Genomic DNA, 116809 nt, shown 5'->3' with positions numbered 1-116809 from the left:
AGTGGCATCATCTGCAATTAGGTTCTCTGACGGTGATGGGCGCGTAGACTACATGATGTGGATTACACCATTATCTTCATATAGACAATTACGAATTTTGGTTAAGTTAATGTAGAAATATTTACATGGTCTAGAAAATTAGGAGCGCTTATAAATGGAAATGGTGTGAACTAAATAAAGTTAATTGTATATAACTATTACTTTTGTCAAACTCATAAGTATTCCAAAATTCTGGTAGATTGACGACTTTATTATCTATTATATTGCAACATATTTTATTTTGCTCCGCATCATTTAAATCTGTCTCAATTTCATCGACATCTTGTTTTCATTAAAACTTTGGTAGCGCACGAATTTGCGTGCGAATACAATTATATAGTTATAAATATATTTAGGTTGCAAGATAAATAAAGTCTGGGGTTCCTCGTAGAAAAAATATTGTTCCTAACTCTTGAGCAAAGTGTCTTTGTCCGCACTGGTCTGGTGCAGTATAAGAGAGTTATTAACTTAGCTAACCTGTGTTAATATGTTTGTTAGCAATGTGACAACCTAATTCTCCGCCTTCTGAATGTAATATTTACCATACACTTAACTTGTTCATTATTATTTCTTGTTTATCTTAAAATTGTTTAAGGATTATGAATGTAATGTTTAGTGTAATTCATAATGTGGCCTTACTTATTCAAGCCAGTTAGTTTTATCTGTTACAATGGAAAAAAGTGAGGGCAAGTACTGGCCTCAAGTTTTGGCCATTTGCATTTGTAAGTATTCACCGAAGTGAGGTCAAGGGCTGAAAATTGGTTAAATTTGCAGTGAGTATTGGTTCATTTGCTAATGGATTGGCAGTGGGTTGGACATCACCATACTCATTAGTATTGGCCAAAAGCGTTGATTATGAGATAACAGAAAAGGATGCTTCGTTTTTTATTATTGTCCACCCAATTGGTAAGTGCTGCAGCACTGAACTATTCTATAGTGTTTAATGTACAGGAATGCTCATTTCAAGCTTGTTTTTCTTCAAAATTTCGGAGTTTTTGGGAAGGAAAAAGTCCCTCCTAGCAATTGCACTCCCCAATTTGATCAGTTGGGTTATTGTGGCGTTTGCCAGAAGCAAATGGGAGTTCTACGCATCTAGAATGTTTACTGGATTGGCTGAATGCATTATGTTCTGCAGTATTCCTCCGTATATGGGGGAGATTACCACCCCTAGGGTTAGAGGGTATTGGGGCAATTTCCCGGTTTTTGTTATGAATTTTGGGAGTTTTATTATGACGATTTTAGGTAAGAAAACTTCTGAGTTATTTCAGAAATTTTAATCATAAGTCACCTCGAGACGTTCAAGTTTTATACGGTAAATTGTGCATGGGTGGTTTTTTGATACTGAGACGATAAAATGATGAGACTATTTGCCTAAAAAAAAAGTACCAATGCACATCTCACGTGATAAAACGTAAGGACGAGGGATTATTTCCTAAAAACACACATTTTTCAACGTTTACTTGGTACCTTCAGTGTTACGTGAAAGCCTTTTTCATGGTTCTCTAATGAGAACCATAAAAGATGAGAAGAATGTTTCAAATATGCAAACAGTTTAACTTCAATCTTAATTACAAGGGCAACTGCCGCATTCTAACTGGCACTTTCTACTAATGAGTAGAGTCCGAAATTCAAGGCAATTTTCTAAATAATAAAAGTAACCCACTTTTGACATCTAATGTGAACGAGGGCAACATTTACATGCGGGCGTAAAAGTGGTTTACGCCAGAGGTGCAACCAACATTTTTTGTACGACGGGAATAATTAAATAATTATATTTTTAACTTTTAAGTTGTAAGTATCATTTTAGTCATCCCGTATGTTAATTTTATTTCACGGGGTTTTGCTGAAAAAATCATAAAAACTCGGCTGAGCGTTTTTTTTTTAATTTTAAGCCCATGGGCGTAAAAGTACTATTTTACGCCCGCAAATAGGGGCGTAAAATATACGCCATACCCTTGTGTGGAGTTTAAACTTTGTCATTTACCAACCATCAAGAAAATCCACTCCCAAAGGAACCCCAACAACCTCCAAATCGCGGAGAAAGAAATGTTCTCTTGTTCTCTTTATGTATGTTCTTTCTCTAATTGACCCAAAAAATAACAAAAACTTAAACTTACAAACTGATCTTAAACTAAACTTTGAATTCTAAATTATCCTAACTTAGACCATATTACAAATACATATTTACGGCTCCGCTACTCTCTCCATAATAGCCCTAACTTTCCCTTTGTTCATACTACCTTTATTCCGACACAATCTTGTTAGCTTGCTCACCACCTCTGACATCCTATCTCTGACCCGCTTCGCATGCTTCTTTCGATCCATTCTTACTTCCGACACATCAATCCGTTCATCTATGCATACTCGATTCTTTCCCAACCTTACCAACGGATGTCTGATCCTGCCCGAAGCCTCGACGAACATGGCTTTGGTTTTGGCCTCGTTATAGACTATCCTGCCCTTCACCTCCCACGCCCTACAAGTCTCCCACTCGCTCCCATCTTCTTTCGATCTTCTCTTTCCTTGGCAGACACCCCTAGACCAGCACCACCTGGTCGTCTGCGAATGCCTACCCTTTCATCCTCTCCAATTACTCCGTCCAACCATGTGGTTGGATACTCGTTCATACATATCAGCCAGAGAGTATAGTTCCCAAACTGGACCCCTTGGGACATCCTCTCCCCGTTTCCCAACTTTCCCGCCCACTTCTGACCACCCTATCTTGCTGCCTAACTGCTTGCAGTTGCTAGGGTAATAGCAAATGTCAACTTTATACAGCTCTCCGTGTTTGAAATATCGTCAAAACAACTCTAATTTTTTTTAGGTAGTTACCTGAGCGTCAAAAGCACCTCATATATTTGTATGGTATTCCCTTTAATGCTAGTGGTGTTGGGTAGTTTAGTGCTACCAGAATCCCCCTACCAGCTGATCAGAGAAGGACGGGAGTCAGAGGCGCGGCAAACCATCTGGTGGCTCAGAAGACGTACAGATATTGAAGAGGAATTTCTAAGCATGAAATCAGACGTGAAGCGTCAAATGTCTGAGAGAGGGAGATGGAGGGATCTCCTGATGATTAAAAGCAACAGAAAAGCTTTGACAGCAGGGTTTTTCCTAAGGTTTTCCCAAATGATGAGCGGCCTGAACGTTTTCAATACCTATACACAAGTGATTTTCCAGAAAGCTGGCGGTGATTTATCCCCACAGGTGTCCTCAATGATTTACATGGGGTTGTTTAGCATCCTTTTGCTGATCAGCAGCCCTGTGAGTGAGAAATTTGGCCGTAAAACCACTTACTTCTACTCTATGTTAAGTTCTGGAGTGGTCCACCTTCTCTTAGCTCTGTACTTCTGCCTTGACTACTACAACGTAGGCCATTTAGACCAACTGAACTGGGTGCCCATAGGTGGGATGGTAGTCTGGGTGACCTTGGCTACTCCTGGTATTGCGGTAGTGCCAACTCTAATGCTGGGAGAACTGTTTTCCGTCAGTATTAAGTCAAAAGCCATCTCGGCTCTGATTGGTGCTTTTGGAGTCAGTGTTTTGTTCAGTTCGTATTTGTTTACTTTCTTGTCAGAAACTGTCAGTTTTTACGCTCCTTTTTTGTTTTACGGGGTGATTTGCTTGATTTCCACAGTTTTCACTTTGAAACTGGTCCCTGAGACCAAAGGAAAAACTCTGGAGGAGGTTCAACAAGAATTGAAGAAATAACTGTATGTAGGTACTTATAATAAAAAAAATATTTTGAGTATTATACATATAATAGGTATGGTAAAACTAAAACCATGTAACTGGCATGAAAACATAATTGCATGCGCGAGACAAAGACAAAAACCTAAAAAAAGTTCAAGTAGGCGGACATTTTGAATTCGTCGACTAGATTACTTGCAAAAACAATTTTGTGACTACAATATTCCTAATCCTAATCCTAATTTTCATTTATTTCGATAATGTATTTGCGATAAGTGTCATGTGTTTAGTTCGGGTTTACATTTGTACATCTTATTGCCAAAAGACCACTAACAAAACTATGTAACTAATTTAGTGGATGAATTCAGATAAGCTTCTGGCATCACTGCCCTGAAGATTTCGCCTATACTAGATATTTTATTAGGTTTTCTCTCTTTGTCTCGCGCGTGCAATTATTCATGTTTCTCTGTTAGTTACACAGTTTTCTTATGACCAGTTTTAGTTATATCTTCGGCAAAGTCTTCGGGTTCATAGCGTTCGTCGCTTTCCGGTTAATTGTCTTGATCCTCGTCGGTCATTCCAGTGTCCCTGATGTAAGTTTTTTTCCGACATAGCTTTATAAATTTGTCCTAGCCACGGGCTCTTTCGCCAATCGCGCTTTCTTTTTTCTGCTGGGATCTATTTCATAAGATTATTAGGTAATCGCTCGTCCTCTAATCGCTGTATGTACATGGCAATATCAGCAGAGTTGGTTTCTACTTTTATTGGTTTCTTTGTTTGGTTGTTTCTTACTTTCTGCATTATTGAAATACCAGTTGATCTTTGCAAATAGTTAATTTCCACTGTTAGAAGTCTCTTCTCAATTCGTTCGGATAGTTGCCAACCCTCACAGCCGTATAGTAATGTGCCAAAATTAAATTATAATATACAAAATTATTCAAAGTAAATATCTCAAACACTACTCAGGTTTCCATTGTAATCAATCAGAATAAACACTATTAAATGAAGATGCCCAATTTTATTAGCAATACCTTCATCACGTTGAATTTACTGCTGAAACAGGCAAACTTCAGAGCGATATAACATCTGTATCACACATTATCAATCATCACATTTAATAAAAATACTAATAGTAATTAAGTTAATTGATAGTTTTTAGAACGTGACACATTAAAAAAATAAAATAAGTATTAATTTGGAAAAACAATAAGCCACGCCAATTTTATACCTAAAATTATTTACACAATACTATATTTTTTAAACATCAATGTCACATCTACGGGACGCGGTGCATATTTAATAGAACTGTAATTTTAGAACTGTATATAAGAAGTCGAAATTTAATAAAATATTATATAAAACACGTGACTTAAACCGGTTTATTCAATAAAAAATGGTAAGTCACTTGCTGTATAAATACCTAACTAACATTAGTGCGTTTATTATGACGAAATTCTTATCAACAATTGCCAGGAAATTAGATTTGTTTGCCCAAGTCTGTTTTGAGGATTAATGTGGTACAATACAAAGTGCTATCAAACCTTGATTTAGCTGATTGTATAATGGAAATTTGGTTGGAAAAACATTAGTTTAAAGTAAAAGATGGCGAGTGCTGATTGTGATGTAAAAGACAAAGGCAAAAAATGGCCCCAAATTCTAGCAGTCTTAATCAGTTAAGTGGTTAATTTTAGTATTTCTTGCATCTAATTATTATATTTTTTAGTCAGTTTAGCCAACTTGTCTTCAGGTCTGCTTTTTACATGGAGTTCCCCATTTTCGGTCGTTTTAGTTGAGGACAAAGTCAATTACAACCTCACTGAAGAAGACGTGTCCCTATTTATGTTTTATCAGCCTGTAGGTATGTTTATACAGGGTGTCCCAGACCAGATTTACACACAAAGGATATCATCAAAATATAAATAGATCTCACATCATTATGACTTGATCTTGAACTTGAAGGAAAGAAAGATGTATTGATAAAGTTAGAGTTTCGTAATTATGACACTTATTGTCAATTGTAAAAGACCCGCCACATAACTATGCGTGCACGTCATCGATAACGTAATTTTAAGAACAGTAACAGCTTTACTGATCTCAGACAAAAGTAAAGCTTACTTAATGTTCTTGATGTAATATTTGTCTCTTGTGATATTATTGTACGTTTCTGCGGTCATTCTTCAACAGTTCACTTGTGAACAAACACAATTCCAACAATCTGCCACGTAGCAGTTTGTTATGACGAAAAATACTTCATTTCTGTTCTCAGATTTGACCTTAGTCTAAAGGTGTCTTTTAATATACACAAATGTCGCATGGTATTTGGAAGTCGTTTACATGTTTGTGAATGCGTCAGTGTGGTATGTACAACCAAGCATAGCGATCACCAAACTTGTATCGGCTATTGCGTTTGGTTTAACGTACTTTGATTTGAATTGCAGGAAAAGTAAATCAAAAGTAAAGAAAGCTCGAGAACCACGAAGAGGGTGGTTGATAAAGATTCATGAACATCGTACCAGGAAAGTAACTGCGGCTTGTAACTAAATGCACAATTGCACACCAACGTGAGAATACGTTGCAAGTGCCCTTTGATCTGTGTTCAAAAACCGATCTTTTTTGTTCTAGTTCACAGTGAGTCAGCAGTCTCATTTGTGTTTGCGTTCGAGTTGATTTTGGCGATAACTGCTTTGGCCCTCTCTTTATTCAGTTTTCAAGACACTATGAGTTTACAGTTGGTTTACTTCGTCGCAAGGAACTGTGAGTCTGTTTTGCAGTGTTTACTGGGGAACGTTCGTACGTTTTTAATAGAGGTCTTCCATCTCGATTTTATTAGGATAGAATCAATTTGATTTCTGCATCAACCACTCGGGGATGTCCTTGTGTAGAGTCTTCTCGCGTTTTGTTGGAAGTCTGCGTTAGATATGAAAAAATAGTTTTCTATGAAGAATTGTAGTAGACGTTCTCCTCTTGCGTTCCTTGTACCCAAGCCACACCTGCCACTTACTCCTTCACCTTCGGCGTCTTTGCCTACTTTATCGTTGTGATCACCAATTATCATAGTGATGTCTCTATTTGAAAGAGTGCCTAGTAGTTGTTCTATCCATTCCTAAGTGAGTCATCGTTGCCGCAGTAAAAGACCATGTTCTTGTTTCGAATCTCGAAATGTCCCGAACCTCTCCAGTGAGTCTCTGAAAGTGCGACTATGAGATAGTTACTGATTTCATTCTCGACTATGGCCAGTTTCCCTGTTTGAAACAGACCGAGGACGTTCCAAGTTGCGATGTTCAGTGTTGTTCATATGTTTATTCCAGTAGCTGATTTTCCATGTGAAATTTTTGTTCAATTCAGGTTCATAAATGGCGAATTATAAACTTGAAGTTGGATTTGAATTTGGCGTGTTGATAATTGCATTTAGCTATTTATATTTGCCGTCAAATTGTTGTTGGCGTTCCAGATGCTGTCGCGTTGATGTTGAACGTCAAAGCAAAAGCCAACGCCACATCCAAATCCAACTTCAAGTTTCTAATTCGACCTTTATTTGTAACATTGACAGTGCAGTCCAGTTCCACCTTGATAAAGTACAACTAAAGCTATAATAATAGAGTGAAGTTCGTAGTCCATACTGCCTCAGTGGAGGTGCATGATTTAATAGTGACGGAGGATAAATCACACAACCTTCTCTACAATCAATTTATAAGCCCTCAATCGCCAGATGCGACGTTCAATATGTTTCGGGCACTTAAGTACCTACCTATCTTCAGGAACTAGAAAGTTTAGAATTATAACTATCTTTTTACAAAAGGGAGACAGCGAATCCCAAGTTTAATATTATCTACATATTGTAAACTATGTTTATACAATGAAAAGCATAATAAATCTCTAAATTGAATGATCAAACTAAGATAAAGTTGTACATAAAATGATAAAGTAGTTACCAAGTTGGTTATTTTATATTGGAGAAAAACCTTGAGACTATTTGAAAACTAAAAATGAAATTAAAAAGGAAGACCTACATAAGCCCTGGGTCTGGACGACCCTTCAAGTTTGAGTTTTAAGTTTGAAGAAAGCAAATTGGATGCTCAAGTAAAAGAATTTCTCAAATCTTAACCATCATCAGCTCAGCCATATTAGATTTCTACTTGTTAAAAATGTTTATTTTTTGTACTGAGTATGGTGATATATCAACAATTAATTAAGATATAGCGCGTTTATTTCATCATCTGTCAGTTTGTCACATGATCATTCTTTTGCAAATGACAATCACTCGATCGAGGGATTTTTTAAATGTTATTTTTAGGGCTCTCTTTGTGAAAATATAGTTTTTGTTATTATACGAAATTATAATTATAATACGAAAATGCAAGACTGATTGACCAACATTTTTTCGAAATTTTGAAAAAATCGTTATTATTTTGAAAAGTGTTGAGGTTATGTATATAACATTTGCAATAACATAGCTTTGTGCCATGTAACTTTTTTGATCCACGCGGTAATTAGAAAAGTAAACCCTGCAAAACCTTTAGGTCGTGTGCTATAACTTTCATATTTGACATTTTTCGATAAAGTCAATAGTTGATAAGATAAGGATAAGAGCAAATGTAACCTTAAATAAGGGCCGTATAACCTTAGCAAAGTACAAAGCCTGCCATGTCTATGCACAACAAAAGCCATGAAAACATGTCCTACAGCGACAATGGAGGTCATGCTTGATCTCACACCCTTGCATCTCACCGTACCGGGAGCCGCTAAGACACCTTTGTTTAGAATGACTAAGAACGGAGTTAGAGAAAAAATCCTCGTAAGTAGGAAGGCTTGAACATCTCTATCGAAAAACGTGCGACATCTGATGTATCCGAAAGATGAAACTATCAAGAAATGTAACTTTATAAGTACGTTTTCACTAAGTTAAGCAACAAGAGAAAGTGGAGTAATAAATCTATTACTTACCGTCTGGGCGAACACACCATTGAATTGTATGCGGATGTGACCAAACACAAGGGAACAGGAGCAGGAGTGTTTGGGCCAAGAACCAAACACTCGGAGCCAACGGAAAAATAGTCCAGTATCTTATAAGACGAAATTCACGCAATATAACGATGCACTGAGATTGGGGGATTACACTTGTAAACACGAGCTCAAATTGAAGGAGAAACACGAAATAGTCAAGCTCTGGGAGTAACTCACCGGATTGGAAGAAACTTCTTTTGGAGATTACAACCGGGAAAAGAGTAAATAATTTGTAAAATTGAGCAAAAGAAACCTACAATTACTCACAGGTTTTCTCTCAGGACTCTGTCGCATAAAAGGCCACCTCAACCGGATAGGTTTAAGGAAAACACGGAGACTGTAGATTCTGTGGTAGCAGAATTATCAATGATGAGGATTTTTTTTTCTCTAAAACCGACTCAGATGCTGGCCTTTATTAAGGCCTTGAAGCTAAAGGAGGGACTGTGATAAGACTAGCCTTAGCCCAGATCCTAGTAAATCTCCCTAGTAACGGGGAGCACAATAGGCCTCAATACCGCAGTACATTGTCACCACGACAGCTACAATCTACAATAGCCAGTTTTAGTTTTTTACCACACCTGTATGTAAAATTCGCTATAAACACACTATAGGAAGGTAAATAGCCAATAAAATGCGCTATCCAAAAACTACTTTTGGATTGTGAGTTGAATTGCTTGGCTGCTAGAAGGTCTCAAATTTACTTTTTCTGTGGAAAAAATCAAACATAATTTAGATCAAAATTGACATGAAACCAATTTCCATTTATACGTATACGTACCTACCCATATAACTTAGTTTCATGGTAATCCAAAATGACCATTATTATTGTTATGACATGTTTTTATAATTCTGTTTCGAATTTATTAGACTCTATACCTATATCAGCGGTTACAAAAAAAACCTATAGTTGGATTTTTACCTTTTGAGAATGACGTCATCTTTTTACATCTTTGTTTATCGCATATCAAACATATGAAATAAACAATTTTAGCAAAAAAGGCACGTTGTTAATTTTGTCGTCCTGTCAAATTAAAAACGTTGACATTTACTGTCACTTTGATTTAAACGAATATCAAAGGTATAAAAATGCTTCGCTACAATGAGAAGGCCCAAATGCTAATTCTAAATGTGCTGTTTTTTTTTGAGTACGAAAAGAAACAGTTTCCAGATGTCAACTGAAACTCTCATGATCACTCATTTTTCAAAGCATTTGCAGGTTAAAATTTGTGATCTAATTCCAGACATGCGTGTTTTTTCACCTGCTTGACGTCATTCTCAAAGGGTAAAATTTTGACTATATCAGTGTAGCTCTTGGATGTACATCACATAAAGCATGGGACACCCTGTATACTTTCAGGTGAATGAATTCAAATAACATCGACCTATTTCCAGGAATGATCCTAATGAGTTTGGTGTTTTTCCCGTTATCCGATTGGTTGGGTCGTAAAAACTCCATTTTGCTGCTAGCAGCTCCCCATGCGGTCACTTGGATAATTACGATCTACGCCAAAACAAAATGGGAATTCTATATTTCCAGATTTATTGCAGGTACCGCGGACGCCATTTTGTTTATGTCGATTCCGCCTTATGTAGGAGAAATATGCACACCAGAAGTGAGAGATTTTTTCGGCAACCTCCCCACTTTCATATTGTATGGTGGGCAGTTTGGCATCACTGTAATTGGTAGGTTTTTTGACTTTTTTCGCTTTTTTTGTTACTATGACCTGAATCACGCCAAAGCAGCCAAAACTGACTTTACTCACTTGAACACAGTGTAGATAATTTAGAGACTGCTTAAGTCGCTGATGTCTTGTTGCTTGAGTTTTTTTAGTAAAATGTTTTGCAATTGATAAGCTAAATTTGCGGCAACTATATAAATACAATAAAAAACAATAATACGCAACCAAGTCGATTAAAGACCTATCGCCCACTGTGCAACTGTTTTGAAATTAAAGTTGCAAAGCAATTGAGGTTCCAACGGTTTGGCAACCAGACTTAAAACTTCTCAGCGCACACAAATGCGATGCGACTCGTTAGAAATCACTGTAAATCAGTAGGTGCAGCAGTGAAATTAAATTTTTAACAATGTGTTTTGGCTCAGATGAGAAAGACATTATTGAAGATTATTAATACTGTAAACAACGCAGGGTACAGAGGGAATATTGGATCCATCCATATCTAAGTACAAATGTGAACTGTAGACTGTTCGTAGCAGCAAAAGAACTGTCTCAGACCGATAGAAAGTTTATAGCATTCTTCGTGTTTTCCCACAAAATTTTCCACTTATCCCACAAATTTAAGGTTTAGTTTTTGATGACCCATTTTAAAAGAAACAAAATAAATCTGCGATATTACACACAATACGCATGAAGCAATGCAACTGCGACCGCGGATTCACGCTTGCGGACACCCAATTGAAAACTAGTTTCACTCGAATCAACTCGTGTGCGGCTTATCCCTGCAATACGTTGCCGTGGTTGCACACCGTTGCAAGCTCAACTCGTTTGCAACCACAATTTTAAAACAGTTGCACCGTGGGCGATAGGCCTCAATTCCAACTAATTCGGAGATGGGAAATTTAGTGATGAAATGAGGTTTCCGGTATCTCTTACGCAAAGTATACTCTGAGGTTAGTTTTTCCGCACAGTTGATAGAGATCGCAAAAACAACAACGACAAAACATTTCTCAATATTATACCTACATCAATATTTTTGAATTCTGATATTGCCTCAGTACGCCCCTGTTATTTATTCCACACTCAGTCATGGTCTGATTGTTTAGTAAAGGCACTAATTTTGAATAATTTTCAGGCAGTTACTGCAACGTAAAAATGACGGCCTACCTGTGCCTCTCCCTCCCCCTTCTTCAGGTCGTCCTCACTTCTCTCCTCCCCGAATCCCCCTACCAACTAATAAAGAATGGGGAAATGGAGAAGGCGAGGGCCAGCTTAAGGTGGTTTCGCCGAAAACAAAACATTGAAACAGAGTTTGCACAAACGAAATTGGATGTGGAACGTCAAGTGTCAGAAAGAGGAAACTGGCTTGATTTACTCAAAATTCCCAGCAATAGGAAAGCTTTGAGGGCTGGAGTGTTTTTGAGGGTTTCCCAACAATTGTCAGGAATTTCCGCGTTTGCCACCTTCACTCAAACCATTTTTCTCAAATCTGGTGGAACTTTCAGCCCTCAATATTCGTCCATGATCTACACCTTTCTGATTTGGGTCTCCAACTTGTTCTGCAGTATTGCTGTAGGGAAATTTGGCCGTAAAACCTCGTATTTCTACTCTTTGTTAACGTCCGGGTTTGTGCTTTTTCTTCTCTTCCTCTACTTCTTCTTAGAGCAGTACCACCTAATAAATGGAGCTAAGTTCAGCTGGTTTCCATTAACAGGGATGGTTGCCTATGTTTTCACATATTCGTTCGGCTTAAGTGTGGTTCCTACATTAATGTTAGGAGAACTTTTTTCTGCCAGCGTCAAATCCAAAGGTCTTGGAGTCCTTATCCTGGTTTTTGGTGTTGGCATCTTGATTGGTTCCAACCTATTCCATTTACTAGCAAATAAGATAGGATTGTTTGCTCCTTTTCTGTTTTATGCTATTTGTTGTTTTGTTTCCTCGTTTATTACATTAAAATGGGTTCCTGAAACTCGTGGGAAAACTTTGGAGGAAATTCAGCAGTCTTTGAAACTCTCTGGAAGCAGTTAGTAGTACTGTAGTGTTAATAAAATAAAGTTAAATAAAAATTAGTTTTTTCCTTTAATTGCCTGAAGGGTGAAGAAAAATTTAGACGGACTACGAAAGTACCTTAAAAATAACCTGTTAAATTCAAGTTTGAAACTGAAAGCTTTAAAAACTTGAAATAGCATATTGTACAACAAGGGTGAATAAGAAGAAAATGTCCTTATCGCACAAAGACAAAAATTTGAGCACGACGCCAAATGCTCAATCGGAGATTTAAAGATTATTTTTTCTACGACTAATTGAAACCAATTTACCAAAGTGTTACCAAATTGGAATCAATCAATGTTTTCGGTATCCTGACGGTGTCAGTCCTCAAGGTACCCTTCTACACGGCGTTTTACATTCACGCACTTTTAGCCATTTGCAGCCTTCCAGACACAGGGGTCCAGCCTGGGTCTTTCTTTCTGGCTCTTATGGATGAATGAATGGCTGGAGCAAGTAATGGGTGAAGATGAACGAGTAGGGATGTATACGCAGGCATTCGCTGATGACCAAGTTTGGTCGGAGAAGATCGGCCAAGGAGATAAAGAGAAAGTAGTAGCGAGTATGGGAAGTTCGTAGAGAGTAAAAGAAAATGGACCGGATGGTCTACAGTTAAACAAAAACAAGAGCAATGTTTATCGAGACGTCGGGCAGGATTAGACTTCAGGTCGTTAGGTTGGGTCAGGTTAGATAAAAAGAGCTTGTATGTATAATACATCATCAATGGCACACGGCCGTGGCATTTGGTGTTGTTGAGTGGAAGGGAAGGAATGAGAGACGCGGCGAATGAAAAAGACAGGCCTTTCCCGGGGTGGAAGCTGTAGGATGAGGAGCTTGGCGGTAAAGAGAGATGTGTGAGGAATTCAATCAATTGTAGAAATGGTCAGGAACAAGGTGGGAATAATGACAGCAGAATAATGAGAGCAAAGATATAGAGTGCGGTTGTCATGGATAAACATGGATAATGAGGGCATCCGACTGGCAGATCAAGCCACCAGAAATGCCAGGTGGCGTTAAAGCAGATTGGGAAGTAGTAAGAATGCGGGGGTGGAAGAATATGTCGAAAGAGAAGAGTGATTTGGTGATGAGCGGGTGGCAGAGAGAATGAGACAATTCTGAAAAGGGAAGGAGTGTGTAACGAGGTGGGAAGAGACAGGTTGCTCGTGTCTTTTCTAGGCAGTCAGTTGCTGACTGTGCATGGCAACCTGTCTGCTTGCCTCCAGAGATTCGGGATCAGGGAGAGTGGACATTGTGTGTGGAATGGCAAAAGAAACGCCAGTGCATGTCAGGGATGAGTGTGTGATAGTAGAGAGAAAGAGAGAGAGAGAGAGAGAGAGAGAGAGAGAGAGAGAGAGAGAGAGTGGAAGAGTGGAACTGAGAGCAAACGGGCTGACTTGGGCGGGATTAAGTTTAAGGAAAGAGGGCCAAATGGATAAGGACTCAGTCAGGCGAGTATACAGTGTGTCCCAAATGGCTTCTACATGTATTGGGATCTCGAAAACGGTAAGAGCCACAGAATCGGTTAAATGGGGAAAGTTTTAGAGAATTTTATGTGAAACTTATTTCCGGTTTCCAAATTAAATTATCTTTCTCCGTTTTCCGGAAAATTGGAAAAACGTCAGAGGCTGCATTTTAAACACTCTATAGCCGCATTCGTTTTCAGGCTCCATGGAGCGAGCAGAGCGTTTTTGACGTCACGATGACGTAATTTGGCAAAACCATAATATGGCCAATTGTTTGTTGTGAGTTTTGAAACTAAGACATTATTAAGGCACTTTTTTACGTAGATGACGTAATTAGAAAAAATCTATCGTCATTGGTTTCCGAGATATGGATGATAACTTTGTAAATTCTTATGGTCGCCTTCAAGATGGCGGATATAGCAATCGCAAATCGAATTTCGAGCAGGTTCAGTCCAAGCCAGCTCGCAAACAGACCGATCGCAAGTAGAGCGATCTCCGATTGCCCGAGAGCAACAAGCCGAAAACGCTGTTACAGTGCTAATCGTAAATTTGCGGCCGCCATATGCAACCACCATTTTGTCGGTTTGGTCTCTTTTGGTCCCTGCTTCTATATATACATTATTTTTATTTATTGAGTGGGCCAATTGCGTGGAGGTTCCCAGACAATCCATAGTATCGTGGTCAACGACGGAAGCCGAGTTTATAGCCGCTGCTAATGACGGTGTGAGTTGCTCTATTTAAAGACTGTAATCGATTTGAGAGTGATGTGAAAATTGACAATCAAAGTGTCATTAAGTTGATGACGACAGAACAATTCAATAAAAATAGTAAACATATTGATGTCAGATGCTACTTTATTAAAACAGGAAAACAGTTGATAAGTTTACAAAACCGCCTTGTGTAAATAAGTTTGGTTATTTCAGGAAAATGTTCATGGAGCATTTGGAGTAATTCCCTTGTTTGCAGACTAATATAATCCAATTTGAAAAAACCTTAAATGTAGGAGAGGGCGTTAAGTTTAATATTAACATGAGAAGAAGTGAATGACATTTAGTTTGGAGATTGTCAGGCTTTGTTCTTTTGTGTCATACATCGCCTTGAGTTAGTTGGGTTGTGATTCTAATTAATAAACTAGAAAAACAAATAACAACGTGTTTTTCTCATATAAAGTATAACTATAATTTATCATTTATCGTAACGCCTTAACATGCACCTCAATGAAATAACTTTGGAATAAAAAACAACATAATGCTTATTTGAATATATTCACATAGCAGTATTTTTACAATACAGGTATTATGTTTTAAAGGTTTGCGGTACTCATTGCATCATTCGCATTGTTAATCCATTCATCATCATGTCATCCATATTACTAACTTGCTGTAAGGAAACTTGTTGCATCCTGTATTGTTGGGTGATTAGCAATTTTTTAAGAGAAATGTTGGCCATTCTTATAGCCACTTCATTGATTTTCAATTCTTGAAGGCTTTGTAACATTTGCTGCTTGATTTTTTCAATAACTTTGATCGTCTGAAACAGAGTTAGATGTTGCGTCCTAAATAAAACCTACTGCCACCTGTAATAACTCTTACCTCGGTTTGCTGTCTATTGGTAGTTTCAAGAAGCTTGACCTTTTGCAATTGTTCATTCAAAAGTTGAATCCTGCGTTGGATGTGTTTAAGTTTTCGGTCACTTTCTGCTACAGCCCTATATGCCCAAATGTTAAAGTCGTTCAGAAAGTTATCAAAACACTAACCTTTCAATATCATCAATAATACTTTGTTCCAAAACTTGTTCGACTTGGTTCATAAACTTGGTGGTCTCGATCATTGACATTGACTCCTTTTGCTGTACATTTTGTTTCAGCATTTGTACTGCCAAAACAGTTTGTAGAGTCATTTTCATAGACTCTTTTTCGATGTTTTCGGCTCCTATCATTTTGTAAGAAGTGATTGTTTCGGCAATTTTCCTCAAGACCATAGCAGCTCGTTCCTAAACACAATCCAGTAAGTAAATTTAGGTATAAAGTGGGACTGGCATTTAACGCTACCGTAGCCATTTTTTTAACAATATCAGATTCGTAGGCAGTAAGCACGTTAGGTCGGTCTTCAAAGACTTGCTGAATAGCTTGTTGTAACAAAGTTTCTTCAATTTCTTCAAGCCTCTGAAGCATTTTTTCACTCAGGTGGCTTACTAGATTTTCAACTTGGTCGATATCTAAATTGCCTATAAATATTAAAATGATTAAGTGTAATTGAGGCACATCTCAAGATGCTAATTAACCAAATCGTGTTTGTTCCAGTAATTGTTCGGTTTCCAACAAAAGCTCTTTCATTGCCTGTTGCGATACCATCATTCTCTTATCTTGGTAGTTGTTTAATTGTCTAGATTCTAGCAAGTCCATTTCTACAAACATAGAATTCAGTTACTAGCTATAATCTGCTAGTTAAACATGGATATGTATTTCGTTAAAATGGGTCATTAACATGGGAAAAGAAAACCAAATAGCGGAAATAAAACGAAGAATCAAACTGACATGGATAGCATTTGGAAAACTCAATATAATAAAAAACCCTGATATCCCTATAAACGAAAGATTTTCAACGCATGCATCCTGCCTGTCGCAACATATGGTCTTGAGACAAAGGCTTTAACCAAGAAGTACACTAACAATCTGAGGATAATGCAAAGGGCTATGGAACGGGCAATGTTCGGCGTTATTTTACGAAATACAATCCGTAAGGAAAAAATTAAGAAGACGAACGAAGGTAGTGGACATAATCGAGCAAGTCGCAGAGCTTTGTACACTGGACACCACGGCAAACAAAGAGGAGTGTCTGCAGGTCACAGAGGAAATGGTTGGATGATCTGATGAGAATAGCGGAAGGAAGATGGTACCATATAGCAAAAGACAAAACAGCACGGAAACAAATGAAAGAGGCTGTTAAGGAGTGGACAGAAAATGACTGATTATGAAAAAGAAGAAGATGGAAAAGTAAAATACAGAGTAACTACATAGGAATTTCAGAAATTGTGAAAAATACATTTTTAGTTATATTGGAGAAAAGTTGCCCTATTCTCAGCCCAATTATCTGATAAACTCTAATATATTGAGGAATAATTACAGAAGATAGGAAAATAATTTGCAAAAACTAAAAATTGTTTTTTCCAAAAAAAAACTGTTATTAGGTCAGTAAATGTAATGCTTACACCTGTTTACACCTTTACAGTTAATAAATGTCGTTTTTTAACGATTTTCCAAGATATCTCGTATTACAAAAGAGATTGAGTACCTGCAGTTTTCAGACCACGATAGATAATCGGATTCTTTATGCTCATAAGTAATAGAAAGCAATACCATTGCATTTGATTTTTTCGAGATATTTAGAATTAACCGCAATTTTGAAAATAACGTCCTCTACCGTAAGTACGGAAAACTAAATGAACATTTCCGAACAAAATAAAGGACCAGAAAATGCTATTTAAAATTCCGCAAAACAAAGTCTCTATGATCAGCCGTTTTCGAGATATTTCACTTCTTAAGGAAACTTTAAACAACCACCACTTGATATAAAGAGGTATAATCGGTAACACTGAAATTAATTGTTTAAGGTCATTTTCAGTGGAAAACTCCTGGAATATTTTCAGGAAGAACTAGAAAATTTAGGTATAGAGAACTAGAACTTAGAAAGAACTTAGAAATCGGTAAATTACTAATAAGTTTTTTTAGGCCAAATTTTGAGCGAAAAGCTACTAGAAAATTACCAGGAGGATTATTTTAGTAAATTTAAGAAACAAAATTGATATTACTCAAAAAGGTAAAATTCTGAAATTGGCTTTTCAATACCAAATTTCAAGCAAAAACCCTCTCTAATATGTATTCCTAGTAAAAAAATAAAATCATATTTGAAAGAAAAATAAAATATATGATGATCATCAAAAACCGTAACGACCTACTTTAAATGTGAGGTGCTAATATTTTAGAGGGAAAAGGAAAGAAAGTAGCTATGACAAAGTGTCAGTCATATCAAGTGTAAATTATATTACATTAACAAAAAAACATAATTCCGAAAACGCAAAGTTGCTGGTTCAAATCCGGCTAAAGGTGGAAAAAGTTTATTTAAATTTTTAATTATTGTCCGCACTAAAATTTTCTTGTACCTGATTAATTAACAAAAAATTACTTACTTTGTCTGAAGAACAAGTTGTTGCTGCCATACTGTGTTTTGAAGTTTGGCATATACAAAGGTGTCTGCTTAGCTCCATGGAAAAGCGAACTACGGAAACCATATTCCCACGGATTCACTAAGTCAGTAGTAGCACTGTTGGCTAAAGCAAAGGCCAATGCAATCAACGCAACCACCTTCATGATTTGGAATAACACTGAGAAGTCTTGTTCTAGAGGAAGTCTCAGAAAATGTATATGGTACTACAGTTAGTAGGACTTTTTATACTCAAAATTATCGGATATTTACTGTGGCATTAATTATAGTGTTTTTGTACATTGCAGCGAAGATAAATTTATTTTTTACTGCATATCTGCTCTGTGCCAATGTGTATTTTAAAAAAATATTATCATTTTAATTAGTTTTGGTAAAGAACACAAATAAAATTACATATATTCAGTTACTTTCTAAATTTAGCTAACCTATTCGTAGGTAACTTAGGTATAAGTACTTCTTGTTTTACAGCTTGAAGGTGCATCATAATGTATTTACTATTCTCCGATTGTGTGTAACGTATTAATTGCAAAACGTGTTTCATAAAATACATAGCAGAAGGATGTGAGGACCTCAAAACAGGTCAAGTTGTCATTTAATTTTGCTTCTTAGGTCTATAGTTAACGAGATACAGGGTGTTAAAGTTTTAAAAAGATATTGATAATTATTTTTCTTTAACACTTACAATTTACAGTACAGGGTGATTGATTGAATTTTGACCAGCCCCTTAATTTTGTTAATTTTGATTTTAGCATAAAACGTTAAATACATAACTAGTAGATATTTTGGTCTACTTTATTTTTAGATAAACAGTTATTATACAGGGGGTCCCAAATTTGAGTAACAAACCAAACTTATGTTTTTTTAAATACGATGACCAACTTTTAATCCGATATTTGAATTCTACGTCAAATTCTAGGCCTAATTTATGTAAAATGTCTGTATCGATATTAAACTGTTTCCGCAGCATTTGTTACTTTAACAATGTTTCCTCAACTATGTGATTAAGGGTTAATTTAGTTACTCAAATTTGGGGCAGCCTGTATAATAACTGTTTATCTAAGAGTAAAAGTAGACCCAAATATAACTGTTGCTACAACTAGTTTTTTTACTAAAATCAAGAATACGGAAGTTAAGGGGGTGGTTAAAATTCAATCAATCAAGGACGCTGCTGCGGATACATTTGAATATCGATACAGACATTTTACATCAATTAGGCCTAGAATTTGACGTAGAATTAAAATATCGATTAAAAAGTTGGTCATTGTATTTAAAAAAAAACATGTTTGGTTTGCTACTTAAATTTGAGACACCCTGTATAATAACTCTTTATCTAAGAGTAAAGTATACCTAAATATCTACTAGTTTTGTATTTAACGTTTTTTGCTAAAATCAAAATTAAAGAAGTTAAGAGGGTGGTCAAAATTCAATCAATCAAGGACGCTGCTGCGGAAACAGTTGAATATCGATACAGACATTTTACATGAATTAGGCCTAGATCGGATAAAAAGTTGGTCATTCTATTTAAAAAAACATAAGTTTGGTTCGTTACTCAAATTTGGGACACCCTGTATAATAACTGCTTATCTAAAAATAAAGTAGACCTAAATATCTTCTAGTTTTGTATTTAACGTTTTTTGCTAAAATCAAAATTATGGAAGTTGGTCAAAATGGTCAAAACTCAATCAATCACCCTGTACATGATATTTTTTGTTCATATTTTGGCAGAAGTTTGTATGCTTTATCCGTAGGTAGTCCACCTGTACGAAAATCTACATAGTGTTTTTTGGGGGTCTGTTCCCTCTAGTCCAACTTTTTTGTGGTGCACCATAAAGTCTAAAGACATTTTTTTAAATTCTTGTTTCATTTAGGGACCTTTTTTGTTATTTGCGAAAGAAGGTTGGAAAGTTGCACAAAAAGGAGAAAAAACATACCTACTAAATTGAGCTTCTTATTTTTAAAATAAATTTGTTTATGTTTCACCTATACATTATGAATAAATAATACTTTGGAAACGGTGTAGATTATAGTGTTCGTAACAACCTGAGGGCATTATAGGCGGGCGTCTTATAACGCCTTCAAACCCTTTTTTAATATTAGCAATGGCATTTTTTTTCTATCATGCCATAAAATCTACGTATTTCCTATCCTAGGATACTCTTGACTTTTTAGGTAATAAACTTTCGTTACCTTTTGCTGTATTTTCTTTTATATTTTCTAAAATTTTGTCCAGCTTTTGGCATTTTCACTGACTGACAGGACTATCAAAGTCACATCCTTCAGGTAAAATAAACACTAATAGCTGTTTATGTACCAAGGGCGTTAGAGAGAACATAATGTCCTGAACGTACTCTTTGATTTTCAAGAAGATCTATACAACAATAGACACGACAAGTAGCATTGGATAACAGTTTACATCATTCAACAAAATCCACATTGGATACAATTGTGTCCCACCCACTCTCGGCAAAAGATAAATGTTTGGGCCGGAATTACAAACAATCAGATCCATACTTTATTGAAGAAAATTTTACTGATGGTGCGGGATATATTCAATCTCTTCAAGATTATCTGTTACCACATCTGAACCAACTATTTCCAAATAACAATGAGATGTGATTACAGCAGGATGGGGAGCCTTTACACCACTGCGTTGCTGTAAGAGCCTACTTAAATAATGGTTTCCCAAGTAAATCGACTGGGAGGACAAAATGGTCACCAAGACCCCCGGATTTAAGCTCAGTGGATTTTTTATGAGATTATTTCAAAAACAATTTATACAGAAACCGACCTAGCAATCTTGAAGAATTAAAGAACCGCATCAAAAAAGAATTATACAATATATTACTCAAATATTACCAGATATACTGGAAAATGTTAAAATAAATTTGTTGCTAAGATGTCCCATTGCATAATTGCTGAAGGTCGCTAGTTTGAATATTGTAACGAATTAATCTTTTTTTACAAATACAGTTCATTTATTACGTATTAGTTGATACACTTTCTTGGCAACTACTGAGGAAAAGTATAAATCATGAAAACTACCTACAATTGAAAGCAAAATTTTAAAATAAAGCACAGTCAAAAATAATAATTGACGCATCCAAAGGGTTTTCGAAAAAAAACTACTAAATTTAAATTGAAGATATACTATACTGTTTTTTTACCATGTAATTACACCATACTATGTATGTACTGATTTGCAACACCTCCCTAATTTTGTTTTGCATCTAGGTTAAACCCCCTGCAGAGCATTGTGTTTATGACCGAAGTGTACAGTCCTCTATTCGCGTTTCAAATTAAGTTTGCAGCGATCTCGGGCAGTAATCTCTGGCACCTCATTTCTAGACTTTTTTGTTTTCAAGTTTTGAGATCGGTGATTCCGTTAATACTGTTTTGAATCCAAATTATCCATTCTGCTAATTTATTATTATTATTATTATTAGGTATGTGTGCACAAAATCTTCAATCAAACGCTGAAAATTGCCTGTTGCATATCGGACAGTTGCGGAAAGTCTAGGATTCTGTATTTGTTCAACCGTTGGCAATTACCTGCTTATCCGTTCTTTAAACTGTTAAGGAATTAACCAATATCCCTGTAGGAGTAGAAAAAAGTGCATTTGCTAAGGATGAAAATACTTTCAGTCTCTCTGTTGGCACTTTCACTTCCTAGGTAGTGAAAGTGATACTTTTATCTCTCAAATGAGGGAGAAAAATTTTTTTTTCTAAAGGGGTTGTAGAAAAAAGTTTTTTTTTTCAGAACTTTAAGCTGGCGTTAAGCGGAAAATGGGTATTATCTTAATATTTTTATTGTAATTCAAGAAAATTACTATGTAAGAACATAATCTCATACTAAATACGCAGAACACACACTTCCTTATCAATCAATTGTTGTTTGATGTTTGGAGTTTGGAGTTGGGTATTCGAATATTTAACACTTAAGAATTTAACATATAATTTCCATTCACAAGGTAACCTTTATACACAGAGTGTATCGAAAATGGAGCTCAATCCCTTCAGTACGTCGTGAGTAACAGCACTCTAAACTCCAAAAAAATATTAAAAATTTAATATTATGAGTATGACCTTTGAATTTTGTTGCTGTATTTTCTAGAAGTTTTTAGAAAATTACCGTGACATTCTTCTAAAGTTAAGATCATATTCACTTATTCGCGATTAGAAAAGATTAGTTTATTATCTTATATTAATACAACAAGCTTATTTTATCGATTAATGATTAGGACTAGGTGGTCCAAATAAATTTAATTTTCTACAAACATTCAATAATGATGCATTTTTCGCTTCCAAATCTCAACGAAAAGTTACCCTTTACTGAGGAGTTTACTTTATCGCGCGTTGCCAAGGGTAGCGAGCAATAAATTTTTTTTCGCTTGCTGTCCAGAGCAACGGCCACAATGCATGCCATTATTGGAAATGTCAGTGTCACCAGTTCGATGTCAGTATTCAATTGTGTATTGTTTTGATCCTGTTTTTGAGTACCTACGCAGTAAGTTTAGTTGTATTAGATATTTAGCGATGTTTGTAGAAAATAGTATATTCTATATTAAGAGCGGAAAGTATATATTTGCCGCTTGCACATGAAATTTGCAGCTTGAGGCGAAGCCGAACGCTGCAATCATGTAAAAGCGGCAAAAGTACTTTTGGCTCGAAATATAGACGATATTTTTTCGACGACTGCTGTGGGGTGGATTAGAAGGACAACTCACATCATTTTCGTCGCTCGAACTCATTGTCACCGATAAATCACTTTGACGGAATGTGGTTATTTCAAACAGGTATGTCAAGCGTTGTTATGGAAACGCCGAAAAAAGTTGGTGACTAGATTGTTAGTAGAAAGCGAAAACGCTCTAGAGCAGCAAAATATAGCAAAAAAATAGCAAAATATCGTCTATATTTCGAGCCAAAAGTACTTTTGCCGCTTTTACATGATTGCAGCGTTCGGCTTCGCCTCAAGCAGCAAATTTCATGTGCAAGCGGCAAATATATACTTTCCGCTCTTAATATAGAATATACTATTATGTATTACGCGCACAATGTGACTTTTATGCTCACGAATGATTGCTTGTGAATGAACAAACGTCATTCTCAGAGCATAAAAGTCATACTTTTTGCGCTTAATACATAAATAACTATTCTGCTAAGGATGTAGGAATTTGTTTGTTCACGAAATACGCTGCCGTCTGAAAAAAATATAACGAAATACCAGGTGTCCAGGAGAACCCTGGACATCCACAGCCCAAAAATCTGGTACGTTGCATTTATAACCTCATTCAATGTCTCTACCTAACTTATTTACTTTGTAGCTAAGTTCTTTAAGAAAACACTGGTTTTGCTTGCAAATATTTAATGAGGACGACCGAATCACCTATCTCAAGCCTCTTGATAAGACTACAAACGTTTTAAAGTGATAAAAACAGTGGACAACAAAAGCCAGCAGATCTTTGAAGACAAGTTGCTTTAGTATATAGGGGTCACATAAGAGGGCAAATACTTCTCTCAAAAGTAATGTGATTTATGCCCGGCAAACACCTTAAGAAGGGAATAGTTAAAGAACACTTAGGTAAAATTGAGTTCCACAGCATTGTTAAATGAAAACACTTAACACTTATTACAGGGCTAATCGTAAATTTGCGGCTGCCATATGCAACCACCACTTTGTCCCCGGTTTGGTCTCTTTTTCTCCTTCCTTCTATATTTACATTCATTTTTGTTGTCGCATTTGTTGAGTGGGCCAATTGCGTGGAGTTTCCCAGACAATCAATAGTATCATTGTCAACGACAGAAGCTAAGTTTATAGCCGCTGCTATGACGATGTGAGTTGCTCTATTTAAAGTTGCACAATTTGCGCAAATTCGGTGTTTGTATTTGAGTACTTGTTTGACGTGTATGGTACCTACTGTCGTCTGTCGTGCAAACTTTGGGTTAGTCAACTCCTGCTCCTAGACACTGTTAGGCAGTTTCTTTTATAAAAGTGATGGGAAAGAACACACAGCCTTCTCCACAAAAAATTTATTCAAGCCCCCCAAAAATGTTAGAGGGGCCGCTCGACATATGTTTCGGGCACATAAGTACCCATCTTCAGGAGCCCATATGACAAGGTGAAACGCCGGCTGTCTTTCTTCAAAGGGGAGACAGCAAGACCCAAGTTTAAAAAATTAGTATGCCGTAAGGCCAAACATTTCTGTTGTGCTTAAAAATCCCATTATGGAGAAAAAAAACTAAAACTAAAGTAAAACTAAAAAATTCACATTATGTGTTTAGGTCGGGGCGACCCTTAGAATTTAGGATTAAAAGTTCAATCATCTTAAAATTTTAACAAATGTCCGGTTGCACAAAGCTAACAGAACAAGATGGGCGAGTTTCTTTTATATTTTGTTATTGAAAAAGTATAATTTTGGTAATTTTTTTTTAGTTTGTTGCTATTTATTTCTCCAATATGGCGAATAAGACAACAAATGATAAACAGCGGAAAGCACACTTTTAGTTTTTTTTTTCTTTTAACTATTCCTTTCTCAGCTACTAGGGTCAGAATAATGGCGGCACAGCAATCTGACATGTTCAACGAACAATACCCCAAATCGAAATTAAGTTTGCGTAATAGGTTGCTACGTGTATGTGCTAGCGTATAAACAAACAGGCGTTTGTACAAACACCGACTTTGTGCAAATTGTTCGCACGTGTATGGGAGGCTTAAGAAGAAGTGAATGACATTTAGTTCTGAGATTGTCAGGCTTTGTTCTTTTGTGTCATACATCGCCGTGAGTTAGTTGGGATGTGATTCTAATTAAATAACTACAAAACCAAATAAAAACGTGTTTTTCTCCTTGATATAAAGTAAAACCATAATTTATCATTTATCGTAACGCCTTAACATGCATCTCTATACTCAATGGAATAACTTTGGAATAAAAAACAACATAATGCTTATTTGAATATATTCACATAGCAGTATTTTTACTATACAGGTATTATGTTTTAAAGGTTTGCGGTACTCATTGCATCATTCGCATTGTTAATCCATTCATCATCATGTCATCCATATTACTAACTTGCTGTAAGGAAACTTGTTGCATCCTGTATTGTTGATTGATTAGCAATTTTTTAAGAGAAATGTTGGCCATTCTTATAGCCACTTCATTGATTTTCAATTCTTGAAGGCTTTGCAACATTTGCTGCTTGACTTTTTCAATAACTTTGATCGTCTGAAACAGAGTTAGATGTTGCATCCTAAATAAAACCTACTACCACCTGTAATAACTTTTACCTCGGTTTGCTGCCTATTGGTAGTTTCAAGAAGCTTGACCTTTTGCAATTGTTCATTCGAAAGTTGAACCCTGCGTTGGATGTGTTTAAGTTTTCTGTCACTTTCTGCTACAGCCCTATATGCCCAAACGTTAAAGTCGTTCAGAAAGTTATCAAAACACTAACCTTTCAATATCATCAATAATAGTTTGTTCCAAAACTTGTTCGACTTTGTTCATAAATTTGGTGGTCTCGATCATTGACATTGACTCCTTTTGCTGTACATTTTGGTTCAGCATTTGTACTGCCAAAACAGTTTGCAGAGTCATCTTGATAGACTCTTTTTCGATGTTTTCGGCTCCTATCATTTTGTAAGAAGTGATTGTTTCGGCAATTTTCCTCAAGACCATAGCAGCTCGTTCCTAAACACAATCCAGTAAGTAAATTTAGGTATAAAGTGGGACTGGCATTTAACGCTACCGTAGCCATTTTTTTAACAATATCAGATTCGTAGGCAGTAAGCACGTTAGGTCGGTCTTCAAAGACTTGCTGAATAGCTTGTTGTAACAAAGTTTCTTCAATTTCTTCAAGCCTCTGAAGCATTTTTTCACTCAGGTGGCTTACTAGATTTTCAACTTGGTCGATATCTAAATTGCCTATAAATATTAAAATGATTAAGTGTAATTGAGGCACATCTCAAGATGCTAATTAACCAAATCGTGTTTGTTCCAGTAATTGTTCGGTTTCCAACAAAAGCTCTTTCATTGCCTGTTGCGATACCATCATTCTCTTATCTTGGTAGTTGTTTAATTGTCTAGATTCTAGCAAGTCCATTTCTACAAACATAGAATTCAGTTACTAGCTATAATCTGCTAGTTAAACATGGATATGTATTTCGTTAAAATGGGTCATTAACATGGGAAAAGAAAACCAAATAGCGGAAATAAAACGAAGAATCAAACTGACATGGATAGCATTTGGAAAACTCAATATAGTAAAAAACCCTGATATCCCTATAAACCTTACACGAAAGGTTTTCAACGCATGCATCCTGTTTGTCGCAACATATGGTCTTGAGGCAAAGGCTTTAATCAAGAAGTACACTAACAATCTGAGGATAATGCAAAGGGCTATGGAACGGGCAATTTTCGGCGTTCGCGGAGCTTAAGTAGCAAGGGGTTGGGCATGTTGCCAGACTAAGTGTGGACAGATGGGTATCAAAGCTTGTACACTGGAGACCACGGCAAACAAAGAGGAGTGTCGGCAGGCCACAGAGGAGATGGTTGGATGATGTGAAGAGAATAGCGGAAGGAAGATGGTACCATATAGCAAAAGACAAAACAGCATGGAAACAAATGAAAGAGGCCTTTGTTCAGGAGTGGACAGAAACTGACTGATAAAGAAGAATAAGATGGAAAAGTAAAATAACAGAGTAACTACATAGGAATTTCAGAAATTGTAGAAGATACATTTTTAGTTACATTGGAGAAAAGTTGCCCTATTCTGAGCCCAATTATCTGATAAACTCTAATATATTGAGGAATAATTACAGAAGATGAGAAAATAATTAGCAAAAACTAAAAATTGTTTTTTCCAAAAAAAAACTGTTATTAGGTCAGTAAATGTAATGCTTACACCTGTTTACACCTTTACAGTTATAAAATGTCGTTTTTTAACGATTTTCCAAGATATCTCGTATTACAAAAAAGATTGAGTACCTGCAGTTTTCAGACCACGATAGATAATCGGATTCTTTATGCTCATAGGTAATAGAAAGCAATACCATTGCATTTGATTTTTTTGAGATATTTAGAATAAACCGCAATTTTGAAAATAACGTCCTCTACCGTAAGTACGGAAAACTAAATGAACATTTCTTTCCGAACGTCGTCTATGATCCGCCGTTTTCGAGATATTTCACTTCCTAAGGAAACTTTAGACAACCACCACTTGATATAAAGAGTAACATTGAAATTAATTGTTTAAGGTCATTTTCAGTGGAAAACTCCTGGAATATTTTCAGGAAGAACTAGAAAATTTGGGCCACTTGTGAAATCGGTAAATTACTAATAAGTTTTTTTAGGCCAAATTTTGAGCGAAAAGCTACTAGAAAATTACCAGGAGGATTATTTTAGTAAATTTAAGAAACAAAATTGATATTACTTAAAAAGGTAAAATTCTGAAATTGGCTTTTCAATACCAAATTTCAAGCAAAAACCCTCTATAATATGTATTCCTAGTAAAAAAATAAAATCATATTTGAAAGAAAAATAAAATATATGATGATCTACAAAAACCGTAACGACCTACTTTAAATGTGACGTGCTCATATTTTAGAGGGAAAAGGAAAGAAAGTAGCTATGACAAAGTGTCAATCATATCAAGTGTAAATTATATTACATTAACAAAAAAACATAATTTTTGTTGATTTCCGCAAAATTACCAATTACTTCACCGTAGTCAGAACAAAAAATTTTTATCGAAAATGTAACATTTCAATATGGCGACCATAAGAAAAATGAAAGTTGATGATGGTAAACAAAAACCGTAACGTCGGGTATCAAATATGATATTGTCACGTTGTAGAGAAGAAAAAATTGAATTATTAAAGTATATTTCTAGTTATCTCATCTAATAAATCATCGAAAACGCAAAGATCGCTGGTTCAAATCCGGCTAAAGGTGGAAAAAGTTTGTTTAAATTTTTAATTATTGTCCGCAACACTTTAAAATTTTCTTGTCCCTGATTAATTAAGGAAAAATTACTTACTTTCTCCGAAGAACAAGTTGTTGCTGTCATACTGTGTTTTGAAGTTTGGCATATACAAAGGTGTCTGCTTAGCTCCATGGAAAAGCGAACTACGGAATCTATATTCCCACGGATTCACTAAGTCAGTAGTAGCACTGTTGGCTAAAGTAAAGGCCAATGCAATCAACGCAACCACCTTCATGATTTGGAATAACACTGAGAAGTCTTGTTCTAGAGGAAGTCTCAGAAAATGTATATGGTGCTACAGTTAGTAGGACTTTTTATACTCAAAATTATCGGATATTTACTGTGGCATTAATTATAGTGTTTTTGTACATTGCAGCGAAGATAAATTTATTTTTTATTGCATATCTGCTCTGTGGGAATGTGTAATTAAAAAAAATATTATCATTTTAATTAGTTTTGGTAAAGAACACAAATAAAATTACATATATTCAGTTACTTTCTAAATTTAGCTAACCTATTCGTAGGTAACTTAGGTATAAGTACTTCTTGTTTTACAGCTCGAAGGTGCATCATAATGTATTTACTATTCTCCGATTGTGTGTAACGCATTAATTGCAAAACGTGTTTCATAAAATACATAGCAGAAGGATGTGAGGACCTCAAAACAGGTCAAGTTGTCATTTAATTTTGCTGCTTAGGTCTATAGTTAGTAGTAGAACAAGATACGTAGGTAAGCCACCTGTACGAAAAGCTACATAGTGTTTTTTTGGGGGTCTGTTTTCTTTAGCCCAACTTTTTTGTGGTGCACCATAAAGTCTAAAGACATTTTTTAATTTCTTGTTTCATTTAGGGACCTTTTTTGTTATTTGCGAAAGAAGGTTGGATAAATGATACCTTGGAAACGGTGTAGATTATAGTGTTCATAACAACCTGAGGGCATTATAGGCGGGCGTCATAACGCCCCCTTATAACGCCTTCAAACCTTTTTTAATATTAGCAATGGCATTTATCTATCATGCCATAAAATCTACGTATTTCCTATCCTAGGATACTCTTGACTTTTTAGGTAATAAACTTTCGTTACCTTTTGCTGCATTTTCTTTATATTTTCTAAAATTTTGTCCAGCTTTTGGCATTTTCACTGACTGACAGGACTATCAAAGTCACATCCTTCAGGTAAAATAAACACTAATAGCTGTTTATGTACCAAGGGTGTTAGAGAGAACATAATGTCCTGAACGTACTCTTTGATTTTCAAGAAGATCTATACAACAATAGACACGACAAGTAGCATTGGATAACAGTTTAACAAAATCCACATTGGATGCAATTGTGTCCCACCCACTCTCGGCAAAAGATAAATGTTTGGGCCGGAATTACAAACAATCAGATCCATACTTTTTTAAAGAAAATTTTACTGATAATGCTGGATATATTCAATCTCGTCAAGATTATCTGTTACCACATCTGAACCAACTATTTCCAAATAACAACGATTTGAGGTTACAGCAGGATGGGGAGCCTTCACACCACTGCGTTGCCGTAAGAGCCTACTTAAATAATGGTTTCCCAAGTAAATCGACTGGGAGGAAAAAGCCGATAGAATGGCCTCCAAGACTCCTGGATTTAAGCTCATTGGATTTTTTATTAGATTACTTGAAAACAATTTATACAGAAACCGACCTAGCAATCTTGAACAGTTAAAGAACCGCATCAAAAAGAAATTGCTCAAATATCACCAGATATACTGGATAATGTTAAAATAAATTTGTTGCTAAGATGTCCCATTACATAACTGCTGAAGGTCGCTAGTTTGAGTATTGTAACGAATTATCTCTTTTTAGAAATAAAGTTCATTTATTACGTATGTTGATACACTTTCTTGGCAACTACTGAGGAAAAGTATAAATCATGAAACCTACCTACAATTGAAAGCAAAATTTTAAAATAAAGCACAGTCAAAAATAATAATTGACGTATTCAAAGGGTTTTCGAAAAAAAAAAAAAAATTTAAATTGAAGATTTACCATATTGTTTTTTACCATGTATTTGCACTATACTGTATATGTACTGATTTGCAACAATTCCCTAATTTTGTTTTGCATCTAGGTTAAACCCCATGCAGAGCATTGTGTTATTCGCGTTTCAAATAATTAAGTTCGCAGCGATCTCGGGCAGTTATCTCTGGCACCTCATTTCTAAGATTTTTTTGTTTTCAAGTTTTGAGATCGGTGATTCCGTTAATACTGTTTTGAATCCAAATTGTCCATTCTGCTAATTTATTATTATTATTATTAGGTATGTGTGCACTAAATCTTTTCAAATATTTCTGGGGTGAAAACATGTGGGTTTAAGCAATTGTTACCTAATATTCTAATGCAAAAGTAAACCGTTTTCAGAATACCTCGATCCGATCATCAGAATTCCAGAATTCAGAATTTTCGTCCTCGTGCGATATGGACATCTTATTCACCCTTGTTATACAATATACTATTGTTTACTTTCAAGATTAGCTTGGTAATTGGTCTATTTCATATCGCACGCTGAAGATTGTCTGTGATTAGTCTATTTCATATCGCATTTTGAAAATTGCGTGATTTTGTTCAAACGGACGTGAAGTGAGTACTTCATACTATGTTAATACCTGGCTGAAAAAGAAGGTGTTGTACTAAACTATGTTTGTCAAGAAAGTGACAAACTGTCGTTAGAAAGTGTGACTTTTCCTCCCTAGGGAGGAAAGTACTTTCAGTGTCTCGGGTGGCACTTTCCCTTCCTATGTAGTGAAAGTGATACTTTTATCTCTCAAATGAGAAAGAAAAATTTTATTTTCTAAAGAACTTTAGGCTGCAAATTGTCGGAAAATGTGTATTATCTTCATATTTTTATTGTAATTCAAGAAAATTACTATGTAAGAACATAATCTCATACTAAATACGCAGAACACACACTTCTTTATCAATTCTATAAGTGTTGTTTGATGTTTGGAGCTGGGTATTCGAATATTTAACACTTAAGAATTTAACGTGTAATTTCCATTCACAAGGTAACCTTTATACACAGAGTGTATCGAGAATAGGGCCCAATCTCTTCAGTATGTCGTGAATAACCGCACTCTAAACTCCGTAAAAATTTTAAAAATATTAAAAATTTAATATTATGAGTATGACCTTTCAATTTGTTGCTGTATTTTCTAGGAGTTTCAATTACTGTGACATTCTTATTCGCGATGAGAAAACATTAGTTTATTATATTATATTAATATAATAATCTCAAATTCTAATTCTTCCCTCAAAAGTGATGAGATTAATGCCCGTTTCCCCGGCAAACACCTTAAGAAGGGAATAGTTAAGGAACACTTAACTGTTAAGTAACACTTAGGTAAAATTGAGTTCCATCGCATTGTCAAATGAAAACACTTAGTTAAGCATCGAATGAACTTGACAACATTGCATATGTTTACGTTTCTTCCTTTTTTGTGACTCTAACCTAACACATAACCTCACATAATACATAAAAAAATACATTTACATATTCAATTCCGTTCATAGACAATTCCGTTTTGGGTCACGTCAAGTTTTTCTGTGTTAAAGGTGTTTTGCGTCTGTGATATAGAGGGAAAACCTAGAAAAAAAGGAGCTCCCAATTATACCACCCGGAAAAAGGAAGTACCTACTGCTATCTTTGGTAGCAAGCTACAAAAATGTTATCGAGAATACTAAAACTGATGCCGTTTCAAGTCTTAGTTACACAACAATACAAGTTACACAAAAATGTAAAGTTTAATATTAGTTTGTGCTTGATTGTAGAAAAGACTATTTACTATGTATTATAATGTAGGATTTTAGAATTGAAATTTAAACTAGCTACAGCTCTTGTTGCATCAAAAACGGATTCTAAATTTTTGTTCATAAATACCTCCGGGATACAGAGTTTTGTTAAAATTTTTTAAATCTTAATTTGACTGTATTTCAAAAACCGTCCACTTTTGGATTAAACAAATAAGTTGATTAAGTCATATTTACCCCACGAATATGAGGTAGAATTTGTTACAGACACCCTGTACATATCTTGTATCGATCCATTTAATAATAAATTATCTTTTTAGCAAACAAACATGTTGATGCCAGAATAGTGTTAATTTTTTTTCTGTCGGACCGATTCGCTCCGCAAAGCAACAGTAATCTTTTTACATTTATCTGTAATAAATATATACATTTTGCTTCACTCTTATAGAAATCGTCAACAAATTAATTGATTAATGATTATTTATGTAATTAATTGATTACAACATAATTCAATGTTTTGTAAATAAGGTAATTAGAAAATGAAAATTTATTTCGGTTCATTAAATTTATCGTGAGAGATTTAGCAAGTGGTTTGGTGCAACCAAAACATTTTAGATAACTTCAAATAGAGTTGTTTATTGTCTGTAAATGTATTAATGTAAGGAAACTATTTTTGGCACTTGGACATAAATTAAAAATTGATTGATTTGATTCGAACCAAGAACCTCTGTTTTTACGGGGCAACACTCTACCAACTGAGCTATGAGTGCACATTAGTTAGTTCGACTTATCAGGAACTCCATTTGAATTTAATATTAGCTAGAATACCGCAGGCTACAGTCTCCAGTCACTGGCAATGTCAACATTACTGACAACCCTTAAGTGTCAAAAGAGTATTGGACTTAATTGGTCTCGGTTGTAAATGATTTCGCCTTTCTTTATCTAACAAACCTTCATATAATAAATGCACATAGATACAGAGTGGCGCCATACTGTGACACAGTCGTAATCGTTGTTCCTTTTGATTTTTTTTAAAGGAAAATCATTATACGAAAATTGATCACAACCATTTGGTTTTACAACTTAGTAGCTATTTATGATAGAGGGTTAAAAGTGCAAGTTTGCATGACGAGCAAAGCGAGTTCTGCTTTGCATAAGTGCCATAATAGCTATTTACTCGTTGTCGTTGTTATTGACAAACAAATTCGGTAACGAACATTGTTGTTCCTCTTTGTACGAGTTCAAGACCAAGTCCCGACAGTGATACGAAATATTTGATTATTTGTTAACTTTTAAAACTTCTGTCTTAAAACGCTACTTTGAATAGTTCGGCAGCATGTTAAAAGTTGAGTTCTTTATGCGTTTGTAGAAAAAAATACTTTTGGCTATACAAGGTGTTGCATAAGTGCGGGCACAAAATGTTTATTTTATGTTATGTTCCGTCTCTGGTCGTATGTATTAGGCTCTACACTGTTCGTAAGTAAGCCAGTCCACTGTCTTATGTTATGCAGCCACGACATCTTCTTCCTTCCTATTCCCCTCCTTCCTTCTATCTTCCCATCTATGATCAGTTGCAAGAGCTGGTACTTCGTATTTCGCATTATGTGTCCTAGGTATGCTGTTTTTATTTTTTTGATCATTAGCAATAGTTCACGTTCTTTGTTTAATCTTCGTTTGACATTTTCGTTGGTTACTCGAGCCGTCCATGGGATTTTCAGCATTCTGCGCTATACCCACACTATGTATCGTAACACTTTATGTATCTCATTTTTAGGTTCTGGTCAAAGCCCGTATTTGTAAAGATGCATTTGAATTTCATGAAAGCATTGCGGGCGCTCTCTATACGACATCTTATTTCTAGGTCAGATGTCCACTCTTCAGTGCGTCATGCTTCAACGTATTTAAATTTGTTCACTCGCTCAATTCATGATCCGTCCGATGTTAGTCCCACATTTCTTAATATATCTGGTTGATGAATAACAATCATTTATTTTGACGTTTATTTTTAAGTCCATTCTCTTACTGTGCTCTCCTACTAACGTTGACAAGATTGGAGATCGCACATATTGTCAGCAATCAATAGCGTGTCATCCGCGTAGCGAATGATAGATAGATAGATAGATAGATAAATGTGCTTTATTGTCCAAAACTAATAAGCTTTATCGACAAAGCGGTTATAGATAAATAAATAAAATAAGTAAAATAATAAATAGTATACATAAAACAGCATAAATAAACCGGTAACTAAAACAAACCCACAATAACATTTTAAACAAATATACATGTAGCCCTACTGGAGAAACTCATCAACCGAATAAACTGCCCGCTCAAGGAGGAGCCGCTTTAGACGCCCACGAAACAACCGGAAATCAGTCAGCAGCCTGATCTGCTGATCCACCCTATTATAGATCTTGACCCCATTATAAATAAGAGAACCCTTGACAAGAGCAGAACGAGGTATCGGCAGAGGGATATTGTTAGACCCACGTGTGGCCATCCTCCCACGGTAATCAGGAAAGCGGAATCTATGTTTGTGAATGACACACGCAGTCTCCAGAATAAACAATGAAGGCAGGGTGAGAATTCTGTGTGACAGAAAAAAAGGCCGGCAGTGAGCTCTCGGATGAGCGCCAGACAAGAAACGAACAGCCCTCTTTTGTAGTACAAAAACTGAATGAAATAAAGCTCTAGAACAAGAGCCCCAAAAGGGCAGACCAAAACTCAAGTGTGATTCGACTAGAGAGAAATATACTGTGCGGGCGACATCAATGCCCAACTCCCTGCGCGTAGTTCGAACACAGTAACAACCGAGCGCCAACTTTTTATTGAGACGTTCGATATGACAATGAAATTTAAAGTTTCTATCCACACTCAGACCGAGAAAACGAACGTCCTCTACAGACGCGATTGCAGCCCCGCCCATCGGCAAATCATCAACAACACAGTTGAACGCCATCAAATGGGACTTTGACATGTTCAGACAAAGCCGATTTGCGTCGCACCACAATTTAATCTTATCCAGATCGTCCGAAATGTCACGCAAGAGAATGTTATTAATCCATGTTCCATTGACTTTAATACCCTTCTCAACATTCTGAAGTGCTTCCTGGAAGATATTATCAGAGTACAAATTGAATAGCAGTGGCGAAAGCACACATCCCTGTCGGACTCCTTTGCAGATTTCAACATTATTACTTTGTTCTCCATCGATCTTTATGTGAGCAAATTAATTCAGATAGAGATTTTCGATGCAGCGAACATCTTTGCCGTCCACATCCATTTGTCTCAGTATTGTTAGTAATTTGTGGTGTTGTACTTTGTCACAAGTCTATGAAGCATAGGCACACATCCTTCCGCTGGTCGTGACAGCTTTGTACCAGTACTTGTGTTGCCACTAGTGGTTCTCGAGTGCCAAGGCCTTGTCTAAATCCGAATTGTGGGTCACTGATGTTTTGTTCACACTTTTCAAATATTCTCTGATGTATTATTTTGAGAAATAGTTTCAAGGAGTGTCTCATAGAACTGATAAGCCTGTGATCTTCGCATTTCCTTGCTTTATTCTTTTTTGGCAGGGGAATGAAGGTTGATGTCAGCCATTGATCGGGGTACTGACCAGTTTCATATATCTTGTTGAAGAGTTTCTGAAGAACTGCCTTGCCTCTATCATCGAGTAGTTTTATGAGCTCTACCGGTATCACCGGGACCAGATGTTTTGTTGTTTTTGAATGTGCGGATGGCCTATTCTATTTCTGATTTTGTTATTGAGGGTCCTATTAGATCGATCATCATCCGTATTTTGGTTAATAATTCTTTCATCTGAGAATAGGTTTCTTTTTCGGGCTAGGTTATACTTTTTCCATATTATTGTTACGGTTTGGGCCTACTATGCTCGATACTCGATGAAACCGATGCGCCGCAATATCTGGCCGGGCGCGTGTTAATGTAGGCCACACTTAGGAAGCGACACCTGGAAGATCTTGAATATTCGAAGCAAATCGCAAAGCGTTTCGCGGTCATTCTAGAACGTAGTTTGCAAATATAAAAGACGCGGTGTCGACCGCGAGAGTAGAGTAGTAGAGTAGTAGTAAATTTGGGAACGCGGTAAAGTTTAAATAGTGGAATAGTTGTGGAATTGTAGTAGTGTTTTTAATAGCTGAGTTAATTATTGTACGGAGTGTTTTGGTGTAAATAAAGTTATTAATTGTTGAGTTAAACTGACTTTGTGTGAACCCACGGGAAAATCGTAACAATTGGTGTCAGAAGTGCGATCAGACTTTAGTGCGACGTGAATTGGAACTAAACTTCGGGTTAGAGACTTGTGTTCAGAACCGGACTAGAGATTTTCGGAACAGTGGTGTGTTAAATTTATTTTATGCCAATAACAAGACGTCAAAGTGCAAACATGGAGGCCCAACTTGCAGCTATTATGGAAATGCTTAAACAAGAAAAGGAAGAACAAGAAAGGATTCGACAACAAAACAAGGAAAAACAAAAAAAAAGAATTCCACAACAAGACAAAGAAGAAGACAGAGAGCGGCATGAAAAGCGTAACGTAGAAATATTGAACGTTCTAGCGGGGACCAAGACAGAAATCCAAGAGTATGTAATCCATAGTCTCAATAAAATTCAGAATGACGTCGAGATAAAGCTACGCGACTTAGAGCGGAAAATTGACAGCAGAGGAGCCAGCTCTACAGTGATCACCCGAAACGGGCTCAACAAGATCAAGCCTCCCACATACGACGGTCAAACTTCATGGGCAATGTACCAACTCCAATTTGAGGCCGCTGCAAATGCAAATGGATGGAGTACCAAGGAAATGGCTGTAGCACTAGTAGTGGCATTACGAGGACCTGCATTGGAGCTGTTACAGACTCTGCCTATCGCCCAACGAAGCAACTATGAAGCATTAGTAGCTGCATTAGAACGTCGTTATGGGGATCAACATAAGAAAGGACTGTATCGAACGCAATTAATGGCAAGACAGCAGAAAACTGGTGAAAATCTAGAAGAGTTTGAAACCGAAATTCGTCGCCTTGTGCATCTGGCTTACCCAGCCGTCCTGGATGAAATCCAAGAAGAACTTGTGGCACAGTATTTTGTAGATGGGATTCGAGATCTGGAGGTAAATAAATGGCTGAAGATGTTCAAAGGGAGCAACAACAGCGAATTACTGGTTCGAGCGCTGGAAGTTGAAGCTGCGTGCAATGACTTTCAGCCAGAGACTATTCAAGAGAAGAGAGAGCCGCCAGCCGATCATGTTGCTACATCAATAAATAAAATTGAATCAATGGTCGACCAATTAGTGCAACAAATGGCAGCATCAGCAAATGGCCAGTCCACACAGTTAGAACGATCACGTCCGATCACTAGAGTGGAATGTTATCGATGTGGACGCAAAAGACACTATAGAAGGAATTGCAGACAGCGGTTTTGTTCTCCAAACGAACAGTGCCGACGAAATCAGGATATCAGAACAAATCACCGGAACTCCTCTGCTAAAAGAAACATTACATGTTATGTTTGTGGACGTAAAGGACATTACCAATGGAATTGCAGACAGCAGTCTCGTTTACCGACACCGCAGAACTGGCGTAACCAGGAGCAGGAAATGAAGAATCCGGAAAGACATTTACCGCGATATGTAGAGGATCGTCAAGTTTTTGATAGTGACTTAAGGTACCGGAAAGGACAAATTCATAATGGTTGGAGGATTGGTCAAATCGCGAAGGTGACAGATAAAGAGGCTACAAAAAGAATGAAGAGCAGCGTTTCTAAGGAAGTCATAATAAAAGGACAGTGCTCAGACTCTGATTTGGAAGTAATCAGAAGATGGTTGGAGAAGGATTTGAAACCGGATTGGCAACAGATTTCCAGATATGGACCAACAGTAAGGGGTTACTGGTTGCAGTGGAATTCGCTTCGACTGCGAGATGACTTAATTACTCGCAAATGGGAAAGTCCAGACGGAAAACGCTTTGTTTACCAAACAATATTGCCCAATTCCTGCAAAGAGAATGTGCTGCGAGAACTACATGACAGTCGCGGAGGAGGACACTTTGGAGTAAACCAGACTTTGGCTAGAATAAGAGATCGATTTTACTGGATTAACTTCAGAAAGGACGTTGAGGAATGGTGTAAACGGTGTGACCAGTGTTCGTTACAGAAGGGATCCATCACAATTCGGGAACTTGAGAGAGAGAAGATGAAACCAAACAACGACCGTATGAAGATGACACTGGACCACAGACCAACTGGTGGCAATTATAAGGAAGGTGATGCTGTGTGGATGTTTCAACCCAGGAGGAGCAAAGGATTAAGTCAAAGATAGCAACGACACTGGGAGGGACCTTACAATGTGGTAAAAAGGTTAAACGACGTCGCCTACAGAGTTCAACGCAGCCCCAAAGGCAAGATGAAAATTGTCCATCTGGACAGACTCAAGAAATACCAGGGATTAGATGAAGCGGATCGGGACGATCAGCTTTAAGAGGGGGGCAGGGTTACGGTTTGGGACTACTATGCTCGATACTCGATGAAACCGATGCGCCGCAATATCTGGCCGGGCGCGTGTTAAAGTAGGCCACACTTAGGAAGCGACACCTGGAAGCATCTTGAATATTCGAAGCAAATCGCGAAGCGTTTTGCGGTCATTCTAGAACCTGGTTTGCGAATATAAAAGACGCGGTGTCGACCGCGAGAGTAGAGTAGTAGAGTAGTAGTGAATTTGGGAACGCGGTAAAGTTTAAATAGTGGAATAGTTGTGGAATTGTAGTAGTGTTTTTAATAGCTGAGTTAATTATTGTACGGAGTGTTTTGGTGTAAATAAAGTTATTAATTGTTGAGTTAAACTGACTTTGTGTGAACCCACGGGAAAATCGTAACATTATTTTCCGCGCATTGATGTCGCAGGCAATTTCGTTTATTTTCAACCAGGTATGTAATAACGTTATTTCTTATGTGTAAATCAGGTGGAAAGATGAAAATTACCTGCTTTTACTTTCCACCCGAGTAAATGTCACTTTCCACCCGGGTGAATGTCAATATGCGTTTTGTCATATGTGGGCTTACTTTTTATAGTTAAGAGACTGTGTCGCCACCTCTGCAACAGCTCGCAGCTAAGGTGATGATGAGTTACATCGGCGTCTTCAAAAATCACCATGTTAAAAGGACTTTTTAAGCTTTTAAGAAACGTTTTAGCTCAAAATATTAAAGAGAATAGCACAATAATGGCGTTGTCAAGATTGTAAACAAATCACCAGTCGTTTATTATGGTTGAAGTCATAACTACTCGTACGTGTACTACCTTATTGTTAGAGACTATTAGCAATCAATATTTCAACTGAATGATTTATTAAAAATTCGATGAGATTTCGAGAATTCGACGAAACAACAATCCATGGTAGAAAGTTCAATTTCTGTCTCGAGATAAAGTTCAGAATTCGAAAGGAAATTTCTAATGAGTATATTTGGCGGAATTTGTGAAACTGGTGTGTGGACTCGTCGGTACAACGTCGAGCTGTACAATTTATGAGCGCTTCGGATGTAAAAAGGTTATTTTGGTCATCAAGATTAGTTGACTAATGGTGACATGTCATCAGAATGGACGGAACCAGAATACTGTCTACAAATCTGCAGAAGACGAGAACAGCATCAATAACGATGCAACTAGTATTGGTCTACCTAACGGGAAAGATGCGACCACGCATAGGACAAGATAGAGGATCAAATTTGCTACAGTCAAGGCTCAGACTGGACTGTTGAGCTAGTGATGATGGTGATAGTATAACGGCAGGCAGTATAAAATCACGGAAAAAATCAAAATAAAATTTTCTACAAAAAGAAAAGGGCTTAAAGTTATAAAGTGTAGGGGAACCGGGGTAGAATGTGGTAACATTATTTACTCCATTCTGCCCCGCCTACGGATAATGGCCTATATCGGGTTACAAAGTTTACGGACAAGTATAAACTCGTCGTCGTCGCCCTCTATTCTCTCACAAGGGTTGTGAGTCCACTTTTTACACTGAAGACATGATATTGTAACATAGAAATTACACTATGTTCCGTTACCAAATCTTGCCTCGGTCTCCCGAAGTGCAATGTCCATGTAAACAAGATAGAAGGCGAATTGAGGTCATGATGTAGGTATAAATACAGCTTCAAAAGCACGTACAGATCACTGATCTCTGAGTTGGTACGCCTCTTGTGTAATTAAACGTGGAGCATTAGGTGACACACCCGAGTATCAGCCCTAAAAAAGTGGGTTGCCTGTGGATTCCTGAGTTTTCTTCCCTCTGAGCTACCTCTTAACGTGACAATATACATCAGTTGAACTTCAGTTTTGGTCATTGCAGTATAAACATAAGACGTCTGTGTTCTTTTCATCAGACTCTCCAGACTCCACAAAGTCTTCTATATTCTTTATCATTTTTAGTCTAGACCACTTCTCTATTTGTTTCTTCTTTTTTGGAAGTGACAGTTGCGCAGATTGGTGTATGACCTCATCCTGCCCCCAATGTGCTATCAATACTAAAATATAACCTAGTACTAGGCACACATATTTTTAAGTGTCCATATCAAGAGATAGCTAAAAACTGGGAATTTCAAAGGCTTGGGCAAAGGCATTTTTTTTCATTCTGCCCCAGTACCCGTTTATGTTTCATATTTTAGGATTAATTGTTAAGCCATAAAAAAACATGCATGGTAAAATAGGAGAACGTCACCAGCGCTTGGGTGCATATTCTTGAAAATAAATTCCAGCAATTTCTCGTTTCTGAGGTACTGCCGCTTGCACCGCTTATTAGCCCACCCTGTACAGATACAGGCCAAAGTGGCAGCCAATTATTTAAAATTTATTTTAAGTAACCTTTGATTTTGACTTAAATATTACAAATAAAATTGCTTGTTCTTATTTTAAGGCATTTTTTTAAAACTCAAGATATTTAAATAAAATGATACTTTTACAATTGTTAATAATAGATATCTTCTAAAAACTATACATTTTTAAATAAATATCAAGTTAAGATAAATAATTTTAACTCGAATTTTAATGTAATGATAAGTTTAAGAAGCCAAAAAAAATAAAATATTTCACACTGGAAAAAGCCCTCTCTCTGTATTGTTAAGTAGAATATTAGAAAATAAGTTATTTTTACCTTAAATAGTTTTTTTGTTTTTGATAGACTTTTGAAAAATTACGAATTTTACATAATGTCACGATCCATTGTGCGTCGGTGAATTTTTCTAATTAAAAATACAATAATTCTTCAACAAAGTGCATCCACCATAGGTCGAGAGTTTTTATTCAATTTTGTGCTATTATAAGTCAATTATTCAATGCTTAGTCCATTGAATAATAACCAGGTGGAAAGATGAAAATTACCTGCTTTTATTTTCCACCCGGGTGGAAAGTTAGTACTTTCCACCCGGATGAATGTCAATATGCTTTTTGTCATATCTGGGTTTACTTTTTACAGTTCTTCCGCGACCTCTGCAACATCTCAGATCTCTTAGCTCAGGTGGTGACCAGTAATATCTGCGTCTTCAGAAATCTCCATATTAAAAGCACTTTAAGAAACGTTTCAGCTCAAAATATTGAAAACACAATAGCACATTGTCAAGATTGTAGACAAATCACCAGTCGTTTATCGTGGTTGAAGTCATAACTACTCAGTACTCGTACACCTATACTACCTTATTGTTAGAGACTATTAATCAATATTCTGATAAATGGTTGAAAATAAAATAGTACACAAACCACGGTAGAAAGTTTAATTTCTGTCTCGAGATAAAGTTTACTTCGACCTCGTCTCGGCGAACTACCTAATATCTCGACAGAAATCAAATACTTTCCACCTGAGTATGTAACATACTATTTAATTTAATATAAGACTCGATATAAGACGTAAAAGTTAATAACACATTGTATAAAACACGTGACTGTTGTAGCTCACTTTGCTTAACTAGTCTGTCTAATAAGACGTTTCTTAAACTTGCAATGCTTTTGACAAGAAAAATAGACTTTATATACACTTATTGCGGTGGTTCTAATCGTTTCGTTTCCAAGCATTTTTTGTTTTTTTTTGAGTCTATGGACGTTATCCTGCATAAACTAACATTTCATTGAGAAACCCTGGTACTTACAGATGGTATGGCAGCACCTGTCAACGTAAATATTATAGTAATCTTATTTAATCAGTCATGTAATATTTACAACTGTAAAAAGGCGTTTATTTAACGAGGTATCTCTTGTTACAAAATATATAGAGAACTACAGTTCGTTCGCTGTTTCACACAACTATAGATAATTGGATTCTTTATGAAATAGGTATGAAAAAAGGTTTATTTTGATAACACTTCATGTAACATGTTGTATGGTTAACTTGAACAGTTTGGCAGCTATTAATTATTAAAGAAAACTACAAATTCAAGTAAATATAATTTTTTTTATTTAATTAAATGTTGAAAGGTGTCCCAAACATTTTCAATGACGTTTTGTAACATGTCGCGTGTTGTAAAGTTACATCCATCCATATTTTTTCTTCTTAAATCATGTAAATTAGTCGCTTTTGTTGCATATATCTTTTTTTTTAAGTGCCCCATAGAAAATAATCAAGATGCGTCAAATCTGGTGATCTAAGCGGTCATTCATTTCAAGGAAAGTTTTCTTTAATCGTTAAATAGCTGCTAAGCTGTTCAAGTTGATCATACAATATGGGATCAAAATGAAAGGGTGAATCAGAAAATGTCATTGAAACATAGTCATTCCATATGATTCATAAGAATATATGGATAAATAGATGGATATTTTTTGAAATAATTTAGGGTTGCCGCACTTTTTACACACAGCGTATATTACCTAATCCTAATACATAAAAAATACACATAATATTCTATCGACATGACTTTCAAGGTTGGAGAAAGCAAAGGCTTACATCAAGGTGCTCGCAATTGGTCTCAGCTTTTGTTTGAATGTTGGTAAATTGTAGGGTAGGTAAGGTAAGGTTAATCCCATACAAAAAACCGTTGGGTAAAGTTAGCTTGAGTCTAGTAGGTCACATCAGTCCACCGCTGTCTTGAGTTTGTAGAAAAAATATTGTATGGTATTCGTGTTAAAAAATTTACGAATTGCGAACATTCACATGCGTGCCTTAAAAATGCACTATTCACTATTAACACTCCACGTCACATATAAGAAAATCACCCACTATATTCGTACCTTACACTGTATAAATTGCTACATAAACATAATCGACAGAATTGAGGTAAGGTACGAATATGTATAAAAGGTTGCAAGCTGACCATCTAAAATCACTGGTCTCCGGGTTGGTCGGTGAGTAACAGTCTCTAGCTTAAAGCGGTGGGACGACTAACTAGCTCCTCCGGAGCTCCATGCTGAAAAGAAAAGGGTTCTCTCGCAACTTTTAAGTGGACACTTAACACTATCAATTGACAAGGAAGGGCTTTGTCTTATTGTTGTGTTTTATCACACCATACCAAAGCGCGCAGCTTGAAGCGGCATGGCACCCTTTACGGTGTAGCCTATCCTCACTGACACGCTTCCCCCTCGTGAAGCAGGTTATTTAAGTTCCTGAATTAATAAACAAAGTATACCCAGTGAAAGAAGTGTTTCTCTATCAACCTTCTCTACGTACACTTACACGTGAGAATATCATAAAATAGTTATTGTTCAAACTATCATTATCTCGAAAACTAGTAAATTTGGCCAGAAATACCTAACTGGCACAAAACTGCTTATTGTTACATACTGTCACTTTAGGCGGTCTCCAGGATATTTATAAGAGAAACTACATTAGACGGTTTGATTCATTATCTTCTGCATATATTTGAAGGTGAAAACTTACTTAGGCTCACCAGATTCACTTTCAAACCCTTGATTTGCTATACCTTTCTCGTCTATCCCACTCTGAGCGACTTTAATTGGTACTTGTTTCATTTGGACTGAATTGTCTAGTTTCTGGCCGCCATTAAAGTGTTCGGTGATTTGAAAGAGCGTTTTGCCTTCAGTTTCGGGCAGCCACAGATAAAGGGCGCCCAATCCCAATACTGAAACGGTACCGTAGAACCAGAAAGTACCGGGTAACGTTAGAGCGTCGACCATTGACAGGAATGTTTTGTTGGCCAGGAAACTGACCAGGTAGCTGACCGCCGACGAGAAACCGCTAGCAGGTGCGCGAATTTTTGTGTAGAACACCTCACCTGCAATGATCAATACTAGAGGTCTGATATAATCGTCAAGCAATAACATCAGTTAAAGCTGCTAGAAGACAAACAAACATTCGTTGGGATAACCTACTACAAAACACTTAGAAGGCGGTGTGCTTTTGAAGTGAGTTACATGGTTCCAACCGATTTACTTACCTATAAGCATCCATGGTAGTATACGAATGCCTGTGTGGGAAAAGAAGGCGGCGCCAACCACAAAAGTCAACGGTAACCAGGTCTGGTCGGTGAGGGGGACGTCCGAGCCGCTAGTTTGCAGTGCGCTGACGTTACGGGCATGCGCGTAAGCGGCCACGGCAAACACGCAGGCGGCTGTGCCCGTCAGCGAGAAAAAGTTCATTCGGCGCTTGCCCACGAAATGCACGAGAATCGAACTCATGATGCAGCCCAATGCCTCTGCCACGCCTAGTTTTTGGGCATTTTTAATAAAAACATTTTATAAGCCTTGAAAATCAGAACAGAGTGACGTAATGAAATACAGGCTGTCCCACTTAAAGTAATTGATTTATTGGATTTTGAATGCAATACCTGCCCTTTCTGGGTTATTTCTTATACTGAAGGTTAACTTTGACCTTAATTATCTCAGAATCCCTAAACTTTCAATACAGCACATAGTAGGCCATTTTAAAAAGTAAAATCGATTGAGGTAATAAGATACGGAATGTCCCATTTAAAATTCTTCAGTTAATGGACTTTGAATGCAATGACTGGCACTTACTTGGACTATTTCTTACAAAAAGTTAGTGCCGCTATGACCTTAATCATCTCAGAAATAAATCTTACCAAGTATAATAGTGGCGTAGTATTTATCAATAGGAGCATTCAAGGTCGCAAATATGGCGACCGAGTAGGTTTGTAATGTTGTCATACCGGAAAAATGCCCTAAAACGAACGTCAGGACTACAAGTCCAAAGGACTTTAAAAAATTCCTTTTGGCGTACAGTTTCAAGTTGTCCTTAATCCTCTGCAGCTTAGTTTGGCTGCCAGGTGGAGCTGCATCCACACTATAAAATTTGAAAGGTAAAGCTAACTTCTATAACTTATTTCTTTTAATACTTTACGTTTCGTTCTTCAGATGATCGTAAATCTCCTTGAAATCTTTCTCAGCCTGGTCGAAATCAACCCAACCTTTCAACCAGGCAACGCTGCGTTGCGCCTCCACCATTTTCTGCTTTGAAATCAACCAATAAGGACTCTCGGGCACAAAAAACAGTAGAAAAAACGACACAATAGGCAACGCAGCGCTTGCCAACGCCACCGACCGCCAATCCAGGAACGTTCCCAAGAAGAACTGCGTCAACACACCCAGGATGACGGCAACAGTGGACGTAGATGCTAAAACTCCACGGAGATTGGGCGTGGTCACCTCCGCCAAATAGGTCAATGTCTACACACAGATGGAGCTAATGGACTGTAAAGGTTTTTGAGGTTATGTAATTCTTACCGGAGCTTCCAGGAGTCCCCCGCTGACTCCAGTCAAGGCCAAGGCCAGAAACACGTGCCACGGCTGGTTAGCGTAATGGAATAGCATCCAGGCGGCCATGAAGGGCAGATTGACTAATTGCATGGAGCGTCTGCGTCCTAAAGGTTGCGTCAAGTAGCCGGAGAATAGGCAACCCAGCGGAACGCACAGAAGATTCAAGGAACCTGCACCAAAGAGTGACAATTTGACAGTAGAGTTGTTAGTGAATAAAAAAAGTGCTTTTGGTTGATTTTGATCACCAATATGGCCAGGTTTCAAAAAAATTCCTTATTTAATGGGAATTCTAAAAATGTCTCCACTTTTATATGCAAATTTTGTCGTTCATTGTTTGACCGTTTTATCGGTCTTCAAAATCAACCAAACGCAACTCACCAATCCACGATATTCCATTCTGATCAAGCAAAATGGTTTCCTGGGGGTCATCCCCGGATAAATTTGGGATCAGAATGGTAGGAAATCCTAGGGACAGACCAAAATCAAAAAGGAGCACATTCTTAACCGTCACAGCCAAAATTTGTGGCAAATACTTGCGCAAGGTCGAAAATGACGCTTCTGAAGGCTCAGATTTCCTTCTGGAACAAAAGAAAAGATTAAAACATGTTAAAAAAATCATCGAGTTTAATTTTGCTTGAAAAATCGACTGAATTAAACGGCAACTTTAAGCACGGTCCAGGTAGGACGAAAAATTGATTTATAGCGTCCACTTTCTGAGAAATTCCATATTTCATAAAAAATATATTTTTTTGAATTTTCCGCAAATTGTGCTAAAATCTCCTAAATAAATGACGTAATAAAAGACAGAGGGTGTTCCATTAAAAATGGTTGAGTTTCGGACCGTTAAAAGAAATGATCATCATCATATAAATTACTTCTTTCAGAAGGTTAGTGAAACTTTGATCATAAATATTTCAGAAACTGTACAATTTTAATACAGTACATACTAGGCCGTTTTGTAAGGCATTGAAATATAAAATCGATTAAAGTAATAAAATATGAGGATGAAAGGTAAGGAATAACACGCAGTCGTCTCCACAACACTTTATTTCAACCTTCAAAGGAAAAGGCCTCAGGCTCAACTAGTTTCGGACATATAAATGACCATCCTCAGGAGCTAGAAGAATAACTTACTCTACTTATGCGTACCAGATGTTGAAATAACGAGAAAACATACCTCAAATCGTAAATCAAAGCTCCGGCTGTCTTTTTAAAAGGGGAGAGACAGTGAGACTCATGTTATTTAGAATGAGTGACTTTAAAAGATAGTTTAAAGGGGGGTAATAAAGCTGTAAAATTTATTAACACATGTAGTATGAATAAAGATAAATTTAAATTGAATAGTTACCTCATTATAGGAGAAAAAAACTGACACTACATACTGTCACACCCGTGTTAGTAGTTACGGTGCACAACCAGTTAGCAGCATAATCAGCAAGGTTAGCGTAATGAGGTCGCTGAAGAGTATAAAAGATGCACCGTAGCTCGGCTAAGGCATCGAACTCTGGGGTCATCCCCAGGGGGAGGTCACTGGTCTCCAAGTCGGTCGGCGAGTAACAGTCTCTAACTTAAAATGGTGGGACGGCTTGCTACCCTCTTAGGATCCCAGGCTGAGAAGAGAAGGGTTCTCTCGCAACTTCAAGTGACCGTTAAAACCCTTAACCCTATCAATTTACTACTTGGTCCTTTGGTCACACCGTACAAGAACACCTTGCGTGTCCCCCTTTACGGTGTAGCTTAAGGGCTGAATTAGACTCGCCCTCCCCGTAGTTTCATAAAGACGCCGGTGAATACGGCTGTATTGGCCCTTCTAATCTGGGGGTAAGATTAACCCCACTGTATTCCTTATTTTTATCTATCTTATAATAAATGAGCCTTGCCTGTGACCTAAGTTGTTTCTCTACCATCCCTTACTACGCACCCCTAAACGTGACGTACCCCTAAACGTGAATAATATATACAGGGTGTCCCACGACGAAAGACCTCGATTGATATTGGAAAAAGTATAAATAGGAGAGTTTTGAAAATTTGGTAGGATACTGATGTGGGCATGCCCAAACCAACTAAAATATTTTCAAGATGGTTGCACTTCCGCTTATACCGGAAGTTGATCACAACTTTCTTATTTTAAATAGAACACCCTACATATTATTACATATTTGGATTCCTCACAAAATTCTGACCAACGTTTGTATAGAATGCCCTATGCCTATCTCTAGCCGTTTTCGAAATATTTGATGTTTTTCCAAAAAAGTGACAGTTGCAACGCTCAACATATTTTTGTACTATGTTAAAACCGTATTTCATTTTGCAATGAAACTTTGGGTTATTGTAAATAAAGGATCGTTTTATTAAACTGAGGGTGCGTAACGACTCATTTGTATACAGGGTCGTCAAAAAAAAATCATAAACTTGCCACTAAAAAATATGAAAAATCTCAAGTTTTTTAAATGGAAACCCCCATTTTTTATGACGGAATCATTTTGAGCATTAAAAATTACTATAAGTTTCAATTTACTTGCCTATACCTAAATCCAACCCATTTCGTTTTATTTGAGAATAAACATTTTTTTATTATGCTGCACAGTTGGGATTATGTGGTGTTCTAGTTGGTCATGCTTTTGACACACGGTGATATTGAAGACCTGCAGGGCATGTTAATAACACTAGTTTTGAGTGTTTTGACAACTGCAAATATGCCGTCGCGGTTACGTTATTCAAACCAAGATTACTTAAATCTGTTTATTATTTACGGAGAATGTGATAAAGTTGTGAGTAGAACATGTGAGGTATTTGCCGCTCGTTATCCAGAAAAACCAAAGCCATCACGAAAAGCTGTCGAGCAAATAATTGAAAATTTTAAGAATACGGGATCTGTGAAGATAAAAGCTATTAAAACAAAACCAATCCTTAATAATACAAATGTAGAAATTGCAATTTCTAACCAACTTTTGTGTACAATGCCCTATTCCTATCTCTAGCCGTTTTCGAAATATTTGATGTTTTTCCAAAAAAGTGACAGTTGCAACGCTCAACATAACATGCTTTGCAGTTCTCCAATATCACCGTGTGTCAAAAGCATGGCTAACTAGAGTACCAACTAATCCCAACCATGCAGCCTAATAAAAAAATGTTTATTCTCAAATAAAACGAAATGGGTTGGGTTTAGGTATAGGCAAGTAAATTGAAACTTATAGTAATTTGTAATGCTCAAAATGATTCCGTCATAAAAAATGTGGGTTTCTATTTAAAAAACTTGAGATTTTTCATTTTTTTTAGTGGCAATTTTATGATTTTTTTTTGACGACCCTGTATACAAATGAGTCATTACGCACCCTCAGTTTAATAAAACGATCCTTTATTTACAATAACCCAAAGTTTCATTGCAAAATGAAATACGGTTTTAACATAGTACAAAAATATGTTGAGCGTTGCAACTGTCACTTTTTTGGAAAAACATCAAATATTTAGAAAACGGCTAGAGATAGGCATAGGGCATTCTATACAAAAGTTGGTCAGAATTTTGTGAGGAATCCAAATATGTAATAATATATAGGGTGTTCTATTTAAAATAAGAAAGTTGTGATCGACTTCCGGTATAAGCGGAAGTGCAACCATCTTGAAAATATTTTAGTTGGATTGGGCATGCCCACATCAGTATCCTACCAAATTTTCAAAACTCTCCTATTTATACTTTTTCCAATATCAATCCAGGTCTTTCGTCGTGGGACACCCTGTATATTATTATAATATTATAGAAACTTAAGAACACTATAATTTAATTAAACTAAACCCATTTTGTTAGGGCTGGGGATGACCCTACGGGGGAAAGATATGAAAATCTAATCTACCATCCGCAGTGGAGTTGATCAGACAGGAAACAAAATGGTGGTTATATGATCTGAAAAGTAAAATATCAAGGAAAGGTAATTTATGGGATGATGCTAACTCCATGGTGAATGAGATTGAATGATGTAAGCTATTAAGAAATATGAAGAATTGTTGGAGGTCATCAGATGACCCGTCAAAAATGCAAATAATATCATCCACATATCTTTTGAAAAAGAGTATTTTATCAAAGGAGGGATAGGATTCTAGGGAATGTTCAATGCTGGACATGAAAATTTCAGCTAGTAGAGGGGAAAGGCATGAACCCATAGCCAAGCCTCTGGACTGTGAATACAAAGTGTTGTTGAACTGGAACAAGTTTGGTTGATCCAGTACCAGAGCCACCAGGGTTAGTAAGTCTTCTACCTGGAAAGGGTTCAAACCTTCGGAAGCAGACAATAAATCCTGGACAAGGGTTAAACAATCGGGTGGTGGGATGCTCGGAAGGACGTTGGAAACATCAAAGGAGACCATGATTGCTGTTTCGGAGATGGTTAAGTCTGTTATTTCTCGTTTTTTCAACATCTGGTACGCATAAGTAGAGTAAGTTATTCTTCTAGCTCCTGAAGATGGTCATTTATATGCCCGAAACTAGTTGAGCAGGCCTTTTCCTTTGAAGGTTGAAATAAAGTATTGTGGAGACGACTGCGTGTTATTCTTTACCTTTCGTACTCATACAACTCCACTGAAAGAATATGGACTACTACGTCTTTTTGAAATATGAGGATGATTTTGATGAAGTCGTACAAAAAATAGTGTAAGCATCACGAACAATAACAGCTTTACTGATCTCAGACAAATTAGATCCAAACTTTGTCATCGATCAGTAAAGCTTACTTACTTTCTTGATACTTAATATACTATTACAGTTACTATACTTATTGGGCTACTTCTACAGAAGGTTAGTGTCACTTAATTATCCTAAATATCTCACGAATCATTAGCTTTTAGTACAGAACATTTTACAGCATCAGAAAAGATTATGACGTTACAAAGTATATAGTATGCACATAAATAAAAAAAATTGTTTTGAGTGCCAATATCCTGTTGTATCAATCAAACAATACTTATTTTTTTTGACATGATTTTTTAGGCTGGAAAAAAATTGGTACTGATCAAGGACAAGTGCATACTTGAGTTACTTAAATAATGTAATCAAATTTCCGAAGAACAACAAATTTAACATGTTTTAAATCATTAAAAACAACAAAATAAAACAGGATTTTCTATTGTACTTTCAGTCAGGGTCAACGTCGCTCTTAAATATACAGGAAAATCGTGTCCAGCTAATTATCGACATATTATTATGACTATAGCAAGATGATGTAAATATACAGGGTGCTACAACAATTGTGCCAAACTATTGCTAGACGGTTAGGAAGGCATGAAAGCTTTCTGGTGACCAAGTACTTACCTTTGCAAGGTCATGACGACCTTTCAGACTGATGTCATGCCGTTCTGCTACTATGAAGACACAAAGAGTAGTTAATAAGCCAAACAAAACCCAAATCACGACTGTCACTTCTCTAGCACTTTACATATAATAACAATAAAATTATTCATATAGGACAGATATACGCGGCTTATCAAAACAAGTGTCCCCCATTTAAATGGTTTATTATTCTTGAAGTCATTGGATGATGAAAAGGCATAGAAATTGATTTAATTAACCGTAAAAACGCACAATTTCAATGGTCTAAAATGCACTGAAGAGCTTAATTGATAAATCAGTTCCTATTTCCCTCTCTCTTCCTCTTGGTCACTAAACAAAAGCAATGGAAGTGGTACCCAATGGTAATACTCAAGGTGATGGTACTGTCTTAATTATGCGGTATTTATGGTCTGACAGTGAAACCCATATTTCAAACGGTTATGCAGATTTAATATCCATTTAAGATTGGTCAACTTTGAAACTTTCTAGTGGCAAAACTACTTTTGTAAAACAACTATTTCAAATATGACACCTTGTATATATATTAGTAGGTTGTTCGATTGTGCCTAGGGCTACACAATAACTGGTTTAAACTGCGATAAGTTAAGTATTTCAAACGGGACACCCTGTATATTATTAGATAGTTGGATGGCGCAAACTCAGGTGTGCAAAATGACCTAATATGTGCTAATCAAAACTATATACAGGGTCTCCCACTTTCGACACTTTTGTGGAGTATCTCGCTTATTTTTATAAATACAGGGTTGCGATTTTCCCGATAGCGTGCTTATTTTTTGGGATATTAAACGTGGCACCAGCAGAATTTTCATAACCCTTTTAGTTTTTAAACTATTCGCGGTCACTGGAGTCAATTTTTAAGGTTAAAATATTGAAAAATTTAAATATTTAATGGAAATGGACTTACTAGACTTGAACCATTTGCAGTCATTCTAGTCAATTTCCTACGCCAAAACCTTGAAAAATAACCAAATATCCTGAAAATTGACCTACTGAACTATTTGCAGTCATTTTAGCCAATTTTAGAGCATTACATCCTGGAGTGCAACAGGACAGTTGGTAAACGTCTGATTTTTGCAGTTGGGAGTAGGATCTTTGGAGTTAAAAATAATTTGCCTGGAGGTATGAGAAACTTTGAAGCAAATATTAATGTTATTTGACCGGAAAATGTTTTTTATTTGAAGTGAAAAAGGGCCTAAAAAGGAGATAGAAAAGAATTTTGGATTTTAGCCAATTTTTAACTGCACTTGACTGGCTGTTGAAGGTGCGTACGGTTTGACAACGCTGCCAGAAATCGATCATCAAACTCAAAATCTGTCATTCCGTCTGTGAAAAGTGTCAATTTGACAGAGTAGCAGTAAAAGAAAATGATTGAGAACGTCAAAACGTGTCAAATTTTAAGAAATAAAAATTGCTGTTTTGACTCTAAGCTAAACTGGCTATTGAACATCGAATCTTTTTTAATATTTCATTAAAAATGTAATGCGAAAATGAAAAAACAAAAAACGACTATTGGTTATCACTAGAACTATCAGTTTACATAAAAGAAATCAATAATAATCAACGTTTAACGCGTCTGTAAAATAGAGGAATAAAAAATTAAATATATAGTTTTGTATAGTTTTTGAAAATTGGCCAACGTAACCTCAAAATCAACAACCAAAAAATAACAATTTCTTGTGGAGAAGATTGTGTGTTACTCAGTTACCTCTATCTACTACAACTCCACTTAGTGACTATGGACTACTACTTCACTCAGAAAAAATAGATTTTTTGATTGAGCAAATAAAATACAGGGATAGAGAGACAGATAGATATTGACATGCCAATTTTGACGTCAGATTGTGGAGAAAACTAGTTTTCCAGTATAATATGTATGTGTTCAAAATGAAGATATTACAATTTTGAACCACTCTGTACGTTAACCAATTTTTCGGTGACATAATACCAACAAACTTTCTTTAGTATTAGCGTGATTACGTCGCATTTACGACACGCAATGCACTAATAAATGCGGTAAATATTGACTTTCACTTTTACTTTTACCCCCAAAAGTATGCAGAACTATGTCTGTCTCTCCTCCACACGTTGATGTCCCCTTTAACAGGAGACTTTCGATCATCCAGCATCATTTGATCGCAATTTCAGTATTTCGCCTGAATTTAACCTGATTTGACCACAAATATACGGAAAATGGTAACGCGTTTGGTTTTTGTGATTTTCACATGGTGTTTCGTCCACGTCAACCCATATACTGTTCAAGATGCTCCGTTATTACTGGAAAGACGTAAGTGTTTGGTATCTAGGGGTGTTGTCAATAGTCTAAACTGTTTTTGCAGCCAATTGGCTTCATCCCTGTCGAAAATCAGGACCGGACCTAAGTGACTGCATCAACACAATGTTTTTGAAAATCTTTCCCAACTTGGCCGCCGGTAAGTACAATATAATTTGTATACCCTATATATTTGTGCGCAAAAATCTGTTCATTTAATATCTTCATGGTATAAACAAGGTTTGACAGTTAAACTGTTATAGCTATTGATGTACCAAGGGCGTTAGAGAGTACATAATGTCCTGATGATATTATACCTACTCTTTCACCTAATTCAGCTAGTATTTACTGTTTCTGGCATTGAAAAGTAAGGTATACCTTTACAGGTATGTTGTTTAGTGTTTATTTTACCTGAATGATGTGACTTTGATAGCCCTGTAAGTCAGTGAAAATGGCAAAAGCTAGACAAAATTTTAGAAAATCTAAAAGAAAATGAAAGTTTATTACCTAAAAAGCTAAGAGCATCCTAGGATAGGAAATACAAAGTTTTTATAGCATGGAACAATAAAAATGTCACTGCTAATATTAAAAAAGGTTTCAGGGCGTTAGAAGCGGGCATTATAATAACGCTCGCCTGTAATGCCCTCAGGTTGTTATAGACACTATAACCTACACCGTTTCTAAGGTATTATGCATTCATAATCAATAGGTGAAACCACACATAAAAATATTGTTGTTAATTTTGAAGCCCTCAATAAATAATGTGATTAATTTTTTGGACAGCCATAAGTTAATATAATATGTAACATAAATTGAGCACAAAAATTCTAGTGGCAAAACCGTTCAGCCATCTATGGATCTGAGACATTTCCTTGTCTTAGATCCATAGACGTAAAAATACAGCAAATTTGGGAATTAGAGGCGTTTGAATGGGATGATACACTTTCGTAATTCGTGCTTTTGTAGCAAAACCGTGAAGCTGTAAAACACACCTAAAATACCATTTTTTTGCAGGAATACCGGAAATTAATGTGGAACACTTCGAACCACTGTTATTGGACAGCGTCTCGGTCAGTAAAGGAAATGGCGCCATTTCCCTTGTAGGGAAATTCTACGATTTACACATCACCGGTCCGTCAAACTCCACTCCCAAACAATCCGAGTAAGCCTGTAACCTCACTTAATCTAACTCTAACCTAACTTTTTTTAGGTTTCTAGAAAATGGCCTCAATAATTGGAATTTCTTTTTGGAGATACCAAAATTGGTGATCGACGCCAAATACAATATGAAGGGGAAAATTTTAGTTTTGCCCTTAGTAGGCCAAGGCAATTGTCGACTAGATCTGAACGATATTCGTACGAAAGTTCTGTCAAATGTCACTTTCCTTGAGAAAAATGGCCGAGAAGTCATGCGCATTGACCGGTTGAAGGTCAAGTTTAAAGTGGGCGGAATAAGGGTGAAGTTTGACAATTTGTTCAATGGAAATCCACTTTTAGGTGAGTTTTTCCATCAACTGTGCAGATATCGACAAATTAACTTTACCAGTAGAAAAGGCATTCCTGATTTAGTCGAAAACGAGCTCTCACGAACTCTGTTTCCATACAACTGTCATTTTGACAGCAAATGAGGTTATGAAGGTTGCTAATTGGACCTAAGTTGTAGTATCTCGTTTTCTACAAATTTGTGACCAGGGAATGCAATCCCGCTATCAGCTTGTCGTTAAGATAAATTAAAAATAACAGTCATTTGAGGAGATATCGAAAATCTGACTTTACCAGTGGATTGAGCGTCCTCGATTTAGTCAAAAATGGCCGCTCATTTACTCTGTATCAATAAAACTGTCATTTTGTCAGCATATGAAGTTCTGAACTTATCAATTGTATCTAGGCTGTCGTATATCGTTTTCAACTAATTCGGGATCAACTGTCACCAAATTTGAAGCAATTCAAAATAACGGTCAATTGAGCAGGTATCCGAAAACTGACGCCTTTATCGGTGAATCGTGCGTTCTCGATTTAGTCAAAAACGACTGATCACTCACTCTGTTTTCAAACTAAGTGTCATTTTAAAGAAAATAATGTTTTGAAACTTGCGAGTTGAACCTGTGAACTTATCGTAACTCGTTTTAGACTAATTCAGGATCAGAAAACTCATTCCCTGTGTCAGTTTGACGTTAACTGACACCAAAGTTGAAGCAATTCAAAATAACGGTCATTTGAGAAGATATAGAAAATCTGACTTTACCAGTGGATTGAGCGCCCTCGATTTAGTCGAACATGGCCGCTCATTTACTCTGTATCAATAAAACTCATAAATTAATTAAAATAAAAGTCAGCATATGAAGTTCTGAACATCAATTGGATCTAGGCTGTCCTATATCGTTTTCAACTAATTCGGGATCAGAAAACTTATTTCCGCTATCAGTTTGACGTTAACTGTCACCAAATTTGAAGCAATTCAAAATAACGGTCAATTGAGCAGGTATCCGAAAACTGACGACTTTATCGGTGAATTGTGCGTTCACTCACTCTGTTTTCAAACTAAGTGCCATTTTAAAGAAAATGATATTGTTACGGTCTGGGCCTACTATGCTCGATACTTCTTAACGGGCGCTCGCTTCGGGATGAAACCGATGCGCCGCAATATCTGGCCGGGCGCGTATTAAAGTAGGCCACAGTTAGGAAGCGCTACCTGGAATATTCTTGAATGGTCAAGGCAACCCGCGAAGCGTTTCGCGGTCATTCTAGAACGTGGTTTGCGAATATAAAAAGAAGCGGCGTTGACGACGGCGTAGTTAGTTAGTAGAAGTGTAGTAGTGAATTTGAGAACGCGGTAAAGTTTAAATAGTGAAATAGTTGTGGAATTGTAGTAGTGTTTTTAGTAGCTGTGTTAATTATTGTACGGAGTGTTTTGAAGTGTAAATAAATTTATTAATCGTTGAGTTAAACTGACTTTGTGTGAACCCACGGGAAAATCGTAACAATTGGTGTCAGAAGTGCGATCAGACTTTAGTGCGACGTGAATTTGGAACTAAACTTCGGGTTAGAGACTTGTGTTCAGAACCGGACTAGAGATTTTCGGAACAGTGGTGTGTTAAATTTATTTTATGCCAATAACAAGACGTCAAAGTGCAAACATGGAGGCCCAACTTGCAGCTATTATGGCAATGCTTGAAAAACAAGAAGAGAAACAAGAACAAACAGAAAGGATTCGACAACAAGACAAGGAAGAACAAGAAAGAATTCGACAACAAGACAAGGAAGAACAAGAAAGGATTCGAAAACAAAACAAGGAAGAACGAGAAAAGATTCGACAACGAGACAAAGAAGAACAAGAAAGGATTCGAAAACAAAACAAGGAAGAACAAGAAAGGATTCGACAACAAGAAGAAAGGATTCGACAACAAGACAAGGAAGAACAAGAAAGGATTCGACAACAACAAGAAAGAATGCGACAACAAGATATAGAAATACGTCAAGAAGATAGAGAGTGGCAAGAAAAGCGTAACGTAGAAATATTGAACGTTCTAGCGGGGACCAAGACAGACATCCAAGAGTATGTAACCCATAGTCTCAAAAAGATGGAGTATGACGTTCAGGTAAAATTAAATGATGCTCGGGAGGACATTAACAAAATTCAGAATGATGTCGAGATAAAGCTACGCGATTTAGAGTGGAAAATTGACAGCAGAGGAGCCAGCTCTACAGTGATCACCCGAAACGGGCTCAACAAGATCAAGCCTCCCACATACGACGGTCAAAGTTCATGGGCAATGTACCAACTCCAATTTGAGGCCGCTGCAAATGCAAATGGATGGAGTAACGAGGAAATGGCTGTAGCACTAATAGTGGCATTACGTGGACCTGCATTGGAGCTGTTACAGACTCTGCCTATCGCCCAACGAAGCAACTACGAAGCATTAGTAGCTGCATTAGAACGTCGTTATGGGGATCAACATAAGAAAGGACTGTATCGAACGCAATTAATGGCAAGACAGCAGAAAACTGGTGAAAATCTAGAAGAGTTTGAAATCGAAATTCGTCGCCTTGTGCATCTGGCTTACCCAGCCGTCCCGGATGAAATCAAAGAAGAACTTGTGGCACAGTATTTTGTAGATGGGATTCGAGATCCGGAGGTAAAGAAATGGCTGAAGATGTTCAAAGGGAGCAACAACAGCGAATTACTGGTTCGAGCGCTGGAAATTGAAGCTGCGTGCAATGATTTAAAGCCAGAGCCTATTCAAGAGGAAAGAGTACCGCCAGCCGATCATGTTGCTACATTAATAGATGAAATTAAATCAATGTTCGGCCAATTAGTGCAACAAATGGCAGCATTAGGAAATGGTCAGTCCAGACAGTTAGAACGGTCACGTCCGATCACGAGAGTGGAGTGTTATCGATGCGGACGTACGGGACACATTAGAAGGAATTGCAGACAGCGGTCTTGTTCTCCAAACCCACAGTGCCGACGAAATCAGGACATTAGAACAAATCACCGGAACTCTTCTGTTAAAAGAAACATTACATGTTATACTTGTGGACGTAAAGGACATTACCAATGGAATTGCAGACAGCAGTCTCGTTTACCGACCCCGCAGAACTGGCGTAACCATGAGCAGGAAATGAAGAACCCGGAAGGACATTTACCGCGATATGTAGAGGATCGTCAAGCTTTGGATAGTGATTTAAGGTACCGGAAAGGACAAATTCATAATGGTTGGAGGATTGGTCAAATCGCGATGGTGACAGATAAAGAGGCTACAAAAAGAATGAAGAGCAGCGTTTCTAAGGAAGACATATTGAAAGGACAGCGCTCAGACTCTGATTTGAAAGTAATCAGAAGATGGTTGGAGAAGGATTTGAAACCGGATTGGCAACAGATTTCCAGATATGGACCAACAGTAAGGGGTTACTGGTTACAGTGGAATTCGCTTCGACTGCGAGATGACTTAATTACTCGCAAATGGGAAAGTCCAGACGGAAAACGCTTTGTTTACCAAACAATAGTGCCCAATTCCTGCAAAGAGAATGTGCTGCGAGAACTACATGACAGTCGCGGAGAAGGACACTTTGGAGTAAACCAGACTTTGGCTAGAATAAGAGATCGGTTTTACTGGATTAACTTCAGAAAGGACGTTGAGGAATGGTGTAAACGGTGTGACCAGTGTTCGTTACAGAAGGAATCCATCACAATTCGGGAACCTGAGAGAGAGAAGATGAAACCAAACAACGACCGTATGAAGATGACGCTGGACCACAGACCAACTGGTGGCAATTATAAGGAAGGTGATGCTGTGTGGATGTTTCAACCCAGGAGGAGCAAAGGATTAAGTCAAAGATGGCAACGACACTGGGAGGGACCTTACAATGTGGTAAGAAGGTTAAACGACGTCGCATACAGAGTCCAACGCAGCCCCAAAGGCAAGATGAAAATTGTCCATCTGGACAGACTCAAGAAATACCAGGGACTAGATGAAGCGGATCGGGACGATCAGCTTTAAGAGGGGGGCAGTGTTACGGTCTGGGCCTACTATGCTCGATACTTCTTAACGGGCGCTCGCTTCGGGATGAAACCGATGCGCCGCAATATCTGGCCGGGCGCGTATTAAAGTAGGCCACAGTTAGGAAGCGCTACCTGGAATATTCTTGAATGGTCAAGGCAACCCGCGAAGCGTTTCGCGGTCATTCTAGAACGTGGTTTGCGAATATAAAAAGAAGCGGCGTTGACGACGGCGTAGTTAGTTAGTAGAAGTGTAGTAGTGGATTTGAGAACGCGGTAAAGTTTAAATAGTGAAATAGTTGTGGAATTGTAGTAGTGTTTTTAGTAGCTGTGTTAATTATTGTACGGAGTGTTTTGAAGTGTAAATAAATTTATTAATCGTTGAGTTAAACTGACTTTGTGTGAACCCACGGGAAAATCGTAACAATATTTTTAAACTTGCCAGTTGAACCTAACTTATCGTAACTCCTTTCGACTAATTCAGGATCAGACAACTCATTCCCTTTATCAGTTTGACATTAACTGTCACCAAATTTGAAGCATTTCAAAATAACGGTCATTTGAGCAGATATAAAAAACTGACTTGACCAGTGGATTGAACGTCCTCTATTTAGTAAAAAACGACCGCTTACTCATACTTTTCATACTAACCGTCATTTTGACAGCAAATGAGGTTAGAAAACTTGCCACTTGGACCTGGGTTGTCGTATTTCGTTTTCGACTATTTCAGGTTCAATCGCGCTGTCAGTTTGACGCTGAACTTTCACCCAATTTGTCAAAATTTAAAATGGCGATTTAAGTGGGGTTAAATTTTTGTTGTAGGCAACGCGGTGAACGCGTACATCAATCAAAACGGCCTGGAAATCGTGTCGGAACTAGAGGAAAGCATCGCAGGAAGTCTGGCCACCATTTTTACGGAACTGATAAACAACGTGTTTACGAAAATCCCCACCGATTTGTGGTTGTTGGACGATGCCACCTATCGCAACTATCAGACTCAACAGGAAAACGCCTAGATTTAGAAAAAATTGTCAAAAAGTAATTTGACGAGATACTGTGATAAGTGGCAACACCGCAAAATAGATAATTAAGCAAAGAAGACACAACAAACACAACTTTTTACAAAAAGAAGACTGGACTGTTTTTGATAGGTTGCCATGCGCAAATTCCGTTACGTGAGTTACGTTACTTTTTTATATCGTATGTCACTCTAATAAAACACTGTTGCCATATTGTGCAAACAGTAATTTATTACATTTTTTATAATTACAGTATGTATTGCACTAGTTATACAGTAATCTAAAATTGAGTTGCCGTGTTTATGTTAATAACAGAAATCGGGTCTAACTAGTGACGTCATTTTGCACGGGATGGCGGGACGCGTCATCCCTCTACACGTCATTATATAGCAGGTGTCTGTTAAACAGTCAGAACGCATATTTTCATGAGAATCGATGAGGAGAGATTGTAGCATGGCGAGTTGCCTAAATATATTTATTTCCATTTTCTTCTACTAGTAAGCTCATCTCACATAAGTAAAATTTCGAAAGAATGACAAAAATGACGGTTTTGACATAATAACCCAAATCCCAACCCAATAGTTATATGCGCAACAAGTTTTACGACATCTATATTGACATTATGACAAATCGCAGGTAGAGCAGGATCGGCAGAACCGTTCCACGTTTTTAGAAAGAAGCATACCACCGCCTTCTTTACAAGAAAGCCTAGAATGTGTCTTTTAATGGCGGCGTTATCGGATTTTTTTTGTACACAAACCTATGGAGATGCAGTAGAAAATATGTTTTTTTTTATTTTTTCGTGTAGTTGATTAGAAGTTGTGAGTGAAAAATCAAAGAACGCTTCATTCCTGATCCAGATATGTATAGATATGGCTTTTTATATCCAATAAAGTCCAGCCAAAGCAAGTTTGGTTAGAACCCTTTGTCTTGGAAAGTACAACAAACTAATGTAAAAACTGCTCAATCAAAGAAAATTTGGAAATCCTTGAATCTAGGTAAGCAAAACTGGTAAATGGGTTTTATATTATTACCAAGACCTTTCTTTTAAAATGTAAATGTGCCAATGAAACTTCTAAAAGCTGTCCTGTTTCTTCAGAGTAAACCTTTGTTGCTCTCAAAATGCAGGCGGCCTCAAAATGTAACTCACATAAGTCACATACCAATGTATGTAAGAGGCAATAAGTTTACTGAATGAGAAAGCATATTGTACTTACCACTGAGTATTGTGTTGGAGTAAAATCATTCCACTTCAAAGCTTTCAACCACTGTTGGGTTCGAGCAGGGTCTTTTGGAAAGTAAGAAGAAAGTAAGACTGACACTTTTGGGCCTTTCACCAAATTGCTTTTAGAAATTTGGCAAACAACCAGTGGACGGCATATTGTAGAGGCAATAGAATTTAAGTTAAAAAACCAACCACAAATTATAGAACAATGAAGGAACAATAACAATAGTGATAACACAATAAAATGAACACAAACTACACTTTCACTAGAACAATAAACATATAAACAACAATTACTTTGGCAAATAATCCCAAGTCTTGACTTTAAACCTTAAAAATTAATTTAATCATCCAAAAACTCAATTTCCACAATACAAACAAATGCAAACTGTCAATCCCATATTTCGGCCATATTGGAATTTTTGGCATGCACCTTCTTGGCTTTCTTGTACAGAGGGCGGTGAGCATACTGATGTCACTGGTTGGACGTACCACGTCTCAGTAACTGTCAAACCGACATTTAGCTCATTTAATTTCACTTTAAAGAAACTAACCACATTTGACGTCCCATGTTGTACGCCTCGTCCCCAAATTACATATCACAATCCAAGAAAGCTTTTTAATGTTGTCGAGTACGAGTGCCCAAATTAAGAACGGTAAATGTTTATGTAAATGTTTACTTCATACAAATTTTGCAACATCGCATCGTTCTGATGTTTCGTTTTGTTTCAGGAGATTTTCTGAATACGAATCTACAATGCGTGTTGCCTACCTACACTCTTGGTCACATATGGTAAAAAGAATCGTAGTAATCTGTCAACTCGTTTTTGACAGGCTAGAACTTACCAATGTTGTTGAGCAATTCGTTGACATTGGTTTGCATCGTGATAACGTCATCGATCAAATGTTTGTGATTCGTTTTTGATTTGACACTCTTATCGACTATCATTTTCACTCAATTTTTCAGTCAATTTCGAATTTCCAGAGTCATTTCCACCAGTTTGTCGTGTGATTCCCAGATAATCTATTTCTCGTCTATCAATTGCATTATGTTATCTACATCCTTCTACATGAATTGGCCGTGCAGTCAGATCTGTTGCAAGTTGCAGCTACTTTTGCTAATTGCCGAGTTCGGTTAGCACTTTGACAGGTGTCATTTTGACACTAGCCAGCTGTTTTGATAGGTTAAATTTAATTTTGACTGCAAATGTTCAATAACATGCACTACAAAAATAATCACAGTATGAACTTAAACCTTCCAAATGTTTGTCGCTGCATACGGTCTTAAATCATTTGAACAAATTTAAAATGACGTCTGTCAAACGTCAGAATTAAGACGATAGCTGTTTGACAAGTGAAATATCATAGTTTATCATTGAGCAACGATTGATGGGTGTTTTCGGCCAAAGCGATGATGTTCTCCTTATTGGAAGTGATGCGATCTAATGAGATTAACTGCGAGTCTGGTAGGCTTCCATCAAACTATTTAAGCCCTGGTTTGTCTGACCAGATCGACACGAAATATTTCGGTGGTGTAGCACGAAATTGTTCGTTCTAGTTCGGAGACAAAATTTTGCTCAGAAGTTTTGTTTTGAGTGGTTTGTATCATTTTATCCACACTTCAGTTCCCTGTCAGCTGTTAGATATGATTGTTGTAATTAATTATTAACTTGTGATATATGTGCTCAAATAATGCATATAAACATTATTTTCCTTATTTCTACGATTGTAGAAAAAGAACAAAATAATGACGATAAGTCTGAATTGTTAGACCTGTTTAGAAGTATGTTCTGATAATATTATACCGAACTCAAAATGTTTAGAATAGATCCAAAGGAACGGTTCTCGCGTCGCTGATTTTAAAGCATCTTGTAGATAACGATGCAAAGTTGAAAAAGTTATTTCTCTTAACCCTATACGTTCCATCTTGTGCTAAAACTGCTAAACTACATAAATGTTGTACTCAGATCAACAAATAAACATAAACATCATGATGATGTAGTTTGTGAGCCGTTTTGATTTCGTTGAACTCAAACGTCCCGTGATTCGGACGAACTTCCGGCAACAAACAATAGCAACGAAGTTTTGTACCTGTGGCGACTCACTTTGCAGACGTCCACACAGATGGCACCACGCATCAAAAACTCTGCTAACATCAAGCCCGCATCGCCTGTCACGATTTAACTACATTATAGCAGTTTCAAGTCATCTTCAATCGGAGGCATAGAACTTCTAATCAAGATGCTGGATGCTGGCCAGACCTATCCTTTTGGTCTACAGCGATGGGATGGTAAAAAGCAGTAGTCTTGCTTGACCCATCTATCTGAGGCAGCATTCCCAGCCAAAGAATATTGACGCGGTCTTGAATCGGAGGTATGAGGCACGGAGCTGTCAAGCCTAAAAAATATATACATTGAAGTATTCTTATCTGTGAACATATGATCAGATACTACGTTAATTTCTGTATGTTTATTTTCTAAAAGCACACCTCAATGAATTGAAGTACGTTACGTTTGTATTTCTCAGTTTTAGCAATACCTAAGTCATAAGATTAGTCTATTTTACGTTTAATAGAAACGATTTGCAAAAGAATACATTTTTTCATTCATTTTTTTTTTTCAAAACCAAAAACAATTACAGTAAATGCTCAATATGTTTGCCATCACATACCAAACAGTACCTGTGCACAACTATCTGCAAATATAACATATACTACAGTATTTCTTAACAATGCTCTTTTTTTTCACTGTAGCAATGTTGCAAAAACTTTTGACTTCAGATAACCCCAGAGAAAGAAACCCTTTGGAGAGAGATCGGGTGATCTAGGTGGCTAAGCTTCGGGCCCAAATGTGCCTATCCATCTGTAAGCAAAGGTCTGGTTAAAGAAATATCTGTCATCCTTGTAGTTCACCTCACATCACCCTTGTAGTCTGAGGAAGACCTCCATCCATTTGAAAACAAAGATTCTTAAAGTTTTTATCTCTGGCAAGATTGGATTTTGGAACAACTGAAAATTGTATTGCTGTTGAGATTTCACTAAATAAAAATGGCCTAATAAGAGAGATTGGTTATATTAATCTAAACGTAAACTCTAGCATTATACCATTGTAGGTTTTATATTTTAACTTTTTTCCAGTTTTTTTACTGACAATTCCACTCATGTACAAAAAATGCCATATATACGTCATCAAAACACGGTTTGCTATCGGCTAATAAGGAAGGAAGAGAGTTTGCTAGCGGATAAAAAAATCGGATAAATTTTGCTGTTGATTTCGTCGTTTCCAAGGATTTTCACTACACTTCTATTGTTGCAATGTCTCACCTTGAGATTTTTGCTGGCACTGTCAATTTTGATTTTTGTTCGTATTGTTTTGGTTATGGCACGCTTCGGATAGAGTTCTACTGCAGAAAATCAAAAGAACCAGAAAAATTTATTTCTGCCAGTACAAGGCAATCGCAGCCTTATTATATTATTGATTATATTCATGGAATTGTCTTATCAAATACCATTCGAGCTCAGATTTTGAACAGGATAATTTTTCCGCTTGTCTTCTCATACTTTCTTTATGGTACAAAACTCGACCTGTTTGGCAAAATCACTCGAGCTGAGCTCTCGTGATTTGGTTACAACAGGTCTCGTACTGTTACACCAAAAATAAAGTGTTCTAAGACAAGCACAAAAATTATCCGGCTAAATCTGAGCTCTTGTGGTATTGCCCCCGACAATTTTGAAATATTCACCTAGTTGCTTCAAAGATGCATGAAAGAGTCTCCCACAAAACATAAAATATTAAGCTTCATTTCTTCGGTAAAAACACTTGACTTTCACGTTTCTTCTTGTGTCAATTTACCACAGACACAGGCTAAGCTCTTCTAGATATTTTACTGCAAACCAATCTCGCACTGCTCTCAAGCTATGGCCCTTTTTGTACAGAATTTATACTCGTTTTCGATTAATTTGGGGCCTAAAAATGCAAAAATGTGGGTTGTAACTCGTATTTAACTTGCCACTAAAAAAAATGAAAACCATGCTAAAACTGTGGTCTGCAATTGCAGAAGTCGTTAACCCTGACATGGCTACCATAAAAACAGCCAGTTTAATACGAATAACAAGTGAAGGCCTTATTTGCGTATTAATTAGTCGTTTGAAAAGAAGTTTTCTGATGTACACATACCTAACCAGTTTTCAAGGGCAGAAAATTGTAATGATCACAAAAGTGTTCACTCTGTTCGACCATTTAGCTTGGACTGGTCATACAGGGTGTTTCGGTGCAAAAAATGAAAGTTTTCGTTGAATTTTTGTGGGTTTTAAGTGTTGTGGAATTGGCTACCGCCCGAGTATTACGTGAGTATTTTATTTACAGTGCAAGAGTGAAAAAAACTTCTACACCCTAAAGTCTCTGTCAAATAGGGCGACACATGACAGTTTTTTCATTTAATAGCTATTTATGATATGAGTGTTAAAAGTGCGTTTTTAAGACACGCATGTGAAAGTTTGCAGGACGAGCAAAGTGAGTTCTGCAATTCGCATGAATGTCTTAAGGGCATCGGTAAAGTAAAACGTCTTATGGGAGATTTAATGCATTTTATGACGATCTTTTAATAATTTAAAAAAAAATCACGCAAATAAGTTAAAAATAAAATCGTAATTTGGGTTAAAAGATAGGACTAAAAAGTTGCTCGAAATTCGAAGCCAAAATCTTGCATTTTTGTTCCACATCACTCTAGGAGCATAGTCGCTTAAACAGTAACATCTGCCTTAACACTGTCGTAGTTTTGTCTACAGAAACAAAGAACCAACACTGTTTTATTAAATATTTTTCTACACGTAGGATTCCCTTAAAAACAGCAATAAAAACAAAACAACTTAAAAACTACTAAAATTTTTTAAATTTTTAAAGCGGCATTTTACCCGACTCCTAATTGCTCAATTTTGCCCTAATTTAAACTTCCTTGTATCTCTTCAAATAACCGACATCCCCATGGTGAGGCTTGTAAAACGGGCACCCTCTATAGGGTGTTAATGATACTACTTAAGGGGATGATGCTATGTTAACATCTGGTCTAAATTGTTCTAAAATTTTGATATAGGTACCGGATACAGGGTGAAAACGTTTCCAGAAAACTCCAGCGTTAAGATGCATTTTATTATTTTTAACAGTGACGCCCGCATGGTTTTTGTAGAAAAATATTGAACGTTAGAAATTATTTTTGTAAGTTTGTTTTACTTTTTCGAAACCTATTTTATTTCTAAAGATACAGGGTTGCCATTTTCCTGACAGTGTGCTACTTTTTCGTGATATTAAACATAAGATGAGCAGAATTTTTATCACTCTTTTCGTTTTTTTAAATAAGAAAAAATTGAATAAATTAATTTTAAATAAAGAAATAATTATCTATTCTTATTATAGTCTATTCCCATTCTACTTATCTATTTAATGGAAAATTCTGAAAAAATGCTGCAAAAACGAAGTTTCTACGATGAAAGCGGATAGTTTTCGAGATTTAATTTTTTCAAAGCAAATTGTTTCTGTAAATCTGTTTTAGACTTTTATAGCAAAACTGTTCTGGAAATTAAGTTTATCGCATTTCTACTTTACCCTTCCATTTAAATTTTTATTTTAAATAAATTTCAAACTTCTATGAGTAACAAAAACTTTCAAACAAAATGTAAGTTACAAAATTAACTTTTCTAATTTAGTTTCTTATATCATTTATAGTTACTAAATACATCCGACGTTCTGCCTTACTTGATCACCCGGTACAAAATTTTTACATGTTTATGGATAGCCAATAAAAAGGGAAACAACTAAAAATGTGTTTTTTTCAATATTTCAGCGTCCTTTTTGAAATTATGCAAAAGAAACGACCCAAATTTGCACAGCTGCATATCAGACAACATTGACATTTTAAGACCAAGACTGATACAGGGTGTTCCGGAGTTATTCCTGCCCAGTTTGGATCCCCTGGTGATTCCCGAAGCCACATTGACTTCCGGAAATAATTTTCGTGCCACTTTCAAAAATATTGAGGTAAGCATTCAAGTTTTTTTGCCGAAATCTCAAATACCTACTGTTAAAGCCTATATACGAGTTGGTTATATTAGAACCAATCAAAGACCAACTTTTGTTCAAGAATTCAGTCTTTCGTTAAACTGATGAAGTTTCTTGGAATTTAAGCTTGTTTCATAATGGTACAGCTTTGACATGTGCACTACAAAAACACGATCTGTGTTTTGAGGCGACGGTCTAAATTGACAGCCGCGACAAAATTGTCAAGTGCCATTTAAGAAGTGTACAATATTAGATGCAACAATAAAGTATTATAAAATAATGCAGAATGGAGAGGATTTACTTACTACAGTTTTACAACCAATTTTACGTGCAGTTAGCTAGCAAGGCAAGAAGTTACAAAGTGAACCAAACTGTTTCGACTAAGAGTAGCTCCGTAATTTGAGGAGCTACAAAAAAATGTAAATAATGAAAGTTGTAGGAAATTTCATCTTCTACAAGACTGTACTAAGGTATTTTTTGAAGGGATTCATTTGCAGGGTTTTAAATTCATATTTGACTTTGAGTTGTTTATTAAAAATTTAGAAACATCTACCTTTATCATTTAGGGTCATATTAATAATCATTCCTTGTAACTTAAGGTAGCCTCAAGGAGTAAAAATAATAAGTATTATGACCACCTTAAGTTTCAAGGAATAATTATTAATATGACCCTAAATGATAAAGGTAGATGTTTCTAAATTTTTCAGTTTCCATATTGACCACTAACTTTTGATCATTTCTAGCTGCATCGAGCCAATGAATTTAAACTGAAGCGATTCGACGTCGATTTGGACAAATACCACGTGAATATCGACATTTTATTCCCGAGTGTTCGAATCAAGTCCGATTATAAGGTTAATGGACGTTTGTTGATTTTGAATTTGAATGGAAATGGACCGGCTGATGGAAATTATAGTAAGTATAGTGCAAACCATTGCGGTTGGCGGTTACGTCATAGTGTGCGCTGGCAACATTGGACAGTGACAATCAACAAACATAAAGTAAATTTTAAAACTGTGCCGTGTGCTTGTTTTTTTTTTAATTTTAACCGTTTAATAGCTGTCAGGCAGATTTTTAAAGAAGTTTTATTATGTTAATTTAAATTAAAGTCATACAATGTAATCAAGGTCAAACGTTGACGTAACAGTCATTTATCCTGGTTGGATTTGTCATTGTTGTCATATCTGACATAATGACGTGTCGCGTTGTCAGTCGCCGCCATTTTGATTCTATTTATTTAACATTTATTATTGTTTTTAGCCAACATTGAAGCCTCCATGAGCCTGAAAGGCACCCCGTTTCGAAAGAACAACAAAGAGTACGTGCGCTGGGAAAAGGAGAAAATCGATATTCAGATCGAAAAAGTCAACTTGCTTTTCGAACACTTATTCGGGCAAAATGCCGAACTGAACGATCAAACTAATCGAGTCATCAATCAGAATATTGATAGTATTATCGACGAACTAAGTCCGGTGATTCAGCAGGTCGTTAGCGATTTTGTTTTTGGACTAATTAACCGGTTATTTGCTAAATATTCGGTTAACGAACTATTTCCTTTATCGTAGTAGTAGTAACAAGTAGGATTCAGTAATTACAAATACATTTTGTTGATGAGTGTGTGTGTTTTGATCGTATCTCCTTAATTATACGAAGAGCTACCAAAAAGTAAGAGAGGCAAGGTGTAGGAAATTTTATTCTTTCTTTTTTATTCAATTGATCCTATCTTCTATTTCATTTGTATAAAGACCTAGTAAATAGACGTAAGTTGTAGAATACATCGTTCTCAACAAGAATGTAAGAGGGCAATTTTGCTGTCTGAAATATAAACAATACTCGTGACTTGGTAGCGAGGATCATTCAAATGATGCACTCAGTGTGACTCACTGAAAAACCAAAATGTCGGTCAAATTAAAACCCAAAGATAGAAAATTGAAAATTGCTTTATTTTCAACATTTTACGACCAAAACTTACTGATAAAACGGCAACGTTGCATTATCCTCTAAAACTGCAGTGGAACTATGTAAGGGAATAGAAAAGAAATTTCTTTTTTTATTTCACTTTGACTTGCATGTCGTACTATAAGTTTATCTTGTTTAAATCTCTAGTTCTATCTGTATCAAGTTACATAGTACTCCTACTGACTTTTCAATTAAGTTTTATTGATTTTTTGACACAATAAATAAGGAAGTTTAGACCTTTAACTTCAAACCAGCCTTAAGCTAACCTTGTCAAAAATTGTATGCATTTGCATTGTTTGCATTGTATTTGTAAAAGCTTACTCTAGTCTTGAACATGATTTAATCTTGTAAAATTGGAAGGTTCTTTTTATTTCTTTTACCATTTGGCATCGTTCATTATAGACTTAATCTAATCCGACTTACCACTAAATTTTACAGTTACTGAAATTTAGCAACGTCGCACTATTCTCTGAGCTTATGTCGAAGTTTTGTTCGTCCATTTTCGAACCGCCACCAAAGACCAGACGACCTCGCCAAAATACGCCTCTTGTGCCCAATGCGTTTTTTCTAGTTTTGGTGAGTTTTTAGCGAATTTTTGTGATTTATTTAGTGACTCTTACTAAAATCAATTAGTATGCCAGGTCAGTGTTTTGTGTGTCGAAAAACTCTTCGAGTGCATCCAGATTTAGTCTTACATAATTAAGTTGCTACCGACTAGTACTGACTGTCTATTGTAAACAGAAATCAGGGGCGTCGTCTAACAAAATAATTCTAATATATCATAAATAATTCAAGAATTACAGTTCAGAAAAGATTAGTACTATAGGCTATCCGGCGAACCTACGGAGTAATAAAATTCGATGGGCGGCAACTTTGGTCGGTCCGCATTACACTGTAAAACAGGTACGTAAAAGTGAATCGAGACATGAGACCCGAGAAGTCCTTATATTAGAGAGAGAAGAAGATATTGTCACGAATAGCATAGATTGCACTATGTTCCGTTACCTAGTCGGGCCCCGGTCTCCCCTAGTGCACTGTCTGAATCAGCAAGACCGGCAAATTGGGGTCACGATGTGGGTATTTAATCAGCGTCTCAAGCCATCGAAGATCACTGGTCTCTGGGTCGGTCTATCGAGCATCAGTCCGAACTTTCTAGTGCCCGGACGGCTCGATACCTTCTTGGAATCCAGGCTGAAAAGACGAGAGTTCTTACGCAACCCTGAGGTGACCGTCCGAACTCTTGAACCTATCAGTACTTGAAGTAAGTCCTTTGGGCGTGTCGGTCAAAGGGGTTCCCAGCTCGTATCGAGAGGGTTTCGCTTGGCGACACTTCAAGAGGGCTTGCAGGGCCTTAAGTAAGTCCTTTGGGCGTGCCGGACATAGGGGACCCAGCTCGTATCGAGAGGGTACCGCTTGGCGGCACTTCAGAAGGCCTTACGCCCATTCCCCCACACCCACGCATCGACACACCCCCTCTCAGAAAGTGTTCCATGCGCGTCCCGCCAGCGGCGGTGCTAGCGGCCCTCCTAGTCTGGGGGTAAGATCTATTTAGTGTAATCGAAGTAATAAATAAAGACCACATACTTGAGCTACGATTGTTGTTTCTCTTCCTACGCCACCCCCAAAACGTGACAATATTATATTGTAAAACGGACCGGATATAGACCAATAATATTTTATTACTCCGTAAGTTCGCCGGATAGACTATAGTTACACTTTAGTTTCATGAAACTAAAAACGGAAGCCTAACAGGAATATTAAAACACAAGCTCTATTACTAGGTACTGGTACTTTCAGTAGGTATCATTATTTTTTAACTTTTAACATTTTTTTCAAAAATAAGTATTAAATTTTTTTTATATACCTAATTGCAGTTTTTGAATGTCTTTCTAAAAGTTGTTTACAATTAAATAGGTGAATCGAGAAATCGTATAACTACAAAAAAATCGTCTTAATAATTACTCAAATTTTCATTCATTCATTCTCAAATCTTTACAAATACATAGCATTATTCTTTATAACTGCTCTGTACATTTATTTATGGTTCATGTTATTTATTACGGGTTATAATTTCTAAATAACTATAAATAAAAAAGATGGTATTTTTTAAAACACATCATGTTTTGTTATTATTATTATTAGATTTCCTGCAAACAAGGAAACGCGATATATTTGGTTTTCTGCTCTGGCCATTGACTCTGAGTCAGTGATTCCGAAAGAGCCTTTAATATGCTCTTCCCACTTTGATCCGGCTTGTTATATTTACAAGCAGTATAGAAAAAAATATCTTATGAAGGAAGCAGTTCCAAACTTAGTTAAAACAGCATCAGTGACATCCAGGTATGAATAATTCAAATACATTTATTTTGAAATCATTTCACTTAGTGGTGGTTTCAGCACCTCAATCAGTGACCAATTGGAAAAATATGAAATGGACAATACAAAAGATGAAAATTGACTTAATTTAAAAATTCTGTATTGTTTTGTTCAATATTTGTTATTTTGATGTTTTTCTTTTCTATATATTTTGTCATCTTTGTTTACTGAAGATTAAAATAATAATTACAATATATACACTTTTAGCCTTCCAGAAGACATACAACTACTACAAATACTGGAGATGCAAATATTGTGTTGTCTACCCAGCTTGAAATGGAAACTGAATGGTATGGAATATAATTTTTAAACTTTTAAAGCAGTGTATTTATTTTATATATTTTTTAGTCACAATTACACAGTGTTCACAGAACCTCTCCCTGGACTATCAGAAGTATTATGCCCATCTTCTACAAGCACATCACCAAGTACTGCAAAACAGTTGTTTGCAGAATTAAAGCATAAACGTTCTGGTAGCCCTCCTGATACTTCAGAATTCCATGGATCTCTGAGTTGCTAAAGTGTCCAACAAAAAGGTACTTTATTAAATACTACAAAATTTAGTAGTAAAAAAATCATCATATTACATTACAATTACAAACTTTATTTTGTTCAACTTTTTAGGGACAAATTTTCCAAATATTTTTTTATTAACTTTAAGGAAAAGAAGGAACTACGTTAGAGATTTGTCAAGTTATGATTTTGCAACACCAAGAAAGAGAAAAAGAAATTTAGCTACGATAAAAGCTTCAATAAGAAAACAGAATCATACCATAAAGGCTTTACAAAGCAATGTTAGATATTTGAAGAGTAAAGTTAAAGACTTGAAGAGTCTGCTTGATTATTTCAAGAAGAAAGCTTTTTAACCGACCATTCTGCATCTATTGTCAAGGTATTTTTACGTTAAATTATATTTTCTTAAATCATTTTAAACAATCATCAATTCAATCAACGTCCGGTTAAAAGACATGGACATCGAGTGGCGCAATGAGGCGACGTACCTTTTGGGGTCAAGATGGATAAGAAACTAACGTGGGGAAGCCACATAGAATACGCCAGACAGAAATCCAGAGCGACCAGAACAAAACTCTGTACTCCATGACAAGCAGGACATCGAAGCTGGCACTTCGGAACAAAGTGACACTCATCAAGTCGGTTTTTCAACCGCGGTCGCGTGAGGGTACGCGGCTAAATCGCACCTGAAGAAACTCCAAGCTGTGGAAAACATTGCGCTCAGGACAGCGGTGGACGCCCCATGGTACGTCAGAAACGTGGACATCCAGCGAGATTTGAAGTTCACCACCGCAACGGAAAGGATCAAGCAGAGAGCGCAGTGAAGATATTCCAAAAAGCAAAAAGCAGCGAAAATCAGTTACTGCGAGACGCGCGTTATTGGATAACAGGTAATTATTAATAAGTTTTGCTATCTGTTTCAGATAGACGATAATTCAGTACCAACCAGCTAAGACGAGGACCACAATTTCCCCCAGACCTTCCCTCGGGTAGTGCGAATTTTATTCTCAAAATCTGGGTAGAACCTTTCTGCAGTTATCCCGGTGCTACCTGGGCTCTGACTGCACTCCTGGCACTTTCCCCCACTCTGCCTACGCAAACGGGGAAAACCCATTCCCCACTCAACAGACCCTAACTCCCCAAAACTTTAGGATGTAAAAACAGACGGACGAAAGCCGGCTGTTTGGACATCCTATAGTTTGCCAGGACCACCAGAGATGGACGAGCTGATGATGAAGAAAGAAGAAATGGAGGACAAGAGCGCCAGAAGAGTCCATCCGTCAGCGGGGGCATCCTTCTTCCAGGACAGAGGACGCCGATGTAACTCTGGAAACTTCCCGAAAGGGAAAATTCCTGGACGCAGCGACATTCTCTTCCAACCCTATCCTTTTGGTCTACAGCGATGGGAGGGTAAAAAGCAGTTTACCAGTTTACTTGCTTAACCCATCTATCGCATTCCCAGCCAAAGAATATTGGAGATTAAATAAGCTGTGTTATAAAGCTTACTAAATTATGAATAAAAGGTTAAAGTTGATTTATTGCACACGAATTAAGTACATCGAAAGAAATTGAAGTCAAAATGAATTGATTGAATATCAAACAAAGAGAAAAAAAGAGACCAAATCGAATTAAAATATCAATATTTATCAATGCCGACTTCAACGTAATGATAAAGGTATTTAAATTTAAAATAAAAAAACAAACGAGGCACCGCAATCAAGCACAATCAAAGAATCTAATACCTATTCAACTGTTTAACTTATTATCAATCCTCACGCAGGCATGACCATTCTTGTTAAAATTTAACCATTTAAAACAGCAGATCAAAATAACACCAATTTAAAATATTGTTTGCGCCGACCTATGTTACCCACATTTTAAAATAAATCAATGATAAAAATATAAATAAACACAAATTAAATGAAAAAACATATAAATACTGCTCTTCAATAACGTGAAAAGCGACTAGGGTACCCTTCTTTGGGATGTCTTCTTGTATACACTATACTATAACCACATCTAGATACATTCAACAGTTAGATTATAAGACTGCAAACCTCAAAATTTCAATAATACAAATAGCAATAGTAATAGGTCCGTTCGCAGAAGCAATCCCTGACTGGTTTCCAACTCAGAAACAGTAAATGTCAAGTTTTATTGGTTGAATGCTCACTTGACTGTGACGTATTCTGTCTTGTGACCAATGGATGTATCTATTTCTCTGATTACTAATTGGAGATTATCTCTGCGAACAGACCTAATATGTAAAATTGCCGAAAATCATGCATAAAGGTGGTTGCCCTAAAGAAACAGAGGGAGAGGGCAGCACAGTGCAAAACAAAATAATTTTATACGTCTTTATTGAACGCTATCTCGAAAAAAAGAGAACCTTATTCAATTCTAACTAGAACAAAATTCCATTTTTGTGTTCAAAATTTCATGCCCATTAGAACATAGCAATCCGACTCCGCACGCGATTTTATTCCGACCAATTCCAAACCATCATCCAATATTGAGTCCATTAGACTCGTTATGGGTCAATTTAAAACTTTAACAAAGTTTAGTTAAAAATAGTTCCAGTATTTATAATTCAGTTGAATCGGAACATCCAGTTTCCAACCCAATCAAGTCCACTAACTATTTGAAAAATCTTCTACCAAGAGTATAGAAGTAGCAAGAGGTAAGTTTAGTTTTCTTGGTAATTGGCCAATGCGCCAAGTATCAGGAGTAACTAATATGTACCTTTGCGCGTTTCTGCTCGTTTGATCATATGCCCAATACTCTCTAAAAATTGAATTTGATATCAGAAGCACACCAGTAGGTGATATTAGTATTCTTGGTAATTTGGCGAAACAAGTATCAGGAGTAACTGTAAATTTAACTCATTGTGTAAAAATTGGATTTTCTGTCAGGAGTACAGAAGTAGCAAGAAGCACATTAGTTTGGCAAGGCACAGAAGTAATATTTAAAATGTATCCCTTTGCGTTTCTGCTCGTCTTGTCGTATGATCGATTTGCTTTAAAAATTGTTTTTTCTGTACAAATTGGATTTTCTATTAGGAACACAGAAGTAGCAGGAAGCAAATTAGTTTTTTTGACATTTGGCGTCAGTGTTTACGACAGCGTTTTCAGCTTGAATGTGAACTAGACGTCCACGTCCACATTCGAAGCTGAAAACGCTTCATAAGAAACAACGTCATTGCAGTGTCAATTTTAAATTTTCCTTCTACCAACAGAAATGAAGTGAGCCAGATGTAAGCCGCAAGAAGTTGTTGTGTGAACTTTACTCGACCTCACATTAAATTATTTGACAAGTATATTCGGTGAACTGTTAGTTTGACAGTAAATTATTCACTTACCACTTATTCTTATAACAAAAGTGGCCCCATTGAACGCACTGCATATGAAATAATTGAAATACATAATAATTGTTTTAAAAACACAAATATATAGTCAACATATGTTTAATATAAAAGCTGTATATTAGAACTATATAGTAGAGGCACTTAATATAATTATTAAAGGCACACAATGTTAGTTAAATAGAAACAAAAGGCGCATTTTTGCGCAAAAATTGTAAATTTAAAAAGTTTAAAATATCCGAATAGTTATAGGACACATCTGACAAAAACCACAATGTACCAAAAACCTATTTTAAAATTTTAAAACCTTAGTTTAAAAAGCACTAAAATCGTGAAAAAAAGCGCTTAAAAATTAAAACTATATTCGTCAAAAAAGCATAAAAATCTGTAAAATTCTTTTGAATTACTTAAGGAGCATTTGGAAGGTTTTTGGACAATTTAAAGAGCATATTGAAGGGACTGGAATGCTTTAGAGGCGTTTGGAAATTCTTAGGCAGTTCTAGAATTTTTTGAAAACTTCTAGACTGTTTTGATACCTTTTGGGAGCTTCTAGACTAGTTAAAGAGTATTTGGAATCTTTTAGTCTGTTCTAAAAGCTTTTGGAAGCTTGTAGATTGTTTTGAAAGGTTTCCGACTGTTTTAGAAACATTTTGGAGTTTCTGTAGTGTTTTGAAATCTTTTTAGACTACTTTAGGAGCATTTGAAAGGTTTCTGAAGAGTTTAAAAAGCATTGAAGGTTTTGGACTGCTTTTAAAGCATTTGAAAACTTATGTAGGGTTCTAGAAACTTGTGGAAGCTTTTAAACTGCTTTAGAAGCGTACGGAAGCTTTTAGTCTGCCTTGAAATTTGTTGAGAGCCTCTAGACTAGTTGAAGATTATATGGAAGCCTTTAGACTGTTTTAAAAGCTTTTGGAAGGCTTCAGACTACTTTAGAAGCATTTGGAAAGTGTTTGAACAGTTTAAAGGGCATTGAAGCTGTAGACTGCTTTTAACGCATTTAAAACCTTGCAGATTGTCTTTAGACGAAGCTGTTAAACTGCTCTAGAAGCATACGGAAGCTTTTAGACTGCCTTGAAATCTTTTGATGAAAAAATTAAACTATGAGACTTACCCTTTGAATTTTTTCATTGATTGTTGTTCTATAGATAAGTTGAAAAGCTTTTGGAAGCATCTAGGCTGTTTTGTCAGGCTTTTGCAAGGCATTTTAAAGCTTCTATAGTGTTTTGAAATATTTTTACATTTTTTTAGACTACTTCGGAGCATTTGGAAATTATTTGGTCAGTTTAAAGTTGTAAATTGTTATTTAGCCACTTTGCAACAGATAATTGGTATGTTTTTGTCTCTCAGAAGTCTTCAATATCTCACTCAATATAGCTTTTGCAATTGTAAATTAACCTATAGAAAAAATGGCAACGAATAAGCACAAAAAACTATATTAAGCACAAAAAGAAGAAAAAAGCAAAAAAAGCATGAAAAAATCTGTCAAATGACGTGTTTTTGCGTAAATCGTTCACATTAGATGTCAAAGTTTGGTTGCTTTTATTATTAACAAAAAGCAAAATTTCTAGAAATCCGGATTCTACTTATGATAGTTTCCAAAATTGAAATATATTTCTATTATCTCATCAAATAACTTAAAAAAAAAATAAAATTTTCGAAATTTTTGGTTCTGGTCGTATATCTCCGAAATTATTGGAAATTTTAAACTTTTTACGACATTTGTCGCCCACAAATACGCTCAATTTTGACCGCATTTAACTGATCTTTTGTCTCTTACAGTTTTTTGGAATATTCGACATTAAACTTTGTTAAGAGTTTGCTAGTCTTGAATGAGAATGGTTAGAAGTTGAGTTGATAAGGTAAAAATATAATAGTTTTAGGTAGTTATAGTTTTACAGGTAAGTCGGTCCTGATTCTCCTGAATCTACATTTTTATCTCTACGGCCTATAACAACTGGTCCACCCTGCATATACCTACAAACATTAACATAACGTAAAATACAATGCGTAGGTACAATTCATAAACTGCGCGAACCTTATTCCACTGGAGTTGGCACTCTACGGGGCGTAGCTTCATGTTGTCTTCTCAAGCGGTTTCTCAGCTCTTTTGGAAATTTTTCGTAGCATTTTTTGCATACCGGCTTCAAGTCGCACTCGTAAAACTTGGTTTTTTGATTCATCTTCTGGTCGCACACTGAACAGGCAAAGTGATGGACGCACCAAGCTTTATTCAGTGCCGTAAATACTGCAATTTATATAATAAGTGTTAGCGTTATGTTACAGGCAAATTACAGATCAATCAATACCGTCTCCAGCTATCACTTGGTTGCAATGATGGCACAAGTTTCCAAACAGCTGATGATAATGAGTCTCGCAATAGGCCAGACCTTTTTTTTCGTAATGGCGGTGTCCGAAAAACGGTTTCTCGCATTTTGCGCACACAAAATGCTGAAAAAAAACAATTCTGTTATAATCCGTTTAAAAAACAACGATCAAAAAACAGGTTAGGTAAATTTTTATTTATCTATTAGAGATCTCGAAAACAACAATGTAAATATAACTTTTACATTGTTAAGACACTTTTCTTAGTAGATTCCAGAGAGAAAAAATTGTTTTGCGAGTTATCACATAAAGTTGTATTTTTTAAATTAAAATATTTTTTTTTGCGCTATTAAAAAGATATATTCTTTCGCTTTGTTGAGCTCTCATAACAACAATTTATGGTCGATGCGGCTGGGCAAATAATAAAGTGTTGTAAATGCGTTTCTATGTACCGTTTAACAAAATTATGGAGAGGGTAAGCCTCAGGCGACGATCCGATCGTAACTGTGGCGCTACTGCGATAAGCGACGGCGGCCCCACTACTGACGCGTCGTTATAGTGGGGGCCCTGAGAATCGTATAAATGTGGCTCCGTAGCACTAAGCAGGATTACCACCCCGCAAATTACCGTGGCTGCAAAAAAGGCCCGATAGTGACAAAACCAAAACGGACGCCACAAACCCAAAGAAGACCCAAGCCAGTCAGCTATACAGCGGCGGCCGCACCTACTAAGACAGGGGCTACTACGCCCCCCAACCCGGACATGACCACAACATTGAACACGGTTTTGCAGCAGATGCAAGCAATGTGCTCATTAATGAACACTTTGTTTGCACATCTGCCAAAACCAGCTATATAATAAACTAATTATGTTTTTTCTTACAGGTAACTCCACCTAGGACCAACCCACCCAAGAAGAAGCGACGTTACAATATCAACTCCAACAGACGTTTTTCCCCCCGGAACGCGAGAATCGCTGGTAAAATCTGGGTATAACCTATCCGCAGCTAACTCAGTGCTAACTGAGCTCTGACTGCATCCCGGCTCCCCCAACAATTGGGGGGCACCTCCTTCCCACCCGACCTAAACCCTACCTAGGTTTGCTAATGAAAGGGTTGGCTTGAAATGGCCTGCCTTTTGATTTGCAAACTTTCCCCGACTTGACCAAGCCGATGAAGAAAGAAGCGTCCAGGAGGACAGAAAAGCGCAGAAGAGCCCCTAGTCAGCGGGGGTACTCTCAGCCAGGACCGCGGTTTCACTTTTAATTTGCGAATTTCGACTCAAGTCGAAAAATTGCAGTTGTAAAGGTGGAACCGATACTGGCCTAATGGCCTACAGCGATGGGGAGGTAAAAAGCAGTAGTCTTGCTTGACCTCCTTATCTGAGGCCGCACCCTAGTCATGAATAATGGCGCGAAGCAGGCTTAGCCTCTCACCCAGGACAGTGAAGTCCTTCTTCCGGACCTTTCCTTTTGGTCTACAGCGATGGGAGGGTAAAAAGCAGTAGTCTTGCTTGACCCGCTTATCTGAGACCATTCTTCCTGTCATGTATAATGGCGAAGCAGGCAGTCTCGCCCCGCTTCGCAAGACTCACTCCGAAAAGCGCTTCGTACCCTCCGTCCTTAACCGTAAGTACCGTCGCTTGGTGGCGAAGAGTCGCCGAGCGTTCCCGTCATGTAGTCGCATAACGCTCCTTTACCTTATGTTCTGGCGTATGGTCAAAACATGTCCGTCTCATCTCTTTCCCCTCTGTTGGCGTAGAGTCGAAGGGATACCCCGTCATGTTGGCGTAGTTCGCATGACGTCACCCCACCGCAACACGTTTTGGCGTATGGTCGAACGTGGTCCCGTCCCGAACCAAGTATGGCGTAGTGTCGTACGGACGTTCGTCCTTTGGGCCCTGGCGTAGTGTCGGAACCCGTCTCCCTTTTTCTTTCTATGGTAGTTCTCACCAAAGCAAGACGGCCGCCGAACATTACCGCGGTAGTTTTAGGATAGACTGCACCGTAAGATAAGTACGCGTTCACTAGGTTAAGTCCGGAAGTTTATGATTAAGGGGTACTTCTTAAGTTCCTTGCACCGTGCGGAGTTTTAAGTCTGTTTTAAGTATTGCCGTATGTTTTCTTTAGTATGTAGGATATGTGGTTATGTTCCGAATAAAGAGAGTAGATTCTTGTTTAACTCATCCTTGCGGAGCTTACAAACCCAGAAACTTCGTTGTCCACTGTTTAAAAGCGGCCCGAAGGCGTGTTACTGGCACTTAACAACTCAGTATGTGGCGCCCGAGTTTTAGCGAACCATATGAAAAACGCGTCACAAATTCTTCTTCTTTCGAGTTCTTTCAGATACGTTTAGAACATTAATTAAAATTACAAAAGAAATATTGGTGATTTTTAAGCAATATTTAATTTGGTTAATAACTTGGTTTGAAACTAAATACATATAAATTTCACATTGTTCTGACACTTTTTTCAAAAGATTTCACAGTGTTGTAGATAAAATTTTTATAGATTTGTCGTTTTTGATTTATAAAAATTTTCTTTAAAACGACGCATCAGTCATTTCAAGCACCTAAAGCTTTGGTTAAACATACTTAAATATGACTGAGTATTTAACGTGCCGGACAACAAAACCGGCAACCAACACCATTGGGATCTCAGTTAATATTGAAGTTACAAAAATGTTTAAATTCGATAAGTTTTATAGAATTATATGGCGAATTCAAAGCTTTTTTGAAAAATATTTTATTATTTTTTGTTTCCGCGAAGCTACTGAAAGCAAACTATTTATTGGACAGCTGTTAAATTTTGATATTTTTAGGGCACTTTGTTCTGATAAATATTTTGGTAGTCCAAACTTACCATACAAACTTGAAGGTTTGTGTTGTGTGAAATTAAAAGAAAATACGAGAAAACTTATTTTTTACCTTACTTTTTTTTATAAAATGGCTGCAAGTTTTTTTTAATGAAAAAACTGATATGCTTCAGTGTTACTTTAAATCTAAGAAAAATTCACAGTGACTTGTACTTTAAACTTTATCCCGAAAGAATTGTGGAAAATTTAAAAAAAATACGGTTGGTTTGAAAAGAAAAGAGGATCGTATAAAATTAATAATTGGGGAAGGAGGAACGCTGTTCTGGAAAGAGTAAATAACAACCCGCCGACATCGGTAACCAAAAGAGATCCTACTGACACTTAAAAACTCTGTAAGTGGCAGCCGCAAACCTGCAGCCGGATTGCGAACGCTAGATTCGAAATGAGTGGCTATCGAAACGTGATTTTAAATGCTGTTTTGTCATACTCTACTAATTCGCAACAAAGTGAAACATTTGATATAGCGTTCCCTATTGGCGTTTCAAGTTAAGATCGCAGCGCCAGTTGAACTAAAATCAAGCAACCCGTTCCAAACCTAACATTATAAATAATGTGACACTGTCACTTCATATTTATGAAACCAGTGCTAAATTCCTAACCAAAATCAATAAGAGTTTTCATGCTTTCTTGGTATGAGAATGGTATGACTGGTTTTTCATACCTATGATACCATGACGTTACTTCTAACCTGGTATCACAATGGTCTGGCAAATTTTGAGACCATGTCGTTGAGATGGTTACAACGCCCGGTATCGGGTATCAGGAGTCAGTTGTCAGGTTGTCACTTTTGTTGTGTTAAGTAGCAGCAAAAGGCGGCAAATTCAAAGCCGATTATCGCGGCAAATATAAGAAATGGGAGAAATTAAACTGAATATAAATGGTCAAGATATATTCTTTAAGGATCACCGAGATCTGCAACTGAATTTATTGTAAGGTAGGGTATATGTTTAAAGTTAGTTATTTCTTCGTCCGCGGCTCTTGGTTTACAATAAACTAATAGTTAAAATAATGATCAAATTAAGTAATATAACAATAATAAAATACATAAATAATAAGACACATCAAACGACATCAATTAGGATAATTACGACAATTAGGTAGTTAGTTAGGTTAGGTTAATAGTGTTCATACCAGAAAACAATACCAAACAAATTCAAGGTAGGTAAATCAATGACGTCATTAAAATGAGACCAAGTTCTAACCAAACTGATACCAGGTCAGACAGCGGTATATTCCATGAAAATTTCCGGAGAAATGACAGCTGGAATCTCTTATCTTGAAACGCCAATAGTATTTGACTTTTACCGAGTTCACAGAGTATCACAAAACAGCATTTACAATCATGATTCGAGACCGATCGGTTTCGAATCGAGCGTTCGCAATCCGACTGGTAATGGTAAGAAAAGGGCGTTACACTTATAATTAAATACCGATAACGGGTATCGATAACAAGTAACAGTAAAAATGCCCATCTCTGGTAGCACCTAACATGAGGCAACAGAAACAGCGCCCTACCTAAATTAATTTATTCTTATTCTAAGAAATAGCCACTTTTAAAAATAGCTTGTGCAAACGGGCATAATGTAAAATTAAAATAGATACCTCGACGTGCCAATGCTTTCCCAAAGCTGTAACGACTCGTTCCTCAATTGGACGTCTACAAGCTCCACATATTGGAATGCCCATCTTGTCGTGGCACCGTAGGCAGTACAGCTCATTTACGTCGTTTTTCGCTAAGCCAGGACGATTGCGTACCTCCCGCGCATTTTCGTCCAACTCGACGCCACAAGCTGAACAGTTGAAGTGGTACGCATGGTACACTTCGCCTCTAAATCGCAGCGGTTGATCGTCAATTATCGAACTACATAATAAGACCCCAGTTAAAACAACTTTGGAATGAAAGGTAACAAGCTGGAACGTTACCCTGTACTATGTGGGAATTTTAAGAGCTAACTTTAAGAACACCAAAATAAAGAAGCAAGTACAAGAGTTTTCAGATTCTTATTTGATTGGACTATAATAGCATAGAATTGGTTATTCACACCTAAACAAGGTTAAACTTACTGGCATTTATGACAGACATATTTTCCGATTGCTTGAGCCTTCGCTTTCGCGTTGCATTCGTGGCAAAGCGCTCGACCACCATTTTTAATAAACCCGGTATCAGCCAGTTCAATCTCGCACATTTCGCATCGAAAACACTCCGCGTGCCATGAAGAGTTCATTGCCTTGATAACTCTACCTGAAAATCGTATTATAAAATCCTCAACTTCTGTTCAGCAGTAAAAGGCCTGTTCGCAGAGGCAATCCCTGACTAGTTTCCAACTCAGAAACAGTAAATGTCAAGTTTCATTCTCTATCTATTTCTTTGATTACTAGTTGGAGATTCCCTCTGCGAACAGACCTAATAAATAACAATATCAGTCTACCAACCTATAATAAAGGTATTACACCGTTGACAGCAGGGCGCAAACAGCACATGAAAGTCATGTTCACAATATTTGCGTCCATCGTATTCGAAGAAAACGCCATCCTCAAACTCTCTGAAGCACTGAGCGCAACTACGACAAACCCCATATACAGTTAAAACTATGAAGAAAATCAAACCAAGATTGGTTGACGCAACAATGTAATACTCTTCGTCAAATAACTGTCCCTGTACGTCACAGACGATCATAACGTCATAGATGAAAAATATAGCCAGACCGCTCGACATGTTAAATCTTTTGCCAAAAAAGGTTATTCATCAAGTGACAGTAATTGAGCTGGCATAACAAATATCGGCGATAATCTATAATAATGTATGCCCGAAATGCACTAATGGCCACATTCTCCATTAATTGGCATTATCTAGGCCCTGACCATCCTGGCTATTACAAGCCAATCTTTTCTTTAAAGCCAGGCTTCACTTTTAGCACTATATGTACTCATACAGGCCGAGCATGTTAAGCCTTAAGTAATCCTGGCCGTCTAATAAGTCTAATTATGACTTTGGAAAGAGCAATTAAATTCACACACTAAACATTTTAGTATTCACACTGAACATTTTAGTATACAGTAATGTCCTGCTTTCTCTCAAGCGTATACACTGTGTCCGTAAAGTTACGTAAACATTCTATTAAAAGTGGTTTGTTTTTTGGAAAACTGCTCGGACACATCGATTTTTGTTTTGTATTGCGATTATTTTTAGAATAAATGTCTGTATACAGGAGGTCCTAAAAACACAGCTTACCAGTGAACTTCATTTTTTCAAATAAAAACCTCATATTTTTATTTCATATTTTATACATGCAACATACTTAGAATTCCATGCAGAATCCAAAAATGACATAAAATTTAAAAAATTGAAATTTTGAAAAAATAAAATTGACAGTTGTAACTTGTTTTCGGGTCAATCTGTATACATTTAGAATTTGCCATAAAAGAACGCCATAAAAAATAAAAATCTTCATGTCCGATCTTTTTTCCGAAAATCAACCATACCAACCATGTGATGATTTACAAAAATGCCGCCCATGTGGTCTTAGAATGAATGATTTTTGACGTTTGCTTCTTTATTTGACAGACTTGTCATATTTAAAACATTTACCTGTCTATTACATTGTTATGTCATCCTATATTTATTTCATTGTATTTAGAAATATTATCGACTGGTCAGTGACGGCTCTCACTGTAACGTCTTCTTGTTTATTATTGAAAAAAAATTGTTTCAACTAGGCTTACATTGAAATCAGACAGTTGTTTAGACTTTTAGACGAAGCTTTTTTTTGCTTAAAACGGCCACACAGATGATGTTTTCTGTCAAAGTTGAGGCTTAGCTAAATAAATAATCTTACACAAAACACTGCTGATGCCATAGCTGTCCAGTGGAATTGACAATTTTCTCCTGAGGGCCAAAACCTTCACTACACTTGGCGCAAATCATATTCTCTCTAGACATGTTAGCAATGTGGGTAACCCTGCAAAAAAAACTCACTTATTTCTTGAATTTGTACTCAAACATCAAATACACTGAAAGAATCCTACCAAGATACTACAGTGGCTTGAACAATAGGCGGAGGGGACAAAGAGACATTGTCATACTCTTCATATCTGTGGTAACTATCAACTAAAAGCAGATTGTCTTTTGAACCCCTTGACGCTCGTCGCTGAGCCAAACTGCTCTGTTTTATAGGACCTAACATTGGAATCACAGGAGAGGCGTCTTTCTCATTATTCATTTTGAAAAAAATCGTATATAAAGCTACTTTAGCAGGTTATCACGCGGCGAGTATGTATACAACTACAAGCCATAAAGGTAGGAATAAAGTTTGTTCATTTTATCAATAAGTCAATAAAAATATCTGTTATCACTAATTAGATAAAGAATCATTTTAAACATGGCTGCTTATACAGCAACTGACATTTATACCAGCGCAGATTACGACAACCATATCATTTACAACAAAAGAACTAAACGGAATGTGTGATGCTGTTTGTTCACCAAACCCCAAAAAATATTTCCAGTTTAGGTAGGTAATTTAATTTTCTTCAATCTAGCGTTCTCGTTGAACTTTAAGCAAAAAGCAAACACCCATGCACAAGTTTATTTACGCCTGTTTCCCCGACACTTCCAAGTCGATTTTAAGCACGACTTAAGTAAGTTGTTAAGTTGGTTTGAATAGGACAGATCAGGTGCAAAATAACACAGTCTAAACTAAACTTATCTAAGCTGTCCTTAAATTCAACTTAGCCAATGATGGGGAAACGGGCATTACAGACAACTAAAAAACTAAAGTTAAGTGGAGAAAGGTAATAACAAATGTTTTTTTTACAGTCAACATTGTATATTGTCCTACAATGTACGGGGTGTGTTTTGATAGAAAAACCCAAAGAGTAAACCTCTGGGAAGTGTAGGAATTAGTGGGCATTACAGCACAGCATTACTAAGAAAATAATAAGTAAGTAATTGTGAGCATTGCTGGGGAATTAGTAGGCATTACTGGACATTAAATTAGTATTTTATACTTTCCATACATTCACCATTCAAATTATCTTGCATTAAAGTGCAAATTAGGCCCCAAAGCCTTGTTTCTTCGAGGAAAAGCTATAGCTTTTCTTTAGACACATACTTTGGAGAGATCGACTTTGTGTTTTTTGCTTACACTTACATAGATTGAGTTGTGTTATGTTCTACTGTTAGGAACACAATTTTCTGCGAGACCCTATTATACTATACAGAGTAATTCAAATTCGACCTTCACCAATGGGATCTCGAAAACCATAAGATATGAGAAAGTTTAAATCGGGGCAAAGTTGCGCAATTTAAATCTGACCCTAATAAAAAATTTTGATTTTACAAGTACATACCTCCGAATATATCCGAACAAAACTGAAAAATTGAATATTAGTTGTTATTTATTTCTAACAGTATTTGAGACATATTCCAAAACCAAAAATGTTGGCTTTGAGTTAATGTGTTAATGAGAAGCTTTATGAATAGAGTCCGGATTTCTAGGAATTTTGCTTTTTGTAAATAATAAAAGCAACCTTTGCTTCTTGCTTTTTATACTTCTTTCTTCTTTTTGTGCTTAATTTAGTTTTTTGTGATTATTTGCTGCTATTTTTTGTATGGTTGTAAGTTGAATAGGCTAATTTACAATTTCAATAGCTATATTTAGATATTGAAGGCTTCTGAGAGACCAAAACATACCAATTATTTGTTTCAAAATGGGTAAGTGTCAATTTACAAATTTAAACTGACCAAATAATTTCCAAATGCTCCGAAGTAGTCTAAAAAGTGTAAAAACATTCCAAAACACTATAGAACATTCAAAATGTCTTGCAAAATCTTACAATATAGTCTAGAAGCTTCCAAAAGCTTTTAGAACAGTTGAAAAGCTTCCAAATCTTATCTATAGAAGCTCTCAAAAGATTTCTAATACAGTCTAAAAGCTTTCGTATGCTTCTAGAGCAGTCTAACAGCTTCTTGAAGTTTATAAACTGGTCTACAAGGTTTTAAATGCCTTAAGAACAAAGTCTAGATCCTTCAGTGCTCTTTAAACTGTAAACACTTTCTAAATGCTCCTAAAGTAGTCTATAAAGGCAATTTTAACTAATTATGACATGGGAAACACGAACCTGGTGTCCGTTTTGCTGTAACTGCCGCCATTTAGTCACTGACTTTGAAATTAGAACAGTTTTCAAGACTGACTTGTTCCTAATGGATCACTAAACGAAACTACGTAACGTTTGAACTTCAATACAGTTACCTGTATACAGGGTGCACAAAATTGTTAGTGGATCATTATTTTTGCTCACCCTGTACACAATTTTTTTAGATACAATTTTTTGCTCTGAAAAGAGCAGTTCAAGACGATTTGGTTGAGTGGTTGAACCACCCTGAACTCCCTAAAATAACCAAGCTACAGGGTGTTAAAGTATTGACCTAATTTTCGGTAAAAAGTGCATCAAGGTAGTTTTTGGAAAATATCTCGAAAACGGTTAGCATTACAAAAAAAAAAACACAGCAGAAACTCCAAAATGCTTCTCAAGCAGTCGAAAGTGTTCCAAAACAGTGTAGAAGTTTCCAAAAGCTTTTACAACGTTTTAAAGGCTTCCATATGATCTTCAATTAGTCTAGAAGCTTTTAAAAAATTTCAAGGCAGTCACAGTGCGCGCACGCCCTAAAAGCTTCCGTATGCTTTTAAAACAGTTTAAGAGCATCTAAAAGTTTCTAGAACCGTCTACAAGGTTTCAAATCACCAGTCTAGTACCTTCAATGTTCCTAAAGTAGTCTAAAAAGATTTCAAAACACTGCAGAAACCCAAAAATCCTTCTAAAACAGTCGGAAGCCTTTCAAAACACTTAGAAGCTTCCAAAAGCTTTTAGAACAGTCTAAAAGATTCCAAATGCTCTTCAACTAGTCCAGATGCTCCCAAAAGATACCAAAACAGTATATCAGCTTGAAAAAAAATCTAGAATAGTCTAAGAATTTCCAAATGCCTCTAAAGCATTCCAGAACCTTCAATATGCACTTTAAACTGTCCAAAAACCTTCCAATTGTTTCTATGTCTAAAATCTTTCGTATGCTTCTAAAGCAGTTTTAAGCAAGATTTAAAAAATTTCTAGAACTCAAAAAAAGTAAAAGTATTTGTATTTCTGAAAGAGTTTTATGCTTTTTTACAGATTTTTATGCTTTTTTGAGGAAAATAATTTTGCTTATTAAGCGTTTTTTTTCACGATTTTAGTGCTCTTTAATCCGGACTTTATTTATGAACATTACTTGACAGTTGGTATTTTGTCACATGCAACTGGTTGTCCTGTTCATACTTTCAATTTGTAATAAAAATTATTAAAATAAAATTTGGTAATTTCAATAAAATCCGTTGGAAATTAACGCCGTAATTGAATTAAAATTAAAAATTTTGTAGTTTTATTTTCTAAAATTTTGACGCTCTCTAGCGGTCAAACCCTACCACTAACCAATCAACTTTTATACGTCAATGGAAAGCTCATTTCATTGGCTATTCATTGACTTATATCGAAAACTTTATACAAATAAGCGTATTATTTACGGTTTAGTGACAATAAGGTGCATTAAAAACACTTTGACTAGTTAAGGGCAACTTTGATAAAATTTGAATTTGATTTGGAAATTAGGAAAACACGGTCACATGACTTACAACCACTATGTGATGCTTGAAAATGTATTGAACAACTGTTATTGCAAATGACAATTGTTCTGAAAGATTAAATTTGTATTTTATTTTTCTAATAGATTTTGCGTTAGCTTTGCCACTTAGTGCAAACGAAAATCGACGTACGTTAATAATTTTTTTCTACAATTTTGCCTAAAAAACCGTTTATTTCGGATATGTGTAAATTAAAAATGTATTGGGAGCTGAAAATATTAGATTTAGTATCAAGTATCTGTATCATAATTATGTTTAACATTTTTTTCAAGATGTCATTTATTAGTTTGGTTATCAAAATTATGAATTATATTAATGTAGGAACTTATGTTTTATTACCACTTATCTTATGACAGAATAGTACTTTTTTGTTAGATAAAGGGAAGGGTAGAAATGGTTGCAGGCATATTTCAAGTATTTTTTTTTATCAAAAAAGGTGTCTTTTTATACCACCACTCCAGTTGGTAGTTTGTGGGTATGGTTAATTGGAAATTAGTGGACATTTTTGGCATATTAGGCATTACTGTACAGTGTGTTTCAATAACTTCGATAACATTTGGATTAGATTTAACTTTTTTGTTAGGAGGTATTCTTTATAAAGCATATCCTATATCTATCTTCAATTGTTTCAGAGTGTTCAATACAGAGTGAGTTTTTCTTTAGTATTAGTGAAAAGATCTTGGAAACTAGTAGAGCTACAAAGTCGGTTAAATGGGGAAAAAATTGCAGTTTTAGAAGACCAATTAGAAACCATTTTTTAGAGAAGTTTGTGATATTTCTAGATATTTAGCAACAACCAAACTTTGTCTATTTTTTTATTCTATCCAGCCAACAGACAAAAAAGAAAAAGTGAGAGTGAGAGCTGCAGAATTCAATACATAAACACAGTATTCAGGATGATTATGAAATTTCAAAATAAAAATATCAAAAATACCAGAAAAACAAGTAGGAATAATCTGTAGTTATTACCACCTAAACACTAAATTCACTTGGTTTGGTTGGTCACACTGATTTCATTGACAGCTTTGACATAAAAGTTTGATAAGCGTAAAATCAAATCACTTTATGCTTCAAGAAGTTCATGAATTTATTTGAGGCATAAAATTTGATAAAATAAATGTTTTCAATTTCTTTGGATTTAAAACTTTTCATGTAAAACCTGCTTTAGAGATAGGTAGGTACCTATGCACTTTTTGAATTAAAGTTGTTTAAGAAGTTGTTAGTACTCCCTCTTGTGGACATTATCTTGAAACTGCAAATATTTTCTAGTTTCTTTGGGGCCCTTTTTATAACAATTTATTTTTCTTGGAACCTCTAGGATAACTGCTAAACTGAAAAAATCCAGAAGCACCCTTATTTAGACAAACTGTACAAGATTTTACCCAGCAGTTTACCCCTCAAGATTAACAAACTTTGTCTGATGGTTCCTCATTATATTTATTTTTTTCTCTAATAGGTATTTTATAATAATACAATTTTACATTCAATATTAATAATATATTGTACTTATGTTAATCCATGCAGATGTTAAATAAACCACTCTAAAAAAGGTTAATTCACTACAGTCAGATTAACATGCATTTTTCATAAACTAATTGACATGCTTACCCAGGCATAGGTAATGGTGTCGGCGACATAACAAAGATACTCTTTAACAAACGAAAATTAAATGAAAAAGTGTAGAAAAACTGAAAAATAAAGGCGTGTCTCGGGATTCCTGGTAGTGTGTCTTTAAATAGATATTCACACAACTTTTATAGGTTGTTCTATTTACACAGGGAACACACAGTACAGGATCAACAAAAGGCAAATAGAATTTTGGAATAACGTACTTAATAACGTCAAGTCTTAAATTTGGAGATTACAACACCAATTGAAATAAAATATTGAAAATTATTAAGGAAGGAAAACTATCAACATCAACACACCCAGATAAGTCGACGACCTTGACGTACACCTACTGCAATAGAAAATAGATTTGACATAACAGCTGTGAACTATCAAATCAACATGCTTTCAACAGTAGAGATGGGTCGGAGGGAAAAAAACCATAAAAACCTTTGGCACCCGGTTGGGTTTAAACCCCAGGGTTTTTTCTAAACAACCCGGTTCTTTCTGGTTATCTGCCTTTACTATTGTGACCATTGTTATCTTTACAGTATTGTTAATTTAGTTATATTTTTACTTAGCAAGGGTATTAGCAAGAAGTGCTACTATTGTGACCCCTTAATGTTGTTAAATATGTTAAGATATTTGTTGCGGATCTTGTTATGATTTCGATTGTTACAATAAACAACAAAATATATAACAAAATTGCATAACAACTTATTGTTGCTATATTGATTTATCATTGATTTATTAGAGGATTTTACTGTAAAATCCGGATAGTTATTTATTTTAAGTGACGAATCTAGTATTTCATTAGAAGTACATTTTCCAGACAACTTTCGAGTAAGCCGGAGGTTTTTGAGAGATAGTAGAAAATCTATTCACGTTGACTGCAGAAATATTCCAAGGTGTATGTCAATGGTGTATACCGACTATATATAAAAAAATGTGCTTTGGATGTGGTTGATGGAACATCTATCTCCACATTTAAGAATACAGAAGGAAGAAATTACAATTTGCAAAGTTTACAGAGTCCTACCAACTTTACACTTATTGGATCAAGGAAGTTATTAGAAGTTTGTGGGTGTATGACACAGATTCTCTCCAAGTATTTAAAACCAGTCACATCTGTAATTGTCAAAAACAATTTCCGACAACAGCGAAGCACAAAATACAGTAAAACAAGGATTTATGGAAAACGGTGAATGTTTTCTGATAATAAGTGCAATTGACTGCACACATGTAGCTATACAAGCTCCCCCTATGAAAAATAATAAGAAAAATATACTCAGTACAAATACCAGTAAACCAACCACTACAGTTTTAATTTTAAATTTTTAAATTAAAATTTGGATGATAATAATAGGTTACGAGTAAAGAGTTGTGGCGAGTTTGCATCAAAAACTCTGCTAGCATCAAGCCCGCATTGTCTGTCACGATTTAACTTCATATAGCCGTTACAAGTCATCTTCAGTCGTATGTATAAGCACGGATCTGTCAAGCCTTACCACGCCTTACTGACGAGTCCAACGACAGCTCCCGGGACGAAACCCACTTTATCGGTCAACAGGCAACACGCCTCAGGCAAGTCCACATGACATCAACGTCATGCGCCATCCCTGTCATTCTCTCTCACACTTCAACTTTATGGGAACCTTTCCCCATAGCTGGTGACCCTCGTCAAGCAACACGCAATCTTCTGGCTGCAGATAATATGGAATCACTTTTAATGCTCACACGGTCGCATTTCACCTCCATCGCTGCACAGCCGCAACTCGTTACCAACTTCGTCCTTGCCTTCAGCCAATCCACTATTACTCTTCACTACTCCATCATACATCACTTCGTTGTCACTGGAAGGGGAGTACTGTGACGACTCACTTCGCACACGTCCGCACAGATGGCACCACGCATCAACAACTTTGCTAGCATCAAGCCCGCATCGTCTGTCACGATTTAACTTTGTCGTGGTTTGTGGGTACTGTAACTGTACACGACTGTTTGACTCTGGACACAGGCAGCAAGTGAATCTCTGACACAGTTTGATAATCAATGACTTTATTAAAATATTATATGTATATTTTATATTGTTAAAATTATGAAATTGGAGGGAAAAAACTAACAAAAGTGTAAGCTTCAGAGAGAGAGATATCCTGTTTTTTATTGACATTGATTTGTGTGTCATTTCAGACCGTCGACAATTGACGAATTCCAAAAGTTCAGTGTTGCCGTATGACCGCCACAACCTCCCCCCCCCCCAAAAAAAACCGAGTTTAAAAACAAAATCATGAAACACCTAACAATGTAGTTACATATTAAATATTGATTAAAACAAGATTTTACATTAAAGATACAGATACATCATAATATCACATAAATAGCCTTATTTCTATTAATATATAAATATTAAGACATTATAATGACATTAGTCAACTGAAGATAATATTTGAGCTTAATTATTAATTAAACATGAGATCGATGCAGTCTTATAAAGAAAATTAAGCTAATGTAAAAGTTTCTAAGTTACAACTAAAACAAGCTTGTTTCTTAACTTTATTAGGAGCAAAAGTATTAACACTTCTAAGGGGTTCAACTTGACAATAACTATGATCATGCAAAATATTATCAATAGGTAACAAAAATGCAGGTTTAAGCCTTCGGAAACCAACATCTTTAGAAATGTTGGTTTCCTTATCTTTAACCAAAACAGTAAAGTATTTGTCGAAACGTTTAACAACACGAAAAGGGCCAGCATAAGGAGGTTGTAAAGACTTCTTAACTGAATCTTTTCGAATAGAAACATGTGTACAAGTGTTAAGTTCTGGAGAGTCAAATATTTAAGTGGTTCAATGATTACTGTCAGGGATAGGTCTGAGCAATTCCATTTTTTGTTTCAACTGATTGACAAATGAAAGGGGAATACTGCCAGAAGAAGTGTCTAAGGATGGTGACTCGAAAAACTCACCAGGAAGTCTTAAGGTGGTTCCATACAGCATTTCAGCTGGGGAAACTCCAACATTTTTCCTAACAGTGCAATGTAAGCCTAAAAGTACTGTTGGCAGTATAATTGCTGACTTAAGGGTCCTGTGCCATCTCTCTATCTTACCATGCTTGGGGATGATAGGGTGAGGTTCGAACTTTCTCACAACCTATAAAAGTAGAAAGTGACCGAAATAGGGTACTTTCAAATTGACGACCTTGATCAGTGACAACACGCGAAGGTATTCCAAAACGACATATCCAATTTGTATAAAAAACTGAGGCAACCTGTTCTGCTGACATGTCAGTTAAAGGGAAAGCTTCAGCCCAGCAAGAAAAGCGATCTATACATGTTAAACAATATGTAAAGCCTTTAGAAGGAGGTAATGGTCCTATAATGTCAATATTGATAATTTGAAAACGTTCTTCTGAAATTTGGAATTGTTGAAAAGCTGTAAATGTATGCTTGTTCTTTAGCTCGTTAACAAGAAATGCAAGACTTCTGCATTCCAATTGCGGATAAATTTATTCATCCCGGGCCAAACAAAACGGGTTGAAATAAGTCTATTTGTAGCTCGAATTCTAGAGGTGCTTTCCAGTGATTAAAATTTAGGAACAGAGTACTCCGAGGTGTATAGCTTTTCAACTGTTCTTCTTCTTTCACTGGAACATTCAAACAAGAATTGAACTGTATATACTTAACGGAGCAACATGTACCAATTAATCGGGTGGTGCGCCAGGGGGCAGGGGATTACAACTCGAAGCAGTACAGAAGCGAAAAGTCCCGACCTACTGGAACGGTCAAAAGTAATTCACTAACAGTCGGGAACTACTCCGAGCAGTTCATATAGGTCACTGGAAAGCACCTCTGGATGTGATAAACCGTGAAACTTAATGAAAATGTGACGTCTAAAGTTGATTGGAATGAAGGGACGAATTTTGTTTTGATTTGTATGACAATAAATGACAATAATTGGCAAATGCACATTGATTAAGTTTTAGTGTGTGTTAGTGTTGTTAAGCAATTCTTGTAGTTCCTGATCAAGCGATTGTTGCTGTTGCAAAGCTTCATAATCAATACCTTGAGGAAGATTGATATAGCTTCTAAATGTGAAAGAGCATCAGCTACAATATTATGTTTGCCACTAATGTTAGTTATATTAGTAGAAAACTGTGCAATAAAACTCAGGTGTCTAATTTGTTGAGGAGACGATTTGTCTGCTTTTTGCTTAAAGGCAAAAGTTAAGGGCTTGTGGTTGGTAAAAATTTGGAAAGAGCGTCCTTCCAACAAGTACTGAAAGTATTTGATGGCTGCATATACAGGGTAATTCAAATTCGACCCTCACCATTGGGATCTCGGAAACTATAAGAGATACGAGAAAGTTTAAATTGGGGCAAAGTTGCGCAATGTAAAGCTCAACCAAATGCAGTTTTAAAAATTTCGATTTTCCGAGTACTTCCGAAGATATCCGAAAAAAACTGAAAATTTGATTTTTTGTTTTTATTTATTTCTAATCTTATTTGAAGAGATATTCCAAAACTAAAAGCACCTTTTCATTGCCACTTTTTCTCAGCTATTCGATGATGGATCCAAATTTGCCACACGACGTTTCGTTTTTTGGCAGCCATCATCAACTTTCTTTTTTCTTATGGGCGCCATATTGGATTTTTAGCCCACCAAATAGTACGTTTTATTCTGATTTTAGTGATGTATAATAATTTATGATTTGCTTCATAAATAACAAAATAATTCAATAAAAACTATTTTTACTTTAGTTATTGGCTTTGAGTTAATGGGCCGTTTTATAAAATGTCATTATTTGACAGTACTTGTCAAACACGATAATTCGGACGATCATTAGAGCTTTTAGAGATTTTACCTTAGTTAGCTTTGTTAATGAGACGTTTTATGAAGATTACTTGGTAGTACTTGTCACACGCAATTGGCCTGAAAATACTTAGTCACAAAGGTGTACACGTGACTTGACTTAAACCGGTTTATTCACTCGAAGAGCTTAGGCCACTCGCTACGCTTGTGGACCTAGTTGTTCTTTTCGTGAATAAAAAATGGTTTAAGTCACTTGCTGTATAAATAACTATTAAATCACTCTGAATGACATTCGCCTATTTACAGATGTAAACAAACAAACATCAATGTTACATCTACGGGGCGCGGTGCAAATTTAATAGAACTGTAATTTTAGTTTTTTTTTTTAATATAAGAAGTCGAAATTTAATAAAATACTGTATAAGACACGTGACTTAAACCGGTTTATTCACTCGAATAAATATGAATGAATAAAAAATGGTTTGTCACTTACTGTATAAATAACTATAAACTTGCACTTAACATTATACAAAATTGAAATTTGGCAAAAAATGAAGTTCTTAAAATGATGATCTTTCTCTTGGAAACATAAATAAGCCTTTGAAGTTAGAGATAATGCTAACAAATCTCTTTTTCTGATTAACCTAAATAGTTCAGCAATGCTTGTATAATAATAACATTTTCTGCGGGTGTTTCTTTTCTAGATACATTTTTAACTATGATTGACGCTCTAATGATCATCCGAATTATCGTGTTTGACAAGTACTGTCAAATAATGACATTTTTTAAAACGGCCCATTAACTCAAAGCCAATAACTAAAGTAAAAATAGTTTTTATTAAATTATTTTGTTATTTATGAAGCAAATCATAAGTTATTATACATCACTAAAATCAGAATAAAACGTACTATTTGGTGGGCTAAAAATCCAATATGGCGCCCATAAGAAAAAAGAAAGTTGATGATGACTGACAGAAAACGAAACGTCGTGTGGCAAATTTGTATCCATCATCGAATAGCTAGGAAAAAGTGGCAATGAAAAGATGCTTTTAGTTTTGGGATATCTCTTCAAATAAGGTTAGAAATAAATAAAAACAAAAAATCAAATTTTCAGTTTTTTTCGGATATCTTCGGAAGTACTCGGAAAATCAAAAATTTTAAAACAGCATTTGGTTGAGCTTTAAATTGCGCAACTTTGCCCCAATTTAAACTTTCTCGTATCTCTTATGGTTTCTGAGATCCCAATGGTGAGGGTCGAATTTGAATTACCCTGTATAGCCAACAGCTCGCGATCATATGTACTATACTGTTTTATTGTACTATACTGTTATATTTATATATTCTGTTTTACTCTGGCACTTCCCCAACCTACTCGTACAACGGAAGAGGACAATATACTGTCTCTATTTCTAGTCCTAGATTATTCAACCAAGGGAAGGGGGTTATGCAAGGGAAAGAACACATAATTTGACATCAGAAACTTGCTATTGCCAACCAGATCTGTCACATTATATCAACACTTCTCTCGACAATTCTACTCGCTGCGTTCAAGCATTAGGGACCTATTTGAATATCTCCATGAGTTGCCATCATCATAATCCCCTCAGCTCTCGTAAAAGAAAAATGATGCATCCTAGCTTACTGGAATTGCCATTGATGTCATTTGAGGCTAGAGTCTATGGACACCCTGGAATCTGAGGCTAACAGAGTTCCTCCACATTATATTTTTTAAGTGAAAATATCATTTTCTATTGCCTGTTGCTGTTAAATCATGTGTCTATCACTCAAAACTTAATAATAATAAAATTTTTAAAAACAGTATAATGTAGAGTTTTCAATACAGACCAGTTTACCGATCCCGGAATCTACTTTTTCAGGCACTAGAACACGGTTGATAACGTGGTTTTCTACCGTAATACTACTTAACATTTTATTATCAATTAGACCTGGAAAATAGAGTAACGAGTACCACTTGCCCTTTCGGATGTTCTCACACCGTTGAGCTTCGCAGTCATTACCCGCCTAGCTGCGTTGCACGCACCCCTCTCATAATACGTTATTTAAATTTTGATTATATTTTTGTGTAAGTGCCGTTGACAATAACTATGTTACAATAATAATAAGTTTATTTGAATTTTAGACTTTTAATAAATTTTCTGATACACTGTCATCACTGAACAACGGATACTTTTATCCAGCTGTTTAAAAGCTATCACGGCAGACAAAGTGATTTTATTGTTGAGGCACTTGTCTGAAACCAGACGTGACGTCCGAGGTAATCAGTTCACTTAACAGTTCAAAACAGGTTGACTATCTTAATCCACGATTAAAAAGCGTCACATCTATACTATGAAATCTGGAATCCCTTTGAATAAAATAAACTACGAATGGGTTCATGATGGCGTTTAAACAAATGAAAAGTACATAGGTATGTATTTAACATATTCTGATGTTTTCACCACAAATAGTTACCTTCAAAAGCAAAAAACCGCTTAATACTTGCCAGATTGCAACTCACATGTCAAAAGTCAAAATAAAAGATGCAAATTTTATTCTACCTAATGGCAACCCTTACCTCAAATAAACAAACTAAAATTTGTTTGATAGGCCCATGTCGATAATAGCATCCAGCACCATTATGGAGAAAAAAAAACGTTGAAATTATTCTAAAATTAATTTATTTATATCAATAAACCAAACTTATAAAATATCAACAAAAATTTTTCTATTACTTTCTTAAAAATAATTATTTACATACAAGTTTACTTATGGCTATCAATATACTTTTGTATTCCCTGTTCCATAACATGCATTGTAACTCCATTTTTAACTAATATTGATACAACTCCTAACTTAGTTATATCGTAAATGTTGCGGCTTTCGTCGTCAAAAAATAGCATTTCATCAAAATGTCTCTGTGATTGCTTCTTAATGCTGAAAAAAAAACATATCTAGTTGAAAACTTCACTCATCTACGTGACGAAAAATAAATACGCTCAATATCGAGGGCAAAAGAAAAAACGAGAAGTTTTTCTGTTGAATCGATAGATTTATCAAGAAATGAAATCAAAGCCTTCTGTAAAAACTAGGAGGAATGGCTTGCACAAAAGTTACCAAAAAATTCCCCAGATTTTAGTTATGGGTTTGAGTGGCATTGCCATAAGTTTGTTGATGTTTAGGTTACATAAAATGAAGTTATAGTGCCGGTGTTTAAAAATAAAAACACATAAATGTTAAACTTGAATTTCCAATCACTCATTATTACCTGCTGCCACTTATGTTTGAAACCATATAATAATATACGGTTTGCTTCCAGCGCTTTATTTAATATCTGTTTCTACATATTCACTATAAATTGCTTTTCTTTAGTTGTTGCTGAGAAGTCTCATTAGTTTGGTTGGCAAAAAAATAAAACATAAAACCACAAAATTTTTTGCAAAATATTTTAAAAATAAAAAAAAATGGTAATTTTTAAATGTCATTTTATTAAGGCCAAGATTAAGCAACTTTTCTCCCATTTAACCAAGTCTGAATCTTTAACTATTTTCAAGATTTCCATAGTCCTCCGTAACATGGACACACTGTACAAACTAGATTCTAAAATTGTTTTTTTAAAGAAATACAAGGTGTAAAAGTTTTAATTAGTCACAGTATTGCAAAAGTAAAGTAAATTAAAACACATTTCTATTATCAGTTGGCAACTAAAAAATTGGAAAAAATATAACCTTCATGAAAAGTCATTGTCAAAAATAAACAAAGGGCAAAACATCAAAATTCCATAGAGTAGATTCAAAAAAATCATGAACAGACTATAAATCCTATCCCAGATAGGTACAGATAGGATATGACATTATAAAATATGTATAAAATTTGTCTTAAAATCTAAAAAAATAGTTACATAGGTACTATATTCAGGGTGCTTCATTTAAAATAAGTGAGTACTTAGGATTACTTCCAGTATAATCAGATGTGCCACCATTTTTACATTGCATAACACAAGATAAAAAAAGTGGGAGTAAGTTATGTTCCCACAGAAACACATTTTGTTATATTCTCTTAATTAATATAGTTTAGATACATTCTCATAGAAACTGCTGAATTTTCATTTGTTCTAAGAACTCATAGGAGCAGTTTCCATTCAAAACATAATCAATAGAAGTTGCTTACTAGTTGAAGTCAGTTCTTGTTCTGTCAATCAACTTCTTAAAAAACAAAAATCCAAAAATGTCCAAAAACTCTGAAAATTTAAAGGGAACGGTATAGTAAAAATCTTATAAAAGTAATATAATTTTTCTATCTCTTCAAATAAAGTGGAGTAGTCCAAAGTTTGCTTTAAAAGAAATGAAACATCTCGAAAACAGCTAATCGTAGAAACTTCGTTTTTGCGGCATTTTAAAGAGCTTTTCTGTCCTGTAGAGTTTTCCAAAACAATGTTCCATTTAGTGTTCAGTCTTTTTGACAGAGGGCGTTTTTACAAAAATTGCACCTTCATCTTAGATATCTCAAAAAAATCAAATGCAAAACTGCAGTACTCTATCTCTTTTGTAAATCTGTTTTGATTAAGACAACAAAAAAAATTAAAAAAATTTTTTCCACAGAGTTTTTGGACATGTTTCCTTTTAGTGGCATTGAAGTGCCTCCCGAGCGGTGGATTTAGAAAGTTGAAAATTCTTTCCAGCATTTTCCCTTGGCCACATTTACTAATACAAATTTGTTTTCATAGCCATATTATGTATAGTTTTTGGGAAACAGCCGCGTGCCCAGCTTATTGGGACACCCTGTACATTGACTAGTAAAGCTCAAATTGTGTTTTTTCTTTGGTAAGGCTGGAGTCTCATGCATTCAGGTATCTGTATTCTGTTGTTTTGTTTATAGATCTTTTTGTGCTTTCATTTAACAATTAGTTTTCAAAAAATATCAAAAAATATATTTTATTTAGACCAATAAGAATGTAGCATTCTCAACCAATTGCAAGAGATAGGTACTCCTGTTGTTGATCACCAACACATGAGACTTTAGCTTAAATAATTAATGTAACAAAAAAACTTACTTGTTAAAATGAGTCACTTTACTACCAGGAAAAATCTCTTTGTAAGTAAAATACTTGTTCCATCCAAATAAGTCCAACAGTTGTTCAGCACCTTTAATCTCTGAGGTTCTAGAAGCCACACCAATTTCAAAACCTTGTTCTTTAAGCTTCTTCAAAACCTCAGGAACTTCTGGATAATATTTGATTTTTGATCCATGGAAATCAACAACTTCCCCTCTTACTCTGGAAACAATATTAAGACTAAAGTAAACATAAGAGATTTGTCTTACTACTTTTTGAATGGGGGAGTAACATGGGTGTCGACCCAGAAAGGCCAAAGCGTATAATCTGCAAGAAAGAAATGAAATTTCATCTAATAATAAGTCCAGGAATAAGTGGTCTCCTGTTTCTTCAATTTCCCTTAATTTACTGGCTTACGACAATTTCCTCACATACCTAAATCAAAAACAACAATTTTGAGACGATCCATCCTCACAATATTATCACACAGCCTTAAATTGCAAATAAGAAGGAAAAATAACAACAATACAAAATATTTCCACATTAACGAATTTCTAATATAAAGAAAGGTTAGGTCCACTTTAGTCCACTTATTACACTTCTTTTTTTCTTCCTTTTAATTTACCGGCCTTCGTATACCACAAACATCTTATACATACATTACATAACCATACTTTTGTTATAATTTTTTGGAATCATGTTGTAGTATTTACTGTTTATGCGTATTTAACAGTTTTTAGTTTTTACAATTGTGTGTTATTTATGTTGTTATGCTTTTCTGTCGTTTATAAACAGGACCCGGCTGCGATATAGGTGTACCGGTATTGTTTTACTGAGTGAACAGCAATAAAGAAGGTGTTTTAATCAAAATTGTGAATCTTCAGTTTAGTGACATTTTGTTGTGGCTCCTCGGGCAGGTTCCAGGCTGGTGTATCCTTTTTAAAATGCAACATTTATTAATCACTTTATGCTTTCGGTAGAGATAAGGCTACTAGCAAAGCTTTTAAACTGTTTAGTTAAACAGCATTTAAAATAGTTGCAAGGGCAAGGGTAAGTAGGTACTCTTATGAAGTATCCATCTGATGTAGATTAAGAACAATGTTGATAATGGCGCAAAATAACAATAATATATTAATAGTGTTTTTATTAAAAAGATATATATAGGTTTAGTAATAATATAATATTTACAATAAACTAAGGAAAATATGTGTATATGAATGTATTCGTACTCAGGTTGTTCTGATATGTATAGAGATCTAGGGAATAGGATGGTGTGATTGTTTACAACTGATTTAAACACCTTTTCTGATATTGTTTGTAGATGGGCCTCCCGGCCTCCTGGACACAAATTGCACTCATCCAGTAGTTGTGTTGTCCTGTCTTTCTAACTCTTGGCACCGTACATGTCAGAGACATATCAAAAAGTAAAGCCCAGAATGCACACAAGACAGCCAATCAATTTGTATACCAAGGCACTGAGAGGCCTGCCTGGGGATGACTTAGAGTCAGACAAGTCCTGGGCAGAAAGAAAACCCCTGGCAAATTGCCCCATAAAGGGAGCAGGAAGCCAACCTTCCCCCTGTTAATTGGGGGGTTCACGAAGGAAGGAAGTAGGTACTCTGTGGTAATAGCTAAATGTAATACTTATGGCATTACTTCAGGTTTGAATGCAAGTGCCAAGAGAAATGTTACACCCTTACCCAACTTCTTAGTCATAGGCATAATTATTAACTTAATTTCTGTCTACAACAACCCAGACAACAACACTTAGCTCTTGTTACTTGTTTCCGAGGGGTAAGCCGCTGAAAGAAATGTGTCTTAAAATGTGTACACTAATTTCCAAAAATGTTATTAATTTTCCTTATATCTTATAATTCCCTTTAGTTTAAAAATTATATGAAATCCATATTTTCCATAAGTTAGCTATATCCTTTATAATTTGTCAAATCTTATAAAAACAGAGAAATTAAACAATTTGATTTTGCACAAAATTCATATACCTCAAAATACACTACAGGGTGTCTCACTGAGAACTACCATGGTCAATAATGCAAAAATTACAAAAAATATCTTTTGGAAAATTTCAGGGTTTAGTATTTGCTTTTGTGAAAGTATTTTAGTGCTTCCAGATCTAAAATAGTTCGCTTTCAAGGTACCACCGTAGATACATAAAGTTGATACCAACTTCACTCTCATAAATGTTTATATTATATTATTTCATTTTTCGATTCTCTTAATGATTTCAAGTATGTTTTATGCTCGGTTTTATGTATCATAACCTATCTATATTCAACTGTTTTTGAGGTATTGACGTTTGAAAAACGAGTTTTGTACATTTTGGAGCATCATAGCTCTTACAAGAATGAGATGCTTGCCTGTTCCTGTCTTAACGTTTTCTGATCTAAACTAAGGTCATATTGAGAGTAAATTTTTTCACTCTTATAATATACACTTGTCAAAATTATAAATGTTACTTGGTGATAGATCTCAAAAAGTTAAGATAGAAACATGCAACACATTTTGCCCTATGTTTGTCCCATTGTATGAAAATTCTGAGGAAAATTCAATTGTGAAAATTTCAGTTTTCAAACGTCGTATTTATTTGCTCAAAGAACTTGAAAAAACAAGTCATTACATAAGTTAAAGTTGAAAAATGTCTCATTTCTGCCTTGATTGTATGTAAAATTAATATTGTAGGACATTACTTAAGTGGTATGGCAAATTAATAACCTCCTGTAGTCATCACAACACAACTCCGTCATAGCAATATTTTCCACTTTGACAATCGATTGATATCGGCTTTGATCGTTGAATATCAGGAGTTTTATTGGTTGGTCAATTATGAGGGTTGTCCCGTCTTGTTAAATAGCTATTCTTTGCTAACACTATGTTCTTCATCAGAAAAGTCTTTTATTTATTTACTACAAACTCTACAGATATAAATAGCCAAATACAGAGTAAGAAAAAGAAAAATCTACATTTTTTTTTAACTACTGTCTATCTATTCTTACCTACTAGTAATTCAAACTAATTACATTAAATTAATTCATTTGTTCTTCTTTTAAATGAATTCAAGTGTAGGTACACTAAATATATCAATATTATCCTGAATTTACTTTACTGAATTTAATTACATTGATAGGAGAACTGGAATAGTAATTAGTTCAAGTATTGTCAATATAAAATGTTGATAGTTTTCTAGTTCTGTAAGTTGAAACACAAATACTCAATCTAGCCAATAGTTCAGAATCACTTATAAAATTGTGTATCAGTTTATACAGGATTAGATTAACACTCATTTTTTGAAAGTATTACATTCGCGAACTTCATTGGAAAACCGTCGCCATTGTTTTTTGGAATTTTCGTCAACCTAAACGTTCTAGTCAAGGAGCTGTCGTTGACGTGCCTTTGGTGATGGCACTTTTCTCCTTTGTAAGTCCGATATTCTGTTTCCGCCTTACTAACAGTACCTGCATATAATTTCCAATCGTTTTCTTTTGCATTGATTTCAAAATGTTTCAAGTCTTCTATGGAATTTTGTAGAGCTTCTTTATCTGTAACCTATGTATTAAATTATATCAATCTATATTATCTACTCATTATGACAACATATCAATTAGGCATTGTCATTAGAGCTTTTGAAAAAGTCTAAATAAAATAGACAAAACGTCAAACGGCAAAACACATTTGCGAATAGTATATTATTCAAATCAAATCAACCCAAAATATGCTTTATTGTTTTTAACTAAAAATAGTTGTAAAGAAATAAGTCATACATACAAATAAAGATAAAAATAAAAATTTACCAACCCGCAGTCACGTCATCATTAACAAATTACATGTAAGTATAAAAATAATTTCAAAAACTAAGAGTATGGAAAGATAAAATCTTTTCGAAAGGAGATTTTTTGCGAGTTTGTAGACACTTTTTAGACCGAATTGGTAAACTTACTTAAGCGCCTGGTACTAAAGACACCCTTCAAGTTTTACGCCAGTAGTTTCAAAATAACATGGTTTAACATGGAATTTTACGCATGGGTTAAAAAAACGCACTGTATATACAGTCCAAAGTGGTTTTGTTATGGATATACAGGGTGTACGACTCGATGTACGGGGTGAGTCATCGATAGAGTATAATTCATTATCTCATTTATTTGGAGAAAGACAAAAAAAAGTTAAATACAAGAGTTTTAGAGAATATTAAGATGCATAATTTAAAATTACTTTTGAATATACAGGGTGGTTCATAAAGACGTGGCATGTAAAATATTAGTTTTTTAAATAGAACTCCCTATTTTTTAAACATTTTTAGATTCTCCATGGAATTCTAAAAATATTTTGTTAATAATCTCATATACCTAAACCTAATAGTTTATCTAATATTTTAATTTTTTCAAAAAATGATTACTTTTTACTAAGACGGGAAATTGACTGTAACTATCGACATTGTTTCTAAAGGTAGAATACTCATATTTGGTACAAACGTTCTATAGAAACGACAAAAAAGATTTATGCAAATGAACTTGGGTTAGATGCTACAAGGCGTTCAATTTTTTTAACTCTATTTTGACTAATTAAACTTAAGAAATTTCGATTTTTTTAAACACCCTGTGTATTATTATTTTTTCTTATTGCTTTTCCTTCAACTTCAACAAAACACTTCAACTTTTATTAAGTATGACATACCTAATTTTAATAGTTTGCGATTTATTTATATTATTCCATTTATACCTTCGTTTTTTATTATTTTAACTAAACTAGAAAATAGTAAAAAACAGAATGTTTGTATCAAATATAAACGTAGGTATTACCTGACCACTGTCACCATAATTCAGCACCTGAAGATTGTATTTCGAACGCATATAATATGTGAATAATTAGTTAAATGGGGTGATTATGATCTACTACGGTTTCTCAATAAGATGTTAGTTTAGGCAGAATTACGTTCATAAATTCAAAAGCAAACAAAAAATGATTCAAAACGAAACGGAATTGCGTGTCCTAATTACTAACATAATAACCACCGCATTTGAAATATACAGTAGTAAATAGTAATCTTATTTAGTAGTAATGTAATGTTTACAAGTATGAAAATGCCGTTTCTAATGATTCTTCACTGATATCTCGTGTCACAGAAGAGATAGAGTACTGCAGTTTTTACAGCACTATAGATAATCGATAGATATCTAGGATAAAAGTGTAAACCTTTGATAAAGAACCGTCTAAAGACCGAAAACTAAATGGGACATTGAAAAGAAGTAGTCCATTTTCACACAGTAGAGTTGCAGTGTAAGTGTAAGCAAAAAACACAAAGTCGATGAAAAAATCGGATTTTGTGGATATCGACTTGCTATTTTATTACTGGTCAAACACTTGATGTCTATCAATGTTGTGTTAACATTTTCAATTAGAATTAAGTGTGTTTTTTCTGTAGATTTACTGAGATGAGATGACTGGATAAGATGATAAAGTCAATACTGACATTAAAAACGAACCTTACGTCAGTGACATTGGAAGCTACAATACCGATGTACCTGAAAAGGAAGTCGATGCGTGGTTTTCAGCGATCCAGGATTTTACTCAACCGGAACAACGTATCAATGTGTGTCACAAAATGGCACTCAGCTAATATTATTAGAATCGAAACCTGTTAAAATCCAATTAAGTGTGTATCATGATCAAAATGAAGATGCGTTGAGTAATAGTGAATATAAATATCCACAGACAAATAGTAATAAAATGAAACTTTACCATAAACTGCGCAAAAAGTAATTGATGAAAGAAGAAAAAAAGGTTATGTTCTAAGTCACAATGCTAAACAAACATACGAATGCAAAGAATATAGAAAATGTTTTACGAAAGACGGAATATGGATTTTCAGTTAAAAATCATTTAAATGTAATAAGTGTGATAATTGCTTTTCGAATCAAACTAGCTGGCTGAGGCATTTAAATCATACTTACATTGTTTGTTTATACGATGTAGAAAGCTTTTTTTGTAAGGTTTGGCAATTTTCATAATTTAGAACTACAAATCATGAACATGCTGGTTTATATTGGTTTTGCTTTGATAGCTGCAATCCTAGAATTATAGGTTTGACCTCTAGCCTTGCAATAGTGTATTAAATATGTGTATTAAACGATACAACTTATATTTTTTACTTCAACCCGAATATCCTGCTTTAATTTAATGAATCTATTATTTTTATTAATACGACTGTTAGTTTGTAACAATGTTGTTGAATGACTGTTCTTTTTAATTTGGTTCATCATGTTAATTGATTTTTTTTAGGTTTAAGCTGAACATGTTTGACAACGCATTAAGTTTTACTGCCAAAAATGAGCCACCACTAATGCGAGCTAATTATAAGTGCTTGACGTGTCAGGTAGCGTTCTATGACCTCGAGGAAGTTAAGAGCCATCTCCACGGATGCAGTTGTAGAGACACTTGCGAGTGTTGTTGTCTGCTTCTTCATGCCAATGAACACGACGTGAAAAACGAACCTGAACTTAAAAGTGAAGATATTTCTTTGATGTTTGAAGATTTTTCTGAACCCGATCCTTGCGACTCGAACGAAATCACACAAATTTTGTGGGAGCACAATTATCACAGTGTGCCACACTTATTCAAGTGTAAAGTGTGTGGCAAAAGTTTTTTTACTAAAGCTAAGTTGAAGAAGCATTTACGAGTTCATACCGTCAAAAAATCATTAATATGTAAGGAGTGTGATAAACGTTTTACTACAAAAAGTAACTTAACGAAGCATTTACGAGTGCACACCGGTGAGAAACCATTCAAATGTAAGGAGTGTGCTAAGGGTTTTTCGGGACAAACTAGCTTGAAGGCACATCTACGAGTTCACACCGGTGAAAAACCGTATAAATGTAAAGAGTGTGATAAGTGTTTTTCGGGACGAACTGGTTTGAAAGCCCATTTACGAAGTCACACGGGTGAAAAACCTTACAAATGCCCGGAATGTAATAAATATTTTGTGCAAAAAGTTTCTTTGAATATTCATATGGTAATTCATAACCTTAAAAAAACACATAATTGTGAAAAATGTGGAAAACGTTTTATAAGTAGTGGTATGTTGAATGGCCATATTTTACGAGATCATGGCGAGGGAAAACCTTTTAACTGCCTTGAATGTGGCAAATCTTTTTCAACTAAAAGAGGGTTAGATTATCATTTGCGAAATCATAGTGGTGGAAAACCATTTAAATGTAAAGATTGTGATAAATGTTTTTTATCTAAAATTAAGTTGATTAGCCATTTACGTGTTCACATCGGTGAAAACTCATTACAATGTAAAGAGTGTAATAAGTGCTTTACAAACAAAACTAGCCTGCGGTTGCACTTACGAATTCATACCGGTGAAAAACCGTTTAAATGCAAGGAGTGTAGCAAATGTTTTACGTATAAACACACCTGGAAGGGGCATATGCTTACTCATACTGGTGAAAAACCATTAAAATGTGAGATCTGCGGTAAATGTTTTTCGTATACATCTGCTTTACATAGGCATTTGTTGGAACATTCTAGTGAAGTTTCTTAAGTGGAAAGAGTTATTCAATAAACGAAAGTGTTAGTAGAGATACAAAGTAAATTAAGTCAGGCTAAAGTTGCGCAATGTAAAGCTCAATAACATACCTCTTTCAACCCACAATAACCATTATTGTATACGCGTATTTTTAAAGTCAACAGTTTAGGTATTGTTGCCAACACAAGCACCACAATTTTATAAAAAGTGTTCTTAAAGTGCTGATGAATTAATGGTGGATCCAACTGTCACTGTCTTTTAAGTCAACATAAATCTGTGATGAATACAACATAGCCTCAACTTTCCACCAAGCCTCAGAGCTGATTGATTTGTTGATTTCATGTTGGAAGTCAATTTTCACCAATGACAATGTAAGCTTTTTTGACGTTATGTATTAGCCTTTCCGGCATTTGTTATTGTTGGTTGTGTTTGTTGATTAAGGAAAATAGAAAAGGCATAAAATACTCAGCAAAGGTTCTTTAAATGTAAATCCCGTTTTTTAAGTCAACAAGAAAAATGTTGCCAACCAGCTCAACAGTTCCAACACAATCTCAACACTACTTCAACAAAACCATTCTCTGACGTCATTCATCACAACTTAATGTTGACTTTAAAAATACGCGTTATTTCTCTGATCGCTGTATGGAGCGTGCAAACAACTGAGGCCATAGTGTAGCAAATTGGCGGGAATGTCAGACAAATTTTTGTGCAACCTGAGCTATCTGCTCGAATAATTCAATATTTGACACTTTTGCTGTAAACCTGTCATTTGAAAATTAAAGAGGACATTCAGGGCTACAATCTGTCAAAAAAACAATATCTATCGAATTAACCGAGTCTACACGACATACCCAAGTGTAAACAAGGATTCAAGTGATTCAGGTAACAAATCAGCACTTAGCAGGAGAGTGAGACCGTTAGCCTAAGGCTTTTTTAGTACACAGTCAAATTTTTGTGCGATTTTTTCTTGATCCTCAGATCATCTTTGGCTAATTAATCGTAAGGGCGCAACATTGTATCAATTAAGCAGCTGAGAGAAATAAATAGTTACTTGAAGAGAGTTTTTTAATATTTTCCCGAAGTACACCTAGTCGTGATACTGTAAAAATACCCTTATATAAAAACACTCAGAATTGCTTTATACTAAGTGAAGTATTTTTTGTAGGTGGACTGAGCTAGACATGATCCATGATGAATCCGGCGTTGTTATAAAAGAGGAGCCAATGTACCAGCCTATTGAATACAGTTGCGTGAGGTGTAACCTCGATTTTTGTGATGCTCAAGAAGTTGAAAGGCATGTACACCAGGAGGGTTGCAGGTATACCTGCGGTATTTGTACTCAGATGTTTGATACAAAAGTTGCAGTTATAAACCATGGCAAAAAGCACCACGACTATAATGGTTATACATTTGAGAACAGTTGCGGCTTTGATGAACTGGAACCGAACCACAAAAGCTTTGTCAATCATCAATCTACTGTTAAGCAATTGATAAATTCCAAACAATTTTGTGAATTTGAGAGTTTTACTGATAGTAAGGAACAAAACGACGCTAAAACTAAAATGCTGAAAGTTGAAATTTTTTCTTTTGGAGACACAAAAAACGGTCTTTTACCCAATCACGCTGGTAACAAAACTCACCAATGTATGGAATGTGGAAAATGTTTTGCAAAACCAAAGTATTTGAATGCTCATTTACGAATACACACTGCTAATAAACTTTATAAATGCACTGAATGTGGCATGAGTTTTTCAAGCAAAATTGCTCGGGACAATCATTTTGAAGTTCATGGTACTGTAAAAGGTTATAAATGTGACGAGTGCGGAAAATCTTTTTCGCAATACGGCATTTTGCTTAGGCACTCACGAAATCATATCAATGAGAAACTGCATAAATGCAAACACTGCGACATGAGTTTTCTGAACAGCACTAATTTTGAATACCATTTACGAGCGCATACGCACCAGAAACCTTATCAATGTGAAGAGTGTGGGCAACGTTTCTCAATAAAAAGCGATTTGGATAATCACTCGCTACTTCGCAATACCGAAGAATCTTACGAGTGTAACGATTGTGGACGACATTTTTCACTAAAACGTCATATAGTCAGCCATATTAAATGTCATATTAAAGAAAAAATTATGTCAGTAATTTTTTGAGGTTGTATTTGAAAAAGTGGAATACCTACTATAAGGTTTATTTAATTAAGGTTTTCTTTAAAGATATAGCCCACTAGACAAAACCTTTTTACCCTGACCCTTAGCAAAACGAACGTCTTTTTTGCTTGTTAGCGCCTATTGGCGTTTCAAGTTAAGATTGCAGCGCCGGTTGAACTAAAATCGGGCAGCCCGTTTCTAACCTAACATTAAATAAATTACACTGTCACTTCATATTTGCTAAATTCCTAACCAACATCAATGTAAACAAACGGAGAAATGACAGCTGGAATGCCCGAAACTGTTTTCAAAACTGATCACCAGAGGGAGTATCTCTTATCTTGAAACGCCAATAAGCGCGTTAATTTTTTTTGGCATGACGTGACACTTTGGCATGTGTTACACGATATATCTCCCATATATCTTGCTACCACGACTTTTGCCACATTAAAACAAGCGACTAAGAAGAAACTTCTCAGACGTTCGACACATGCGCATTTTTGTCAGTTAACAGTGCAGGGAAATTTGAGGTGACGACCGAATTCTGCAGCCGGTCGAGTGGAGATGGTGGAATCTCTAAGTGAAAACGTCGATTCCTAAAAGTCTACGGGGAAGAGACGGAAAGGGTGAAAACCAAGGAGAAGACCAGGTGGACGTGACAGTGACGGTTATAATTTCCACGAGGAATGACTATATCTTTTACTCGGTTTGTGCCCTTAATCGATTTTTTTGACTTTTTTGTGTGTGTAAAGTATCTTTTGTTAAAAGTAAGAGCCGCGGTATGGTTTAGAGCCAGACGACACCGCGGCTTCTACAGTGGGTAGCTGGCGAATTGCCCTTGCGGAGCAGAGCTTAATTGTAGAAATATTCATATAATTAATTCTTTGATTAATTTACGGACGATTATTTCCTTTCTATCAATTTTGACCAATCGCTATCAGGAATTAATATAACAAATGTAAATTTTAAGTGGAAAAATCACTTAACAACTGTCAGCAGTTTTTCCGGAAAAAAATTCGAAAAAATTTCACACTCCTCACAGCAACATAAAGAATAGTGTTACCCTTTCTAGCTTGAAAGTTATTGTTCTTATTAATTATTGTTCTTATTGTTTTAATTAAAATAAAATGCACTAATAGTACACGACAAAACTACGTCAAAAGCAGCGTCAAAACTACAATCACTTACTGACGATACTATGACATGGTTCTACAGATGGAGACTGACCCCCAACGCAACTAAAAACCAACTTTTACTACCAAACCATAGGATCAAAGACGACTCCCCAAACATAACCGCGGACGGCCACATAACTGAACCCAAACATGACGTAAAATACTTATACTGGACCAAAAACTAAAATTTACAAAACACTTAAAAAATGCAAGAACTGAAACTATTAAACGGACAAAACACTTTAGATCACTGACATACAAAAACAAAGGTATTAACACGAAAACCGCCACACAAATATATACAAATCCATCTGTACAACAATTAACATTAAAAAAAGAAAATTATTTTATTTCACAAATTCGCTACATTACACTCAATACTTATTTTCACGAACATTTTGAACATCTCTTACATTGAAATTAATGTTTTTTTGTTTTTCTTTACATTATTTGTGAAATAAAATAATTTTCTTTTTTTAATATTAATTTTAGTAATACATCTGAAAACACTTAATATTTCCGAAACAGTTGAAGATAGGTATGGGACATTGTACATGAATTATGTCTAGAATTTTCTGAAGAATCCAAAAAAAATATAATATACAGGGGGTTGTATTTAAAATAAGAAAGTTGGTATCGGCCACTGTCACATGACACACCCTATATAATTTTTATTTTTTTTAATAAATGCGCATCTAAAAATACAAATCGACGTGTCCAAGCGTTTTTCCCAACACGCTCTCATTTATTCGTTATCGAATTTATTCCATTTGGCTGTTCCACACTGTATATATACAGGGTAATTCAAATTCGACCCTCACCATTGGGATCTCGGAAACTATAAGAGATACGAGAAAGTTTAAATTGGGGCAAAGTTGCGCAATGCAAAGCTCAACCAAATGCAGTTTTAAAAATTTCGATTTTCCGAGTACTTCCGAAGATATCCGAAAAAAACTGAAAATTTGATTTTTTGTTTTTATTTATTTCTAACCTTATTTGAAGAGATATCCCAAAACTAAAAGCATCTTTTCATTGCCACTTTTTCTCAGCTATTCGATGATGGATTTAAATTTGCCACACGACGTTTCGTTTTTTGGCAGCCATCATCAACTTTCTTTTTTCTTATGGGCGCCATATTGGATTTTTAGCCCACCAAATAGTACGTTTTATTCTGATTTTAGTGATGTATAATAACTTATGATTTGCTTCATAAATAACAAAATAATTCAATAAAAACTATTTTTACTTTAGTTATTGGCTTTGAGTTAATGGGCCGTTTTAAAAAATGTCATTATTTGACAGTACTTGTCAAACACGATAATTCGGACGATCATTAGAGCTTTTAGAGATTTTACCTTAGTTAGCTTTGTTAATGAGACGTTTTATGAAGATTACTTGGTAGTACTTGTCACACGCAATTGGCCTGAACATACTTAGTCACAAAGGTGTACACGTGACTTGACTTAAACCAGTTTATTCACTCGAAGAGCTTAGGCCACTCGCTACGCTTGTGGACCTAGTTGTTCTTTTCGTGAATAAAAAATGGTTTAAGTCACTTGCTGTATAAATAACTATTAAATCACTCTGAGTGACATTCGCCTATTTACAGATGTAAACAAACAAACATCAATGTTACATCTACGGGGCGCGGTGCAAATTTAATAGAACTGTAATTTTAGTTTTTTTTTTTAATATAAGAAGTCGAAATTTAATAAAATACTGTATAAGACACGTGACTTAAACCGGTTTATTCACTCGAATAAATATGAATGAATAAAAAATGGTTTGTCACTTACTGTATAAATAACTATAAACTTGCACTTAACATTATACAAAATTGAAATTTGGCAAAAAATGAAGTTCTTAAAATGATGATCTTTCTCTTGGAAACATAAATAAGCCTTTTAAGTTAGAGATAATGCTAACAAATCTCTTTTTCTGATTATCCTAAATAGTTCAGCAATGCTTGTATAATAATAACATTTTCTGCGGGGGTTTCTTTTCTAGATACATTTTTAACTATGGTTGACGCTCTAATGATCATCCGAATTATCGTGTTTGACAAGTACTGTCAAATAATGACATTTTTTAAAACGGCCCATTAACTCAAAGCCAATAACTAAAGTAAAAATCGTTTTTATTGAATTATTTTGTTATTTATGAAGCAAATCATAAGTTATTATACATCACTAAAATCAGAATAAAACGTACTATTTGGTGGGCTAAAAATCCAATATGGCGCCCATAAGAAAAAAGAAAGTTGATGATGACTGACAGAAAACGAAACGTCGTGTGGCAAATTTGTATCCATCATCGAATAGCTAGGAAAAAGTGGCAATGAAAAGATGCTTTTAGTTTTGGGATATCTCTTCAAATAAGGTTAGAAATAAATAAAAACAAAAAATCAAATTTTCAGTTTTTTTCGGATATCTTCGGAAGTACTCGGAAAATCAAAAATTTTAAAACAGCATTTGGTTGAGCTTTAAATTGCGCAACTTTGCCCCAATTTAAACTTTCTCGTATCTCTTATGGTTTCTGAGATCCCAATGGTGAGGGTCGAATTTGAATTACCCTGTATATAAAATAAAATGTTTATTTAACTCAGGAAATAATCTTATCCCTCCCTCGTGCATCTATTTTTTCCTGTGGAAAAATTGGAATACTCGTTTTTCCGGAAAAATTAAATGCACTAGGGATATTACCCCCGAAAAATATTCTTATTTAATATTAATACTATTTGTCATATCTGTAAGAAGCGGGACCTGGAATGTCAGAAACTGTTGCTCTGTGTCACTCCTTAGACGCAAGTGAATATCTTAATGAAAAGTATCCCGACGGAGTACTTGGCAGGAACGTACCAAATAGGTGGTGGTTATGTTCACTAGAAAAAAAAAAGGTTTTGTCTTGTCACACACTTAGATGTTTTTTTGTTATTTATTTTGTATTTAGTAAGAGATTAATAAGGACATTTCAGTAATATGGGTTGCCCGAATTATTTTAAATTTTAGTTGATATTGTTATGATAGTAAGTATAGTTTGTATACATCTTATCTACGAGTACGTCTTATTTTTTGCTTTTAGTAGGTTTTTGTTACGCTTAAAATGTGTATCTCAGTTATCTTTAAACTTTTTGAAGATGTTAAAAAAACAGACTCATAGATATTTTTTGTAGGGTCCAGTGGCATAGACAGTTTATTTCTGGCGTCGTTTTTCTATGATACAAAAATATAAGCAAATTCTCCTAACAAATGTTTTCTTGTGTTAAATAATATGTGGAGCCGCCTTTATGCTAAGTTATTTTATTAGTTGTATAGATAAGCTCTGAGAGTAAGTATGTAATATGATATTTGTGAGACTTGTGTTTTAAGCAATTGGAGTTACGAAATTTAGGTAAACTGGAAAACGTCAGATATTAACCATTAGAGATATAATAATTTATACTGTTGATTGTAAAACAGGTCGCAAGCATCATTAAATTGGTTTAATACGGGGAAACTTGTTTTTATAATTTTCTCAATTCTTACAAACATATGTTTGTGTTTTAATAGAACACACTGTATAATTCTTTTCCTTTGTTGTATTATCACTGCACCAAAAAAGTTTGTGCGATTTTTTGTGCGCTGATACGAAAATTAGAACAAACGAAAATAATTCAATTAATGCAATTTATCCCTTTTGTAATTTTAGCATTTCTTTCCTTTTATTTCTGGGTTTTAACACTCACATATTATGTTTCCGGTGTGACAATTTCACCTTGACAATAAAATGGTTAGAATTTGTCTACAAAGTTTTTGTTAATACCGTAGTAATCATTGTTTGTCTTTTTTAGGAATGAGTTATTTAATTAATTGTGTTTTTTTTTAGATTCAAGGAGCGCATGTTTGACGGTACATTCAGTTTTGTTGTCAGAGATGAACCAACACAAATGCGACCTATTTATATTTGCACGACTTGTCAGGAGACGTTTTCCGACCTTGAAAACGTGAAGAGCCATCATCAGGATAGATGTAGATACTTTTGCGATCGTTGTTGCTGCCAGTTTGACACCAAAGAAGCAATTTTGGTACACGCGATTCAACACGACGTGAAAGTCGAGCCTGAACTTGAATGTGAAGATTTTTATTTGAAGGTTGAGGATTTTTCTGAGCTCGATCTTCGCGACCCTGAAAGTAATCAAACTGATGTTAAAAAGGTCACAAAAATTTTGGCCGAACACAATTACCATAGAACTAAAAGACTTAACAAAAAAGAGTCAAAAAGAAGGCCTTATCAATGCAAGGACTGTGGAACATCTTTTACAGGAATATGTGAATACGTGATTCATTTGCGAACTCATACATTCTATTGTAAAGAATGCGGTAAATGTTTTTCGACGAAAACAAATTTTGAAAACCATTTAGGAGTTCACAGAGCAAAAAAAATATTTAAATGCAAGGAGTGTGGTAAATCTTTTTCTAGAAAAAATTTCTTGGACAACTGTTTTCGAGTTCACACCGGTGAACAACCATTTAAATGGAACAAATGTAATAAATGTTTTAATTTTTGTTTTATTTGTTTTACTAAAATATGCTTTTTATTGACATGTACTGCCGGCGTAGAAAGACTACATTATGTTTTTTTCTCATTTTTACATCTCCTTTTCGCTGCTTGGCCAATCTGGATGGGACCTACAGTTTAAATATATAACACCCACGGACTAGGTGTGTGATCCTACACTGTTTTCCTGCCACAGGATATCCGGCCTGGTTACCAGCGTGAATGAGAGGCTTTTGCAGTGAAATTCGTTTTGCACACCCTGGGTGTAAACGTAGCAATTTGAAAAATCGGCCGTACCGGACATCAAACTCAGTAGTTTATTCTATTTTTTGTTTTCCAGTTTGACCGATATACAAAAATGTATATTTCTTCACAACCATTTCATAGAATTTGATATACGACCTTGCTTTGTGTTTTCATTAGGTGTTTTTGTTTTAAGATTTGAGAAATGGAGCAGATTGTGACTTTTAAAGTTAGTAGAGATATTTTCACCAGCCCTAATGTTACGAATTTTTCCAGACAGACATATGGAATTGTAACGTACGGAGAAGTCGAGGTATTTTTGGGCAGTTGGGTAGGGTGGATGTAAAATTTATAGATTATTTTCTTGAAGATGTTGTTAATGAGGTGGTCAGGGTAGTTGTTTGTGGTTAACACAGGGTGGTTCAGTAATAAAAATCGTATGCTACGTGCAAAAATTTTAGTGATACCTTGGGAACCGGATTCGGCCATCATCAGCACTCAAATTCGTCAGATCAAGGCCGATCCACCGGAGACCACCACGCAATCAGACACAGAACACATGTCCTCTGATTTATTCTATGACTGTGATTTTATTGTCTTGGGCCTGTATTCCGGGTCAGACAGGCCTATATGGCCCGGTCGGCCAAACACGAAACTACCGATTTTTTTTTTGTGAAATTGGGTGTTTTAATAGGTATAGTTAAGGTATCTGCCAAACCCTGTGGGTTTCGTGTACCAGGCAGTTCTGATTTGTCCGTTCTTGTTATGAGATGAAGGAAGTTGATGACCATTATATTCTGTTTGCAAAGTAAATTTAATTTCTGGGTGGTAACTATTGAACTGTTCTATGATGTATTTCCTGGAAATTCAATTAAAATAAGAAAATAAATATTTACGGCTTTGTTAACGTTGTCTGTCCAGTATAATAATAATAATAATAGTAAAACGTTTATTATTGATATGATACATTATAGTATATGGGATTTGTCAGTTTTATACAATAAACACATTAACAATAATTGTTATAATGAACACAAAAAATTTAATTTGCAATGTAGAAAATCGTTAATTTTATAGAAACATTGTTTACGTAAATATTCTTTTAACTTATCAGGTTTAAATATAAAAACCAAAATTAAACTTTTTAGAGAGCTCGGTAATTTATTACTTAATTTTGGTACTAAAACATTTACAGAGTGTTTTGATACATGAAGCCTAGCAATCGAGACAGCAAAACAACCTCTACCTCTGGTGGGGTAATTATAATTAGGTATTAGAGTTGTTTAAAAAAGTATATTTACTGTCCGTTATCGCAACACACAGTACAGGAAATATTTTAAATCTGCGAAGGACTAGTCTACATGTGTCAGTGGACATGGCACCGGTCATACGTCCAATAATGCGCATTTGGACCAAAAACACCTTAAGGGCTTGAGATGATGAGCCCCAAAATATATAATCCATACATAATGTGCGAAGGAACGACCGCGTGGTAAACTTTAATATTTTGAGACAAATTTAGAATCGATTTTAGCATTCTTACCGCAAAACAGAGACCACTGGGTCCAGACTTTAGGACAGAACAATGCTCTCC

The 116809-nt window shown here is 35.7% G+C and overlaps 11 protein-coding genes and 2 long non-coding RNA genes across 27 annotated transcripts; 7 read left to right on the top strand and 6 right to left on the bottom strand.

Annotated features, from left to right (window-relative positions):
- The first annotated feature begins 568 nt into the window (after positions 1 to 568).
- On the top strand, positions 569 to 4733 carry LOC145730284 (facilitated trehalose transporter Tret1-like). Its single transcript, XM_081981416.1, has 4 exons — positions 569 to 761; positions 814 to 945; positions 991 to 1281; positions 2864 to 4733. Exons 1-4 carry the CDS (start codon positions 710 to 712, stop codon positions 3745 to 3747), a joined length of 1359 nt encoding a protein of 452 aa, XP_081837542.1. The 5' UTR covers positions 569 to 709; the 3' UTR covers positions 3748 to 4733.
- A 499-nt stretch (positions 4734 to 5232) lies between these two features.
- LOC145730283 (facilitated trehalose transporter Tret1-like) lies at positions 5233 to 12475 on the top strand. Of its 4 annotated transcripts, none has more exons than XM_081981411.1 (4): positions 5233 to 5398; positions 5450 to 5584; positions 10123 to 10413; positions 11542 to 12475. In XM_081981411.1, exons 1-4 carry the CDS (start codon positions 5329 to 5331, stop codon positions 12432 to 12434), a joined length of 1389 nt encoding a protein of 462 aa, XP_081837537.1. In that variant the 5' UTR covers positions 5233 to 5328; the 3' UTR covers positions 12435 to 12475. The 4 variants fall into 4 exon arrangements, with proteins under 4 accessions (XP_081837537.1, XP_081837538.1, XP_081837539.1 ...); XM_081981412.1 differs by having other exon boundaries at positions 5252 to 5403; XM_081981413.1 differs by having other exon boundaries at positions 5288 to 5398; positions 5454 to 5584.
- A 2686-nt stretch (positions 12476 to 15161) lies between these two features.
- On the bottom strand, positions 15162 to 18333 carry LOC145730319 (uncharacterized). Its single transcript, XM_081981483.1, has 6 exons — positions 18104 to 18333; positions 16199 to 16321; positions 15966 to 16141; positions 15672 to 15907; positions 15508 to 15622; positions 15162 to 15445 (listed from the first exon to the last, which is right to left on the bottom strand). Exons 1-6 carry the CDS (start codon positions 18282 to 18284, stop codon positions 15236 to 15238), a joined length of 1041 nt encoding a protein of 346 aa, XP_081837609.1. The 5' UTR covers positions 18285 to 18333; the 3' UTR covers positions 15162 to 15235.
- A 4065-nt stretch (positions 18334 to 22398) lies between these two features.
- On the top strand, positions 22399 to 24863 carry LOC145730320 (uncharacterized). Its single transcript, XR_014178588.1, has 4 exons — positions 22399 to 22642; positions 23299 to 23403; positions 23460 to 23716; positions 23771 to 24863. It is a non-coding gene; the product is annotated as an uncharacterized LOC145730320 (long non-coding RNA).
- A 211-nt stretch (positions 24864 to 25074) lies between these two features.
- LOC145730318 (uncharacterized) lies at positions 25075 to 28398 on the bottom strand. Its single transcript, XM_081981482.1, has 6 exons — positions 28168 to 28398; positions 26112 to 26234; positions 25879 to 26054; positions 25585 to 25820; positions 25421 to 25535; positions 25075 to 25358 (listed from the first exon to the last, which is right to left on the bottom strand). Exons 1-6 carry the CDS (start codon positions 28346 to 28348, stop codon positions 25149 to 25151), a joined length of 1041 nt encoding a protein of 346 aa, XP_081837608.1. The 5' UTR covers positions 28349 to 28398; the 3' UTR covers positions 25075 to 25148.
- A 15312-nt stretch (positions 28399 to 43710) lies between these two features.
- LOC145731035 (facilitated trehalose transporter Tret1) lies at positions 43711 to 51228 on the bottom strand. Of its 3 annotated transcripts, none has more exons than XM_081982602.1 (7): positions 50921 to 51228; positions 45997 to 46196; positions 45586 to 45788; positions 45203 to 45528; positions 44925 to 45145; positions 44280 to 44546; positions 43711 to 44117 (listed from the first exon to the last, which is right to left on the bottom strand). In XM_081982602.1, the coding sequence occupies exons 1-7, from the start codon at positions 50932 to 50934 to the stop codon at positions 43759 to 43761; spliced, it is 1590 nt and encodes a 529-aa protein (XP_081838728.1). In that variant the 5' UTR covers positions 50935 to 51228; the 3' UTR covers positions 43711 to 43758. The 3 variants fall into 3 exon arrangements, with proteins under 3 accessions (XP_081838728.1, XP_081838729.1, XP_081838730.1); XM_081982603.1 differs by having other exon boundaries at positions 45997 to 46193; XM_081982604.1 differs by lacking the exon at positions 50921 to 51228 and adding an exon at positions 46967 to 47094.
- A 1813-nt stretch (positions 51229 to 53041) lies between these two features.
- LOC145731040 (protein takeout-like) lies at positions 53042 to 61281 on the top strand. The gene is made up of 5 exons (XM_081982617.1): positions 53042 to 53243; positions 53296 to 53388; positions 54243 to 54390; positions 54439 to 54725; positions 59551 to 61281. The coding sequence occupies exons 1-5, from the start codon at positions 53150 to 53152 to the stop codon at positions 59742 to 59744; spliced, it is 816 nt and encodes a 271-aa protein (XP_081838743.1). The 5' UTR covers positions 53042 to 53149; the 3' UTR covers positions 59745 to 61281.
- Positions 61282 to 63080: 1799 nt separating this feature from the next.
- On the bottom strand, positions 63081 to 95922 carry LOC145731043 (uncharacterized). The gene is made up of 3 exons (XR_014178733.1): positions 93406 to 95922; positions 91401 to 93351; positions 63081 to 63116 (listed from the first exon to the last, which is right to left on the bottom strand). It is a non-coding gene; the product is annotated as an uncharacterized LOC145731043 (long non-coding RNA).
- Positions 65160 to 68640, top strand: LOC145731041 (protein takeout-like). The gene is made up of 4 exons (XM_081982618.1): positions 65160 to 65317; positions 66811 to 67004; positions 67769 to 67940; positions 68286 to 68640. The coding sequence occupies exons 1-4, from the start codon at positions 65251 to 65253 to the stop codon at positions 68588 to 68590; spliced, it is 738 nt and encodes a 245-aa protein (XP_081838744.1). The 5' UTR covers positions 65160 to 65250; the 3' UTR covers positions 68591 to 68640.
- On the bottom strand, positions 75301 to 90303 carry stck (LIM zinc finger domain containing stck). Of its 5 annotated transcripts, XR_014178732.1 has the most exons (9): positions 84455 to 84802; positions 84265 to 84387; positions 82862 to 82989; positions 82493 to 82670; positions 82031 to 82289; positions 77541 to 77682; positions 77270 to 77479; positions 76305 to 77208; positions 75301 to 76072 (listed from the first exon to the last, which is right to left on the bottom strand). XR_014178732.1 is itself a non-coding variant. In XM_081982609.1 (8 exons), exons 2-7 carry the CDS (start codon positions 84366 to 84368, stop codon positions 77271 to 77273), a joined length of 1020 nt encoding a protein of 339 aa, XP_081838735.1. In that variant the 5' UTR covers positions 84369 to 84387; positions 89934 to 90303; the 3' UTR covers positions 75301 to 77208; position 77270. The 5 variants fall into 5 exon arrangements, 4 of the variants coding, with proteins under 4 accessions (XP_081838735.1, XP_081838734.1, XP_081838736.1 ...); XM_081982609.1 differs by lacking the exon at positions 84455 to 84802 and adding an exon at positions 89934 to 90303 and having other exon boundaries at positions 75301 to 77208; XM_081982608.1 differs by lacking the exon at positions 84455 to 84802 and adding an exon at positions 89710 to 90301 and having other exon boundaries at positions 75301 to 77208.
- On the top strand, positions 84616 to 116222 carry LOC145731039 (uncharacterized). Of its 5 annotated transcripts, XM_081982614.1 has the most exons (6): positions 84616 to 84725; positions 84789 to 84939; positions 85245 to 85368; positions 108271 to 114241; positions 114301 to 114499; positions 114566 to 114980. In XM_081982614.1, exon 4 carries the CDS (start codon positions 108287 to 108289, stop codon positions 109262 to 109264), a length of 978 nt encoding a protein of 325 aa, XP_081838740.1. In that variant the 5' UTR covers positions 84616 to 84725; positions 84789 to 84939; positions 85245 to 85368; positions 108271 to 108286; the 3' UTR covers positions 109265 to 114241; positions 114301 to 114499; positions 114566 to 114980. The 5 variants fall into 5 exon arrangements, with proteins under 5 accessions (XP_081838740.1, XP_081838739.1, XP_081838738.1 ...); XM_081982613.1 differs by having other exon boundaries at positions 108271 to 113763; positions 114301 to 114980; XM_081982612.1 differs by having other exon boundaries at positions 108271 to 114238; positions 114301 to 114980.
- LOC145731042 (magnesium-dependent phosphatase 1-like) lies at positions 97177 to 100159 on the bottom strand. Its single transcript, XM_081982619.1, has 4 exons — positions 100001 to 100159; positions 99838 to 99892; positions 99566 to 99787; positions 97177 to 97449 (listed from the first exon to the last, which is right to left on the bottom strand). The coding sequence occupies exons 1-4, from the start codon at positions 100107 to 100109 to the stop codon at positions 97278 to 97280; spliced, it is 558 nt and encodes a 185-aa protein (XP_081838745.1). The 5' UTR covers positions 100110 to 100159; the 3' UTR covers positions 97177 to 97277.
- Positions 100254 to 108161, top strand: LOC145731036 (uncharacterized). Of its 2 annotated transcripts, XM_081982606.1 has the most exons (4): positions 100254 to 100615; positions 100887 to 101175; positions 101227 to 101359; positions 105857 to 108161. In XM_081982606.1, exon 4 carries the CDS (start codon positions 105870 to 105872, stop codon positions 107118 to 107120), a length of 1251 nt encoding a protein of 416 aa, XP_081838732.1. In that variant the 5' UTR covers positions 100254 to 100615; positions 100887 to 101175; positions 101227 to 101359; positions 105857 to 105869; the 3' UTR covers positions 107121 to 108161. The 2 variants fall into 2 exon arrangements, with proteins under 2 accessions (XP_081838732.1, XP_081838731.1); XM_081982605.1 differs by having other exon boundaries at positions 100254 to 101175.
- Positions 116223 to 116809: the final 587 nt, after the last annotated feature.

Source organism: Ips typographus, linkage group LG6, assembly GCF_016097725.1.
Source record: "Ips typographus isolate SLU linkage group LG6, UJ_Ityp_2.0, whole genome shotgun sequence".
Classification (NCBI taxonomy): domain Eukaryota; kingdom Metazoa; phylum Arthropoda; class Insecta; order Coleoptera; family Curculionidae; genus Ips; species Ips typographus.
The sequence above is the reverse complement of the archived record's forward strand: the minus strand, read 5'-3'. Positions and strand labels throughout refer to the sequence as shown.

Bases quoted from the DNA above. Each gene is read 5' to 3' on its own strand.
- LOC145730284 (XM_081981416.1), top strand. From the start codon at position 710: ATGGAAAAAAGTGAGGGCAAGTACTGGCCTCAAGTTTTGGCCATTTGC. The intron at 946-990 runs GTAAGTGCTGCA...TTTAATGTACAG, and splicing joins TATTATTGTCCACCCAATTG to GAATGCTCATTTCAAGCTTG. The intron at 1,282-2,863 runs GTAAGAAAACTT...AATTTTTTTTAG, and splicing joins TTTTATTATGACGATTTTAG to GTAGTTACCTGAGCGTCAAA.
- LOC145730283 (XM_081981411.1), top strand. From the start codon at position 5,329: ATGGCGAGTGCTGATTGTGATGTAAAAGACAAAGGCAAAAAATGGCCC. The intron at 5,399-5,449 runs GTTAAGTGGTTA...TATATTTTTTAG, and splicing joins AATTCTAGCAGTCTTAATCA to TCAGTTTAGCCAACTTGTCT. The intron at 10,414-11,541 runs GTAGGTTTTTTG...AATAATTTTCAG, and splicing joins GTTTGGCATCACTGTAATTG to GCAGTTACTGCAACGTAAAA.
- LOC145730319 (XM_081981483.1), bottom strand. From the start codon at position 18,284: ATGAAGGTGGTTGCGTTGATTGCATTGGCCTTTGCTTTAGCCAACAGT. The intron at 16,142-16,198 runs GTTAATTAGCAT...TAATATTTATAG, and splicing joins ACTGGAACAAACACGATTTG to GCAATTTAGATATCGACCAA. The intron at 15,623-15,671 runs GTTAGTGTTTTG...TTGGGCATATAG, and splicing joins ATTATTGATGATATTGAAAG to GGCTGTAGCAGAAAGTGACC.
- LOC145730318 (XM_081981482.1), bottom strand. From the start codon at position 28,348: ATGAAGGTGGTTGCGTTGATTGCATTGGCCTTTACTTTAGCCAACAGT. The intron at 25,821-25,878 runs GTAGCGTTAAAT...GATTGTGTTTAG, and splicing joins TTGTTAAAAAAATGGCTACG to GAACGAGCTGCTATGGTCTT. The intron at 25,359-25,420 runs GTAAAAGTTATT...ACTCTGTTTCAG, and splicing joins CCAATAGGCAGCAAACCGAG to ACGATCAAAGTTATTGAAAA.
- LOC145731035 (XM_081982602.1), bottom strand. The intron at 45,529-45,585 runs GTAAGAATTACA...ATCTGTGTGTAG, and splicing joins GGGGACTCCTGGAAGCTCCG to ACATTGACCTATTTGGCGGA. The intron at 44,547-44,924 runs GTAAGATTTATT...CCCAAAAACTAG, and splicing joins CTACGCCACTATTATACTTG to GCGTGGCAGAGGCATTGGGC.
- LOC145731040 (XM_081982617.1), top strand. From the start codon at position 53,150: ATGGTAACGCGTTTGGTTTTTGTGATTTTCACATGGTGTTTCGTCCAC. The intron at 53,244-53,295 runs GTAAGTGTTTGG...CTGTTTTTGCAG, and splicing joins TCCGTTATTACTGGAAAGAC to CCAATTGGCTTCATCCCTGT. The intron at 54,391-54,438 runs GTAAGCCTGTAA...AACTTTTTTTAG, and splicing joins TCCACTCCCAAACAATCCGA to GTTTCTAGAAAATGGCCTCA.
- LOC145731041 (XM_081982618.1), top strand. From the start codon at position 65,251: ATGAAAGTTTTCGTTGAATTTTTGTGGGTTTTAAGTGTTGTGGAATTG. The intron at 65,318-66,810 runs GTGAGTATTTTA...TCAATATTTCAG, and splicing joins GGCTACCGCCCGAGTATTAC to CGTCCTTTTTGAAATTATGC. The intron at 67,941-68,285 runs GTAAGTATAGTG...TATTGTTTTTAG, and splicing joins ACCGGCTGATGGAAATTATA to CCAACATTGAAGCCTCCATG.
- stck (XM_081982607.1), bottom strand. From the start codon at position 84,648: ATGAATAATGAGAAAGACGCCTCTCCTGTGATTCCAATGTTAGGTCCT. The intron at 82,671-82,861 runs GTTGGTAGACTG...TACGATTTTCAG, and splicing joins GTGTAATACCTTTATTATAG to GTAGAGTTATCAAGGCAATG. The intron at 77,480-77,540 runs GTATTGATTGAT...TATAAATTGCAG, and splicing joins CCAAGTGATAGCTGGAGACG to TATTTACGGCACTGAATAAA.
- LOC145731042 (XM_081982619.1), bottom strand. From the start codon at position 100,109: ATGTGGAAATATTTTGTATTGTTGTTATTTTTCCTTCTTATTTGCAAT. The intron at 99,893-100,000 runs GTATGTGAGGAA...TCTTTCTTGCAG, and splicing joins AATTGTTGTTTTTGATTTAG to ATTATACGCTTTGGCCTTTC. The intron at 99,788-99,837 runs GTAGTAAGACAA...TATTGTTTCCAG, and splicing joins GTTACTCCCCCATTCAAAAA to AGTAAGAGGGGAAGTTGTTG.
- LOC145731036 (XM_081982606.1), top strand. From the start codon at position 105,870: ATGTTTGACAACGCATTAAGTTTTACTGCCAAAAATGAGCCACCACTA.
- LOC145731039 (XM_081982613.1), top strand. From the start codon at position 108,287: ATGATCCATGATGAATCCGGCGTTGTTATAAAAGAGGAGCCAATGTAC.